We start from the raw sequence: 113470 nt of genomic DNA on the forward strand, positions 1-113470 counted from the left end.
AAAAACATTTCTTGTTGTTAAACAGAGCAGTGCTGAAGATTGTTCCATCTTAATAGCTTAACAGGAAATTTAGGCTTCTGGTCCTGGTAGCTTAAAAAGGAGAGATCTCATTCTAAGTTCCAAGTTCCCCATTCAATTTTGAATAGGTCATTCAGCTGACAGGTTCAGAAGCCTAGTTAGCTTCTAATAACATGCTTTTTCATTCCAAAATCAGCTTACTATCAATTTTTAATCATACTTTAGAGAAGATAACTCTTCATTCAAAATTTGTTAATTATACCCAAGTCTATATTTTCCCCTTTACATCTTTATATCAAGCTTTTTTGTTTGTATCAAGCTTTTTTGTTTGTTTGCGTTTTGCTCATTATTTTTTTTAATGCAGGCATCTGTGAAAAAGCCCTGCCATTCCTGCCTAGCGATCTTAGCCATGCCATTGCCACAGTGACTGCTCTCCATCGGTTGTCACCTATTCTGTAACTGTGTGTGTGTGTGTGTGTGTGTGTGCCCTAACATCTGCGCAAAATGGGGCTGAAATAATAATTATTATTATTATTATTATTATTATTATTATTATTATTATTATTATTATTATTGACCCCAGGAATGTGCACAGATGGCATCCCCGCCCCTTGATAGGATGGATTTTCACAATTGCAGAGGTATGCAATTTCAGTTGTCAAACTAGATTTATATAGCCTTGCCTTATCTATTATGATTCAGCTGTCAATGGGAACAAAGTGAACTAGGAAACATACAAGGTAATTGACAAGATGAGGCTATATATAAGCTAGTCTGACAGGCTTTGACAGCTAACATGTTGGGAACAAAAGTGGACCTGATCAACCCTTCAGCAAAGTTATCATTAGGTTTTAAAGTGTGGGGGTCCCCCCTTCCATTCCACCTCTCCCCAAGTCTCCCCTAAGTGGTTTCAAGTGTTATTTAGGGTTCAACCCATTCTTGGATCTCCCATTTGCAGTAAAAGAGGAGCTCCAAAAATGGGATGGACCCTTGATCACCCTTAAAAACCTTGGGGAAGATTTGGGGGAGTGAAATGGAAGGCGGGGACAAAGGTGAATTCCCGTGGATTAGTGTGCTAAGAGTGAAATCTGGTGCCATTTCCCCAACTTGTCAGCAGCCCATTTGCACACACTGACAGCTGTCAAATTGAGGAAAGGGCATCAGATCACTATCTGGTCAGCAGGGTTTGAAATGTTGAACTTACTTTTGGGGTTCCACCACTCCCCAAGTCTCCCTCAAGTGGTTCTGAGATATCTCTTTCTGCAGGTCTCTTGTACAAATCCTATTAATTTTGATAGGGCATGCCTTGAAGAACTTCCCAGTAGATTGTGGCCAACATCATTAAAGACAACTCAACAGCTAGCCAAGCCAATTCCACATTCCTGTGACAGTACATCACCATTAAGCTATGCATCTCTTGGGGAAAGGTCACAATGAGACTTTAGACTATTGTGGCACATTGTGGTCCTTGATGGCTTTTGAACCTCTGTAACTCCTGGCAAGTGGCATCAGAGATTATTGCTGTGCTTCATACTTTGTTCCAGGTCAGCATTAACTCTTTGAAAAAAGAGGGGTTAGGTCATAAAATGTCCATTCGCTTAAGCAACCCAGAGGATGAAAGGAGTGAAAGAGGAGAAGGTTGTTATATGCCTCACTCTGAAAGAATGAACTTGGGCTTTTCTACATGAGGCATTATCATGCACTCACCATTCCCTACTCATGGTTGTTTACAGGTTCTTTAGATGATGTCATGACACCCAGACCCACACATCCAGTTTCTCTTCTGTGTCCAAACAGCACTTTTAGTGAGGTTTTTTTCAGAGCAGGGAAAATGCAGCATTTAATTATGAAAGTGAAAGAAAGTGCAATTTCCTAACAGCTAGGTCCACTCCATTGGCTGCACTGCAACCAACTACCACATGGCTTATCCTCTCCTCAAACTATCTCCTTGGTGACTTACTATTCCACTTGATCATTCCAATAAATATGTAACATGATGTAAAACAGCCTTCCACAACCTGGTGTCCTCCAGATGTTTTGAACTTTAATTCCTATCAGGAATTCTGGGGGTTATAGTTCAAAATATCTGGAGGGCACCAGATGCCAATTCAGATCGTTATTAGAATTAGCTTATTTTCCTTTTCATGTACAGTTTCACGTGTATCATGTTCCTTTGATTATAAACTATTATTTTAAAAGGTATACTATCTACCCTGGACTTACCACTTGGACTTATCCAAGGGGTAAATAATTATAAAGCTTCCTGGCTAGGGAAGGGCTTTTATTAAGATGATGGGCCACCATGCCTGAAAATGCAGCTTGGTTGACCCAAAGCAAGTGTGACTATTTTGCTATCTCCTGTGAACAGACTTTTGTTTATTTGTTTTTACATAAGGTAATATTCAGCTATGTTCCATTTGCAGTCTGAATTGCTGCAGTGCCAAGTAGTATCCACCATGTGATTTCTGTGAAAGTATAGCAGTGAGGTCCCCAAAAATGGTTCCACAACAATCACTATATCTCTTAACCATTTGCCCCAGACTTCACAGGGTATAGGCTGAACATGTTTGCATGTGCAGTCTCACCCATGTGGCTAAGAGATGTGCTAGAGGTTTATACTGGTCCTGTGACAGCTCTTGAAGAAATAACTTCAGCAGATATCTGAGACATAAATACAAATAAACCTGCATGGAGGAGAACTGGACTGCAGTCTTATTCTTGGCCTACCCTGAGCTAAGTTGTGGGGGGACTCTAAACACTACTCACCAGAAAGTTCTTCTGCACAAGTCTCACAGATTTGAACAGAGATGCTCTTAAACAACCCCATTCATTCCAATGGGGCTTTGGCAGGAGATCTCCCCTACAATAACTGCAGTTTTCTTCTCAAACTCATGCAAAAGTAAAAATGAATATTCCCAGCTGTGTCCCAACTAGCAGCACCCAGAGCTTGCCTTCTGTTTTCATAATTCACCTCCCCCCACCCCAAATCATAATTTCCCTGAACAGCTTACTTTCTTCAGGAAAGACTGCAGAAATTTACCTTACATAACCTTGATGAGGGAAACAACTAGCTTGTTCCCTTGCCATAGCAATTGTTTTCAAGTTGCTAATCCAGGAAATGCACGTCTTCTCTATTTACTTAGAAAAGAATTAATAGCCCTCATTTTTGACTGCATCCTCCCACACCTCACCCTAGCCACGGAAAGCAGACACAACTAGGCTGCTAGAGTACTTAAGCAGTCCTCTACGACTTAAGTACTGTGTGCCATGCCCGATGGTTGCTAATGAGACCTAATAATTCTCTCATTGTTATTCTAACACCGTGCACCAGGACAAGTGAGCCTGTAAACAGAGATCCAGCTAAAATAAAACCATTATAATCACAGCCTGGGTTGTAAATCACAAGCTCAGGGTGTTCTGCTGTGGTTTGACTGCAAGCCAGGGAATAGTCAAATAATCAAACTGCAGATGGCAGAGCAGCAAATCTACTTACATTTAAACAGTGGCAACACTCCAAACGACAGGCGGAAAAATGCTTTGCATGATACAGGAATTCTCCCACCTCCCCATTTCTTGTTAACTAGGTCTATAAAATAGCCAGACATGTTAACCGATAATAGTGTTGTTCCTTATAAGCGTTATGTGCCAACGTGGGTTTGCGGAGCTCAGCCGGTCCTGTTACAAGCACCACTAAATAGCTGCCCTACTAATAATAATTAACATTTCATTTCCAGGTAACTGAAGGGTGCCTGCCACCCTCTTGAAAGATGGATTCCCAGTGTGAGGAAAAACCCAGGTGGTTCAGAGATTTTACAAGGCAGAATTCTAGCTTTGCCACAAAAGGTAAAAAGAGAACCATTATTTGGACTTCCATTATTCATAGTATGGTTGCCACGACAACAGAAGAAGTGACTGCAGGCCTGGGTGAGGCGGCTGGTAGTTGAACCGCGACTGCCGTTGTTAGGGAGCTCAGGGATGAAGTTCTCTGCCATTGTAGGGATAGTTTACAATTTAGAGACCTTCCTCATTTGAGACAATAGTAGTAGTAGTTTATTAATGCTTAGGCCATAGGCCATTCGCATACAAAATAAAAACACAGTATGTAGAATCAACAATATAAAACTACTACATGTAATCACAAACAGATCATACATAATAAAAGGATAAAATTCAGTACAATAAAAGCATTTTTTTTAAAAAAAAATATGACATTAAACAAAGAACTAACAACCTCGCAATTTATAGCCTTATTTATTATCATACATAATAAAAGGATAAAATTCAGTACAATTAAAAGCATAATTGGGATATAAAATTTGTAGTTAAATAAGAGCAAATCCAGCACAGTCAACTGCAATCTCAGTAATAAATCTTGCCCGAATTTTCATTGCTGCCAGGGCAAAAAGAGATACTTTGTGCGTTACCCTAGAGTCAGTGTCAGACAGGAGATAGAAAATCTTTTCTGAAGTGGTATTGAAGTGTAGTTGATATAGAATAGATTCCAAAAATTTGTTTCTTGGTTCAGAGTATAAAGAACAGAAGAACAAATAATGAGGCAGGCCCTCAATTTCTGGAGCCCCACAAATACACAGACGGAGGGCCAAAGGGGTGCGCTGATATCTGCCATCCGCATTTGAGACAATATTCAAGCCTTATTCGAAGCTGGCAAGGGTAATCTGTGGACATGCCCTAAGGCAGCCTTCCTCAACCTGGGGCGCTCCAGATGTATTGGACTGCATCTCCCAGAATGCCCCAGCCAGCTGGCTGGGGCATTCTGGGAGTTGTAGTCCAACACATCTGGAGCGCCCCAGGTTGAGGAAGGCTGCCCTAAGGTAACATGGGGCTTTTGGAGCAAAGTAAGGTCTGAGATTGCTGTACAAAAGCACTGACCGATACAGCAGCTTAAAGTTCTGCTTTACTGCCAGCCCTCATGCTGTGTTTTACGTTCATGAATCGCAAATCATTACAACCTTCTTCCGCTAATTGGCCTTTGGTTCAGAAATACTTTCTTTCCTCTATGTTTTCAAAATAGATGTTATATTATACCTTTTATATTATTATATATAGTTATAACTATTAAAATATATCTGTATTGATATACGCCCTCCTCTCAGTTACTCTTTTCCTGTGGAGACCATTCTGGAAAGGGAGAGGTTAGAATTTTAGAATGCGATGGCCCTCCAATTTCAGAACGATCTCCCCAATGAGGCCTGCCTGGTGCCAACATTGCTATCTTTTCGGCGCCAGATCAAGGGTTTTCTCTTCTCTCAAGCATTTAGCAGCAGGTGATGAGTTTGAATCGATCCCGGATCTGTTTTTTAGGTTTGTTTGATTGCTCAAAGTTATTTTTCGAATCATAGAACTGTGGAGTTGGAAGGGACAACAAGGATCATACTGCCTGTTGTAGGTTTTTATGGTTTTCAGTTTTGCATTTCGTTTTTAATGTTTTGATTTTTTTAAAAACAGCCAGAAAGCTTCAGCTATGGGGCAGGATAGAAACGTAATAAATAAATAAATACCGTATTTCTTCAATTGTAAGACGCCATCGATTGTAAGACGCACACTAATTTCAGTACCACCAACAGAAAAACAACAACAACTAAGACACACCCGCGATTCTAAGACGCACTCCATTTTTAGAGATGTCTATATGGAGAAAAAAGTGTGTCTTAGAATTGAAGAAATACGGTAAATAAATTTTATAGTGAGGCCTCCGAGGGTAGCGGGGAGGAAGAAATGGCTCCTGCCATTGCCTTCCCCTGCAGTACAGTGTTGGCTGAAAGGTCTGCCAATCTGGGACCCCAAAGGAAAGAGCTGTTGCTTGCTTCAACTTCTTTGTAGCCAAGGGCTGTAGCAGTAGTGCATAAACAAAGGAAGAGTGTTTGCATACACCACAAGCCCTTTCCATTGCTCCACGATGACATTAGTATGGATACTATAAACATCTTTAGCAAGAAGCTCATTTCTGTTTGTTTCTCTGCCAATCAAAGGCAAACAAAATGGATCATAGTGACTCTCTTGAGAATGCATCACCAAACTGTCGTGTAAGGTGACAGGGGAGTTGTAAAGTGCAGGAATCAAACTCATTTCTACTTAGAGTTGCCGTAAAGGAATCCCTTTAAGCATTCTATATATCTTCATTCCCCTTTCCCTAACACCAGCACCTAGCAATAGAGAGAGAGTGCCTGTCAGTCATTTTGTGGTTGTGGTTGTTTTAAAAAAGAGAAACATCCCATCACTCAACAAGCATACATCATGTGAATACTTTCCTTAAAGCAGTAAATGGTGTAAACGCCTAAGGACTGTAACAATAGTTTCTTCATTTCACTTTTTAAAAAATGAGTGAGAGGGAAACTTGCTTTTCAGATTTAGGAATAGACTTTTATTTTTACATAGACATAGGGCCTTGCTAGACCATGCCGGATAAGCCGGCAGGGAGGCGGGGCGACGCCTCAGCTCCTACACGCACAACGCGCAGGGACTCCAGAAGCCCTGTAGCGTCGGCCATTTTTGTTTTTAATTTAAAGGGGCCATGTGCGCCCCGAAGCTGCCGGACAAGGTAAGTGCCTTTTTAAAAAAAATTAAGCCCCCCCCCCGCTCCCGATCCCCCCTGCCATCCCCGATGCCTCCCTGCCCACTTTCCCCGCCTGTCCTCCCTCTCCCCGATGCCCGTGCCGCCCGTCCTCCCTCTCCCCGATGCCCGTGCCGCCCGTCCTCCCTCTCCCCGATGCCCGTGCTGCCCGTCCTCCCTCTCCCCGATGCCCGTGCCGCCCGTCCTCCCTCTCTCCGATGCCCGTGCCGCCCATCCCCCCCCCCGGCCCGATGGGCACAGCGCTCGTATGAGCACTGTGCCCAGTCCGTGGCTTTTCCCAGCTACTCGTAAGCCATGGACCTTGCTAGATGTCAGGCCGGGGCTGCGGAAAAGGCATGCCATAAGCGACTTTGCTTATGGCACGTTAGGGGAGGCTTCAGCGCGGCCTGACCCCGGATTCCCCTGTGCGTCATCTGGAAACTGGGCCTCACAGTGCGCTAAGGCCTCGTCTAGCAAGGCCCTTAGACAAGTCTTCTCCCAAACTGAGGCACAAATTAAAACTTTTGCAATATGGTCTAAACAAAAGTCTTTTTGCTAAAGGCAAGTTTTTTGTTAAAATCCTAGAGAATTGAAATTGCTTGCGTTTCTGTAATGAGATGATAAACAGCACAATTCAGAAGGAATGGGTGAGAAATAAGGACATTGCTTGAAGGACTTAGCAACTCTAGAGTAAGTGCAGGGGGTTTGATCCAGATTGGGACCCTAGCATGGGTGTAGAGGGACTTTATCCCTTCCCCCTCCTGATGTGGGGCTAATCCAGATCAGGGGCACACCTGCAGTTTCTGTTGCAAAATAGTGATCCATTTGTTCTACGGAGGATCCATGTTGGCCTGGATCAGATTCAGAAGTATGTTAAGATTTAATTTAATGTGTGTCATGGCTAAACAGACAATTGTATTAACCCTGGTAAATGCATTCTTCTAGAGTCCTTGCCAGTCTTTAGGGAAGTACTTCCAGGTCAGAGAATCCTCTTTCTAGACAGATTTGAGCTCCTAGACTTTCTTCTTCTAGAAATCAAGTACTGTGTGCACTCACCCTGAGTGCAGAAGCAGCTGTCTAGACAAGTCTGTATTCTTGTTTCCTTTAAAAGGGACATTATGTTCTTTACAAGACGGAAAACAGCCTGAGTCTAAAAGAATTCCCCTCTCAAATATAACATCAGACGGAAGCAAACTTTACACTGGGAAGCATTGCTTCTAAATTATTACATTGGCTTGTACACTTCCAGTATTTCCTCTCTGCTGGATTGAAAGTAACACATGTTCTCCAGCCTTTTTTATTATTATTTTAATGCCATTCTTTCAGACTTAGATTTACAGTAATTCAGCATTGCTCAGAGGAAACTAGCAGAGAAACCCCTGTTTCCTTTGATGCATTCCTAAGTCTCTTACTTGGAGAAGAAAATTGGTCTGGTATGTGATTCAAGCCAGCTTCCTCTGGTTGCCATCCAAAAGATAAAAACAGCACAACCTTGAATAACTGAGATGTTGCACTTTTTGTTACATGATGAAAAGCATTCTTTTTTGCACCACTTGCCTGTGCACAGACATTAGATCAAAATAATTAGACATCTCTGAATAAGCACAGAAGTGTAAAAGAGCTCCCGGTCCCCCCGCCCCCAATTCAGTGGCGATAAGCCACAAAACAAATGAGTGCCAATGGATAGAGTGTTGTACTTGGACCAGGAAGACCAGGGTTAAAAATCCATAATGTTCACTCGGTGAACATTATGAGCCAACAATGCGATATGGCTGCAAGAAAGGCAAATGCTATTTTGGGCTGCATTAATAGAAGTATAGCTTCCAAATCACGTGAGGTACTGGTTCCTCTCTATTCGGCCCTGGTTAGGCCTCATCTAGAGTATTGCGTCCAGTTCTGGGCTCCACAATTCAAGAAGGACGCAGACAAGCTGGAGCGTGTTCAGAGGAGGGCAACCAGGATGATCAGGGGTCTGGAAACAAAGCCCTATGAAGAGAGACTGAAAGAACTGGGCATGTTTAGCCTGGAGAAGAGAAGATTGAGGGAAGACATGATAGCACTCTTCAAATACTTAAAAGGTTGTCACACAGAGGAGGGCCAGGATCTCTTCTCGATCATCCCAGAGTGCAGGACACGGAATAACGGGCTCAAGTTACAGGAAGCCAGATTCTGGCTGGATATCAGGAAAAACTTCTGGACTGTTAGAGCAGTATGACAATGGAACCAGTTACCTAGGGAGGTTGTGGTCTCTCCCACACTAGAGGCATTCAAGAGGTAGCTGGACAACCATCTGTCAGGTATACTTTAGGGTGGATTCCTGCACTGAGCAGGGGGTTGGACTCGATGGCCTTATAGGCCCCTTCCAACTCTACTATTCTATGATTCTATGATCATGGGCTAGCTATTCTCTCTAAGCTTTACCTTCATTGCTCACCCATTTTGAAGACAGAATGGGAAAATTCTATGTACACTGCTTTTTGGAGGAAGATTGGGATACAAATGAGAACATGATTTTGCTTTTCACTAGAACAGAGATGGGGAACCTCCAGACCGCCACACTCCAACTCCCATCAGCCCAGGCCAGCATGGCCAGGAATGAGGGGAGTTGTAGTTTAATAATATCTGGGGGGGTCACATGTACCGATCCTTGCCCTAAACCATCTAACTTGGTTCAGTTGCTTGAATTACCTGGCACTAGTGTTATTTTTTACTACATTTATATTCTACCCTTCCTTCTAGGAGCTCAGAGCTGTGTACCTTGTTGTCTCCTCTCTCCAACTCACCTAAATGTTGCCCTCACAATCACTGTGTGAGGAAGGTTGGTCTGAAAGAATATGTGGTTGGCCAAAAGTTCATCCAGTCAGTTTCAGGGCTGAGTATAGTTTTGAACTCATATCTCCCTTGCCCTAGTCTGACACTCTAACCATCTCACCACTTTTTTTTTCTTTTTTCTTTTTTTTGCAGCTAAATCTCAAAACCAAACCAAATCTAAAAACAAAACAACAACAAAAAAAAAACCCAGTCCAGAGTGCACTGAGAACAAAAGAACATGAGAAGAGCCATGCTGGATCAGATCAAGGGTCCATTTAGTCTAGCACTCTGTTCACACAGTGGCCAACCAGCTGTCAATAGGAAATCACAAGCCAGACATGCATAGCATCCTCCCACCCATGGAGGTAGCATATAGTCCTTAGGACTAGTAGCTCTTGATAGCCTTGTCCCCCTGTTTCCCCGAATAATAATAATAATTAATAATAATAATAATAATAATAATAATTTTATTTATTTGTTACCCGCCTCTCCTTCTGGATCGAGGCAGGGTACAACATAAAGCAGAGAGTTTTGCAGTAATTTAAATGCATTTGGGACCATTCACTTTTTACATTAAACTTTGGGAAACTCTCCTGGAATTAGAACTTTTTGTTTTGATGTTGGGGCGTTGCCCTCTAGCTGCAGGAGGGTTCTGATGATGACCTTCAGTTCAAATTAAGCTGGAACAGTATGAGCTGTTCTACAATGATGGCCAAGGTACACCTGCCTTTTATCCATTTCGATCTTCACAAGTCCTGCAAACTATATTTTATATCCTTCAGATATCTCAAGAGAGTCATAATATCCTGCTCAGGTCTGTCATTTTACCAAGCAAAATACAATTTGTTCTTTTCATCATTCCCATGGAACAAACTTGCAATCTTGAAACCTAACCTCTGTCCATGCTCCATCCACCCCGTTTCATAGCAGGATGAAGTCAAATGTCTTTTGGTTTTATCCATACCTTGGGTGCTGCAAGAAGAATTTATGGGGTCACAAAGGAAATCATTTCACAATAGCTATTACTCTGGTTCTAACATTCTCTGCTCTCCAGAACACAATTTTTGTCTTCTCTCAGACAGTATCATATAGGAATCTCTTTGAACATGAGTCTGGGGGAATGTTTGCAGCTGTTACAGCGCTTTGAAGATTTACCCGTTAGATGAATGGTTTGGCCATATTTGTTTTCAATAGATTTCTTCCCTGCTCTGTTGCACTTGAATGTTTATTTTCGTTTATAATGGGGTGAGAACCAATGCAGAGAAATTGGGGAGTCATTTAGGGAACTGGGGAGGGAGGGGGGAATACAACACATCCTATGATGTTTCAGACTGCAGGTAGTATTCCTGAGGTATAAAAGCTCTTAGAATACAATGCCTTTTTGCAATGTAATCTTGATTTTTTCCCCAAGAGCAGCCTTAAAAACTAGTTGTGAATTAATGGAGCTAAATGAATTTGAAAATAATAGATGGGAAAAGAGCACTGTTTGTTTGTTCTTTCTTTCTTTCTTTCTTTCTTTCTTTCTTTCATTCATTCAAATTCCTGGTACATGTCAACTCATTTAAAAAAAAAACATTGCAGAGATGTTTGTATCAAAATATTTATTAGGGTTCTTTCTCCCACCCCCACCGCAGGGAAAAGAACAGCATTCTGATATTGTGCTTTATTATCATGTGATTCTGAGCTTCATCCCACGTACCCGTTTCCCTTGAATTATCCCCATAGTGTAAAGCTGTCGTTGTTGTTAGTTAATTAAATCACACCCTGGGCGGCAGCACTCCTAAGATCCTTTGCATACCAGGAAAAGGGTTTAAGGAGAAGAAATGTAAAAAAAAAAAATCGTTAAAAATCAATGGATAACCCAATCTTGATTCAAATTTAGTATGCTTAAAGCCCTCCTTAATATCTATTACTGTGCCAATTTTGATGTCTTTATCTTTAAAACTTATGCAGATGTAAGCATTTGTTTAATTTGTACTTTAAACATATTAAATCATCATCCTGAGCCCCCAGTGGCCGCTCGGAGAACAACAAAAGATTCACTTCTAAAGGGCTAGTAAAATATGTTGGTTCTTTTGGCCAAGAAGCACCATTAAAGTAGGATCCATGGGAGTGCTTCACAGTCAAAGCAGATTATAAGCTGGAAAACTTCAGAGTCCTTTGCACGCAATTTGCAGTGATTGCACAGTATAACGCTGGTGTGATTAAGCTAAAGTAATTGTATGATTTATAATGCTGTTGATAAAGTATATATTGTATTGTTTGCCACTCTGGAAACCTCAGTCACTGAAGGCAGAGGATGTATTTTTATTAAACAAAATATATAGACACAACCAGCATTGAAATGGGCCTGGAAACAAACTAGGAACCAATGAAGAAACAGTATCAGAGTAATATATGCTCCATATGCAATCAATTAACATTCTGGTAGCTGCATTAGTTGTAGTTTCCAGAAACATTCCAGAGTCAGCCCTCATAAAGCACATTGTATGTTAATTTAGAAGGCACTAAGACGTAAGTGACAATTGCCACATCAATCTTCTCTGGGAAAGGGTGTAGCTGATAACCAGCACCAAGTCCAGGAACAGCACCTCCAAGCTAGAAACCTGGTTCTTAGTGCAGAGTGTGCTCCCTACCAAAGTAAACTGTACACCAGCCTGCCCCAACCTGGTGTCCCCCAGTTGTGTAGGACTGCAGTTGGATGGCACCATGTCAAGGAGGGGTGGTGTACAACTAAGCCTGGATCAGCTGATTCCCCAACCAACATCACTTCTGATGTGCTCAGATTAAGCTTCTGTTTGCCCATATCCAGTCCATCACTGACTTCAGACAACAGTATCATCAGATTATTCTCTGTCTAACCTCACCCAGCAGTTTCGTGTGGATGTTAAATAGTCCAGGAGGCAAAATGGATCCCTCCAGAATCCTGCAAGTGGGATCCAAGGCAGTGGAATATAGATATAATAGCGGAAGATCCATTTTATTCTTGCCATTTCCCCCAGATCATTAAATTTTCATGGTTGACTATGTGGAGTTAATTAAAACAAATGACTTCAGGGCTGCATCTAAGCAACCAGAAATTATGCCTTAGCTAAAGGAGGAATAACAGTAACTCAAACCTACAAGAGGTTGACTGAAGGGAGTCACTGACAGCTGCTATATATAATGAGTCAGGCTTCAGTCCTAAAGTAAGTTAATTCAGATTGCAATCCTAAAGGCATTTTCCTGAGAGTAAGCCTTTTGAACATAGTTGGACTCACATCTGAATAAACATGCATAGGGTTGCACTATTAGGCTGTCATCCTAAACACACTTACTAGAGAGTAAACTACGTTGAATACAGTGGGACTCAGGCCTTTGCTAGACCAGGGGTTATCAATCGCCCCTGTGTGTCCAGATGATGCACAGGCGATCCCGGGCTCAGGGAGGGATCATCCCTCCCTGGCCCCAGGATAAAGCCCTACACTTTGGGCCCGCTTTTTCTCGCAGTCTCGGGCTGAGCCTGAGACCGCGATCGTGTGGCCCGTTTCCGTGGCTCCGCGCAATTACTCGCACGGAGCCAGGAGCACTGTGCCCATCGGGGCTAGGGTGCGGGGAGGGGGAAAGTTGGTAAAAAAAATTAAAAAACCACTTACCTTTGCGCAGGATCAATGGACCACTCCTGCCTCTTTAAGAATAAAAAAAAATGGCCTATGGAAAGGAGGACAGGGCTCTTGTATCTTTAACAGTTGTATAGAAAAGGGTGTCATTTGTAGGCATGCAGCACCTGATGAAATTCCCTCTTCATGACAACAGTTAAAGTCACGGGAGCCCTGCCCTCTTGACCAGATACAAAAGATGGCAGGGCTCCTGCAGCTTTAACTGTTGTGATGGAAGAGGGAATTTCATCAGGTGCTGCATGTCTACAAATGACATCTGCTGAAATTCCCTTTTCTATGAAACTGTTAACGTTACAGGAGCCCTGTCCTCCTGTTCATATGGTCATCCTACCAGGGTAAGGATGGCCAGCAGTGGTCTTGGAACACTGTGTTTTAGGTCAAAAGGCACACATGCATGTAAAAGTGATTTTTGCTTGAGATACAAAGGTATCATGGCCGACTCTACTCTAGTGAGCCGTCTTTGAAAATGTTGTTTTATGATTGATTACAGTTCTTCCCCATCCCTCCCATCCCCCAAGACCACAAGAAAAGAACTTTTCTCCAGAAGCAAACTCTGCCTACCTTTGAAGGCAGTATCTGCAATAACATCTAAAAAACAAAATTGGTTATTTTTTGCAATTTGCCCCACTGCATCTTCCAAAGCAAACTGGGATGACCTTTAAACAATAGTTTGCTTCTGCTCTGCCGGATCTGAACAAAAGCTTTCTATTTCATATGCATGTCTATGCAGCTGTAGATACTTCTATGGTGAAAGGTCAAGACATTTCCTGACCTTTGCAACGGATGACCTAATTGAAGAATCACTATGGCCTCTTTTGCTGCTGTTGTTGTTGCAATTTCAGAAAAGAACCAACGGGCAGCCTGATTCTCAAAATGCTCCAATTCCACAAGCATTGTGGAAATTACTGAAGCGCACTGAGCCACTCTGACCTATTTAACTAAGAAAACATGACCATTAATTCAAGCCATCATGAATGCACCCTCCGTGTAAGTCTGGGATGTGGTACTTGCAAATTGGAGTGGTACTTTGTAAAGTATCACACCAACTTTGTGTAAGTCTGGAGTGTGGTAGTTTGCAAAGGTAGGAGCAATCTCAGTCAATCAATCTTTTAAAATAGAATAATTGCAATGGAAGAAACCAAAACATTGTGCAAGCTACCCCCACCCCACCCCCAAATGATGAAAGGCTGGACTACTCTGCCTTAACACACCTTCAGGTGGTTGAATTCATGCCTCATTTGAACTGGTTAGCTGCTATGGCTTCACTCAGGTTCTTCGGAACCATATTCCTGTGATTGAGCAAGTGTGGTGTAGTGGCTAAAGTGTTGGACTGGGAATCAAGAGATCCAGATTCTGCTCCCAACTCGACCATGGAAGCTCACTGGGTGATTTTGGGCCAGTCACAGACTCTCAGCCCAACCTATCCCACAGGGTGGTTGTTGTGAGGATAAAATAGAGAGGAGGAGGATTATGTATGCCACCTTGAGTTCCTTGGAGGAATAAAGGCAGATTATTATAAGGAGGAGGAGGAGGAGGAGAAATGGTGGCCTCAGAATCTCAGTGGCGTAACAAATGGAAATTTAACTACCAGACCTCCTTGGGGAGTGGGATGGAGAAGCTATGCCATAGGTATCTGCAAGAATGTTTTCAGGGTATGTGTGTCCAGCATACTTAACTAACATCAGAGATAGTTCTACTGTTTCTGGTAGATCTGGCAATGGAGCAGAGGTGAGGCCTTAGCACCAAATCTTTAAAGCTAGGTAGACCTAACTTCTTGAAAATGTGTACACTAGGGCCTTAGCTCGACCTAAGGTTTATCCTGGGATCGTCCCTGCCTGCTCCCAGGATATCCTGTGTGTCATTTACATAAACAGGGACAATCCCGGGATAAACCTTAGGTCTAGCTAATGCCTAGGTCTACCCTTCCATTGTTTCTTAGTGGGGAGACTTGGTGTCCAGATGACATATTTCCATCTATGGAAGAATCCCTTCATTCTTTCCCTGGATCTCTTCACCACCTAATTAAATGCACCGGTGTGACAATCAACTTCACAAACAAGCACATACCATTTACTTTGAAATCATCCAAACTACTAGGAGAGTAGATAACAACATTAGACTACAAGGTCGTCCTGTGCTATTTTAACCCCCCTCCTAATGGATTTAACAATACTGAACTATACAGTATAACTATACAGGGCTAGCATAACTCACTTTCTCAGAGACAGCCCACCCTCTGCAATATGAATATGATGACAGACTATGCACTGGCATGTTTTTTTAATGCTTAGAAACTTGGCAGAGGGCAGGGAGTAATCACATTGTTTGCATATGAAATAAAATTTGAATTAGAAAGATTATGGACTCCTTCCTTTTTTACCATCTTTTGGTTTTGAGTAGACAGCATAACGTCTTGGCTTTTTGAATAGGAGGGGTTGAAGCTCAGTGATAAAAGCACACGCCTTGCATGTGGAAAGTCCCAGGTTCAATTCCTGGCTTCTCCAAGTAGGACTAGGAAAGAATCCTGCCTGAAACCTGCAGAGGCACTGCCAGTCAGTGTAGACAGTGCTGAACTAGATGGACCAATGGTTTGACTCGGTACAAGGCAGCTTCCTTTGTTCCTATGAATTGTTTTCTATGGCACAGCAACTGCCAACAGGGAAAACCAATAAAATAGTTAAAAAACAAACTTGGAAGTTCCTTCTTCAGACAATGGGTGTGTCAATCATTCCTATGATTTCATTCATTGGCTAAAAACACTGAAAGGCAGAAGGCTAGTTTCTCACGAAACAATAGGCCAGAATAGTGCCTGCACATGTCTTCATATCTTGAGTTCCACAAGGTCTAGGAAATGTTGGTATTCTGGGGATATTGGTTTACCCTCCCTGCAGACACCCACGTCAAATTATTTTAAAAGCACAGTAATATATGTGCTTTTAGAATATGTCCCCAATGGAAATGCAACTTGTTCAATTACATGTATTTGCTACCAAGATCATAATTAGATTCTGTGTTTCTGATAATTATTTGGGCAATCTACAACTTCAAGGATTGAAACCATTGGGCAGGGATTGGCACCCAAGCCTTCTCCAAACCCACAGCTGATTCTACCACCAAACCAAAATGGCAACTACAGTTTTGTGAACTGCCCAGAGAGCTCCGGCTATTGGGCGGTATAGAAATGTAATAAATAAATAAATAAATTGCCCAGGTTCAGAGCTCTTCTCAGTACTGTGTATCTGCTGTTTCTCCCTCATCCAGGCAAATGCAGTTGCCATTTTAATTTCCTCACAGCACCTCTAAATTGCGAGCCTCCAACACGGTGGGGGAATAAAAATGGCAGGCACCACTCCCTGACACACTGAAGAGCTGTTGCGTCAGAGTAGGCCAGCCTCCCCCAACCTGATGCCTTTCAGATGTTTTGGACCATAACTCCCAGCATTCCTGACTACTGGCCAGTTGTTTTGAGATCCAAAACAACTGGCAGGCACCAAGTTGGGGAAGGCTGGAGTATGCAATTCTGGGCTAGACAGACAAATAGTCTGACTTGATAGATGGCAGATTTCAAAGCACCTAACCTCTTGCAGCCAATCTAACTTCGGAAATATTTCTTGCATTATGAAGAAACATTCAATCCACCAACTCTGAGTCTTGTTTAAATAAACTTCCTTACTTTCACTTGGATGAAAGTTCTTTTACTGTATAAGATAACAAAATATGACCCGATTCTCTGTCCTTCGCCTTTTCCATCTGCGATCAGAGAAGGTTGCCACACAGCCAGTGCTAGTTGGCAGAATGAAGAGAAAAGCTGCGGTTGTAGGAGAAAAGTTATTTTCCCACAAGTCATTTAATTCTGTTAATGAATTTCCAGTTCCTTGAATTAACATGTAAAAGCTAGATTGAATTGAATGTAAATTTGATTTTAAAATGGCTTTCTGCTGGGGTCTATACAGCATTAACAAGTAATGCATGCAAGACAAAATGACCTTCCAAGCCTCACTTTTGAAGTTATGCAGACTTCTCCCCTAGTCTAGCCACACAGTTTGAGTGCCTAGCTACTTTTTTCCTCTGGGATAGTACCTATGTTTTCCCATTTTTGTCCCAAGCATAGGTCCTTTTTCAGAGTTTATGGTCCTCTTCTCAATAATTTGAGATTAAGGCCTAATCTACACCAAGCAGGCTATTGCACTATAAAAGGCAGGAGCCACACCAAGCAGGATAGAGCAGTATGAAAGCGGTATATTGTATGTGCCCAACAGTTGTCAGCGCATTTTAATACTGCTACAAAGCAGTAGTGTGGCTCCCGCCTTTTATATACCGCTTTCATAGTGCAATAGCCTGCTTGGTGTAGATTAGGCCTAAATCACTCTTACTTTGTATTGAGTTTAATGCAATTGCTATTTTCAGAAGGTTTAATTAAATTTTGTCTCCTAATAATTGCAAAAATAATGTATATATGTGGCAAGGAGATTCTATTTTTGCATGCAAGAGAGAACGAGGTCTCCAGATCCTTGTCTGCCTCTCTGTCAGCATTTAGACAAGCAGTCAAGGGAAGCCTATCCCCCTGCTGTGTTAATAAGCACTGTTCCCTCCCAGACATATCTGCTGGTTTGTAGAGACTCAGAGACCCTGCTGTGTTAATAACCAGTATCCCATTCTGCACGAAATACACAGAGTACATTTTTGAATTTACATGTCTGTTTTCTGTTGTCACCACAGCCAGACGCTCACACAAATGTCACGTGTTTGGCTTTAGTTGAAAGGGGTGCATGTAGTCAGGTAATGGGCTGCCTTTTTTCAGCTCAAACGGTGCTTCCAGACAGAGGGCTCCTAGCTAACGATCAAAAGGTATTATGCAGCTATTCCATTTTTTCTTACTTAACTTTTTTTCTGGTAAGAAAAAAGACGTAGTAGTGATTGGAAAACATGGGAGGGCTCTAAAATGAAGACATTGGACATATCTACACCTAAGGGTATAGCAAGAGGGAGGAGAATCGCGGATTTACCTGCTTCCACGGTCCTCCCTCAGCATCTAGACGGCTGTGCGACGTCCCAGAAGGCAAGAGGGACGTCGCGGCCACCATTTTAAAAAATGGCTGTGCAGAAAAAAGTTAAAAAAAAACCCACAAACCCTAACCCCACCCCACTACCATCCCAGGGATGGTGAAATTGCTGCCCCACCCCCATGGGCACAGAGTCTCCCTGCGCAGCTCCATGTCCAGACCCACTACTCACAGGGGACAACCCAGGAAGGTGGCCACATTGCCCGCACTCCTCAGATGGTCCTGGGACTGTGGAAATATCGGGAAATCCATGGTCCCAGATATCCTGGGGAAAGTCCCTAACCCTGGGATATCTGGCAGGTGTAGACATGGCCATTGAGATCCTTCATAGAAACGAAATAAGGCACACTCATGACTGGCCACTCGTGGAAGTTTATGGGTTCTTTTGACGTTAACCTACTGCACATCTTCTGCACCTTCCCCACTAATTCCATTCTTTAAAAAAATGTGGATATCCCAATTCTGCTGAAATATTGCAGGAGTTCTTACTGTGTGCATGGAAGTTGCGCTACAAAGCACCCATTCAGGGCTACAAGCACTGAGAGGAGCGGAAGTCTCCATTATAGACCACATGGTCACCCCTCTCCGGCCGTGTAATGCAGGCCATTACAATTGCACAAGAAAAGCAGGAAGCAAAGCCCCGGTAAGGCAACACTATTTTCTCTTAATCTAAAGAAGCCCCTTATCTGGATGTCCCCACCACCACCAAGGGAATGTTCTGTGAATCAGGCAGTGCAATTGCACAATAAAATCCTCATTTGGAAGCACCCAAAATGTGTTTAAACTCCCCAGCCTGATATTTCTATACCTAAATACAGTTTATCAGTTGCTCTACAGGGGTCTCATGCAACTTTAAAAGGATTGATGTCATTGCACCTTCCAGATGCTAAAGCCCACTTCACTTCAGGACCTGGCAACGTTAATTTTTTGCAAGTCATTTTTATTATATGAACGCTGCAATCTGAAGCATATTGAAATTATTGGGAAATATGTCTGGGAAAACTTGGGTAAGACTAGGCTGTAGATGAAACCAGTGTAGTATAACTGCTAGTGTTGGGTTTTAACAATGGTTTTGCTCAGCCATGCAATGTATGCAGTGGCCTTGAGCAATTCACTACGGCTCAGTCCAACTTACCTGATTGGGTTGTTCTGAGGATAAAGTAAGATATCTCCATGTATATGGCTTTCAGCTCTATGGAAGGGTGGGACACAACTAAATAAATTAATTGGTTCAGGTATCTCACCCTTATTAGCTGTTTAGCAGCCACATTTTGCCTTTAGGGAACAGGTGTGTTCAAACCTTTACAAATAGAAATCAAGGCAGCCTTGTTTGTTTATTTATTGGAACTGCCTATTTCATTATATCCTAACATGAACTTTAAAACCTTTCTCAGAAGCAGTTCAGCAAATTCCATTTGGATTCAAATTTTTATGGCAGGCAGAGACTTTTATTTTACATTCTGATGTTCAATCCTTTAAAAATAGTTACCAGCAATAACTCTCTCTCTCTCTCTTTAGTATAGGTAAGGATATAAACAAAAAGAAAGTATGTCATTGATACAATTCCTCTCTTAGGAACTTGTAAGAACAGAATAAACACAGAAAATGGCTTCCAGGAATCTAAGGTTTGATCATGCTTGGCTTATCAAACAGATGGTAATGAATTAAAATAAAATATAGGTCCATGCGTATTTTTCTCTTTTCTCAGGCAATCAAATCTGCAATCTAAAAACTATGAGCATCATCAGAGGGAAAATCGTGTTTCCCTACAGTCACTTTGGCCTCCTGCTGCTGTCCCACAATAGGGATGAGCAACTTCCCCCTTCCTTCACACGGGGAAGAAAGAGGAAGCAGCAATGGCCACGTGGCCCATTCAGTGGGCGTTTTTAATCGTGCTGCTTTTTCTGCACCCAGCAGGAAATGGCGGCAAGTTTCGTTTAAAAACAGATTTACCAGGTCTTATTTTGTGCAGGAAAAAAGACCAGAAGGAGCAGGAGTCATGTGGGAGGCAGAGGGCGTTGTCGAAACCACCCGCAAAAAAATGTGAATGGCCAGTGATAGAACACTTGTCTGCATTCCTTAAACCACTGCAAATCTGATCACAGCAGATGGAGGACAGCCTTTGTCCAATGAGGGATTACACAAGCATTAACATTTAGTATTGAAGAAGAAGAAGAAGAAGAAGAAGAAGAAGAAGAAGAAGAAGAAGAAGAAGAAGCCGCCTCTCTTCCATTTCTGAATACAATTTTGTGAACTGCCCAGAGAGCTTTGGCTATTGGGCGGTATAGAAATGCAATAAATAAATAAATACAAACGAGACAGATTTCTGCTCCTAAAAGAATGAGTTTTGTTCTCGCCAGTAGCACTCCTTTTCTCCAAAGGAGAACCAAAAGTCTTGTTACACTTTGCTTTGCTGCATTCTGTTCATACTGTCGACTCTTTCTGGTGGTGGTGGTGGTTTAAAACGTTATTTGGTTTTTAATTTTGTAAGATGCCTTTCTTCACAGTGAAAGGAGGGATATAAATTCTATGAATAAGAATGACAATCTTGGTTCTTTTCATGAACCAAATGTTTCATAGCATTCAAGTTTCAACAACCACCCTCATCCTCTCCCAATACATCCAAGGGACAAAACTCTGTAGCCCATTTTCTGATGAAGAGTTGCAATCCCGTTTAAAATGGTCATTAAATATTCCCCCAAAGCTAAACTTCTTTAAAAGGAGGGTAGGAAGGGAATCAACACCATTCACATTTTTATTGGCTTTTTATTTCATACAAAAGACAGTATCAGATTAAAAATACAAACACTTTGGGTGATTATCCAGATTTTCCCCTGCCTCATAGAGATCAAACCAAACAATGAACAAAACAAAAAGAAAAAACAATTTATTTTTAAAGGTAACATTTTGGCCAGAGCTGTAAAATAATGCTGCACCAATTAAATTACACCAAAATATATTATTATACCTTTGAAATGGCTTTCAGACCAATAAATAAAAAAAGACAAATTCAAATAAAAAAGTCAACTTTGAAATACAAAAAAAGTAAAGAAAAAAAGAACCTCCCAAATTAAATAAGAAAAAAAAACCCACAACGCTAATAATAACAATGTGCAGTCAAGTGTTCTGCTTCTTCTAGGAATGATAACATGCCAGTAAGTCCCTAAAGAACATTTTCCAGTTTGGCAGCAATCAATCATTCACATTTGTACATAGGATAGCAGGCCTGGGCAAGAGTCTAGGTAGAACTGAATCTGAGGACAATTCTTAGTTCCTCCCAGGAGCAGTTGCAAGTTCCCTTTCCTTCACTACATATATCAATTAAATATTTAATTGAGCCAGATGGACCGGCGATGTAACTCAGCACTATTCCATTGAAATAAAACTCCATTAGGACAACTGAGATGGGTTCCGTCATAGCAGCCAAGGGAGCAAGGCCTGGATCAAAATACAGTCTTTTTACTAATGGAAAATTTATCCAAACACTCTGTTGTTGTTGTTTTTTAAAAAAACAACTACAGAAAATCTTTAGACTTTTGTACACTCCCCCAGACCAAAATTCTATACTCACTTCAGAATAAACCCCATTGAACTCGGTAAGACTACTTCTGAGTAAACATGCTTTAGGATTGGGCTGCACATCTATTACATGGAATGAAAATTAGAGTTGCAATTCCAGAGAGGGTATGTGCCTTGGCATCAAATTGTGACAGACATCAAACAGTATAAAAAGAATGAGAATATTTTCTTACCAAAGGGAAGATGGGGCAAAACCTGTCTCCATACCTATAAGTGCAACATATGTGGATTTTATGGGGATTTAATGCTGTTTTGACCAGTACTTAATAATTAATTTGGTCCTACGCCCTATGGAAAGATACAGCTGTCCTGAAAAATAAGAAGAGACATTCTGGGAAACAAACCAAGTTAGTTTACCTGTCTGACTGTGAAGTAAAGTGTCCTGACACCAATTAGGCAGTTTGGACATTATGAGAAATTTAAACCAACACTTCCTTCTAGCTCAAGTATGTCTTTAACTTTGAATTTGGCACTAGTTTCCTATAACTTTTGGACCCTAGAAGTAGAGTGGGCTGAATTCTGTTCTCAGCAAAAGTCATAAATTTGGCACTGCTTAAATGCAGGAACAGAATCTTGGCCTATTATCTGTAGTTAAGTGTAAATGCTGACTTCTTTTTTTAAGCTGCAAACAATTTGGCATTGTAAGATAATTTAATAATTCAATTCTATTGAAACTAAACTGCTTGCTGCGATAACTGTGAACAAAAGTGGGCCAATTGATTCTGAATTGCCCAGGCCTGTCAAACACATAGTGCCTATTTAAAAAGAGGCTTACATTCAGGTAATCCAGTAGACCCAAGCGGTACCTTTATGGGAGTTGAAGCCTTTAACTGCAATATTTAAAATTACGTCCATGAGATAAATGTTGTCTTCTCCAATTTAACCTCATTGGCCGTGCAGTATCAGCCACAATACACACACATACTATCCTATTACCTTCTTCTTACTCATAAACCACATTCCTTCTATAACCCCACTAGATTACTTACTGACAAGGGCTCTGGAATTCTGTGCTAAACCTCCAGAACTCTGCAACCATAAAACTAAAATTCTGCAACTGATCAAACTAAAATTCACCTATATCAGTTTGCATAAGCAAATGTACGGGTTCATACATTTTCTTAATCTTCATGGTTCACATAATTTGCATAGATGAACAAGTGGGTTGTCCTTTCAGAATTTCTTCTTCCTTTTGAGCGGGGAGCGGGGGGCGGCGGAGATTGTCCGGTCTCATTTCCAGACCTGTGCAGGAATGTCTTCAATTCATGAAGATTCACCTGCATTCTGTCTTGATAGATCCTGCCTTCTAAAAAAGGGGGTGGGAAGAGGAAATGGCAAGCCGCTCAGTGTGCTTGCCTGGTCCTTCTTAGCTTTCCTGCATGTTGATTTCTTGCCCTAATCTGTTTTTAGATTATCAGTTGCTCTTTCTAGTATGAGGTTTTGGATTGGCTACTTCTGTAGGGTGACCAAATGGAAAGGAGGACAGGGCTCCTGTGTCTTTAACAGTTGTATGGAAAAATGAATTTCAGCAGGTGTCATTTGCATGCATGCAGCATCTGGTGAAATTCCCTCTTCAACACAACAGTTAAAGTTGCAGGAGCCCTGCCCTCTTGACCGGATACAGAAGAGGCCAGGGCTCCTGCAGCTTTAACTGTTGTGATGAAGAGGGAATGTCACCAAGTGCTGGTGCATAAGAATGATACCAGCTGAAATCCCCTTTTCTCTACAACTGTTAAAGATACAGGAGCCCTGTCCTCCTTTACATAGGGTCGCCCTAACTTCTGCTACATTTAACCCTTTGCCTAGGCGCACGTCTTATCTTCTTCCTCTGTATCATGATTCTGTAGAAACTAACCTTTTTTATTTGGTTCTGAGTCTTCTTACAAGACCTGTCTAGCAAGACTGGGGAAGATAAGAGAAAGGTACCAGAAAGAAGACATGGTATGCAATCTAATTCAGAGAAATTAAGGCATAACAATTGTTTAATGGCACATAGTACTCCATTAGTTTCAAGTGGAGTTAAGCACTCCTAACTTTCTCTGGATTGTGCCAGCAGACTGATGGTCATGTGGAAATCACAGGTGTGAAGTATGAACAGAAACTGGTAACACATTTTTTCTTTGCAGCTTTTTCTCAGCAACCAAGAATGGCAGAATTTTGTTGTTTTTAAAGAAGAAAGTGGAGATTCCCAAGAATCTACTGAAGGTAGCCACTTCTGTCAAATAGATTCCATGCTCTCTAGCCTCATTGTGGCCATGCAGATTTCCAGAGCCCCTGCTTGCTTCTTTTTGCTTGGAAGAAGGTTTCTTCTTCCTCACTACCAGCTCTTCATCCTTTTACTACATTGCTATCTCTTCCAAGCCTAAATTCTATAAATACAAAACACTTCCATTTAAATTACTAAATGCTTTTCACAAGGTAGCACTATCAGCTGATAACTGGCAATGCCAACCATTGATTGGGTACGTATACTTGCATCGATGTATGCAACAGAAAGCCAAATGCTGCATGTATATATCTGTGGATCAGGGCCTTGTGTGGCTGGAAATCAGAAAATGTCATTAGCTTAAACATATGGATGTTAACCAATCCACCTGCAAATGATTTCTTATACTTAACAGCTGACTTTAAAATGATTATTATTTTTTACTCTTTAGTATTATAGCTTTTCCAGTGGTTAGTTACCTTCTCTAATATAAATATATGTACCCTTTTTCCAGTTTACATTTTGTCTAGCTTCAGCTTACAGCCACTGGAACATGATCCTTTTCTGTCTGCCAGATTCCAGAGGTTTTGCTTCATACATTATTGTAACTTCTTTGGACATTAGGTAGTATTTTGATTGTGTGAGCTATTGGGTTGCATAATGAGAATGAGATGAATTTTTCCTCGACATAACTGAAGGATTTCTGCTCAGTCTGTCTGTTCAATGTCACTTCAATAATGCTACCACTGTCAGCAAATTGATATATTGGACCAACTCCATCATAAAGGTACCCAAGACCCTTTCTTTCCAGCCCTGCTATCACCCCCACCCTGCTAGTTAAGTTTGTTACAGATCTCCAGAGCTTTCTTGTAGACCTGAGTGACATCATCCATGTCTGTAAGAAGGGAAAAACTGCTATCGCCTGTCCGGTTCCGATAACGCTTCAGGTACTGTGGTCGTGAACGGTTTTGGAGTCCCTGGAAATCCTGGATCTGGAGGACGTTTTCAGCAGACACACAGCTCCTTATTCTAAGCCTGTTCTCTTGCAAGTCCACCAAGTCAAAAGAGTCACTGGACAAGATGCTGTCGTCACTTATCACACTAGAAGGGCGGCTGTAACTTCGAGATAACCCATCTCCACGCAGGCCTGCTTCCTCCATGGATTCCAGTGTTGGTGTGTCAGGGCTGATCAAAGCTGAATCTGTGCTACTGGTGGAATACTTGCTGCTATGTTTTAAAATACCCTTGCGCCTGTAGGAATGGCTGTGAGTCTCTATCCTTAATGTTTCAATGATGCCTGGGGATGTGTCACTGATTCCTGCCTCCTCATTATGGTCCAAGAGTTCTGAAGATTCACTCCGTTCTGGAGATGAGTAGTAGCCAGATTCTCTTTGCTGAGTCTTCTTGAGAATTCCTTTTTTTGGCATTAAGGAAGACTGTTTAGTGCTGTATTTACCCATTATCTCCCCCTCCACAGTGTTCTTGATGGACATGCCTGTCCTACATAACTCCTGCTCCTTTTTAAAAGTGGACGGCAATACTGGATTGACTACTCCTTCTATAAATCCTGCACTATGAGATCGATGTTCACTATTGCTCCTTTTCTTCAAGATGCCTTTTGGCCTCTTGGAGTTTAATTTGCATGCATTTTCAATTCCTCCTTCCTGGATAGACTGTGCAATGTCATTTTCCTTCTTTGATTTTTTCAGGGATCTCTGTCTCTCTAGCATGGCTTCAGATCCTTTTGGTTTGGAAAGGCACTTCATTTTGGTATCAGTTTCTGGCTGGAGGCCACTGGAACGATGATGCCAATCTATGAACCTAGACAGCAGAGGGGACTCAGAGTCTTGCAGGGCATCACAATCACAAACACTGCTCTTATAGCCCCAGTTAACCCACCAGTGGTTGGCTATGTCTTCAATGGTTGCTCTGCGCTCAGGATTCACCATCAGCATCCATCTGATCAAACCTCGAGCATCTATAGATGAAAAAATACCAATTAAAACTATTCCATTTATAGATCTTTTTACTTTACTTCTAGATCAGAAATATGTCCTAGGAACAGATACACCAAAGCACTACAAGAGAAGGAAAGAACTGTAGCTGTTTTATAACCATCTATCTTGTATTCCCTAACTGCAGATTCATGATACAAACTGCCTCTGTGTTTTAGTAAACTTTGTTTGCTTTCCATATTAAGGTTGGCTTCATGGAGTACAAGGACATTGAATCACTATAGCCTAGTTCTCACCAAGATGGTAAACCAGTGTCTGGGTTATACCACTTCAGCCTGCAGACAGAGCTCCGATGAATGAATGAGTGCTCCTCCATACAATAGATAAACAAAACTCTGCATCTAGAAGACTAGAAATCAGGGAGAATACTAAACCATAATCCTTCTTGCTATTTTCTAGTTTTCTATGTGGAGGGAATTTTTGTACGTAGGAACATTCCATCATGTGGATCTCTTCTCGATCCTCCCAGAGTGCAGGACACGGAATAACGGGCTCAAGTTAAAGGAAGCCAGATTCCAGCTGGACATCAGGAAAAACTTCCTAACTGTTAGAGCAGTACGACAATGGAATCAGTTACCTAGGAAGGTTGTGGGCTCTCCCACACTAGAGGCCTTCAAGAGGCAGCTGGACAACCGTCTGTCAGGGATGCTTTAGGGTGGATTCCTGCATTGAGCAGGGGGTTGGACTCGATGGCCTTGTAGGCCCCTTCCAACTCTGCTATTCTATGATTCTAAGATTCTGTGTGAACCTGCAGGCTGAAGTGGTATAACTCAGGATAGGGATGCTTGAGGATTTCATTTGGTCTGCATTTTTAAGCGAATCAATCAGATTTACATTTTTTCAAATTAACACACAGATCAGAATGCAATTATCATTTGTTTTTCACATTTCTTCAAATTCCTTCAAATGCTGTTGGCTTAAAAAAAGTATGAAAATACATATAAAATGTTTAACTGAAGTTAAAAATATGTACAAAACTGCTTATCTTACGGTAACATGCATGGCGCAATGAACATTTTTTGTGGGGGAAAATGGTTAACAATGACGTGGATTTTCATGCAATGTTGTTTCAAATCACATCTTATTTATTTATTTAATTGATTAGTAATACTTATATACCACTTAATATAATAAAATCACTAAGTGGTTTGATGTAAGATCGATGTGGAGACAGGATGAAACAGACTCTGAATGAACACATGTGAAAATGACACAGACTGGGAACAGCCTTCGCCCAGAATGAGATTTACCACCTCAGTGGGAGAAAGATGACAGGTCCTTGGCATGCCCATGTTCACCATCCCACATGATGGGCAAGGAGCTTTTCCCATGATAGAAATGGGTTTTTTTCTAAAAAACCTAGTATGCCTGTTTTACGCTAAGCTGGCATCATGTTAGTTCAGGACTGCAAGTATAAGAAGCTAGGCAAGGTAGGATTTATGTTCTTTGTTGAAGTTCTGCCTGACAAGCATGACCTTTTCAGGAGCTCCCATTTTTATTATGAGGATGGAAGCTGATTGTAAAAGAATGTAAGATCCTGATGATAACCAAATAGTCAGGAGAAGTGGAACAACAAAGAGAGTCTTACAATGCCGTATGTAATGGAATTTCATTTGGATTATAATTGGTAATTTTGTTATCTATGATAATTGTACTGGTGCCTAAAACTTGCAGAACTGGGTTTTTACATAGCTTCCCCGGTTGTCCAACTTATGGCATTGCCTCAGCAATGGGGTTATTATTCAGTATTTGCATTAGACTCCAAGTGTGCTGTCTCTTGCAACTAAGGCCTTAGCTAGACCTAGCAGGACGGAGGGGTGAAGATCTCGCAATATTTTTATCGCGAGATCTCCCCCTCTGTACACACACAGTGCGCAACCACCTCAGAGGGAAAGGTGTCGCGCCTGCCATTTTGGGATTTTTTCTTAAAGGAGAAGATGCGCACGAGCGGTCATGGGCAAAAGGTAAAGCTTTTTTTTTTTTAAAAAAAAGTATTATTTTCCCTGCTCACCCCACCCCACCCCCAATGGGTGCAGTGCTCCTGAGGAGCTCTGCACCCCATGCGCAGGTCCCGGCTCCTCACGACTAACTGCGAGGAACCGGGACAAACCGCGACACCCGCACACATGTTCCACAGTCCCAGGCTCAGCCTGAGACCGCGAAAAAAGTGGGCTTAAAGGGTAGGGTGAGATTCTGGGGCAAGGGAGCGATCATCCCTCCCTGATCCTGGGATCCCCTGTGCGTCATGTGGATTCACAAGGACGATCCCGGGGATCGCCCCGGGATTTCGCCCCATCTAGCCAAGGCCTGTGAAGGGCTCTGAGCCTGTATAATCTAAGAGCACCCACACATTGGTGATTTTTATTATTGTAGAGAGTTCTCCTCCAGATGTTCCACAATAGACTTTTAAAAACCATCAATGCTATAATCAAATCGCACTGGGGCAAACCTGCTGTCTATCACCTATCTTCCTGCTTCATCCACCTAGGTCCTCCATAAACTAAGGGTCAGAAAATAGGTGAAACAAGCCATTAAAACCCTTATTGTTTTAATTCACTATGCCAGGTCTTTTTGATACCTGAAGGCTGTGTTGGTTCACGATATTCTCCACTGCTGATCTGCCTGATTAGATTTTTGTGATCAAAGCCATCAAAGGGCATCGTTCCATAAACCAGAGTGTAAAGTAATACACCAAGGGCCCAGCTGTCAACCTAGACCAGAGAGACAAGAAACACAAAGGCTAAAAAAGTGAACTTTTGAAGTCTATGAAATTACCAGAGGAACAGAACATCCAGCCATTCTTAATAATGAGCATATGGGTATCCTGTGGAAAATCTGGCAATTTGTATGCAAAATGAATGAAAACAACTTTTAAAGGTTATTCCATGCCAGAAATGAACAATGTATTTTAATTATAGGTTCTGCACTGCAGGGTGAAACTACAATATCTCTGTTAAATGGCCATTCAGCCTTTGCTTAAATAGTGAAGGAGAACCCACATACTCACGAGGCAAACTCTTCCACTGTTGAGCAGCTCTCACTGTTAAGAAGTTTCTTCTAATGTTTAGCCAAAATCTGCTTCCCTACAATTTCTACCTGTTGGGTCTAGTATTTCCTTCTGGAGCAACAGGGAACAACTCTGCTCCATTTTCTGCATGGCAGCCTTTCAGATATCTGAAGATCACTATCATGTCTCTCCTTAATAGCCTCTTCTCCAGACTAAACCTACCCAACTCTTTCAGCCTGTGTGGTGCACAGGGAGCTCTCTGATGAACTGAGACTCCAAAGAGATAGGTATAAGAAACTGAAGGAGGGACTTATTACCAAAGAGGAATACAAATGTCCCCCATTTTTCCTTCTCATGGGAATAGTTTGTGACTGTGCCTTCAGTATTTCAATTTTCATGGTCTTCCATCCCTCCTGAACTCTTTTCTCCTTCAGGATTTCTAACCATGGGGTCCCACCCACCTTTTTCCTGAGCTTTTTGAAATTGCCATTCCTAAAGTCCAAAGTATGCATTTGACTAAGCTCAGCTTTCATAGGCATATCTAGCATGAATTCCAAGATGAAATGTTCACTTTCCCATAAGGTTCCTACCACTTTCAAGTCATCTTCCATTTGTTCACTGTTGGTCAGGATTAAGTCCAGAACTGCAGATTCCCTTGTTCCTTCTTCCACCATCTGAGAGATTAAGTTGTCAGCCAGACAACCCAAAAATGTGTTCAATGTTCCATTCTTTGCAGCGTTAGGATACTTGGAAGCCCCTTTCTTACCCTTTACTACTATCACTTGCTTCTGTGAAGGTTTTGTCATCTGTTCCAGAAAAGCACCATCCATGTCTTCCAGCTGGCTCGGTAGTCTATAGTAAATTGCTACAACACTATAACTCTTGTTTCTCCCTGCCTCTATCTTTACCCAGATGCTTTCAACAGCGCTTCCATTCTCAGAATCATGGATTTCCACACAGGTGTATACATTCCTTACATATAACACTACTCTCCTTCTCTTCCCTTTGGGTCTATTCCTTTTGAACAATGTATACCCTTCCCCAGCACAAGCCTGTGATCATTTAATCAAATTCCAGACATTTGCTTTCCCCAAACATTCCACTTTCAATCTTGTTTTCCCATTGTACTTACTTCTGGGCCTCGGTAAGGTCTTCCATTGACAATTTCTGGAGAAGCGTACAGTGGACTTCCACAGAAAGTCTGGAGAAATTTGTCTTTCTGATAAAGATTCGAAAGCCCAAAGTCTGCAATCTGTAAAAGACAAATGTAACAAGATTATGTAGCATAACTTGCTGAAACAGAAGATAGGGAGTGTGACCTATTGGCGAACACTGGCATTAGGAACAAACCAATAGGCCTGGCTGATGATGACTTTTAACACTGGTAAAAACTTTCCCCTATCCGGTTTCTTGATTGTTCCATAGGTTTGCTCACCCCTGTGTTTAGGTTTCACTAGTATAATTTCCCAAATTAATTTCAAAATGGTAGTATGCTGAGTTTGCCCCAGCTTTTGCATGTGCACTGGAAAAGCAATCTTGATGTGATCATATGTATGGTTGCATCAATGTTCTTTTAATTCAGTGTTTCATTGATGTGCACCTATGCACTGGTAAAACAACACACAAAAGGAATCTTGGTACAACTATACATATTTTTTGTGTCATTTTATGAAAGACTCAAATGCACATGCGCATTGGTAAGACTAGTTGCACAAAAGAGTATTGATGCAATCATACGTGCTACCACATCAAGATTGCTTTTATGCAGTATTTTATCAATAGATATGTGCACATTGGTGATGTTGCGGGAGGAGGAGGCATCGAACAGCGAGAGCTGAAATAAACTTGCACAATGCAAAGCTGAGAATAAAAACCTGGAATGATGATGGGTTCTTAATGCATTGATTCAACTCTGGAAACAAGGTTTGATAATTTGGAGCTCCAAAATCCAGGGAGAAACTCAGGTGAACAAAAACAAAATTCCAGAAGCATCCCCAATAGAAGCATATGTCACTTTGAAGTAGACAGAGCTCATATGACTTGGCTTGCAAAACTCTAGGCCTTATAAATTTAGAAAGGATGTCTCCTCCACTGCTACAGCTTCAGTCTGGATTATAGATGCGGAGGACTTGCACTAAAGGACAATTTTAATCTTAAGGAAGAGCTTTTGCTCCACACTCAGGATCTAAGAGATCTATATGTTTGGCTCAAGAAGTAGTTCTTCACTACATCAAATTAGCTAGTGATTCCAAATAATGTTGCCTTCCTCCACAGCAGGTGAACTGGTTTGCTCATTTGGTTGAGTAGCCTGATTTGTTTTTCTAAACAATTCTCTGCACTTAGCAGACATCACAATTTGCTTCTGGCATGCTATAATCAGGATAATGTAAACTAATTTGAAGAGGGTGATACAGTTGTGGTTAAATGGATGGAAGGTCCCACTTTAAGATAGACAACTGGAGTAGGCAGCCTGCGGGGACCTTTCCAGCCCTGCAATTTTTGACCCTTCATTGTCCTGGATTCCATCATATGTAAGATTGATGTGCAACACTGCCATTTTGACTTATGTCACCTTTTAGCATTATCTACTGTATGCAGTCCAGCTATCTCTACTATGTTGGCTGGTACATGTATATGTGTGTTATTGCTCATAACATGGAACTACGGTCTGTAGTGCTTCATCTCATTTCAAATTAATTTGCAATACATCTTTAAAATGAAGTTGGTATCTCAAACCTTCTAGCAATTCTTTGGAAGCAGATGCAGGAGAGAAACTCCGGGCAAATTGAGTTCTGTAAAATCTTCACTGAATCTCATTGGAAGCAGTGGGTGTACGATTGCAAATATATTCTCAGGGTTCAGATTGCAATTAATTGCCTTCAATAAATTCTGCTTTCTTAATAAGTCACCCTGACTGGCTTGCAGGAAGTAAGTCTTAAGCTAAAGAATAGTGGTCTGTCAATCCAAATTTATTTTTTTCAGTATTAGAGTTTGCAGCCTAGTCCATGGAACTAGCTTTAGTTAGAGGAGGTGCTACTGCTAATGTTAGTTCTGATATTGCATGATATCCATGCTTAGAACAATCTGTCCCCCTTATCATCATGCAGTCTACAAAACATGTGGATATCTGCACGCATTTATGAATGTATACAGTTCCGACCAAAAGCAAACTCCTAACAGGCATTCATGTTTTCATTTTGGCCATTCAGGAAAACGTATTTCTATCATGGCCAACTCCCATAATCACAGACTGATGTTTATCAGCTTTTCCCATTAAAGCTGTCATTTTCCCCTCCCCCCACTATGGAAAAAAAATAATAGTAGCCAAGATTCCTTCATGTTCTTGGCACTTAAACGGAGCCAAAGCATTAATTCAAAAAAGGTTTCCCAAACAGGGAAGGGATTGCTGAAAAGCCAGACTTTGTATTCCCTTACCTTCAAGGAAATGACTGTTTCCACTATCTACAATAAACGTGATGAAATTTACTCACTGAGTATGAAGCTTGTACTCCTTCTAAATATTTGGGCTTAGTGTAATCTGACATTGCTCCTACACTTCAGTTTGAACCAGCTGAGAAACTGGACCTGTTCCTACTGACCTTTGGACTAGAAAATGTAGCTGAATTATTGACAAGAGAATACAATGTTCGTGAAACCCAAGATTTGCATGTGGAGTACTTCTAAAGACACATAACTACACTTATAAACACACAGTCAGAGAGACTTCTTGATTTCCTTTGCAGATTGTTGTTTATCTTGTTTCCCTATGCCATTTTCCAATATCCTTTTGTTGTTACTGAATGTGCTTTTTTCTGCTGTGCGCTCTCTCTCTCTCTCTCTCTCTCTCTCTCTCTCCCTTTCCCTTTCTACACCTAAGGATTATCCCAGGAAAATGGAGGGATCGTGCCTGACTGCTCCCGGGATCCCCTGTGTCATTTGCATGCACAGGGATGATCCTGGGAATAATTCCCAGGATAAATGACTGGTATAGACATGCCGTGTGTGTGTGTGCGCGCACGTGCGTGCGTGTAACTGTCAATTGATTTAGGGGGAAAATGACAGTCCTTTGACTTTGGCTTAGGCTTGTTAGTCTTTTAGTTACCCCATGTACAGTTACAGTAAAGATCGTCATTTTTAAATGCCGTTAGGAAATTGTGGGGAAATGTTAGGAGAGCAAAAGAAATGCAGCTTGTTGTAAGGAATGAAGTCAAAGACCCACAATTCTTCCAACTAATAAGAAGAGGAGAAATGTGTAGAGGTGCCTCTGATAGCATAAGCAGCAGCAATTTTACATTGCTCTGTTGAAAGTGAATTTTCCTAAGAGACTTGTACCACAGATTTTGCAGTGTTTAGGGTCTCTCTCTTAGATTTTTGTATTCTTTGTAATGTGGGGCTTCTGCTGCATATGAATTGGCACTACTATAGAAGAACAGTGACATGACTTGATGTCATTGCCCAGTACAGGAGAAAACCAATTGGCCAAAACTCTGTAAGATCCATAGCAATAGTGTGGCCAGGTGAAAAAGTGCATAGGGCTTTGGCAATTTTAATAGTTGTGCAGGGCAGAAAGTTTTATGGAATGTACGCCTGCTGAAATTTCCTCTTCTTCACAACTATTAAAGGTACAGGAGCCTTGCCCTCTTTTGCACCTTCCTACCCTTAAGTAGCAAAGAGGAAGAAATCTTCATTTTTAGGGAATGTGATGACATCACACTCTTGCCACCACTCTCCTACGAAGGATGGAACCAAGAAAAATAATACTGAAAACTAAGTCTGGTTAGTGATTTTGCTCATAGTCTTGCAAACTGGTTACTAAACATTTTCACATGTATATCTGCTTGCATTGATGGGTTACACCCATTCTAAACATTTCTAATATGTAGCATGCTTTGAAAATCACTGGATGAAATGTATTATTTAAGACAAGTTAATGGGATTAGATAGCTTACCAATACAAAAACAGTTCCATTAATTTGCAAAACAGCACATTTCTAGTCTTCTAAAAATATACAGTTACCAATGTTTTTGAAAATGAGGTCTTCCAGATTTCCTCAACTGCACGTCAATAATTTACAAACCCAGATGTGTTTCCTTGCCAACAAATATTGTTTAGTGAAACAGTGGGGAGGGAGATTAATACAGAAACCTGAAAAACCAATTCTAAGCCTATGGTATCAAGGCTAATAGTGGAATTTTGTATGCTATCAAACACTGTAGGCATGCCTCAACAGCATGACAAGTAAGATATAAATGGGGGGGGGGGGAAGTAGGCTTGGTTTGAGAAAATCCAAATTCTGGAACTGTGATGAGAGTAATACTGACTGACTGGCTTCAGACAACATGATAACCAATGGTAGTTTAAATAGTCGAATGTTGTTTATTTAAACCACTGTGGCTTGTCGTGTTGTGTGATGAGAGTTTTTTAACCAGTGGTTGGTTATTTGGCTGAAATAACCAATGCAAATAACCAACACTGTGCAAAGTTGGCTATTAGAACCACTGTTGGTTATTGTATCATATGGAGGGCACCGTTGCTTATGTCCTCGGCCACTATTGGTTATTTCATCAGCCACAAAGTTGCAAGGCCAAAGTGGTGGCTGATAATAAAACAGCACATACTTAAGTGGGATGTTAATTATACATTTTCAAATTATGTCTTCTTGACAACTGCATGAAAAACGTCATTAACAATGAAGAAAATACCAGGTGTTTCATAAACATGGAGCAAGGCCATACACCGCACATGACAGGTACAATATAGTAGCAGAGTTCTAAATCTGATGACATTTATGTCTTGCCTTTCCTCCACAGAATTCAAGGTGACATACATGGTGTGACCAGGGGATGGCACTGATCAGATCCAGACCTGCTTTGAGTTAGCAGAGTTGCAGCATCAGATGCTTTCAGACCATATCCTGGAAAATCTGATGCCAATATAAGAAAAGCTTGCATTGCATAATTAAGCACCTTGTGGCTGCATTTCAACAACAAAATAATCAATGGTGGGTTAATAGTCAATTCCATGGTTGACTATCGAGGGTGTACTGCCCACACAAGATAATTATAATCAACTGCGGTGTGGATTAAGGCCAGAGTCGAGCAGACTATTAGTCAACGGTGTGCTTGATTGACACATCCCCTGCCCTCTCTCCCTCACTCAGTCCTCCCACTAGTATCCCATCAGCCATTGTGAGTTCTGCTGGCTGCACTAGCGTGGGAGCTGCCACTTTGTTCACTCTTGCCAGGGGACTCTGTAGTTGCTGAAAATAACCAAATGTGTGTGACAAAATAGTCAACGTTGCCTGACACATGACACGATAACCAACTATTGTTCAAATAATCAACCCTGCACAGCATTGGTTAATTTCAGCTAAATAACCAACCTTGGTGTGAAAAAATGACACAGGACACAATAACCAAACATTGACTATTTAACCCACCGTTGGTTATCGTGCCGTCCAAACTCAGTCTGTGAGTGTTAAATAGCTCAAGGTGAAATCTGGGAACATCATTAATTTCTCAGAACAGCATCACATATCTCGTCTCATAGCCATTCTTTTTTCCCCCAGAAAGAATGCAAAGGTCATTCCCATGCTTTCGCTAAAGATTTCTGACATAGTTGACATCACCAAAAGCCAATCTAAAAGCTATCATTATGCCTGGAGTTCTAAGGCCATTTCCTAATGAAGGACATGTGCTTCGCTTGAGTTTATTTTGAAACTGCATTTGCTTATTTTTCATAAACGATCAAAAGGATGTTCAGAGTGCTCCAGAGGAGGTACTTGAATCTTGTAGGCCAAGAACATTTTCATGGCCCCAGCAGCCAGCAAAATACCATCTGTAGAGTAAATTGTCTTGTGTGGAGATTCTTCTGTTTCTCCTGTGGGTTGCTATTACTCCTCTTGAAAGGGGAAAAAGACCATGTTCCTTATCTCCAAATAAGGGGGGAAATTGTTTAAATAGTCAGAAAAAATAGTGGCTACATCCTACTTATACATATGCTGAATGGCTCCTGTGACAAAAATAATAATAATCAGACAACAGAAAATACTTTTACCTTGATATTACAATTGTCATCAAGAAGAATATTTTCCAGTTTTAGGTCCCTATGGACGACACCATTCTGAAACAAGAAAGTAATGAAAAGAACATGAGGATGGACAAAAAAAAAAGGATTTGTGGGAGGACTTAATATTGGATGGATTAAAGAAGCAAGCCATCAGGGTGGTCTTTGTATTTACACTTCAGTCTTAACACTTGCAGCCTAGTAACTAGTGACAGGAGATGTATTAGTCACTTGCTGTGTGGTTAAGGGAAGAATGACTAGAATCTGTCCTCCCACAAAGGCTGTAAAACAGCAGGGGAACTCTTTTTCGGAACTTAATTCCAACCCCAATCCTCCCATCACTTTGTGAAAGTAATATATTCTTCCCAGGCACTAGAAAGCAAACTCTCTCAATGTAAGAAAGGCCTTACAAAAGGTCCAGCTCTTTCAGTGTCTCTGCCTTTTAGGCTTGATTATAAGTTATATCCTTAAGAGACTGCACATCATTTCAAACGTTAGGATTAATACCTAACAAGTTCTGCTCACATCACAGCTTCTTAAAATGTGTTAAAATTAAAGTATACAGAAATTGTAGTAGATTTTCTGTGTTGTAAAGTGGGAAAGATGAAAACGAACCTCAGTTAAAATGATCTTTAAGGAAAAAGAGCTGATTTAAATCTTTTCTTTATATGGCTCACAGTCATTGCACCTATAGAACAAAACCTGTCTTAATACTAACGCAGATTAAACCCATCTTTCAAATATATCTTTGTATTTTAAGAGCCTTTAAAAAAAACTGATTTTTGTGTGTGTAATGATTTAGAACTCTGGTTTTTCTCTACAGAGCTGTTGGAGGGGTCTTCCTTCACACATGCCCTTTCTATAGTAAAGGTTTGCAGTTTTTTGTACATGTTGTGCTCCCTACTACATAGTGCGTATCTGAAGCAATTTATGACAGCATGATCAGCCTTGAATATATAAAACAATATATGGGACTACTTCAGCATGATATATACACATTTGAAGCCACCCTCTATCTGCTCTGGCACAGTTTTGCATCTCAGTCGCCTATGCTTTGGGTATATAGGAAACAGCACACAAAGAAAACTTAATCACAAGAATACTCAAGATGTCAAATCCGGCTCAATTGCTTTGCTCACCTTATGGCAGTAATGCACAGCAGAGACAATTTGCCGGAAGAAGTGTCTTGTCTCCCGCTCATTCAGCCTTCTCCTCTCGCTAATATAATCATACAATTCCCCTTTGCTTGCATACTCCATGATGATCACAATTTTATCTTTGTTCTCAAACACTGTAGATGAAAACAAAACACAAAAAACCCTGCACTTTTGATTCATTACAAGTAAACATAAGAAGCACATATGATCAGTCTTGAAAAGAAGGGAAACTGTGCTGTTCCCCTCTTTAATTCCTACCCTGCTGCAGCCCATGTACATGGATGAACAGATTGGTCTATTTCTCATCTGTATCAATTTCACACGTGTTTAATTCACAAGTTCATTCTGTCCCATTTCTGTACTGTGATTTTAAAAGAAGTCTGCATGAAAAGTCATATTAAAATACATATTTTTGAATGTATTTTCTCACAAAATACACATCTAGAAATGCATTTCATCTCAAAGTACACATTTCTATATGTAACATATCCTAAAATATGTGTTTTATACATCTTGGTTCATTTTTGAAATGAGACTGTATCACAAAATTTGGGAAGGGGGTAATCCAAAAGCCACCTGCACATTAGTCTGGGAGATGCAGATCAGGTCAATTTGCTTTGAAATATGGACCAAATTAAAACTTTAAGCATCCCTAGGTGCCTTCCACCGCCCTTTAAAGCTGAGAACAGCAGTCAGTGTTGCTTTGTATTGGTTTTCCAGGCACAGAAACATAGAGCAACATGACAGCAGCTTGCACTTCTGCACTCTTTCTCCTCTCTCTTTTGCATACATACACAAGACAGAGAGAGATGAAAGTATCGAGTAGTGATTGTTAAGGAATTAAGTGGAATTTACACTGGATGCTGAAGGCACTATAGGAATATAATTAACTACCAATTAGGGACGTGCATTTGATTCAGCTAAAGCTTAAGCCAAACCGGACCATTAGTGGTGCTTCCCAAAGCTAAGTGGACTTCCCGCCAAAGTGACCCAAGCTGAAGCTGGATCCTGCATGTGGCTTCATTCACAATTCTGCTTCGGGGGAAAAGACAGCATGTCTCCTAAAATAGAATCTTTTGCTTTCATTTTTCTAAATAATGATGGTGGAGGGAGTTGAAAGACAGACAGGTCCACCTTCTAATAATAGGACAAATTTTACCAGGGGCTCTCCCATCGCTGTGCTTTGAGGGAGTGTACAGATGGGGCCATGAGATGTACATCCTTCTAAGGCTACCAGGCCTATGAAAAAAAGCCTTAAACTGGCTTCTAGTCATAATCCTTAGTTCCTGCACCTGTCCCTCTGAAACTCTGCAGGTCTCATGCTTGGAGACAACTCTATGATGTGTGCCATTTTCATACAAATTTCACCCAAAATCACATGGCAAGGAAAGGAAAAGCAAATCACTAACCAGCCATCCAAATTTGAGAACTCCCCTTCCACATAAACTGCTGCACCTATTCTTTAGAAACTTTGCAGTATTCTTACTTAGGGCTACCTCTAGGCTGCCATTTTCAGAAGTGGCATGTAATCCATATATGCAAGGCCTGGATTACCTGCTGATGTATTCAAAATAGGCAAAATTCAAAATAACAGGCTTTGTGGGTCACCTTGCACAAAAATTGAGAACAATTAAAGCAATTTTTCATAATGAAATAGGAATATAAATGTCTATAAGCCTTTTAGTTTGAACTTTTATGCATGGTTTTAATCTAGGTTTTATTGTTTTCTGCTGCTACTGTTTTATTTTTATGTTATCAATCATGGTTTCATTTTTGTGTACTATTTTAAATTTGTTAGCGACTCTAAAAAATATTTGTCTGAAGAGCAGGGGATAGATTCCTTAAATAAACAAACAAACAAACCATTTCAAACAAGCAGTCAGCTCTGATCACTTTTCTTAGTTGCTATAATCAGTCAACTCTGATCACTAGCATTAGCTGCTATAGAATATTTTTATTTCTCCATCTACAATCTACCGGATACATAGGAAACAGGCTGAGGTTTTCTAGGAAGGAATTAACCTTTTTAAAATATCCTTTGTGACCACATCAGCAAGGAAGGCTCCTATAACCGTTTTTCATTTTTGCATGAATTTCAGTATACAGCGATATCTCCTTGAGAAAAGACTGTGTTTGGCAGTTCTTCCATGCTAATTAGATTTTCCTTCACTGATATAAGTAGCCTTAGCACAACCAGTATGCTGCTGTAAGGCAACTTTAGGAGAGCTCCATCAGTGGGAATTTGAAGAAGGTTAAATACAAAGATGTAGCTCTCAACTCTAAGGTTGCAGTTTCATTCTTACGATTTGTCATGTATCACTTGATCACTAATTTGTATATGACAAAGTAGTTCTTTCTATCTCATTAAAATGTTCAGCAAAACAGCGTGTGTGTGTGTGTGTGTGTGTGTGTGTGTGTGTGAGAGAGAGAGAGAGAGAGAGAGAGAGAGAGAGAGAGAGAGAGAGAGAGCACACTAGAAAGCAGCCAGATAAACACTGGCTGCTGACTAGTCGATTACCTAACTGCTTATGAAGCACTGGTTCGTTCCAGTGATTTCATCCTCATTAACAATGAACTTTGGAAACCATATGAGCTGTCTCTGGATGGATTACATTGTGGCATCCTCTCCAAATTCGACAGGCTGAAGTTTTCTAGAGAGGAACTAACGTTATTAAAATGGCCTTACTGACAACATTAACAGGAAAGGCTTCTATAACTGTAAAGATACATTTTCTAACAAATCAATGATATGCTATATAGGCCCACAAAAAGTACCTTACTGGAAAAGTATATTGGCCATCATTCACTCTAGAGTAGTTCAACTGAATAAATGGATTGTAGTCACTGGGCATGTCTATACCATGCTTTTTTCCTGTGGTCGTCCCTAGATCGTCCAGCAGATCATGGAGGCAGGCAGGGACGACTGCTTCCCCAGTTACCCCGATTTTTCCTGCTGTCCTAGGACCATCCCAAGGATCACAACTGGTCTACTGCATGCTCCCAGGGCCTGAAACAGGCACAGAACCGTGTGGGGTGGCTCTGTGCCCATGGGGGCAGCAATTTCACCATCCCCAAACCATTTTTTGGGGGCAAGTGAGCGCAGGGCTTCCTTTCTGGGGGGAAAAATGGCAGCTGTGACATTCCTCCTTACTTCCTGGACGTTGTGCTGCCATTTGGATGCTGGGGGAGGATCACAGAAGCAGGTAAGTCCACGATTCTCCCCCTTTCCCTCCTTCTACACCCTTAGGTGTAGACAAGTCCACTGATTGAAATTTTTGTGCCACTGAAGCTTACAAGCACACTCTTTTTTTTTTTTTACTTAATTAATTACTTAAAGATACCATATAAGAACATACTGGGAGCTGCTCTATACAAGAATATACCAGGAGCTACCCTACATCAGACCATTTATCTAAGTACTATCTTTTGAGTGGCAACAGCTCTTCAAAATTTATAGCAGATATCTTTTCTGGCCCAGCTGCCCTAAATCCTTCAGTTGGTGATGCCCACAATGGAACCTTGGACTTTATACATGCAAAGCAAATGCTCTACCACAGAGGTATGGTCTCTCTACAATTAGGTCCATGCAAGTCTTCTGGAGAGGCATTTCCACCGGGTAACCATTTGTACCACATCATCTCTGCGAAATTGATATATCACAACAATGCTCATGTCATGCCATATTTTGTAACACTGAACTGAAAGAGGTTTTGATATTCCTTAAATCTCTACATGAAGTTATTTAGGTATAGTATTATTTACTACAAATAATAATAATGAGGTAAATAAATACCCTTCCCTGCTAAGACATAAACTTTAAGCTGATGATAAACAATTTGTTTCAGTATAACTATTTGAAATGCTTGGCTCACTTTGTATTTTTATTCTGTTTGATTTATGACCTGTCACTCTAATGCAGGTTATTCTAAAGCTGGCCAGCTTCTAAAGTCTGTATAGTTGCTGCCACCACCTACTGCACAGAAACAAATTTAATGAGGAACGGCTGCTTGGCTTTTTTGGCTTGCTAAAATGGAAATGCTAGACAACATTACCCCATTACACAACTGGGAGTCAGCGACTATGATGCATAGCAGATGACTTAAAATAGGTGTTATTAACCTGTCCACCTGAGCTTACTGTGGACCAAAAATCTCTGTTTTAGTGCGATTTCATTACTTCAGGAGCCTTATAGGTAACTTCTCCTCCAGGATAGGATGTAGAGAGTGTGTAAGAGAGTACCTAATAAGGCAGGTCTGTAATTTCCACTCCCTAGAAATTTAGCCTTTCCACTGGGGTAAAAACCATAGTCCTTCAGCTGTGGATGCAATTGCCCTGTGTGCAATTGGAGCATCTCACTGGGCACTGAAGTATTTTCAGTCTCTGGACTGGTCCCAGCCAGCCATTCTGGCCATTGGGCCATTCTAGACAGGAAGACCTATAAAGGGCTTCCTCTTTGGGCTGGGATTTTGCTTGAGTAACAACACTCTTCATGGCTCTGCTGTGTTTTTTGGCTCTGACTCTTGGCTTGGTCCCTCAGTTCTGATTCCCTGGCACAACTCCATGCTCCTGGTTTCCGGTCTCTGGCTATCTTCTGACAGCTGCCTACAGCTCAGCCATGAAAACCCTGAGCATGCTGTTCCTACTTCAGTTTCCAATATGTTTTCTATCGCCACCATCCCATTCTGCCACCCAAATCCTTAGCAAAAACATAATGTTCTTTGAAAAAGAATCCTATCTTGGAGGAAGAATAAATTTTGCAATGTGAATAAATATATACAACTTTGCTTATTTTACTCTGACCACAGAATTTGGTTTTCCTTGGTTTAGCCCCTGGTTGAACTTGCAGAACAAATAAATATTGTTTGTAAATACCAGGGTTCAGATGTTATTTAACTGCTATGTTTGCAGGCAAGACTACATTTAATTCCACACAAAGAGAAGTCAGAAGGGGAAAAGGCTGCAATAAAGGCCCAAAATGTGATAGAATTCTCCTGCAGAATGTGATATATAGTATGCCCTATCCAGTCTCATGGACCTTTCCAAAAGGCAAATAGGTCTTTATGCAACAAGAAGAAAGTGTTGAATTTCAAACATTTAATCTATTTAAAATCTATTTATATTTGTTTTGGTGTGTGCTTGTTGTTTTGTATTCCTCATTTCTGGACAGCTAATTGAAACTGTATCTTTTGGCTTGGAATTTTATTAAAAGATAAATAATGTAAAACTGGGAAAGAACTTAAATTCTCTCTACCAAACGATGTGTCTGCACCAAATAACGTTTTGTAACATCTTCTTTCTCAACCCATTATTTTCCAGCCTGTTCTACTATCATAATAACGCATGGATTTAATATATATATTTAACTATATTTAGAAGGCTTGAAATGATGAGCTCAGCTTCTATTCAGAGCTCTAAACCTTGCAGAGAACCTTGCTAGCACAGAGATTTCTCTCTGGATCTGCCTGTTCAGCGCTCTGGAATTCCACTGCATCCAATGAGGCATAATATTCCTCTTCAAAACACACTTGTTCATAAAAAAAGAGAGAAAGTCTTGTGAAGCATGCTGAAAACGTATAATCAAACCATTTTTAATGTGAAAAGCTGAAAACTGTATATGTACATTGAACGCAGCCTAAGAGAAACAAATTTAAAAAGCTCCTTACTCTTTTGCCAAGGTCTTTTTACATGTTGGCTAGATCTTTTACAATTGTTTGTTTGTGTATGTGTAGGATGGAACTAAAAGTTAACATGTGTCCCATTTTATTTCTGTTTCTGAGATCCTAAAGTGAGATTGAAAGCTACAGTTGTACAGTATTTTTAAATAATAATAATAATAATAATAATAATAATAATAATAATAATAATAATAATAATAATAATAATGGACATCCACCTTGAGGGCTGATTGCTTTCCGTTTACATGTAACCTCAGGATAAGAATTTTAGTTTGTTGTTTTAAGACTGGCAGCCAATCTCTTCACATTGGAACCATCTGAATTCTCCTCATGCCTTTGCTCTATATCAGAGCAATCTCCTAAATTAGTTCCAGTGTGTTGACATTCCTTCCATCTGGTGTCTTTCCATACAGTGGTATTTTTATTACCCTCCTTACAGCAGCAGACAGAAGTACCTTTGCAATGATACAAAGTGCTCTTTTATTAAAGGTCAGCCAAATCAGAGCAGCAAGTGAGTTTGTCTTTAATTTTAGGGACACGGGATAGAATAACCTTTTCATTCACTAAAATCATCTGAAAACAATTCAGGGTTCTTTCAGATGAGGTTTTTATCCTGCAGTTGCCCTGCCTCAAGCATGGAGGGGAGAGGAGGGAGAGAGAGATGACTTCACCTTCCATTTGTAACCCTCCCGTGTTTTGTCTTTTTTTCTTGCCTATTCCTCCTTTTCCTATTAAGGAGGAAAAGATGCAATAGATGCACAATTGATCAGTAGTGCTAGGAGCTGGAAAACAATTTTTTAAGAACTCAAATCCACTGCATCCCATCTTCTGAGATCTCTGTACGACAACTAGGTGAGAAAGCCCTATGTAATTGGCCCAGAAATATTCAAAGTGACAAAGAATCTCAGCACAGGGAAGTGACTCTCATAGCATTAATACTTTTTATTACAATATTTGAATGCTGCTTTTCAACCATAATGGTTCTCAAAGCAGTCCACAATAATATACTTAGATTTATAGGCAGTTGATATAAACATCATAATGACAGATCTCATAAAATGTATCCAGGCAATAGAGAAGATACTTCCTGAATTTTATTTTACTTCTGGTTCGAGAGAATTCCTGAGACAGGAAAAATGAGTGTATAAATGGGGCCTAGCTTTGGGAGACCCATGCTAGGCCTCCCTGTCTCACAGTGTATGACATCAATTGAAATATTTTTAGAAAACAAGGCAAATTGCCAGATTTTCCCCACCTCCATAGCCTGGATTTCTTACAACAAGCAGTATTATTTAGGTGTTAAATTATACTGAATGCAAGGAAGTCAAGGACTGTGGAGCGTGAGACTCTGGAGGTTAGTTTAGTTTATACTATTTTCATTCCTAATCACTAGCCTCTAGGAAAATCTATATTATAATCTTGGGCGTTATCAAATATAAACAATGGAAATAATATATTGAAAAGTCAAAGGTTGAAATAAAAAGAAAGTTAATTAGACAATTGTTGTCAGATAGTATTGTTAGTTGAAGTAGCAAAATCAAACCACTAGCTTTCTGCACAAAGTACATTAAGTCTAATCTCCAAAGATTGCCATATCCAAGATTTTTGCTTGTTTTGATAGGAATATTGTAGATATGCAGATGCCAATGAAAAGCAACTTCTAATTCAGGCTATGGACATTCTGGATGGAACTCTGTATACTTTTGCATTTCTTTTAAATTCAGGATGATAATACTGGGAATTGTTCAATATATCTTTCTCATAGAGTTGAATCCAGTTTTAGTCATACTTAGGCCATAGCTAGACGGGGCTTTATCCCAGGGCGAACCCCAGAATCCCGGAATCAGGGAGGGATCATCCCTTCCTTGCCCCAGGATTTAGCCCTCGCCTTTGGCCTCGGTTTTTCCATGGTCCCGGGCTGAGCCTGAGACCGCAGGACGTGTGGCCAAGTGCCACGGGTTGACCTGGCTCCATGCGATTCCTCACGAGGAGCCAGGAGTTGCGCCTATCTGGGGTAGGGTGGGGGGAGCGAGGAAAATAATTTAAATTTAAAAAAAACACTTACCTTTAGCACTGCTACCTCTTTTTTTAAAAAATGGCGGATGCGACGCCTCTCCTGCTGAGGTTGTCGCATGTCACGTGTAGACAGAGGAGGGATCTCGCGAGAAACACATTGCGGGATCTTCCCTCCTCCGTTGCAGGCTAAACGGTAGGTCTAGCTAAGGCCTTAGAGTAGACTTCAGTTAGTCATGACTAAGGGCCAAATTAAATGTTACTTCTATTACACAGTGTACAGCAGCCCTTTCTCCTTGTTTCTTACTGCCTTGGTTTGAATTAGGATCACCACAGGCCAGGAGGGGAGGTTTAAACTTTTCTCTGCAGCCACTTCTTTCCTCATGCATACATGCCCCAGCACAGGGGTTTTAACAAACCTAAAACCCTTTTTTTTAAAGCACCCATGCAGGAGGTACTGGCTGGGAAATGCTGGAAGTTGTAGGGGAAAGCTGGAAGTTGTAGGACATGCATGGGATTGCGCCTTAAATGATTTATATCTCAGTCCCACTTTGAAGTTCAGCCCCACTGACTTCAGTGTTATTTCCTTATTTCCCATCTTTCTTCCATGATGGATCCCAAGGCATTGTACATAGGGGTCCTAGGCAGCCTCTCTTTCAGGCATTGATCAGACCCAGACAAGCTTAATGTCGGGATCATGATTAAAATTAGGTTGAGCATCATGTGCCCTCAGACCATGCCCTGGGACTTATAAATTCATTTTTTGCTGTATTATACAATTCATAGTACCTTTTGAAAAGTGCCTTTGCATTTTTCACACAGATTCTATCTTATTTATTTCTTAACTGCCTCTTCCTCTGGATTAAGGCAGGGAACAACATAAAATACAAAAATATTATAAAATATATAAAACTGATTAAAACATATAAAACTATTACATTGTTAAAAACAGCCAGAATTCTTAAAATTTGACCGGGTAGGCCTGCCAGAAGAGATCAGTCTTTATAGCTTTTTTATATCCAAAAATACTGTTGAGTTGGCGAACCTCTCCCGGCAGGCCATTCCGCAATCTGGGAGCGGCAGGAGAGAAGGTTCTCTGGGTAACCTTTGTCAATCTAGGTTTAGCTGACTAGAGTAAATTCTTCCCAGAGGACCAGAGCATGCGGGGCGGATTGTACGGGACAAGGTGATCTCACAGATAACCTGGACCCAAATCATGTAGGGCTTTAAAGGTAATAACCAACACTTTATACAAATATATCTTCATACAATGGAAGTAAGGAGGACATTTACAGGGTTGAAACTAGTCTTCAGATACTATGCTCCTTACAAATATTTATGGTACTTCTAAATGAGGAATTTATTATGCAATCAGCCTGCCTCATTCATGGAATGTTATGGTTAGTAGAAATTCAGATATCATCGTCTTCTGTTTGTAACTACCTTGTGTTTTCACACTGCTGCTTCTTCTTTTTTTATCTTACCACAAAATTCGTTAAGAAGGAACAGATAGGATAACTGCACAGTGTCAATTAGTAGTGCTAGGAACCGTCCTTATGTTAGCACCCTTAGTTCACATAATGTTGCTAGTAGGCCTGTACATGAATAAGACTCTGCAGATTATAATCTTTTCAAGTTTTAAACTTGTATAAAGTACTGCCAGACGGGACATTTTTCTGAGGTTAGTATGTCCATAGAATAATGTTTCCGTTCAAATGAATATAGGGCTTGGAGGGGGAGGGGTTGTAAATATATATTTTAAGGGCTTTGCTTTTTAAGTTAAAATTTATGCCCTGAAAATCAGAACAATTCTGGAAAAGTCAGCTTAATCCACCCAGTTCTTAAAAATTACTTGAAAGCATTTCCCTTCCAGCTGCAGTCGAAAGACTGCCAATTACTGTCCTGTGGAGAGGATGGAATTTCTTCTGACTCCGAATTAGAGGTCTGCTCTTTGCAGATAATGCGGGAGATAAATTCATTTTGATCAAGTTACAAAAAGAATTCTGAAACTAGAAAGCCTGTTTACATACATGTGGATTTGGCTACCATTGAAAACGGGTGGTTTGTGTTGACACTGAGTTGACAAATGCAGAGGTTAATCACCTTTAGCCAAACAAGGTCAAAAGGATAACAAAACATGGGTCCTGTTTAAAGGAAACACGTGTTTGGAATCCTGATATAACCACCTTCCAGCAAAAGAATAGTGCCCAGAAGACTCAATGCGAACATTAAATAAGTAGTTTTCAATCTTTTCAGATGCAAGACTCTTCCCAACTCCATTCTTCAATATGGGACCCATGATTACTGTTCCCCCTGATCTTTTTGACCATTTGTGGGGGTTATGAGTAAAAAGGAATTACTTAGAAAACCAGGAAAGGCAGGAGAAATTACTGAAAAATTTTTGATCAGTGGTCCTGCCTCAGATCAAGAAGAGGAACTACTGAAGTTCCTGAAATTCTCTATGTGAGGCCCAAACTAAGCGTTCTGCTAATCAGCAGAGCTATACGTGATTGGCTTAGTTACCTCTATGTAAGTGTGCACTGCCCTGATTCAGATCAGGACCATGACAATTCCGAAGGGGAGATTTAAGCTTTCCCCCCTCTGTTTTTGTGCCAGAATTCCCCCCCCCACACACACACACAGAATGGAGGGTGGTAAAAAAAAACTTCTGATGGAGAAGTTTTTACCTTTTTTAACCAAGGGGACATATTTTTCAAACGTAGCTGCCATGTGTGAAGGATATGTTTTGGATTGGGGCTGCAGAATATCGGGAGAGATGGGTATATCTTCCCCATTTGCTATGGTCCCAATCCAAACTGGGGCATCATAATTTCGGTACTGTTTAACATACACCACCTTAGAGAGTTTCAGGAACATTGCTAGTTCTTCATCTTGATCTGAGGCAGGAAGCTGCAGTGCAGAGTCTCCTCGGCTGTGAGGAACAGACAGCTAGGCTTTTTCAAAAGATAGTTAAAAAAAGAAAATAAATCCTCAGCTACCTCATCCTAGGTCTCCATCACACCAGCATTTTATCGCACTCTGGTCATGCCTGGTTTGCTGGTACTCACATGACATAGTGCCTGTCCTGCAGTCACCCCACCTTTCCCCCTCCATTTTCTGTGTTTTCCTAGAGCAGGGAAAGTCCAGTTTATTTCCTCCATGCGAGATTAAGGCACCCTTCCACCCCCATGCATTTCTGACCCCGTACATTTCCGTCCTCGTGCTATGCCCTTTGTTGGGGGCGTGTGCTTTGAAGGGAGGTTTTGCTGACAAAAGAGAGTGAAGCAGTTCTCCTCCTCCAGCACACCATGTTGAAAGAATGGGCTTGTATGGACTCAGTTGAATGAACTTTTGCTGCTCCAACCCCACTCGCATTGCCTGCAGAAACGGTACCCAGCCGATGAAACATTAAAATGATAGACAACAAATTCAGAACGAGGTGGGGAAGGTGCTTGTCCATCACAATGTCCATCAACGGGAAGAACCAATGAACTGGAGGGAGAAGGGGTGGGGTGGGGCGGGGTGAGAGAGCAAACAAGCGAAAGGAGATTTCACTGTTGCAGTGGCAATACCACAAACACATGTGAAAGGGACCACTAATGAAATGGAGGTGGAAATTGCAGAGGCAAACCAGGAAAAAAAGTAGGTGTGATGGAGCCCTTAAAGTAATCCCACCCCCTCCCACCGTATTCTGCTCCAGTTGGAAATTACTCCTTCCTCTCAAAACCCACCGAAAAACACACCCTTTTTTGCAAGTAGGTGAATGGACCCAGCACTAATCTCTACCAAATATCAGAGTTTTTACATACATTTACCCTTTTTATTTTCCCTCCCTTTTTGTTTCTTCTCTCCAACATATCTTCCTCATTTAAAAGTTAAAAGAAAATAATGATGATGCCACTATTGCAACTCTATGTAGCTTTGAGAAGAGAAAGGAGGGCAAAGCAGTTTAGGAATGTCATTCCCTGCAACGCAAGAGTTAATTTTAGGATTAAGATGGAAAGGAGGAAAATGTCCTCTAAAAGCTAACTTCAGAACTGTGTCCACCCCCACAACACAGCTTCTTGGTTATGGGAGGAAGTATGTCCAGCTACACTGTTCTACAAATTTAGGATTAGGGTAGGACTGGGTCTACAAACACATGTCTATCTCCACTTTTTGCTCCACTCTATGGCTTTAGTGAGAAGCAGGAAAGCAGAGAGGTGGGAGAAGAGAGGTGTTTCCCTTAAAGTTGTCATCTTCTCTCTGGCAGGGTTCATATACCTTAACTTCAAAAAATCAGTTTTCCAGACACAATGATTGGAAAGCTTCAGTGTTGAATTAGTGTCTGGCAGAGTGTCTTAAAGACACAGTAGTCCTGCCAGAAAAGTATAACAGTTCAAGCTTCTCTACTCTCTGTCCTTGTTGCTTTTGCTAGTACACTGAAACTACAATGCTAGTCTGAATTCGGATTGTTTGCTTTTCAGGGTATGTGAACAAACCAGACTGCTGTATTTTGTTTCTTCAGATAATCCCTTTGTTTCAAGAAGAAAAACTATATCTACAGGAAAATATTTAATTAAAGATACACCTGAACTGAAATAACAACAGCAAAGTTGATACACTCAAACATCTAAAGGTTACAGATTAGATAGTTAACTCCAGGTTTAGAGAAGATATACACAACTACTAGCAGATTTATCAACAAAGAAAATTCCTAGCATAGATTCAAATGGGATGGCTGGATAGCAGCCATTCTACAAGCAGATATTACATTTCTACATTCAATACACTGATCGCCAGTTCTACATCATTAGGCTTTCACCCTGTTATAACTTTTGGTATGCTTATAGAAGCATGTTAATTACTCATTTTAAAAAAGAGTATATCCTGGTAGAGAATTCATATGGAAGGGTTCAGGGACTTTATTTTCAAAATATGACTAATGCAAAATACTACAAGACTCATTCACTGTGTCAGAGGGGAACTATTCTGTACTAAAGGCAGCCACACAAACAAAGGAAAAAGTTTCTTATAAGTGTGTTGCTTTATTTTTGCTTATCTTTCAACATTCAGCCTGATACTGTGCAGAGTTACGCACATCACTGAAATCAATAGGGTTAGGAACGGGCTTGCGAAGTAGTTTAGCTGCTTTAAAGAACAAGAACAGCAACAGGGAAGTCACAAGTTTGCAGCAGACAGATTTTTGGAAGCTCCAGCCCACATTCAGAACATTTGTTCCATTTGCAACCCACATGCTGACACAGCACCACCTCCCTTTCTCTGTTTCCAGATCCTGTGAAGATTTTATTTAATAAGAGTCAGATATTCATCTCCTTTCAACTAACAGAACATGCTTTTGAACAGGTCAATATGTGATACTGTAATATGATACCAAGCCATTCCTTGTTTTAATCATCTGTATCAGCTCTCAAAATGGAGTTTCCATTAAGGCTACGAGTTTTAACTGATTTAATTGATATGTTTAGCAGTTAAATCTTTAGATGCAAATTAAAACATGCCTCCCACCCCGCAATTTATCGAGGGGGGAGGCTGTGACAGAAATGTCACCTCCATGGAGGCCTCAAGACATGCCAACTACCTCCTCTGTGTGTCACATTTGATTAAAGAGAAACATAAAGATAATTTTTCCTCTCAATTTGTATCTGGAGCTAGCAGATTTTTCACATGTTGGGGAAAAAGAAAAGATCAAAGATGGCTTTTCCCGTCAGCAATGAAAGGCAGCTTTTGTTTATTAAATATGAACTGACGTACGGTGCCAGAGGGGTAGTGGTCATAAACCAAGGCCTCCAGCAGCCAGGACCCAGAGCCACCAGCATTGACTTATTTGGCTAGCCTGGCAGTCTAAGCTTTGGGGGTCAAGGACACCACTCAGCCTGTATATTATCACCTGAAACCCCAACTAGGGATGGGAGAACTCGATGGGCCCATTTTGTCGGATACTCACCATGCTGCCAGTGCCATGCAAGCTTCTTATGCGGCTCGTGAGTGTCCGACGAGCACCTGTTAGCCGGCCACCCTCATGCAGAGCCTCCATTGCGCGGAACAATGTAGGTCCCAGAAATTGCACATTTTCCTCGTTGAAGAAATGCCTACTGTAAAGGCCCCATTTACACAAGAGTAAAGGCGTGAATGCTCCGTTCGTGTCTTTACACTTGCATAAGTGGGGCTTTTATGGCTGCCATTTATGCAGCCGGGGAAATTATGTAATTTTGGGAGTGTCCATTGTCACAGACAAGGGCAGATGGCTGCAGGGCGCTAGTCAGGCTGCGTGGGCACTCAACTCACAGGTCCGTCGCAAGTGCCCGACTTGTTCTGCGGATGTGGATGTGGGGCAGTCTGACAGACTGACAGACCCAGTTGGGTGCCCGTGACCTCCCTAACCCCAAACCAATCTGGATCCACCAGCCCAACAAAACCTGGATCTCAGAAACAACTGGTCAGTCTGCACAAGCCATTAATGAGAGTAGCAGTGCCTGGACAGGTTTCTGGACTTGCCCTGACTCTCACCATGTCCCTGCCTCTAAGCCCTTTGAATCTTGATCTGCTTTCCCTGCTATCTGTCTTTCAGTCTAGCCCTAACCTTACCTTTGTTTCTGTGGTAGTATCATGACCATTATGAGCTTTGTTTCCATCAGGACTTTGATCCACTGGCCAAAGTGCAGGTGGATCATTTCAACTATGGATGGAGAAGGACACAGAGTTCACTTGAGGTTTCACCTTGGTTGCTGACCTGGTCATGACCTGCTGTGTCAGTCAGTCAGTCAATTTATTGCGTTACAAGCAGTTAGCCATTATACACAAGTTATAAAAGAGAACAGTTTACAATAAAAATAATTGAGCATCATAAAAGGGGTCACTACCCAAACCCTTCATGCATGGTGTAGAACATATCTGCATAGACTTAGCTAAAAATTTCAACACTACCAGCTGTGTCCAAACAAGCTCCAGTAGCTACAGAGAAGGACTTGTTTTTCAAAATTGTCTACCTGCCAAAATAGTGGACCACCTAGAGGGAGATCACCCCATGTGCCTATGAGACAGTTGCTGCCACATTCTTTTTGAATGCAACAGTGTGCATGGTGGCAGCAAGTTCTGGCTGCACTGTTTCTTGGCTGAGTCTTGGTGGGAATGTTGACAGAGTACGCAACTGTATTCTAACAAAGACCCTCCACGTCTTACACTTGTTCCAGACTAACCTGGCAAAGCAGAAGTGCAGCAGTAAATTAATGTTACAACTACTGGTGATGGTGTTGACAAGAAAGCTGACCCTTAAATGACACCCCCCTTTTATTGTTCTTTATCGTTTGAGGTAGCTCTTTCAAGACCTGGTAGTAAAGCAATTCAAGCAATTTATTTTGTTTCTGCATATTCCCATAACTGATAACTGACTGGTATACCTTAACTATATCAACTCGGTGGAATAGAAAATGATTGTTAAAGAATTTGACTTACTACACAATCCACTCAGAGAATACTGTTTACTAGGCAGATTAAAAATAAAATAAAATAATAGAATTACTAGTGTACAAAAGGCTTTAGTGATATTTCCAAAGAAGAAGAAAACACATTTTAGAGGCTCTGGTATAAAAAGATGTGAGAAATTTAGACCTGAATGAATAAATGGTAGAGATGATGAAAATAATACCAGTCACTAACCTTCATATATAGTGATGATATGAGGATGGCTGAGAGATGACATGATCTCAATCTCCCGTCTGATGTGAACCATATCTTGTTCATCCTTAATTTTGTCCTTACGGATGGATTTTATTGCAACCTATAAATTCAGGAAATTGAGCATTACTCTTAGAATAAAGCAGATGAAATTAATCCATTAGGAGAGTTCAAAAAATAAATACAGATGTTAGATGCTAACAAAACAAAACTGAAATGAGCAAAACAAAACTTTGAAATACATACTCACAACCCTTTCCTTTTTATTGCATTATGACAAATGCAGTCCATGTTGCTGGAGTAAGTTGTAACGTGCTTGAGATCTTAATTGTACAGCTACTGATTTCTACATAGACTACATTCTTTTTAAAACACATATGTCTACTCATGCTCCAAATTAAAGTGTTGCCAGATAAAGGCAACAAATATAGGCCAAAGTAATTCCTGACCTAAACCTATCATCCTGAGGGTGCTTTCGTGAGACATCTTACTAACACATTATCTGCAATGCATTACCCTTCGATATTGATCAATACAGTATAAAATGTGGAAGAGAGCCATGTTGAAAGTAATTCTGCATTCTAATCAATGTAGACAATGTAGGCATTCTACAATGCAGAGGATAATTGCCAAAAATAGTGTCATTTGTGAAAATGACCTATGTTGCCAGAAAGGACATTTATTTTAATAGAATTAAAACCATTAGAGCATATGGATGAAATGGTTATATGTTATTCAATAAATCTTTCTTTTGTATAATTATTCTTGTTTTGATCCTGAGTTGCTCAAATCCATTGCTATCCTCAAAGCTGTGCTATTAGTGTAGATAATACAGATAAGTGATAAGTGATGGGTTGGAAAATCAAGAAGATATATTAAGAAAGATGTGCATAAACAACTTTTTTTACTATTTTTAGAAATTGTGACTGGTGCAAACAAAATATTGCAGCCACAGTGTAGACTGAAGCACATTACTCAGAGCAGATCACTACATTAGTATTTGATCTGCTTTGGCTTCTGCTTTGTTTTGGACTCAATTAGCCCTAAAGAGTTTGGATCTGTGTATTTAAAGGACCTCTTCCTCCCTCGTGAACCTGTCATGACCACATGATAATTCAATTTGCCCAAGAAAGGGACATATAAGACAGGGGAGTAACTAGAGGGTTCCTCCATTGTTATTTATGTTCAGACTGATCATCACCTCCAGAAATAGATCCAACTTTTCTCCACAGACTTTAAATCAACCACAATGAGCAAGGGGCAAGGCAGCTTGCAAAGATTCTAACTAACCCAATCAGCCTTTCAACCAAATTGAAAATGAAAACTGGCAAGAGGCAATGCACCAACAGCAAAAAAAAAATCATTGCAAAAATAAAATTGCTAAACAATTAAAATGAGGGAAGTAAAAAGAATAACACAATACGAATTCTCCAACATTCCTAATTTTCTAACTCCATATATCTCCAAACCCTAATTAAAATTAAGAATAATTCCAAAATTCTCTTTCTCTGAATTTCTTCATGGATTTTTAATTCCAAATTACTCAGTCTTGTTATTGAAGTGGAACTGGTACATCAGGAATACTCCATAATTCTCTCTCTCTGTATATAAAAAATTGTACAGAGCCCTGTGGATAAGCAGTTTGTCACAACTTTCAGTTCCTTCAATTTAATTGTGTGTGTCCCAACCCTGTCATATTACCAATGTGCATGTCCACACTGATAAAATACTGCAACAAAGCAATATTGAGGTGACGTGCATCAAGATTCTTTTCGTGTAAAGTTTCACCAATAAACTGTGGGCTCTGATTACACACTGCAGTGTACGTACAATTGTATCAAGATTCTTTTTGTATCAATCTACAGGAATATATCCTGCTTTAAACAAGGGATTGAAGTAGATGGCCCATAAGCCCCATCTCCAAATCTATGATTCCCATTCCCAGGTCATTAAAAACACTGCAGTAAAAGAATATTAAGCTACTTATCCAGAGCTAATATAGCAAACATCACTATACTCTCTGCAGTTATGACTCCAGCAGAAGCTGAAAAACACCTATTTGCATCATTGCTCATTGAACGCTGCACTTTCATGTCCTCTGCAGCACTTATGTAATCATTCAGTAACCATATCCTTCCTGTATCCTTCCTTAATCATGTGAGTAGATATCCTTCCCAAAGGAACAGTGGGAACAGAGGAAACAATAGCCAAGCTTGCATCGCAAATTCACAGTCTAAAAGCCACATGGGAGTGTGTATTACCAGTGAACGACAAGCATATACTGTAAATGGCCACCAAGATCAAATCAGGCAACATGATGAAACGTGAACCATCCATATAGCGAATGAATGAAAGCAAACACCCACCCCATATCCAGCCCTTGCCTGTGTGGTTTGCTTCAAATTGTAGGATGTCAAAGCACAAAGACTTAGAACACTATCCAACATGAGTAACACTCAATATTTATTTATTTATTTATTTTATTTTATTACATTTATATACCGCCCCACAGCCAAAGTTCTCTGGGCGGTTCAGAGAGCTCCGATCTCTGAGCTCTCCTTCTATCCTATGTCCTGCTCGGCAGGGCAGGAGGAATGACAGGGGCTCTCCTCTCCCCACCCACCGGCACTACCCATTTCTACCCTCCCTGGGAGAAAGTATGATCCACGATTGGAACTTCTCCTCTGTGATTGTAGCTCTCTTTACAGCTGTGAGGGGAACTGTGTATCTACCAGGGACAGGCCCTTTACTGTGGGGCCCCCATATCTCTGGAATACTATCTCCAGAGAAATAAGTTTAGCCACCACCTTTGTTGATACTTAGGTGGGCTCCAAAGACAGCTTTTGAATGTTTTGTGTGTGTGTGTGTGTTGTAACTGTTTTATGTGCTGCCACTACTTTGTTTTTATTTGCTGTTATTATTGTTTGTTTTTATGATCTATTTGTTTATAGTCATTATGATTTTTCTATGTAATCTTATTATGTATTAATAATTTAATGTTTTTTATTGTACAATTGTATTATGTTGTTCTGTTGACTACTGTAAACCAGTTTGGATGGATAATCTAACCTGAAAGGTGGTTTGAAAATCCATTAACTAACCACCACCACCTTCCTCTAGCTGCAATGCCTATTATCTGGTGCCCCTAGATACATTTCTGTTCTTTGAAGACTATATTTTCCTCCTCTTACACACTGAAGTCCATCATCATATTTTTTAAAAGTGAGAAAGAGTACTTTCATTCCCAGCAGAGGAAGCCTATCCCTCTCTTTAGAAGGGTTATCCTCCCTTCTCTTACATGAGAAACTGATATCACAACCCTAGCACTGCATTAGTACTAGTATAAAATAGTGATAAGATTATTATTTTTTGTCATCTGGAAAAGCCCAAAGTTGACATTCCTATATTCTTCTTATAGCAACTCTTTGGCTTAAAGGATCAGCTCCACAGCCTTGCTATGAGCATGGCTGGATGTAATTTTAATAATGGTAAGGAAGAGGAACAAATGGTTAAGCAGTTTCTGAAGCAGTGGAAGGCAGCTTCAACTGGTAAGACAAGGCTTGGCTTTTCTTCTGCTCTCATTTTGTTCCTTGGGAGAGGCTGCAAGTGCATATATGCTCTGCATGAAAGAAGGATGTGGGTGGCTTTTGGACTCGCACATGCATTCCTGGGAAAATAAATAAATATAGACATTGATAAAAATATGCTTAGTATAAAACAGCCCTGCATTTGGCTCTTAGAGAGAATGTTAAAAGGACGTTATTGTCAAACACATAAGGAAGCAAATTCTTCACCATCTAAGGTCAGTGAGGGGATCATACCATCCAGGGAAGCAATGCAATGTGTCTGGATCCTGACCCTACTTAACAAATAGTAGAAAGTAGTATAAACTGGATCTTATGCAAAAACAGAAACAACATGAAAATACATGATTTAAATTATAGATGCACAGAAATGTTAATAAACTCTCCTTCTGATGTCCTTTTTAATGCAGATGTGTTGGCTTTGGTCCTGATTCTCATTAAGAGTCTCTTTATACTACTCCCAACAGAACTAAGGAAATACAGTGCATCGCTACATATATTTCTGTTCATTGATTTAAAATATTTATCTGCTGCCCTTACAAAACTCTCAGGGAGGCTCACACAAATCATAAAACAAATATCAAATACAATAAAATCAGAAGAACAAAAGAAGTACAACAAAGTCAAAAAAACCAACAGAGTCAGAGCTTCAATTACAGTATATGCTGAGAAGGCTCTGGAAAATAAAAGTGGTCTTTGCTGGGTGTTGGAAAAACTCAGATTTGGCACCAGGAGATTAGCTGTGGGAAAAGTATTCCACATATCAGGTGCCACAATTGAGAAGGACTTTTTTCCAGTCACTCCCTGCCTGGCACTTGGAGGGCTATCATAAAATTCAATCATGCTCATGTGGGAGAAAACCATCTTTTGGATAGCTGGGTACCAAGCCATTTAGATCTTTAAAAGCTAAGCATTACCACTTTGAATTGGGCTCAGAAATGAATCAGTAGCCAGTATAGTTAAGAAATGATGGGTTGCATCCCCTCCAACCAGTCCCAGTTACTAGGCTAGCAGCTGTGCTTCAAACTAATGGAAGTCTCCATGAAGTCTCCAAAGATAGCACCATGTACAATACATGGTACAATGCACCATGTACAATGCATAGTACAATGCAATCTGAACTTTACCAGAGGATGTATCACTGTGGCCAGGTTATCTCTGTCCAGTAGGGGCTGCAGTTCATTCACCAACCTCAACTTGTGAAAGGCGTTATGTGCCATAGACATTACATGGACCTCCAGTGAAAATACAAGTGAAACCCTTTCAGGATAAGTTGAACACTACTTCCCAGGTCAGTTGAACCATCTCCCAACAGTACCTTCATTTTCTCTGGAACGAACTTCATTTTATTGGCCCTCATCCAGTACATCACTGATCCAAGACTTCAGCACTTCTTCAGGAAAAGGAGAAATCGAACTGGGTGTCATCAGCATACTGATGGCACCTCACTCCAGATCTCTAAATGAGCTCACTTAGCAGTTTTGTGCAGATATTACAGATCACGGAACTTTCAATACTCCACAACATAAATGTCATGAGGCCAAGCAGCAATCTCCTAGCACAATCTTCAGCCATCTTAGTAAGAGAGTAACTGCTGAAACACAGTGGCCCAACCAAAACAGCCTATCCAGAAGGATACCATGGCTGATGGTATGGAAAGGCACTAAAATTAGCAGGTTCACACACTCCCATCATTCTCCTGGTATAGATGTCGGTCAGAATAGTAAACTTTTACCAGCAAAGTGTGTGGGGGATGTTAACAGTGCAACAATCCACATACTTGAGCACACTACCACTGAGTTCAAGCTTACTTCCTGGATAAGTGGCAGCAAGATAGCAGGTTGTCTACGGATCTTTCATTACTGAAAATCCCAAATGGGTCTAACAACAGGAAGTAGCATAGCACTGGGACTAAGAAACAGAGTTGTGAGCAAGAACGTCCACATTCAAATTTTGCCATGAACTCCCCAAGTGGCCTTAGGCAAGCTACTATTTCTCAGCGTCAGGTACACTCTCTGTCTGCAATCTGGGGATAATAACACTGACCTACCTCAGGTTGTAAGGATTATTGAATATAAATGAAGCACTCTGAACATTTAAACACTAGGTAAATTTTAAATATTATTATTATGCAAAAGTTTACAGTGGCACCCATATTGAAAAGGAAGAACACAGTGTCACTTCAATGCCAATCATGAGCTCTTACTCTATATGCATGTAGCAAAATCCCAAAAGCTATGAAATTCATTCACAGTAAGACCGAAGATTTGATCCAATTATTTAAAATACTTTTGTACTGAGATATTTAGGTGATGCTATTTAACAGAGTCAAAGAATACAGGATCCAAATGTGTCCCGTTGCTGTATCAAAACACTAAGGGGTTTTCTTGTAAGCACTATAAATACCACTAACTGAGTTCTGTTTATGAATGACTTTTAAACACAAGCAAGTTCAGTGAAATATAAAGAATCCTTTCAAAAGTATGTTTGCACTTTTAATACCAAAGGTTCTGTAGCCTTCATTTGTTGGTATCTCAGTTATGGGACTGATGCCAGAAACTATGCATAATGGACACATGCAGTGTGAACGTAAGTAGCTATTGCCTTATTTGAGGAAGACTTCTTATAAAAGTGTTCGTTCATCAAGCAGATTTCTTTCTTGGATAATAATTAATTTATGATGTTCACCACCATTTATTAAAAAGTTGAAATTACTTGAATTGGCAAAAAAAACCCGCCCTGTATACCAAGATCTGTGAATAATGTGCAGTCCACCCTGTAGAAGGCTCATATTGTTCATTTTCTTATGGTAGCAATAAAGAAGAACCTCTGTCCTCTGGAAGCTTAAATATTCATCAGAACTGAATTAGCAAATCCAAATGTTTTATTGCTCAGCAATGGGGGAAGCTCTATACTCCTATGCATTGAGTAGCACAGATGGCCAAACCTAAAGTGGGTACTAGTAAAGTTATCCTTTTTCAGACTTCGATTTGATTTAATTTAAGTTTTGTATCATTACTTACTGAACAATGTAGATATTACGGAATATCTATCTGCGATGTTTTCCCTAAACAGGTCTTGCATATCGTAGGACAAGATGTCTGCAAGAGACTGATCTCTAATGCTCTTATCCAAGGATGTCTTTTAAGTAGTTTGGGGTATGAATGCTCAGCAACTTCAGAAATATTTGATTACAGTTTGAGGAGCATTTGTCTAATCAAACAATAGTATTGCAATTGAACCTCATCTGGACATGGAATTTGACTATTGTTATTTCCTCAAGGGGAAAAAAGGTTTGAGTTTATGAGAAACTCAAAAAGCAAATATATACTGTTAAGCAATGTGATTTACATTCTAATAAAATGCCACAATGCCACTCCCCCTTCCTTGTATGTGCATTTTCCTGTGGATTAAGGCCTGAAACAGGTCACAGCCTAATCTATCTCATATTATTATGTGAGCATAAAGAAGGATAACCACTTGTATATCGCCTTTGGAAGAAAAGTGGAATGCAAACTAGAACAACTAGTGAATTTCATTCAGACAAATTAGGTAATTTTAATTTTTGAACTGACTTATTACAATAACTCATCTGTGATGGTTATATTGATTTCCTTGGTTTATAACAGAAGTTGGAACATCTCAATACATTTCACACTGCTACATTTTTGTTTACAGCTACAAATACTTTGCAAAGTTATAAATGTTTCATTGGTAGCTCAAGGCAGTTAAAAAGTTTATGTACATTTGGTATTATTGCAGTAAGATGCATTCCTCTCTTTTTAAGACTTTCCATCTTACAGGCCAGGAGTAAACAGAATTTAACCTTGAAGACTCTGCCGTGAAAAAGAAAATTATTTAAATTATCCTTCATTTCTCTAACACGTCTGCACTATTGTGGCTGGGAATGTTAAGCCAATTTGAATTGTGATTAAAAAAACAGAGTTTGTGATCCAAAGAGAATTCCAATCTACATTTGAAATAGAACGTTAGCCTGGAACGCAGTGGGTGTGTAGGGGGGGTGGATAATGTTAGCTGAAGAACACAATTCCCTGATGGAGGAAAGCATGTTACTGGGAAATATGTGAAAAATGTATCAAAGAGTTTAAAAAACAAATTTGTCTGATAACAGTTCCTTCACCATATACGGATATTAATACTTATATGTGTGTGTTTTATTTATAGTCCTTGGTTCTCTCACTAGTCCACATTGCAGAAATATGGTTATCCTGGCAGTGTAGTGCCAAGCTATGTAAAACCAAAGAAAGTTCAGGAACCTCTCCTTTGGTAGGGAGAGGCCAGGTTTCAGAGTTAAAGCCAGGACTGTTCAATTGTTTGAAAATATTTACTGTTCAGAACCTCTAAGCCAGCTCATCTCCATGGTGATACAGCCTCAAAGAGAATCATGCAGCTAAAGTCGAACTAATTATTTATAAGTGACCCAATCTCATTATTTAAAGGAATAATCAAGGAAATTGCTTCAGAGTTTCACACCAAGCGATCAGTGGGGCAATTTGTACCCAACATGATCCTGCCGTTTTAAACCACAGGTTCCTGTCTTTCTGACCGGCTGTCCTTTTCTTTTTTTAAGCTACATACTGAATATTACAGTATGTCATTACATTTGATGCCATTTGGTGATAAGGCCTCCAAGACTTAAGGCAAAATGCAGATGAAACTGTAGCAGAAAGCATAGAATTAAGCTGTTTTAGAATGTTTAATTGTCCTATTTACTATGTAAACAGTATATACGTTTTCTAAATAAGCAAACAACTGTAATGTTTCCAAAGATGTGTTATCAAAAAGCAAATAAAAATTAATATACATTTGCCAGAGCAAAGTGAATTATAATAGATGTATTGCCTATCTGGTTATGTCTACACCATGCCTATATCCCGGGGTAGTCCTTGGATTGTCCATGTGTGTCCACATCACACACAGGGGATCCCAGGGGCAACTCAGGGTGAGCAAGGACTTACCCCAGGATATCAGGAACTGCAGAAAACCCAACTCTTCCACGGTTCCGGGACTGTCCCATAGAGCGCGCTCCCAGTCATCCCGTCCTTCCCACGAATAACAGGGCACTTGAAATGGGCAAGGAGCTACACAGAGGCAGTCTGTGCCCATTGGGGGTGGGGAACTGGGTCTGGTGTTTTTTCCCCCTCACCTTTTGCAGTGGAGTGCGACTGTGCTCCTCTCGTTGTTTTAAAAAATGGAGGGCGTGATGTCCTTCCGGGATGTTGTGAGGCCATCAAGACACCCAGGGAGGATCACGGAAGCCAGTAAGTCCGCAATCCTCCCCCTACACCCTTGTGGTGTAGACATGCCGTGTGTGTGTGTGTGTGTGTGTGTGTGTGAGTGAGTGAGAGAGAGAGAGAGAGAGAGAGAGAGAGAGAGAGAGAGAGAATAATAGGTATAATGCACACACAACCCAATGAGATCATTAGAGTCCATAACAACAATCTGCTTCAATGTCTGCCTTCCCAATATGTCATACAAAAAAGATTGTTTCCTAAAACAAATGTGGATTCATAGCTACTGCATCACTGCTTGGTTAAATTTTAAAAAGCATACATAAATCTCCCGTCTCAGACACCAAATGACCTGTATGTATATGACAATTGTCAAATCAAAATTTTATTTGCAAAGTCTGATATACTCTGTTCTTCTGCTGAGAACTAGGATGCTTTTAATGTATGTACAGTATGTATGTATGTCACTTTTGCACTGCCAGTTTGTCTGTCTATTCTCTGTAAGTAACATTATCCTATGAACAGTGGTGACTCAGCAACAGAAGAGGAATTAGTGAATAAGTAAGAGGAAGATTTCCATCCTCCCTATTATACAGAGATTCAAAAGCCAGCCTATGTAACTTAACTGAGCAATCAAAATAAAGGATTTATGGTGCACTTACATAGGCCAAAGGATGGGAGGTACTTTTGCAACACCCTTCCTACCCTCTGCCCTCATCCTTATGTGGTAACAGGATTTGAGTGCGTATTTCCTGAGCACTGCACTGCTGCCAGTATTACATCCCCTTATTGTTTCGTTCCTGCCATACATTGCTGTTCAAATGCAGCCTGGCCTTTTTTTTTTTTCCACAGCACATCTTCTGGCCAAAGGTTCCTGGACAGACCAATTATATTTTAACATTTAAAGAGAACTCCATCTCATCCTTACATTAATTCCAACTAATCTCTAAGTTTAGAGATTTTATTATATGAAGCAGTATATATTACTAATAAATAAATAAATAATGATAAATAAAATCCCAAATAATCCTGTCAAGCTCTGTCTAATGGGTTTCTACCAAGAAACAAATATAATTGCTTTTATTTATATTTGTAAGTTCCTAGCCTGTCAGTCTTGTGTACTGAATCTTAATGCTGTTTTGCACATTGCATTTTCCTTGCGGGATTATTGCAGTATATAAAATTATAGCATATCAACCAACCCTCAGATCCATATGATCACAATGCTAAAAGACTCTCTTGAAGCAAATTTAAATAAATATGATTTTTCTTCTAAGCAAATGTCACAGTGTATCTCTCATAGACAATAAGCACCTAATCTAGTACCCTAAATTGTCATTACTGGTTGAAATTCAACAGCAGTCAGTGACTTTTTGATTGCTCTATCCTGGTTTATGGCACGAGGTGGACATCTGAGGCAGGTTCCCAGTGAAGAAAGATATACTACATTCACCACCACAAATGTGGACTGTAACAAAGGCCAACAGCTGAGAAACAAAGTCTCCCTCACAAAACTTAAGCATTTATTTTATTTTATTTTATTTTCTGGAGTTAAGCAAAGACAGATAAGTAGCATAACATCATTACACATTTGCAGTACAGCTATGCACAAAGGCTACAATATCCTGGGGAATGCTTTGGTCTTGTGCATTTTGTTCACACTTTGAATCAGACAAATTGTCATATAGTTCTCCCACAAGTACCATTGGTTCATCCATTTTCATCTTCACTCTATAGCAGCGTTATTCCCTTACTTGTGTAGTATGGAATGAATGTGTTGCAAGCATTGCCATTTTGCAATGCAACCATTTTCTGTCTTTTATACACTATAAACTGATATGTAAGTCAATTGATACTGCCTTGTTTGAAGGGGTTGGACACTATGCCTTTGGGTCCCTGCAAACTCTGCATCTATATAAACCAGAGAAGGCCATAGTTGTTCAGTAGATCAGTTCAGTTGTGCTTATTCTCTCCCCTAGCAGCATTGGCAACCGTGGTATATGGGGGAGACTGTTGAAATTTCTAGAATGCATCTAACCAGCATGTACTTTTTATACTGTATAAAAAAGCATGTGCTTTTTATACTGTATTGTGTATTTGTGCGTTTAACCTGTTGGTTGTCTTACTATGGTTTTAATTTTTGTGAACCACCCAGAGAGCTTCGGCTATTGGGCGGTATAGAAACGTAATAAATAAATAAATAAATAAATAAATAAATACTTTGGTGTTACAATGCTGTTACAAGGCATCTCTGATAGTTAGAAGAACATCCAAAAATCTAACTGCTCCATGCAAATCTGAGGGGAAGGGGAGAAGCAGCCTGGAGCAGAAAAATCAGAACTTTGGAAAAACTTTTAGTAGATAAAAAAGAGGGAGAACCATTATCAGAAAATGGAAAATGGGATTCACTCCCCCCCTCAGTCTTATGAACAAAAATAATTCATTTCCAAGAAGTTACATCTTTCAAAGTAAATCCACATCTAGATTAAGATATTTCATTCTAAAAGATAGTGGAGTAGTTCTCAGAAAGTTCACAACTGGAATGGAAATGAGAACGGATTCACAACTTTAAATGTGAAGCTGTAATTCTGACTTTAGATGTTAACCAATACTGAGTGCCAGATCTGCTGAAAGGACAAAAGCTGCAACTATAATTAACTTTTAGCAAAATTGCCAAGCAGCTATTTATTTTTGGCCTCTACTTTCACTAGGGCCAAATGCAACATCAAACTGGAATTCCACAAACTGTAGTTTTTTTTCCAATCCAAGCCACAGTTTTGGAGCACATAAAAGAACCCATTTATAAGAAATGGATGCTATTGTTTTTTGATAAAGTTAGATTACCAGTTTGTGGCTATTCCTAATGATTTAAATAAATTTGTAGTTACTCAATAGTTGTTCAAAATGGTCCTGAGATCATTTGGAGGGGGTGGGGGAAATGACCAACATACATAATATCCCAAGCGCAAAAATGAAAATATTAAAGAAAAGTGAAAGAATTCAAAGATTTCAGGATCACACTTTTCTGTTTCAAGTAGTTACAGCATACTTTCCTCCAATGTTGAAATATAATTTTCTAAATAATTTTCTAAACAATTAGAATTTCATCCACCATATAATATTTATTTATTTATTTATTTATTTATTTATTTATTTATTTATTTATTTATGAGTTTAATGTCCCAGTTTGCATGGAACAATAAACCAGGCTTTTTTAAAAACTGAGGGTTGTTGCAAACATGACAGCATGCTGGTACCTGCTGCAGAAGGAGCAGTTAAACAAGCCAAGGATACTTTGATCCTGGATTGTTTAGCATGATATGCAAACCAGGAACTCTGGCTTGTCGGAAGAGAGATAATGCAGAGTTGGATCCCAGGGTTAAACCAAGAAAAGCTTGGCATTACATCTGAACCTGGAGCCTGATTTGTGGCTCTTTTATCAAGCCTGGATCCAGAAGCAAACTTCAAACCCTGGCTTCAAACTTTGGCTTGTTAAAAGATTGACAAGCCTGGAGTCCTGGCTCAGATATAACACTAAGCTTTTCTGTGCTGGTAAGTTCCTGGTTAGTTTAGCCCTGGGGTGCTGAATCTCTTTCAACCTGAGGACCAAATTTAATTTCAGAGAAACTCTCGGGAGGATGCATTCCAGTGGTGTGGACACAGCAAAGGCCAAAAAGGGCAGGGCTAAAATATCAAAGAAATAGCAGCATATTTCAGCTTAAAGCTCTTACTTCCAGTAATTAAGCTTTAGCAGATGCATTTCAATCTTCTAGAATGAGGAAAAATGCACACAAGCCAGGAAACCACAAAATGATTGTTGCTTGGGGGAAAGGGGCACGGTCATCTGGGGAAACCCTAGAAGGGTGCCTGGGCCTAAGGTTCTGTAACCCTGGTTTGTCCAGGAGGAGTCAAGTGGGATCGATCAGGCAGTGTGCAATAGCACAATTGCTTGCCAATGAAAAAAGTTTGTAGGATCAGGCTTACATATGCGGGAATGAGATGATAAGGCTTTTTTGGTGGTGGCATCCCAATTATGGAATGTTCTCACCAAGAAGGTATGCCTGGCACCAGTGTCTTTTAGGCACTGGACAAAAGCATTTTTATCCAAAGGCATTTTAAAGCATTTTAAATAATGGGGAGAGCAATCCTATGCCCCCTAAATAGCATTTGTGTGTGTGTGTGTGTGTGCGCGCGCGTGCGCGCATAGGATAGTTTGGATTCCTAGATCTTGAAGTCAGAGACAGCACTCCGTCTTCGGACCCAGGGCACCACAATCCCCTCCCCCTCCCAGCTGACATGGGGAGAACTGTGCCAGCTGGCTCTCCAAGGTTACAAAAGCAACCTCTCAGGGAAGGTAAAAGAGGTGTTCCTATGGGTGAGGAGAGGAGGGGTCTGAGGAGGCTGGCTTAAGAGGAATCTTCTGTTCTCCCCAGCATCCTTCCTTCCTTCAGCTAGATGGGCAAAAAAGCCCATCTAGCTAAAATGTAGAGCAAAAGGAGCACAGAATCTAAGATCCTCCCCTTCACTCCTCCCGCAAGCCTCTGGATTTAAAGCTAACGGTCATCACCATATGATTGCGCCTTTAAATATTTTAACCTCTCTATTAACTGTGCTTTTTATCTTCTGTTTGTTTTCTTTGCATTGCAGTAATTCTTATTTTAGACCTTGTTTTTATTTCTTGTAAATTGCCTTAAAATCATTGATAAAAGGCAGCACTTATATGTTCTAAATGCACAAATAAAATGGCATCCCCATCTAAAGTGGTACAGTCCACTCTGCCATGTCAGCATTCTACCTTCTCATTCCACAGCATGTGTAGACCAGGCCTGCAGAAGTGATCTGCAGGCTGCAGACTTTTGTTGTTGTTAGTTTTGAGAGATTATACTAATCCTTGTGGATATTTTTAGAAGCACTATTGAGAAAGAAAGTTCCATCTAGTTAACAATTCCTCATCCCGCCTACACCCACTTTCTAGAAAACATCTATGTTCCTAAAGGAAGAAGAACTTCTAATGTTCCTTTTTAATCAACAGAACAGTACAAGGACCACCATAAAAAATACACCGACAAGTACAAAACAGGAGGATTTGGGGATAACCCACACATACTTTTTTCAGCATATTCCAAGGCCAAGAACAACTGAACAAGGGGAGTCAATATTCTGATGCTTAAGATCTTTTTGCCAATTTTTTTTTAAAGTTAGGCAGAACAACAGCAGCAACTCAGGCTTCCCACTTCACCCTGCCAATTACCTTAACACAGACTTGGATGTACCACCTTCCCCAGAGTGCAGAACAATTCCCTGCTCTGGCTACTCCAGCCAGAATTTCATTTCAGCAAATACCACAAATCATGTCATACTGTGGAGAACTATTTAAAAGCGGGGTTGCGCAATGTGAACGGTTCACTGCATGGGAATGAGCCAGCGTATGCCTAAGCTAGTCTCTTTAGCATCTTTCTTTTAAATTATTCTGAAAGAGGGGGCTATGCTGTTTCTTTGGAATTTGGAACCATTCCCCCTCTAATTGGAGATTCAGCCTAAATGGCAAAATTAATTTAATGCTAAAATCAGCATCCTAACAAGAGAATGGTTTGGACATTTCTCCACATGAATTATCAGTTCTGTTTCCTAAAAATAGTAAGCCTCTAGATCAGGTAAAATGATACCAAATCCATTATGTTTAATGGAGTTACAACACGCTATATTATTTCCTTAGAGCAATAAAACATATTTTCATGCATTATCTTTTACATTCCTCTTACAAGCGTACAGGAGTAGGGCAATAAATAATACTGATAGCTTCCAATATAATAAATTAACTTGTAAAAACTCTCTATAAATCATTTGACTGTGTCTGATAACCCAATCTTAGCACCCCTTTTTTGTTTTTCTTAACTACTGACTTCTTTCTACAGTGTGAGTTTTAATGTGCATACCAGTTTAAATCCATGCTAGTGTTCGAATTAGCTTATATAACTGGATATAAAATGTCATAGCAGGTTTGGTTGGAATGATAATGAGAAGAATTTGTGTGCACAATGAAACAAAGATGCTGACTCCAGTGCCAAACATTCATTTGATGGCAATACTTCAAATAAATGATTCCTTATAACAACTGGACTGTCATATCTTACAACCACAACCTAAGCAACCACCCAGCTGGGCTCAATAAAGCTATTTTCCAATGTGCTGTATACACACACAAACACCCATACTTCCCAGATGTTCTCTGTGTAAAACATTTGGTTTCAAATGCATAGAAAGTCTTTCCAAAAAGCCATTACAATTGTTTAATAGACTCATACAGTTCAGCTAAAATATCCTGGAGCAGACATCTGACTGCATTTCTACTCTATGAGCCCCATCTGCAAAAAGCACAAAGAGCAAATGAGAATGCTTTACATGATTTATGCTGCCTTTATGATCAGCCAGTTCATAAAGCACAAGCTTTGCTCAACAGACAATAACACAGACTGCTTTCAAGTATGTCATTAAGCTGTTCTCTGTTTTAAGAAATACTTTCCATTGAAGCAACGGTCCCAATTCTGAAGCAATGGGATCAGAGCAACTAGAAGCAGAATTTGAGTCAAAAGACACCACCAGGAAAGTAATTTCCTGTTTTCCTCTCCTGAGAATGTCTAAGACAGATAAATTCATAATGTCTACGGTGGCACAGTCTTCTTTCCATTGGAGGAAAGCTGGAGGAAGGAAAGTTAAACTACATAATGAGTTATTACTGTTAATCCCATTCATCCTCACAATAACTCTGTGAGGTAAATTACTGGTCTTATTTTACAGCTGGAAAACTTAAATTTAGAGACAGTTAATTCTTCCAATGAACTTATATATGAGAGTTACATTTGAATTTCTGTCTCTGATATATGCCTGCCACACATACACATATATTTCAATGTAAACAGAAATCCTTTAAAAAGCCACATTGTGAATGATAATATCTCCCTTTGAAAAATGTGAAATATACACAGTTTGCTGAAATGCAGAGATAAATAAATAAAAATTCAGATTATATGAATGCCATGAAAAAGGTCAACATTCTATGATTTGTGTGATATTACATAGAAGAGAGACTGGATTATAAAAATGAAGATGACATTAAAAGTAAAAGAAATTTAAATAGGAGGCAGCTCATTTTACTAGTTACAGGGAAAATGTTACCCTGGCCTCAGCTAGACACAGCACACGATGACCTTGGAGGGAGAAGATGTCGCGACCCACCATTTTGTTTTTTGTTTTTTTGTTAAAGAAGAGTGCACAAACGCTTGTGCTCAAAAGGTAAGGGTTTTTATTTTAAATAATTTTTCCCGCTCTCCACAACCGTGCGCAGATACTGGCTCCTCGCGAGTAACCAGGTTTGGGGCCAGGTTATTTGAAGGAACGCCTCCTCCCATATGTACCTGCCCGGACCTTAAGATCATCTACAGGGGCCCTTCTCCGTGAGCCCCTGCCAAAGGAAGTGAGGCAGGTGGCTACTAGGAGGGCTTTCTCTGCTGTAGCACCCCGGTTGTGGAATGAGCTCCGCAGAGAGGTCCGCCTGGCGCCTACACTGTACTCCTTTCGTCGCCAGCTGAAGACCTTTCTATTCTCTCAGTATTTTAAAACTTAATTTTAACTTAAATTTAAATTTTACTGTTCTAACTCTGTATTTTAATCTTATATCAATTTTTCTGTGTGGTTTTATCCTGGTTATGCTTTTTATACTATATTTTGTAATTGTGCTTTTAACCTGATGGTTGTTTTATTATGGTTTTAATTTTTGTGAACCGCCCAGAGAGCTTCGGCTATTGGGCGGTATAAAAATGTAATAAATAAATAAATAAACCACGAGGAGCCAGGACAAACCGCGACGCCGTTGCGCGGTCTCAGGATCAGCCCGAGAGCTCAGAAAAAGTGGGCTCAAAGGCTAAGGCAAGATCCCAGGGCAAGGGAGGGATCTTCCCTCTCTGCTCCTGGGATCATGTATATGCACAGGAACGATCCCGGGGATCACCGTGGGATATCACCCTGTCTAGCTATTGCCCGTTTTTAAAATGTGTAGGCTCACTCATCTAAAATGCTCACATTTCAGGACAATAACCTTCAAACTGGTTAGTTTGTACATACTTCATTTCTAGGCACCATAAATAAACCAAGCAAAATTAAACTTTTAAAACTTTCTAAACAACTCCTGATCATGAAATTTAGGTGTGTTCAGATATAGAGATGGAGCTCCCACATTTGTGTTCTGCACCATCCTTTGAAGTGAATGGGGAACTATTATAGGCACACATAAGAGGTCACAGTCACGAAGGAGTCCAGAGGGAAAAGAAAGAGAACCATCAATAACAAACAAGAGTTAGTCAACAGAGAAATACTCCAGTCAGGTTAATTAACGCTTAAAAAAAGAGGTCAGAAATAACCAGTTGCAACACTGTCCAAAGGACCCCAGAACAGGAACTAGAAAGCAAAAAACAGTGAAGAGCTAAAGAAAGGCTGAGAAGGAGGACCTGTAGTCACAATTAGGGTGGCCATTTGTGAATCATCAAAAAAACAGGACATGCATCACCAAAAACAGAGGACAAAAAGTTATAAACTGATTACTATAAAATGCATATATGCTAATTTATATGTATAGATACAAATTTAGGAGTGGTATTTATAAAGGACTGTGGAGGACTATGATCAGGTGACCTGTATGCCTTGCTCAGACTGATGTCCAGGTGCTGTCAATGGGAAACTTCAAGGCCCAGCTCTTCCTTCTGATGGTTCTCTATCATTACACCAGACTTGGACTGGACAGCCCTTCAAAAAAGAAAAAAGGATGCCTTCAAAATAGAAGACAGTCCTGCAGCAGCCCTTCAAGTAGAGGACTATCCTCTGTTAAAAACAAAAGGGGGGTACATAGCCACACTAGTCCAATAATGGGCACAAACCCACATGGATCTAGGCCTGACATAGAAGCTTTTACCTCCCAGAGGGTGTATAATCAAGAGAGTCATCGGCAGGATTGATCCAATAGGTTTATATGGGAGAACAAAAGTCTTCACTCACAAAGACATGCAACATCCTGTGGTTCTGTCCCTTGATCAGAAGACACTTGTTTAAGACATACAAACATGCATGGATGACTCAGCTATAGGAAATTGTTGAATCAGGATATTATATACATATGTGTGTGTAATACTATATAATATATTATAGTATGTTATTTATTATTATTATTATTATTATTATTATTATTATTATTATTATTATTATTATTATTATACACACACATTTCATGAAGAGATGGTAAGCAATTCACAATTGGCCTTTGGGTACAAGTGAATTTAGAATGCAGGAAACTCCAAAATGAAAGCAAAATGCAAAGAGCAGCCTTGGATCAGAATATGTATCATGGAAGATCTTGTTTTTCCTTCCAAAATTACTCTGTGTCATTTAATTCCTCACTATTTCATTTCCCCATCAGTAAAAGTATCTGCTGGACATACTGGTATTGAACTTATGCCTTTAAGCTATATTTATACATCTGGTTCAGTTATTGTTGTTAGGGCACCATCATTTTACGAAGTTTCATCAGCAACAAATTAGGTATTTGCCCCACAATAGCTTACAATCTAAACTGTTGGGAAGAAAAAAGAGGAAAGCAAATAGAAGAAAAGAAACCAGTAAGAAGAAATGAATGTGAGCAACTGCAGTTACACTGTAGTCCTTGGATCAACAGGACCCATGGTGGGTGGGTGAATTTCGCCCTCCCATCCAATTTTTGAGATGGGACACCTTTAGATCCCAGTTCAATCCAATGCAATTTAAAGATGCCTATTGGACTGCATTGGAATCTAAAGGTGCCCCATCATGAAAATGGGGGGGGGGGAGGAGAGAGAATCATGTTGGGGCAACAGAACTCGTGTTGGGGGGGTTGGATTCCCTCCCATCCCATTTTTGGGACAGGGCACGCTTGAGTTTAATTTTCCCAGCCTCCTAAGTGCTCAAAACAAGGGCTCCAATAAAAAGGGGCTCCTACTGTGATCAAGATCACGATCAGAGTGGATCAATAGGGGTGAAGGGGGTGGGAGACGGCCCCTCCAAGGTGTTGTTTGGGCACCACTGGAGAGGCTGTCACTTGCAAGAGGAAAAGGGGAAGGGCAGTGGCTTGGTTGTGATTGTGAATGGTGATTGTGGCCCTGTTCAACAACAGCTACAGGGGTTTCTGCCACTCTTGCTTAGCAGCTTACTGCTGATGCTCTTTATCCATGATGAGTTGTCATGTCTAGGTTCACAAGACATGCCACCCCATTGTGGGTAAAACAACCCCTACTGCAGACTTTGGATTCTCAGGGTGGGTTGTTTGAGAAAAACCCACCCTGGTAAGAACAGTCCAGGCTCAGACAACACGCTAACCAACCATGGTTTGTTTTCCAGAACAGAACATTGTTGGTTGTCATGTCATGCAAACCTAATCGAAGCATTCTTTCTTAAGAAAGATCTGTTGTTTCAAAACAAGGCCATTTAAGAAAAATGAGTGCTAGAACATCACAGTACTCAGATATAAGCACAGTTCTAAAATGTTTTTCTTCTCAAATGCCTTGATGAGAGTGAATCAAGCAACTTGCTTAGTTCTAATAGCCATGTTGATCATGTATCATGAGCCCAAGCAGAGCTGATTAGCATGTTTTAATGATGTATAATTATTATCATTTCCATATTTCCTGAACACTATAAATATCAAATTAATGCAAGGAATGCATGGCATTCATTCTATAATAATCCTTCATGGAAATTTCTATCCTCAATCTGTAAAGTTTGAGTTGAAGACTATATATGAACATTAAAACCATGGAGAAACAGTTCATGTATAACCTCTTTCCGTCTTTCGAATGCTTTCACATTTCTGAACTTCTTTCTACAACCACGGGGACAAAACAATATCATTTTAATGAATGTTAGCACTCTTGCAAGAGCCTGTGAAATGCATATAAATAGCTCAGGGGAGGACACTTGTGCAGTCTGCAGAGTCTGCTGACCATTTCTGCTCAAATGACTTTTGCCAAGCCTCACAAAAAAAAGTAAAACAATTTTTTTTTGCTTCCAATCCTTTTGCTATTATAAAACCAAAAATATACAAGTCTTATTTATTTTTTTGTCAGGTAGCAATACTACCCATCAATCCTGCCATCTCTCAACATAAGCCATAATAGAAACATAAGCCAAAGACAGCTCTTAGTGCCCAAGTCAAATGACACTCAATCTCACTCCAACCAATTTAATTAGAGTTCCTGGAAAGCGTCTGTACAGATTCCATACACAAAGAAGTTTGCATCAATTCCGTACATTCCACTCAATACGATGTTAAAATAAGTCTAGTGTATTACTGATATACACAATAAAAATCTAAATAGCCCTACGCTAGAGGAAATTTAAATTTGATCTATGCACCATTGCTAAGAAGTAGATATTAATATTCTAAATGCAGAAACAAAGTGCTGGACTGAACCCTCTGTTTCTAGTCTTAGTAGCAGATTTGGGAACTATTCATACTTCCAGATATAAGTCCCTATTTCCTAACTAGGGATCATATTTCAGGAAGTGTATGAACAGCTACAGGAGAGATCCTTGCCTTTGCAACAAATAAAAATGTTTGAAAACCTGATACATCTTGCTATTAAAATTTTAAGGAAATTTTTTGATCATACATATGATAATGTGGTCATATATCTGCATATATTTTGCACACTGATCCTATCTTCAGATGGCGTTCTAACCTGACCCCATCACATTCCGGTCAAGACCTTTTCCCACAGTTGCCATTTTATTTCAGATAAAAAGATAACCAATCATAAACATATTTCATTCTGGAAATGTGTAAGAAGATGACCTGAATTTGCACTAGGTTTAGGGCTAGTGCTCAATCCTGGATCAGTAAAAAAAAATTAGGCCTAGAATTGTGCCAGACATTAAAGCTAGTAGCAAATGTTTGTCCTCTGGACAGTTGAGATATCACAAATACTAAATAACATGAAAAATTTAATGGAGAATTGATTTATTTGTCCACAGGTTCATTCTTTTCTATACTTTACTGCAATTTGAACATCAAATAGCTTTATGTTTAACAAACGTCATGAATGCATCCCCCCCATTTTAAACTGTAACTAAAGGTTACAGGAGGGTTTCTGTATGTATTAAACATCTGGAATTTCTGGTTTGAATCCAAGATATTTGATCAGCATGGGCAACCACTATACTCACATGGAATATCTCAACCAGCCCTCTAGTGTTCAGTGTCTGGGATCTCCTAATTTATACAATGTACAGTGTTGTCTGCATAGACATGGTGATAAGTATGTGCTGTTTAAAAGCAGATACTTCACAAACTATAACTTACAGATGCTCGGGGCTTTCATGTGGGCAAGACAAATGAGAATCCTACGTTTGACTGCACAGGCTGAGTTCAGAAAACAATAGCAGGAGAACGCAAATGAAAACCTGGATACACTTGTGGCTTTAATGAACTGGTCATCAAATGTTGCACAGATGCACTTATCTCACTTTGTAGTTCTTTCTACAAAAATATCTAGCAACAGGACAGGGTTGTTTTAATCATCGTGCCAAACGGACACACAAAATATCAACATCTGTTAAAAAGAATGGTTAGGAGCAGTATTTGCTATATCTAATGCATCATTACAAGGAATCTGTGACTAGAATGGTATGAAGAATAAACAATCTCTAGCAGGAACTGCTTGTTCCAAACAGCTTTATCCAACATGCATGATACCAAAACATAATTTTATATATGCTTTCAGATATAATTTCCTCCATATGTCATACATAATACCCTAATCTTGAATTTAATGATATAAAAACCACACACATGGCTCAACACAAAGTACATTCATGAGACATATCCTTTCTATTATGATTTTTCTCAAATGATGTTTTGAAGCTGTTAGTAATAACACATTACAATGCAATAATGGTTTTTGTTGAGAGCAGCTTGGCAAAAAATGAACTAGATTCCACAGTGAATTTCACTTCGGGCAGCCAAAATCTGGCCAAAGGTCCTAACCCTAAAAGCCACAAACCAACTTCCAAAAGTCATATACCAGACCTCATCCAGCACCTGCGACTTATAAACCCATTAGGCTCACCCCTTATATACACAAATCCACCAAAAAATCAAACCAAAAATCAGACCCGTTGCCCTCCATGCATAGCCAGGTCCACCCCTCTGGCCTGTAACTAAGCCTTCCAGATTGGTTTCAGCTCCCATTGAGACCTGCTACTGTTCACCCCCATTCTCCACCTTATGCAAAATAGATCACCAGCCTTACATAGCTTGTAATTAACTGCTCTACTCTTCCCCAACCTAAACTCCCAAAGCTTGCAGTCAGTCACCATCTAGTCACTCCTTCTTCCCCCTAATCCAGCCTCACTCTCCTCTATTCATTCATTCATTTGCTCTCTCACACAAAAACAACTTACTAAACTACAGCAGAAGACCCTTTCCTCCAATGTGTATGTTCTGTGTTTTAGAATTTTAAATTTCGTATACTCGTTTTTATCTTAATTTTAGAATTTCTGTAAACCGCCCAGAGAGCCCTGGCTATGGGGGCGGTATATAAGTGTAATGAATAAATAAATAAAATGGGATACTAATGTTGTAATATCCTCATGCTTTTTTTGATGTCCCAGGCCTTAGCTACACCTAAGGTTTATCCTGGGATTGTCCTGGGGTTGTCCCTGCCTGCTCCCAGGATATCCTGTGTGTCATTTACATGAACAGGGATGATGCCTGGACGATCCCGGGATAATCCTTAGGTCTAGCTAAGGCCCCAGTCACTTGATTTCCTGCTGAAGCAAAAACTGCACTTCAACCACTTGATTCCTGCAGAGGAACATTTTAGTATGTTAGCTAATGTAAAAGGAGCCTGGTAACAATGCAGTAAGTATTCCTCTAAATCAGGTTCCTCTAAACCAGAGGTACCCAATGAGGCACCCATGGGCATCTCCAGTGGCACCCAAAAAGCTCTTCACTCCCTTTCCCCTTCAAAAAGAAATTTTAATGAAAAATTGAAGGGGATTAGGGTGCCAGGTTCTCCTTCCTGTTCCTTAATCTGCTTCTGATCAGCTGTTCTGTGGGCAGGAAGAGAAAGCATGGCAAAGGGGTACAGAGAAGAGAAAGAGCAAGGCTTGGAAGGGAGAGAAAAAAGGCAGCTAGGGACAGAGAAAAGAGAAAAATAGTGAGGAACGCTTTTGGGGGACAGAAATAGTGAGGCAAGAGAGAGCAAAGAGGTCTGTGTGGCCGAAAGAAGACTGAATGGTCCAGGAAGCAATTCTTTCTACTTCCCCCTCCCTCCCAGCCTCTAGCCTCGCTATTTCTCTCCTCTCCACCACCTCTTGACTAGCCAGGCCCCACAGCAGCCATTATGTGAGTAGCCACATCCTCCATGGGAGCCATTTTGTGGTGGTGCCCGCAACAGTTTCCCAAATGTGCCCACGGGTCCAGGTTGGGGACCCCTGCTCTAAATCCTAGTAAGTAGTCTAGATTTCCAGTGCAATGGATTTCAGGCATGCAAATAACAATTCAGTTCTATGCATGTCTACTCAGAAGTAAGCTCCAGTGCAACAGCTTTGAGACATACAAAGCACACCTCAATTTACTCAGAAGTCAGCATTGGGGTCATGGGGGAAGGAGGCTTCCTTCAGCGCTAAGCTGAGAACCCCCCTTTTTATCTCCAATAAACAGCAGAGTATTTAAACTTCAAATGTCTTTAAATTGCTCATATCTCCAATCACTGATTAAAATTGGAGGGGGCTTTCCCTGCTTAACATTGAAGAACACCTCCTCCCCCTACCTATGTTCCCATTGCTGCTTGTCTTTTACTCCAGGGAAAAGTGGATTGGGCTGCACATCCCACAGCCAAGGCCACAGGACACCCGTGGGCCATGGGTTGAACACCTCTGCTCTAAAATCCCAGGTCCTGTATGCTCATTTATTCTCCCTCTCCCAAAGACACTACACTGCTACTCTCCACAGGATTCACCAATGTTTCAAAGATAAAGGAAATCATACCAGAATATTGAAATCCCTTTTCTGACATGTCATGTGAAGTTACCAATAATGGTGATAATGCCATAAATATTCAACACTATTAATAGGGACCTTATTGGGACAAACCTACATGAAACATTTGTGTCTGAAGTTATAAGCAGAGCAGAGCAGCCAGTTTGGTTCGCAGTGAAAAGGATCATTTAAAGATTCTTCCAAATACAAGCAAATGCTTAGGGCCAAAATTAGTGAGCTCCAAAAAGAGAGAACTCTTTTATCTTGATTTATCATTGTACTGAGAAGTCAAAGAGGCAACTTGAAGAGGCACTTGGGAAGTATGAGTTCTCAGCACTCCCAAGAACCTTTTTCACTCTAGATGGGAACGTGTTCTTAGTCCACTTACAAATGAGTAACCACAAGGACCTGTGACCTGGGCATGGAGCTCTTCAGGAGCTCCGTGCCCATCGGGGGGGGGGGGGGGATGCGCAGATTTTTTTAAAAAAAAATTACCTTTGCAAAGGAGCGCTCCTGTGCTCGTCTTGAATTTAAAAAGAAATGGTGGCCGCAACATCCTACGTCCTCCCAGGTCACGTGCCGGGTGTAAACCGAGGGGGAGGATCTCACGAACATCCTATCGTGAGATCATCCCCCTCCACCCCCCTGGTCTAGCTATGGCCACAGTCTTTCCCTCCCTCTCAAAGAAATCCACTCCAGTTTTTTCTTCTTTCTTTGCAGCAACTCCCCTTCAAAGCGCAATCTTCCCCCACCCTGTGCCCTTATCTTTATCAGCCTTTTAAAGGATTATAGCTCAGTGGCAGAACATGTGTTTTACACACAGAGAGTCCCAGGTTCAATCCCCTTCATCTTCGGATAGAGCTGGGAAAGCCCCATGTCTGAAACCCCAGAGAGTAGCTGTCATTAAGTGAAGACAAAACTGAGTTAGATGAACAAATGATCTAGATGAAGCTGTATAACCGCTGCTTCTGCTCGTGGACGGTTTGCAGAATTAATATCAGATCTCTACACAATTTTTTTCTACTATATAACCTTTAGACAGTGTTGTGGTAGCAGAATAATGCAACTACACGGGTGAGGAATTGACCTTTGTTTTCCAATGTCAAAAAATACCAGATTTTTCCTTGCCCCAACACCCCCTGCAAAAGTGCTTTGAAAACAAAGGAGCATAACTGAAAAATGATTATGTAACCTAAAGCACCCATAAACAACCATGAATGAGGAATGGAGAGAATACAATAAAAGCCTCGTCTAGAAATGCTATCTGTATAAGGTAGCTTCCAGTATTTTTTCTGATATAGAAATGGGAAGTGAGATAGAGAAGCCAGTTGCAAGTGGGCCTGAGTAATGGAAAAAGTAGAGACACTATGGGAAATAGAGATACTATGGCAGTATCATACTGCCCTTATACAAATCTATGGTGCAACCACACTTAGAATACTGTGTACAGTTCTGGTCACCACACCTAGAAAGGATATTATAGAGCTGGAAAAAGTGCAGAAAAGGGCAACTAAAATGATTAAGGGGGGCTGGAGCATCTCCCCTATGAGGGAAAGTTACATCAGCTGGGATTGTTTAGCCTGGAAAAAAGGAGGCTAAGGGGAGACATTTTTCTCCCTCTCTCAAAATACTAGAACCCAGGGTCATCCCATGAAGCTGATTAGTGGGAGATCCAGGACAAATAAAAAGAAAGTACTTCTTCACACAGCGCATAGTTAAATTATGGAACTCGCTACCACAAGATGTAGTGATGGTCACCAATCTGGATGGCTTTAAAAGGGGATTGGATAAATTCCTGGAGGCCAAGGCTATCAATGGCTACTAGCCCTGATTGTTGTGTGCTATCTCCAGTATTTGAGGCAATAAGCCTGTGTGCACCAGTTGCTGGGAAACATGGGTGGGAGGGTGCTGTTGCACCATGTCCTACTTGTTCATCCCTGGCCAATGGCTGGTTGGCCTCTGTGCGAACAGAGTGCTGGACTAGATGGACCCTTGGTCTCATCCAGCATGGCATTTCTTATGTTCTTAAATGTTCACTGACACTAATGCTATGCATGGTTTACTCATAAATAAGTCTCACATTCACTAGGACTAATCTCTCTGCAGCAGGGGTGAGGGCACTACCAGCCCAGAAACCACCGATTGCATCATCACCATGCCCAAGCACTACAAGGAAAAGGAGGAGCAACCCAGACAATCCAGCCCTGATTCTAGTAGCCCATATGAAAAATTGATTCTCACCTGCATGTAATTCCTTGGAGCCTAAGGCTGTCTGGCGAGCATTTAAATACAAGGTTAGCATGCAGGCTACTTTGCAGACTTCTTTTCTTATCTTTTTATCCTTGCTGTTAGAGATACTTGCTCTTCGGAAGTCCAAGCAAATGTTTAGAAAGATGTCTGTCCTAATACAGGATGGTTGGATTTCATGCAATGCACAGCATAGCCTTAGCTGCTGTATTATTAAGTAAACAAGTTTAAATAATAATTTGTTGCCAACAACAAACTAAATTTAACATCGCTATAATCCATCTCGCAGTTTCACAGCCACTACATAAACTAAGGCTGGAAACATATTTCCGATTCCTAGAAGCAAGCATCAAATAGTTAGGCATTAGTCTTTGCAGAGCTGGGAAAAAATATTTTAAATTCCTAGATACAAATGTCTAATTTTTAGGAGCTTATGCACTGAGGCACCTGGGATTTTCTCAGGCCGGATGTGAGCACATGTTGAAGAGAAAAAATAGAATGTTATGAATGCACATAGATTATAATTCTAGTCTCGAAATTGTCTTTTCTTGTAAGACAATACTAATTTCGCAGCTGGCTTCAATTAAAGCAGGCTCATGCAATTAAAGCATAATGAAACATATTATTCTCCTATTTGTGTAGGGTTTCTATTAGTATGGTTCCATTGCACTGACGGAAATACTTCAAATTTACACCAATTTGAGATCAAAATTAATCTATCAACCCTGCAGAAGTCACAGTATTTGCCCCACAACCAAATATGTCAGCTCCTCACATTAAATGATAACATCTGACTAACCAGACAAGAATGCTGCATACCTAAATTGAAATTAGTTAATATAAACGTTTTATAAATATATTTTAGGGCAGATAACTCTAAGAGGGAGGACTACTAGAGATGTTTCCAGGTTTGCATGCTGTTGCCATATGGCTCCAAATATTTACATGCTGCTGTGTAGGAAAAGGTTAGCTAACCCAGTAATATGACAGCAAGCAAATGACATAGGTGGGAGTGTGACCTTGGGTTTTCTAATTCTTAGCTTCTCTTTATTTGACAATTTGCTGTGAAGTCATGATAGGAATGATGCGGGTCACATTGCTCTGAGAACCCCCTCTGCTGGCCACAGTACGGAATTACTCTACAATTTATTCAAACCTTTTTAATGATGCCATAAATGCTGATGACTAAGGAGAACAGAAACAGAACAAAGAAAGGAAAGGAAAAGCCAACTGAACTCCCTGTGCCTCTGCTGGCTCAGAGTTTTTTCACAACATTCTTCTCTTATGCATGAAGTGCCCTATGTGGAGAATAAAAAAGTTCTACATTTTAAGGGCTAAAAGAAAAGGGAAAACTGTTCAAGAAGTCAATGTATTTCTAGCATGGATACACAGCAACCCATTCTAATCCATTGCAGCAGACAATATAGAGATGTTTATGCGGTTTTAGAGATGAGGTAAGGAAAGCACATTGCCATACTTAATATAAGTAAACATTATTCTGCGCCAATGTGAAATTGTCAAACATTTTCACCCTAGAAACAAGTAGACAGCTTATAAAGACCATTGCTACTGCATTTAGTTATCATCCACTCTACTTTGCTTCTTTAGCTACAATTATGAAATTTCATCTCTATTTCAAAACAAATCTAATGAAGACTGAAGTGTGGTTTTTCTTTTAAAAATACATATAGATATACAGAGGTATTGAAAGGGAACGCAACAATACAATCTGGAAATGATACACTTAAGATGCTAAAAATTTAATCTATAACGTAACCTAGAAGTTTTGCTAGTTTGAAATTCATGTAATGTGACACCATGCAGGCAGTGCTCTTTAAAAAAATCATGTAAAACTGAACATGTGCATTCATCTCTGTTTTCTATGTAGCTATCCTCTTAATGATTTAATAAAATGAAAGAATATATAATATAATGTTAAAACTCATCTGTGCACAAAGGGCCTTCAAATATATTTTTCATAATGCACTGGGACATTTTTTTTTCATATTGACAAGTAACTCTGTTGGAAAGCTGCAGCTCTTAAATGTCCATAGGTTGAGGTTGCCAAGTATATAAACACATCACATGCAGAAAGGACACCTTTGTATTATTTGTTTGCTTGCTTACTTCATTCCCTTGCTCAAAATATTTGCTGAGTGAGCTGGTGGGGTGGGGGTGAATTTAACCCAACAAATGGAAATCAATTAGAACCATGCCTTCTTCTCAGATCAACTGATCTGCGATAGATTTGGTACATTTCAAACAGCCATGTATGCTGGGAGCATTTAAAAAATACAAGTGTATATGCATAACTGACTCAAATGCAGAACCCACTGATTTTGGCCCACAGTCCTGCTAATGGATATTCATGGCAATAAAGAAAACAATACCTCTAGCTTATTACACAAACATTTCATTTGTTCACCTGAGTTCTCATAGGCTACTCAGGAGTCTTCTGATAAAAGAACTACAAGGTTGGACTGGAGTTACAATGCAGGGCAACTCAGGAATGCTGTGTTAGCCAGAAGATATAGATGAGCCAAGTGAAGTGAAGAAGAAGCATCCATGGGTTTGTTTATAGGGGGCAGTAAAGTTCATGTCATAAAAACAAGCAACAATTCGTTATGCTTTAAAAAAAACACCTCTAAGCTGAAGGACATTTTCTGTTTAGCTTACTAGAAAATTAGGTATCTTCCAGTGAACTTTGCATGTCCACACTTTGAACAAATAATAAAAGACCTGATAGCTGCTGGGCAGAGGGAGGATGGGAGATGTCAATTTCTATTTTCCTAACTCAGGTTATTTACCCCCGAATTCTATAAACACACTTAATTAAAACAAGGGGAAAGTTCAAAAATAAAATTTTGAGTTCAAATACTTTGGGGAAACTCAGACTTCACAAATACACCCCAAATGAATCCTGAAACTCAGAAATGGGGACAGGGAGGGAATAGAAAGCATCCAAGACCTAACCGGCAAAGAGAAGGCTACAACCAGAGATACAGAAAGCAAAAGCAAAAGTTCAGAGATGTTTAGCCTTGGGGAGGGGAAAATTCAGGTTCAAACTCTGAGGCTTGGGCATGCTATAAAGTAGCCTCCCTAACGTGATGTTGGATTACATCTCCCACCATCCCCAGCCACAAGCCAGGTGGTTCTGCTGGCTGGGGCTAATGGGAGTTGTAGTCCGACACATCTGGAGGGCATCCGCTTGGGGAAGGCCCAAGGGTCGTGACGGTGCGAAGCCTCACTAATGGCAATTCTCCACCTGGAACATCTGTGGCAATACAGGCCCACCCGTAGTTAAGTTCCTTACCACTCTTCCTGAAAACCTCTCGATGGCCCTCTTGACTTTGCCGTAGGTCCCCTTGCCCAGCGTTTCTTGTAGCTCGTAGCGATGCTTCAGGTTGTGCTTGTGGTGGTGCCTCTTGACACCTTGCTGCTGCTTCTTCAGTTCCTGCTGGGCTGCGCTGGGGGTGGCGACACCCTTGGGGATCGAGGCCGCCGTGCCCTCTGAGGCAGAAGCCTCCCCCGTGGGCTCTTCCATGGCTGCGGCGGCTTCCTCGCCCGCTGCTTCGCTCGTGGCACCGGCAGCCGCCAGGCAGCCTTGCTGAGGGGCTTCTGCGCTGCGGCTGCCATCCAGCTCGGTCCCATCCATCTCCTGCTCGCACGGCGTGTGCGCCGGGGAGGCACTTCTCGCAGGGCGGGAGGAGCCTCGGGGACCCTCCCTTCAGGCGTGCACCGCCAGGGCCAGCCCCAGCCCCATTTTTCGGGGCGGGAAAGTAGGGTGGGGAGGGGTGGCGGAGAGGCAGGGAAGGGCGAGGCGACCGCGCTGCCCCTCAGCTTTCCCCTCCCCTCACCCCCTGCCGTGGCTGCAAAAATGCATTTGGCAATAACGGGGGCGGGAATTTGGAGGGGCGATGAGGGGAGGGCCGAAGAGTTCCAAAGGCACCTCGAGATGTGTGTGCTTGGAAGGGATGGGTGCCCTTTCGAGACGGGAGGGAGGGAGGAAGACGCCTCCTTTTCTCTCTTTCTCTGGCTTGCTCGCGCTTTCCTTGCCCGGCGGGTGCGTCAGAACGAGCCCGAGCCTTCCTCGGCTTGACGCAGCTGCCTCAAGAAACATAAAAGTGCCCCACTGCGGGGGCGGCAGGTCTTTAAAGCCAGGTTTCCCCGCCGCCGGCTCCGCGTCCTCCTTTTCACGGGTATATTTGGCGGGGGGGGGGGGGTGTCAGAGCCCGGCGGCAGCGTAAAACGGCGCAGAGCCCCCTGTCTTCATGTCCCTGCTGTCAGCGAGGCCGCGGCTGACTTGGCCACGAGAGTTGCTCTGGCTCGCTCGCCCCGCCTCGGCGAGTCCCATGCCCTGCTCAGCGCCGGCCCTCACTGGAGGAAGGAGGGGGCGAGCCCAGGTTGTCGCCTCTGCGTGCCTGGGCTGAGAAGAGGCCGGGCTTGGCTCGGAGGGGGAGTCCTTCCCTGAGACTAGCGGATCTGCGTTAGCCGGGAGCCGCCCCATCCTTTCGCTCGCCAGCCAGCCCGCCCGCCCCCTTCTAGCCTTGCCTCGGAATTGGGCGGGCTCTCTCGGGGCAACGGCCGCTGCTGGGAGGCGGAGGCTCAGGGTTAGAGGTGCCAGATGGCCTTTATTCCATAGGATTTCGCTTTCTTCCGCACTGCGCTGCGGCAGCGGTGATGGGCCTCCTTTCCTTCAGAGCCGGCTGGCCTCCCTTCACAATGAAAACAATCGAAGGAGTTGTGTGCAAACCCCACCCCCGTACGTGTTTGTGTGTGTGTGAGAGAGAGAGAGAGAGAGAGAGGCCACACAACTTGAAATTTCACGGTGGACACGGATGTAAGCTGTAATTTCATGGCAGAATTAGGAGGGCTCTGTGTAAAACCCATGAGGATTGTGTCAATCACATTTTTACAAGATTTGCGGGGGGGGGGTCTCAGAAGAAGAGTATTATTTTGGAACAGGACCTGCCCAAGATATTTTGCTGCCTGCGGTGAAGGACAAGATTGCACCCTCAGCCATGGAGGAGACGGCTAGTAATGGCTACTAGTCCTGATGGCAATGTGCTACCTCCAATATCAGAGGCAGTAAGCCTATATGCACCAATTGGTGGGGAACATGGGTGGGAGGGTGCTGTTACACTTGTGTCCTGCTTGTGGGTTCCTGGTCGACAGCTGATAGGCCACCTGTGTGAACAGAGTGCTGGACTAGTTGCACTCTTGGCCTGATCCAGCTCTTCTTATGTTCTTATGTTTTGATTCCATGTACAAAAGCCTGGGAGTTGAATCTTACTTCAATACTGGGGATAGGACAGTGTCCTCAACTGCACCTGAAGGCAACTTAGGGGGTGATACATGGAGGGAGGTGTCATTAATGTTTTAGAACATGCCAAAGACTCACAATAAACAAGGTGTAATTAACCACTCAGCTTTATTCCCCCTTTTAAGTACATTCTGATATATACATGGATCATCTTGCTAGGATTTTTTTAATGGGAATGTCTGAGTATTTTGTTGAAGCACAGTCAGCTGCACAGTCAGCTGCTATCTATCTCATGTATGTAAATTCCTGTGTATTATCCTTGTCATTAAATAGTTTTCTACAAGTACTTTACAAAAATTATAAAATTCAAGAGGAGTTAAGATGACGGCTTGTAAGGCTCTTAGTTATAGAAAACTATGTATGATATATTTATGAACATAGAGAGGTTTTGCTCTTTTCACATGTATCTAAGTTGGACTAATCAGTATACTGCATCTCACTGAGGAGGAGATACAATAGAGTCTATCGAGAAGGTTAAGTTGGACTTAAAGGATTTAACCGGAGCCTATCAAACTTCAACTTCAGTTCACATTCCCAATAAGGACCATCATCACAATTATGTGATACATGTTGGACCAGAGTATCTCATAACCAACATTTACAATTCATTTTTGATCATATTAAGAATAGATAAGAGGTTGGGCTTACATTCCTTTAGGATTGGCAGCCCACTTGTATGTCAACCAGACTGCCCAGGATGCCAATGGAAGGCAGATCAGTGTGGGGAAGACAGTCATAGAATCATAGAATAGCAGAGTTGGAAGGGGCCTACAGGACCATCGAGTCCAACCCCCTGCTCAGTGCAGGAATCCACCCTAAAGCATCCCTAAAGATGGTTGTCCAGCTGCCTCTTGAAGGCCTCTAGTGTGGGAGAGGCCACAACCTCACCAGGCAATTGATTCCATTGTCGTACTGCTCAAGTCCCTTGAGCCCTGTTGTCTTTCTTTGGATGCCTACCTCTCCAGATCTTGAACATGCTTGAAAAGGGCTGCATGAACTTTGCCTATATACTCTCCCATTAACTGAGAAACTGCACACTTCTTGCATTCAATTAAAGTTGCTTTTAGGCAGGAAGGTGAGTCCTGTCTCACTAATCTACTAGAATTCTTTGAGAGTGTCAACAAACATGTAGACGTGGGTGATCCAGTGGACATTGTTTACTTGGACTTCCAAAAGGCTTTTGATAAAGTCCCCCACCAAAGACTCCTGAACAAACTTAGCAGTCATGGCTAAGAGGAGAGGTCCTCTTATGGATCAGTAACTGGTTAGAGAACAGAAAGCAGAGAGTAAGAATAAATGGTCAATTCTCCCAATGGAGGGAAGTAAATAGTGGGGTTCCACAGGGATTGATATTGGGACTGGGACCAATTCTTTTCAACTTATTCATAAATGATCTGGAATTAGGAGTGAGCAGTGAAGTGGCCAAGGTTGCCAACAACACCAAATTATTTAATGTTAAAACACAAAGGGATTGTGAAGAGCTCCAAAGGGATCTCTCCAAGCTGGGAGAGTGGGCATCCAAATGGCAGACGTGGTTCAATGTAAGCAAGTGTCAGGTGATGCACATTGGGGCAAAAAAACCCAACTTCAAGTATAATCTAATGGGTTCTGAGCTGGCGGTGACAAACAAGAAAGAGATCTTGGGATTGTGATGGACAGCTCAATGAAAATGTCCACCCAGTGTGCAGCCGCTGTAAAGAAGGCAAACTCCATGTTATAAGAAAAGGAATTGAGAATAAAATGGCCCGTATCATACTGCCTTTATACAAATCTATGGTGCAACCACATTTAGAATACTGTGTACAGTTCTGGTCACCACACCTAAAAAGGGATATTATGGAACTGGAAAAAGTGCTATCACCCCGTTGTTAATATTGTTTAATATATTGTACATCATTGTAGTTGTGTGCCCTCGGCACTCTTTGGTTGCGATTATCTTATCAACTACCACCACCTTTAACTTTGTGAATGTGGATAGGGAGACATTTTTCTCCCTCTCTCAAAATACTAGAACACGGGGTCATCCCATGAAGCTGATTGGTGGGAGATCCAGGACAAATAAAAGGAAGTATTCCTTCACACAGCGCATAGTTAAATTATGGAACTCACTACCACAAAATGTAGTGATGGCCACCAATTTGGATGGCTTTAAAGGGGGTGTGTGTGGATAAATTCCTGGAGGCGAAAGCTATCAATGGCTACTAGCCCTGATAGTTGTATGCTATCTCCAGTAACATGGGTGGGAGGGTGCTATTGCACCATGTCCTGCTTGTTGGTCCCTGGCTGATGGCTGGTTGGCCAGTGTGTGAACAGAGTGCTGGACTAGATGGACCCTTGGTCTGATCCAGCATCAGGGCACTTCTTATGTTCTTTAGAATTTCTTGGGTCACAATCCTATGCATGTTTAGATGGAAAAAATCCTACAACTCCCAGCATTCCCCAGTCAGAAATGCTGGGAGTTCTAGGACTTATTTCTTTCTAAACATGCATAGGATTGTGACCTAAGAAAACCTACTTACCTCCTTTCTGTTGGTAGTTTATTTCCATGTATAGATGATGACGAATTATTTATGGCATTCAAATACTGAATGCAAGAAAAAGGACCACATAGTATGGAGTAGATCATTACATCTAATAATGTTAGTGTTGTATATCAGCAAGCTGTAATGATGAGAAAATGCATTACATTTTCCTTCCTGATTTTCTTTAATATTATATATTTTTTCTCACCAACACATCATTAGCAATGATCTGGAGTTACCAGACTTCCCATCTTACCAATACAAATTCTAAAAAGTAGGGAAATATGCAATATATTTATTCAGCACTCCATTTGCACTCCATTCATCACTTCTTTGCCATTCTAATTGCCTCCCTGTAACAGTGAGCAAATCTGCCCATGTCCTCAAAATATCTATCCTGCAGCGTGCAGCACAGTATTTCATTTTCTTAACCAATCTTAATTTCTTTTACAAAACATGTTCCTTGCCCTGTAAGGCATCACTACCAAGATAGGCTTTGTTTGGTCCAGATCTCTGTGTTTGGCTCTTAACAACTGTGAGGTGAAGGTTCTTGGGTTCAGAGGGTCCCAAATGGCCTCCTAAACTATCGCTGGCAGCTTCTTCCATCTCTCTCTCTCTTTCTTTCTGTCCCCTTCTAGTCCAGCCCTGATTCCTCCCCCATTTCACCACTCTTCATTGCCCAGCCTGCCCAGCCCTTTCACCAGTGCCCTCATTGGCCATGTCCCCACAAAGGCAGCATCTGATTGGTTCAGATTGCTGCTACTCAAAACATAAGTGTAAAAAATGGTTTTATTTTAAAATGGTGCACCAGGCTAGGAATAAAATGGTTTTGTTTAGTGACCTTGCCCAGAATAATCGCTAAAATACAGAATAACATTCCCCAATCTGTTGCTCTCCAGATATATTGGACTACAACTCCCAGCATCCCCCAGTCAGTGATGATGACTATGGATGATGAGGGTTATAGCTGAACATGTCTGGAAGGCACCAGGTTGGAGAAGGCTGATACAGGTTAATACAACTGCAGAAAACCTTTGCAGGACATAATTGAGGAACGTGTCTGTCAACCATCCTCATTGTACAGGCTGTTTGCCAGGGATGGCCCAAGACATTGTGCTGTCTGAGGCAAAGGACAAGATGGCGCTCTCTCCAAAAGCCAACCATGCTGGAAGTTCAATTTTATTTCAACACCAGCAACGGAACAGCATCCTCCCCTGTATCTGAGAGCAGCAGGCTGGTCTAGAGGAAGCAAGGCAGGTTCTGTGACATGCACAACTCTGACCTCCAATACCCCACTGCCTTTCCCTCCATCTGCCACATGAGGCAGCCAGTCACTCTACCTAATGGTAGGGCTGGGCTGGCCCTGTTATTAGCTATATCCTACAAAGGGTGTCTGTCCAGCAATATAAAAAATCGTATTGAAAACGTCTATAATGTTGTCTGTACTGATTGTCTATAATAGTCTGTCTTGATTATTACAGTAATGTGAAAATACAATGTAATGAGAAAATTCATGATGATGCTTAGCAATGTCGTGTAGGTGGGTCATATAGTTGTGGATCTAGCCATAGCATGCTTCCATTATTTATTGTAGGGCAGGAAAGTTGTCTGACAGTTACTCATTCTGATTCCCTGCCAATGTTCTTTAGCCAGTTTCTGCCTTACAGATACAGCTGCATGCAGCTTGTAAACTGAATGCTCATGTCATGAAACATGATGTTAACAGCAATGGAAACATTCTATGATGAGTGATTCATACAGATAAGATAAAGGAGCAAAAAAAATGTGACAGGGAAAGTGCATGCATTTCTTGGAAGCGGAGGCTGAAAATAGTTACATCATAAATTACATCTTCTGCATTTTATTTTTGTGCAAGGATGAAATGTAAACTTCTGTTCAAATCTTTCTAAACTCTCATTTCACATCTTGTTTATGTGGCACAGCTACTATTTTAGTCAATGACTAAAGTACTTGAGCTAAGGCATTGCTCATTGTGCTGCCCAAAGAAAGACAGAATGGATCTGAAGGATCCAGAGAAACTATACATTATTTTGGCAAATATGTGCATCCCAAACTACTGTTTGGCTAGATAAAACAAATGTAGGGTTTGCAGGGCATCGGTGGGTTGGAGGTGAGCATGCTTAACCCCTTCCATCACCAGGTGCCTGCTGATTCTCTCCTGCAAATACTACCCTGAGCCCATCCACCCCCTGGAAAGGCTTTAATTGGGAGCTGGGATACAGCTACAGGGGGGATTAAATGCCCCTATTACAGCCTTCCCCAATGAGGTGTCCAACAGATTTTTGGACAACAACTCCCAGAATTCCTGACTATTAGCCATACTGACTGGGGCTGATGGGAACTCCATGGAGGCTGGTGGCTCCAAGATCAGCGGGGCGGTAGATCTGTTCTGGGTTTCAGCCAGAACCTGTCAGAATTCCAGAGTTCTGACGGGTTCTGACTGCCAGCTCCACTGTGGGAATTGAAGTCCAAAACATCTGGTTGACGCCAGGTTGGGGAAGGCTGCCATAATGTGTAGTTCCCCTTCCAGACAACAACAGTAATGTCTTCTCAAGCCCTCCTCCCCTCTACTGTGCCAGAAAATAAGTACTTAAGTGGAAACATACTGACCAGAATCCAGAAGAACTGGCCAACTAGTCTTGCATTGCCGAGGAGGCTCTGAGCTTATGTTTCTTGAACAGCAAAAACACCTCATGCCACATGGAGAATTGCTTTTCAAACTGAAATTCGGGTAGGGTGGGATTTAAAAAATGGCTCACAAGGTGGCAGTTAGAATCTACTGTCAACATTTTTTAAAAAATCCAAAATTGTATTGAATGTACTTTAACCTAAGCAGTCATGCAGTTAGGGCTGGATCATGGGGCCAAAATCCAGGGCCCTGCAACTTAGGGGTGGGGGCAAACAACCACCCAGAGAGCAGCAGGGGATGGGGCCAGCCCCCAACAGGCCTGGGCATCCACACCTGGGCTGGCATGGGCGTGGTGGGGGGCCATTGCTTGCCACAGAGGAAAACCAGTCAGACGTGGACATGGTTTCAGATCCTCATCATATTGTATTTACTTTTAATGGTGCTTATTTTCAAGTCAATGAAGGTGTAATCTTACTGATTGTACCCTTGCTTCTCAGAAGCCTCCAAACTTGGGGGCTTCTGATAGGGTGACCATATGAAAAGGAGGACAGGGCTCCTGTATTTTTAACAGTTGTATTGAAAAAGGAATTCTAGCAGGTGTCATTTGTATATATGAAGAACCTGGTGAAATTCCCTTTTCTATGCAACTGTTAAAGATACAGGAGCCCTGTCCTCCTTTTCATATGGTCACCCTACTTCTGATATTCCTACGTCCTGCTGGCTGAAGTTGGAAGGACGGAGGAGCAGCGGAGGTGATCTTTGCCTCCCCATCTTCAGTATTTGGCCATTTTCACTAGACTAGCTTTTCAAACTGTCTAGTGAGGGTGCTTTGGAGAGGGAGGAAAGAAGGCTGGAAAAGGTTCAGGATATCTTGCATCCTGGCCTCTCTGGTCCCCTCCCCTCTCTTCCCACTGGAATGTCCCCTGTCCTCCTCGTTCTCCAAGATCCAACCTCAGAGAGGCAGCCGATGTGCTTCTTCCCAAGCCAGCTGGGGGGGGGGCGGATCTCAAAACCTTGGATGGGTTTTTCCAAGCAACCCTATGGTCCCTGAGGCACTCCCCCATGTGGTTAGTGTGACCATACGAAAAAGAGGACAGGGCTCCTGTATCTTTAACAGTTGTAGAGCAAAGGAAATTTCAGCAGGGGTCATTTGTATGCATGCAGCACCTAGTGAAATGCCCTCTTCATTACAACAGTTAAAGCTGCAGGAGCCCTGCCCTCTTTTGTATCTAGTCAGGAGGGCAAGCATCCTGCAGCTTTAACTGTTGTGATGCAGAGGAAATTTCACCAGATGCTGCATGCATATAAATGACACCTGCTGAAATTCCCTTTTCAATGCAACTGTTACAGATACAGGAGCCCTGTCCTCCTTTTCATATGGTCACCCTAAGGTGCTATGATGTGAGTTTTTAAATATGAAAGTACATGTGCTCAGAGTATTTTTCTATCAGGGGTTACCAAACAGGCTGTTTGTTTTGCTCTAAAACATCAGGAATGTAGACAACAAATAATAATAATAATAATAACAACAACAACAACAACAACAACAACAACAACAACAACAACGTAAAACATGGAATGGGGTGGGGAGAAGAGAAATATTAGTTGTGTGCTTCACAACTAACAGGTGTATGTGTAAAGCTATTAAGCCCAGGGTCTCAGATTATCAAGCTGCACCACTTAGACCCAGTACCTAAAGTAGCTCTTTGAATCTCTGGTGGTTGTATTGGGCTATAAAGCTATAAAGTTATGGTCTATCCGGGCAGATATATAAATGAAGGAAATGTTTGTTATCTTGATGCTACAGAAAGCGCTCAGATGAAGAAAGTGTAATTTCATAATATTTGGATTTATTATTTACTTATTGCTCATTTAGCAGTAAGCAAGAAATCAACAAAAATGCTTCTTTCTATAGCTCCACCAAGTGGTGGGAAACATTACTTTGTGCCAAACAAAATCATAACACTCATACCAACATTCTGAAATTTTGGGGGACTTGTACCTTTTCTCTCCTCCACTTAGGGAGTCCAGACACCAAGGACTATAGGGCAGCTGCTGCACCTTTAATCATTGAGAGAGCTCCGGCTATTGGGCGGTATAGAAATGTAATAAATAAATAAATAAATTGCATAGAAGAGGGAATTTCAGCCGGTGTAGCTCATCATGCAAGCCAGCCCTGCTGAAATCCTCTCTTCTACACCATTATTGAAGATGCAGGTGGCCTGTCCTCAAGCTGCATCTGCTAAATTCCCTCAGCCACGCAGCCATTAAAGACAGAGGAACCCTTTCCTTTTTTGCATCCGATCACCCTCTTGGCTTTGGAGAAACATCTTTTCATCTTCAGTTTTAAAACTGACATGGACTTAACAGCAAAATAGGGTTGCCAACTTTTCAACCAGCCTCTGTTGCTTTGCCTTTTTCAGCAGATTGCTGAGTGGACAGGAGCAGGTGAGAAGGTTTATCTTCCTGTTGTAAAGAGATTCCTCCCACTGTTTTCTGAAAACCGAGTTGTTACTGAAAGTGCATAAGCAGGGTTTAGGGTGCCCAGGTGACCTACTTTACAGAAATCAGTCCTCTGTTTGAAGGTGTCCTCTATTTGATAGACTGACCAGTCCAACTCTGGTTTAAAGTCAAAGAAGCAAAAGAAGGGGCGAGCAGTGAGCACCTGAAGAGCAAGATTGAGCAGCACAGAAGTCACCTAGCCCCCGTCTTGACAGAGGCATCTGCACGGGAAGGAACGCAAGTGTGAACTTTCCCCGCTCTATACAAATAATAATAATAATAATAATAATAATAATAATAATAATAATAATAATAATTGGGGGTAGGAGGAGAGGAATGGGGGCATTCCAACCCCTTTTAATTTTATTATCTGTATCTGCGCAGCAGTGCAGATACAGATGATTTTTAAAAAATGATGGGAAGGAACAAGGCAGCCAGAGGAGGATGAGAGGAGAGGGACACCGGGTGAACCACCTCTCCTCCCTCTGACCTCCCTCTGGCTGCCCGTTCCTCCCCCCTTTTTTATTTTCTGTGTCTGCGCAGCTGCTACAGATAATAAAATTAAAAAGGAGAGGAATGACCCCATTCCTCTCCTCCCCCATTTTTTTTTTTACTTTTACAGAGGCATGGGGCTGCCCCCTTCCCTGTCTAGCCCATGGCAACCAATCAGGGGGCACCATGGGCTGTGACAAGCCTCCGCTGCCAAAAAAAGTCAGGGCAAGTGCCCGACTTTTTTTCAGTGGAGTTTCCAGGGTTTGCCCCCAGATGGCTTCACAATGGCGGCTGCGACATGTAGATGATGTGCCGCTACTGTGAAGCCACCCCGGGGCAAACCCTTCATGTAGACATGCCCCTAGTCACTCTTCTCCACTGTGGTGAGTTGTCTTGTAGTTCTATTTAAATAACAGCAATTATTTCTAAATGTGCATCTATACGCATAAATTAGCATGTGCAAATGCTATGCGAATTGATATTCTCTTTTGCTCCCTTATTTGTGATGCACTTCCTTTTTTGGCGAGATTTAAGTGAGCACCCTAAAGCCATTGGTAATTCTGCAGGAAAGCCTAGAATGATATATAAATAAATACCTTCAAAAGCCTAGGTCAGGGCTATGCTATTTAATATTTATTATCAATATTTATCTACAGCCATATTTGCTAAAAAGTCATCAAGACAGTGCACAAGAATTTAAAACAATAAGAAACAAGAGCATTAAAAACAGTAAAAAACATTTAAACAACTACACAGTTTAAATGGCTAAATAAAAAAGGTGTGTCTTCAAATCCTTTCTAGAAGCCAATTTATTTATTTATGTATTGCATTTTTATACCACCCAATAGCCGAAGCTCTCTGGGCGGTTCACAAAAATTAAAACCATAATAAAACAACCAACAGGTTAAAAGCACAAATACAAAATACAGTATCAAATCCTTTCTAGAAGCCAAGAGAGGTGAAGGGGGTTAATCATAGTTCTTAAGGAGACAGATATCATAGAGCATCATGGGGGGGGATCGTGGTTCCCTTATATAGGATAAACCTGTGTACAAATCTCTAGAGCATATCAACATGTCCTCTTTACATGACTTTATGGCCCATTCAGAAGACACCTTAAACCACGGCTTTAACCATGGTGGTTAAGCCAGAAAGCCTTATTCACCTTAGTTAAAGCCATGGTTTAAGGTGTCTTCTGAACACGGCCTGGCTTTTTGGCTTAACCACCATGGTTAAAGCTGTAGTTTAAGGTGTCTTCTGAATGGGGCCTATGTCTATTATTATGCCACTAACACAGACAGTATCCCGACAGCAGCTCTGTTAACAGGGTTGTGGTAGGCAGAAACAGATGTGGTCGCTTTCAATCCCTACACCATTATGTCAAGAAAGGCTGTGCCAGTTGAATTTCAACCTGGCTTTCTGCTGGGAATGGCACACTGCCTTTGTCAGTGGGGAGGGGATGGAGACAAAAAATCCTGGCAAACTTACTAATAATACATATACATTCTTTTAAACCTCATAGTGTATACATGATTCCTTTAACAAAATAATGAAGGGATGTTGAGCCGGGATGGAATGTTTACAGCAATATGGCATAGAAAGTTCACTCCGAATTCACAAATGAATTCCAAGGAAATTGTTAATCGCAGTGTGCTTATTATGTTTTCTGTCCTGTCTCATAACTTTTAGGGTTTCATTCCACCACAGACCAAAGCGGTGTGGATAAGAAAGAGCTCTCCGCTGGAATTTTGTATATTTATGTCTAGCTCAGGAGGAAAAAATCCTTCTAATGCTGACCTAGTTAGAATAACCCACCCTTTGTCATTATGGTGGAATGGTAGAGTGGGTGGAAATGACTAACACTTCAATCAGAATAGTTTTTCCAACAGTTAAGTCTGCTAAAATTGAAATCTTTCTTCTTTCATCTCCTCTGCTGTAGAGCCACCATAGTCATTGCCCTCCTCAGTGTTGCATACTTGAACATTATCAAACAAGGTATCAGGCTTGACCATTGCTAAATGTAACTTGCTTGTGCTTTGGGCACATGGACAGGTAGCTTAATAGGAAAAGGACAAGTGGGTCGCTGCAACAAAATGTTGCAGCATGCAATGCTTCTTTTCAGGGTTCCAGCCAGTCCACTCCATACCTCCATCAATCAGTCAGCCAGCTTTCCATGCCCAGCAGGCATGCTCAGTCCCCACTGGACTGTTTGGAGGCGATGATGGGGTTTGGGCAGGATGTGTGATTTCCCAATTTGATTTCCCAATTATGGACAGTGTTGATTTGGGAAATGTGAGTTAGGGAGGTCCACACAGTGTTGCAACTTGCCTACTTTAGACTCTGGACTTAATGGTCTTATGAGAGGGTCCTTTAGACAGCCTTCTGTATTGCTTCAGTTGTGAAGGACACAAGTCACATTTCTCTAAGCCTCCATCTGCCATCCCATGCTTTGCAGCTGCTTCTACATTCTTGCTATCTTAAAACAACGGCAATAAAACCATTGGCCAACCCACTTTTTTAAGAAAAAAGAAAAAATATCCTGAGCAAGTGCATTTTAGAGAGCAATCCTATGGCCTCTAGACAGAGTCTTGGGTGGGGGCATAGGACAGTCCAGATTCCTGGATCCAAGGTCAAAGTCAGCAGTCCAACCGCGGATCCAGGAGTCTGAGCCCCCCTCCCCCTCCCCCTCCCAGCCAGCGTGGAGAGAACTGCACCAGTCTGCTTCTCTGAGGTTGGAAAAATGACCTCAGAGGGAAGGTAATGGGGGGGGGGTTCTTCCTGTGGGCAAGGAGGGGAGGGAAGCTGATGGGGCGGCTGCCACAGGAGGAATCCTCTGTCCTCCCCAGCCTCCTTCCCTCCCTGATGGGGGAAAAGGCATTATCTAGCAGAAATACAAAGCAGAAGAAATGCGGAGGCAAACATTGCCTCCTCTGCACCTTCCACTATGTACTGGGTAGCCATAAGCCTCCAAGTTTTGAGGTTTACATCCATCCCCATAGGATTGCACCCTTAGGCCCTCTTAAAGCATAGCACCATCATGATTACAGGAATAAAATGGAGGAAATGCATCACCAAAAAAGGGGACGAAACAGGATACCAATTTGCATATGCTAATTTATATGTATAAATCCAAATTTAGAAATAACTGTTGCCATTTAAATAGAAATACAAGACATCTCATCAGAGTGGAGAAGACTGACTAGGAGCCTTTCTACATAAGGCATTTATTCTGCACTCATGATTCCTCATTCAAGGTAGTTTGTGGGTGCTTTACCTGAGGTTGTCATCCTTCAGGGTCTCTGCTGTGCTTTGCAACCATTGTAGCATTTTGTTTTGTTTTCTAACAAGGAAAGTCTGGCATTTCTATGAATGATGGCATAAAACCCTGGAATATTTGGGCAATTCTGCTATACCTCAGTGCCATCTAATGGTTATGCAATGAAACATATTGAAAAACAGACAAATAAAAACATCAGGGGGGAAACCACATGTAAAGGAGCTGACCTTAATTCTACAAATTATCTGGAAGCAGAAGCCTCAGTAAAGTGGTGGGTTAAAAGCCTCATGTAGAAAAGCCCTAGATGTCCTGTCTGCTCAATCTGCTGTCCAGGTGCTAACTGTTGATGGGCAATTTCAAGGTCCCTGGGCTCTCCCTCCTTATACTTCTTTGACTTTTAACCAGACTTGGACTGGACAGCCCATCAAATACCCACTCCTTCAAATAGAAGACTGACCTCTGCCAGCGCTCCAAAATAGAGGACAGTCCTCTGTTAAGTACGACACCTGTCCACCTTAAGCAGTGAGGTGTCACAGGATAGAGCTGTGTGGGCTCTATCCTTATCTATCCTGCACCCGTTAAGCAACCCTGCTGCCCTCAACTGTGGTGGTGAGTGCTGTCCCATTGCTAGGGTTGGAGTAAGTTTCAGCTGCCAACCTGGTTGGCTTCTGCAGGTGGAATGGGGCTGGCCACCATCTTGGCCTTGGCCTCAGGCAGCAAAATGTCCTGGGCCAGGCCTGCTGTATTGCAAGTCCAAAGACACATTGGTAGGGGAAATTTTACCTGCGGAATTCCTGTCCGTCATGCAGCTGTTTGAGACACATCTAGCTAAAATGCAGAGTGAGGTGAACATGAAGGTAAACATGACCTCTGTAATCCCCCCACTTTGCATAGGATTCCCATTAGCCTCCAAGTTCGGAGTTTTCTGTGTTCAGAGTGCATTTTCAGAAGGCGTTTGAAGAATGCCACATTTTCTGCCTCCCGAACTGCATGTGTGTGTGTGTGTTGGAGCGTTTTCCAAAGGGCGGGTGCTGCTACCAAGAAGGCCCATCGTCGAGGTGTCACATGGTGACATTCCATTAATTTCAGAATGACCAGCAAGGCCTCCTCTCACAATCTTAAAGGCCAGCTCCATACATAAAAGGGAAGGCGGTCTGCTAGATATCGTGATCCCAAGACAGGGTAAGAGAACCAACCATTAGTAGGCCTGATAAAAGATTGGTCCTGTGGGCCTAGTTTGAGCCCAAGTGATTTTTGAGAAGTGCTTATTTGGACAGCAGAGTTGTTTTTTGACTTTGTAAAAGAGGAAATTATGGGCAACACTTGTGCTTAATGTACCTCGTTTTAAATATGTGTTGGCAACCACAAGATAACAGAACCGGGATGCTTAAGGAGACTTAATGACTTTTTCAGAAGGGGAACACTTGCATTTAGAGTAAGGGGCTTAAATGAAGCTAGACTGCCTTATAATAACCATTCAGAAAGCTTGTAGCAGGATGGATGCCAAGTACGGTATGGGAGACTTAGGACTTGTGGGTATCAAAGAAAATTTGCAGGCAGATTTGTTGTAAGTCTCTTTTTTATATATGGAACTCAGCACTTTATTGTGTCAAGACAACCATATCTCCTAACCCAAGTTGAATTCTAGAAGGCTGGAAGTAAAATCCTGTCCAAAATTTTGGTTTCTTTCCATAGTAATGACATATGACATCTGGTGGACAGAACTAGAAGTCAGCGAAGATACTGGGCCTCCCTAAACTTGGATTTACAGGGGGTGGGGTTCCTCTCTGGCCCTGCTCCTATGTCCTCAATAGCCACAGGACACTCAGATATTTAACAGGTAACATTTTTCCTGGCATGGAGGTAAATGGTAAGAAAAGTTTCATGTGCTTAATCTGTGTCAGTTTACTAGGTAAGGCAGAGGAGCAGAAGCAGAAAAAAAGTTGGCAACCTTATCGAACACCTGTTTGCATCTCAGTAGAGAAGCCATAAACTCTATAGCTTGCTGGGAGTTGTAGTCTGGAGAGCATCAGATTGGGGAAAGCTACACAAAGGTTTAATCATGGTCCTTACTTCATTGCAGGGTTATGAAGACTCACTGAGTCTTCCACACACACACAGAGCATTAACAATCTTAGAAGAGGAACAACACAGTAAGTTAGCTGTACTTTATGATAGTTGCCATCTTTCACTATATTAAACTTATTGGAGGTTGGTAGCTCCAATGTCAGTGGGGTGGCTAATTTTTCCCCACACCTTGGATAGCTCTTTTCGAGTTTTGACTGAAACCCAAAGGGGATTACCACCCCACTGACATCGGAGACACCAGCCTCCACTAATTATATGAGTGGAATGGCATCAGGGGTTGGTGAAAAGGTCATATTTAGATGACTTTTTTTTTAAAAAAAAATCTCTTTTAGAAATTCGCAAGGGCTAAGAAAGCTTTGTAGCTACCTAGATGCAAATCCTTGCTATAGCGATAATATAAACTACATACAATGGTTTCATTGGTATGAATTTCATTGGCGTAGTCACTGTATAGTGCTTTGCAAAAAGAAACGCAATTTTAAAAAGTTGTTACAATATATTACCACTAGATGGCAGGTCTCAACTGTTCAATGATCGAATTATTTCTGCAGAGCAGACTAAACTACACACTGGCAGGTTGGCAATAACAACAACCCAGAGTACAGGTTGAGAATGGGTTGTTGTTGAATCATGGGTTGTTGTTACATGAGAACCCTGCACTATGATTTAACTATGAGTTGTTAACCATGAACCCAGGAAGAGAAGCCATGGTTGTTGGGTTGTGAACTCTGCCTAAAAATTAAGCTTAAGAAAAAAAATATTCCATTAGCACCCACAGAAAGGTATTTCTAAGCTTAATTGCCATGCGGGCGGGAGTTGAGGGGGGGGGGCTTACAGCTTGTGGAATGGGGGGGCAACCCCTTCCCTCCCCAGCTGCAATGCCCCATGAAGTTTGTCCTCTTCATGGCAGTTAAGCTGAGAAGAAAACCTTCAATTAGCATCAGAAATCTTTAAAACAGATTTGGCCTGCATGAAATAGTTTTTGGGGTGGGTCCCATGGGTCAGGCCTAACTACACTCCTATGTGCAACAAATCAAGTTATAGGCAGAAATCAGTATGAGGGGGGAACTGCAGGTGTTCACTTTCCATATAGAAAGACAATTATTGGAGTTCAAACTGATTTTTAAATCCCGACTTCCACTTTGAGACGTGTTTTTGCACACATTTGCCGGATAGCCTTGAATGGCAGCCCAAAGGATGTCTGGGAACTCAAGATGTTGGATTTAGGCAAAATTCCATTTCAGCTCTGGAATTTTCTCATGAAGTAAACTATGAACATTTTGTCTTCACCCTCAGGGCTAAATAGTGATAGAACAGAACTGGATTTTCCTGGTCAATAAAAACAGTAAGATGGACCGGCGGGAAAGAACCGAAAACAAAACACATTAGACGGCAGCAGAGTGGACCATCCAACAAGACCCTAATGCCTGGTCAGGTCTCAATTTTCTGGCAGGACATTGTAAGAAGCAGCAAACTCAATGCAAGACGGCAACTCCAGCTGAAGAATCTGATCTTTGCAAATTGCAGTAGAACCAATCTGATCTGCACCTCCGAGATTAACATACAAATCAGACATTAGCTAGTTACCAGCTTTTGCATTTCCTGGAAGTTCAAATGCAGATTTCGGCTATAATAATAATAAGCAGATAATGGTTAAGCATTTTGAGCTAAAGATTAAAAGTGTCATCAGAGCAGGGGGGGAGGGTTATCACATTTCCTTACTGTCACATCCCCCCCTCCTGCCGCTTCTGTCCCACAAAACTTCCTCTTTCTTTACATGGGGAAGAAAGAGGAAGTAAACAATGATCCGCCGCTTCTCCTGCAGACAGCAGGAAATGACGGCACGTTTTGCTACAGTCGGATTTTCCAGGTCTTTTTTGCGACGGGAAAACAAGCAGAAGGGGCGGGATATGGAGCTGCGAAAAACTGTGAGTGGCTAGTAAGGAGTATGCAATAAAACACTCATCTGATGATGCGCTATGGCTCAGTGTGTCGTGTGAACCATTCCTGACCATGGCAGCTACATAACCATGGTTTAAATACCCACTATCCATTTGCTGCAAAAGGGTAAAGAGCCTAACCGTGACTTAGTGTGACCATTATCATCATCAACATCATATCAAATATGTTTTAAAATGCCTATTTTGAGAGAAAATATGTTTAGAGATGCATTATTTAAATGCAAATGTTCATGCAATTAAAAAAAATATTCAGAGTAAAGCAGAAATGGGCCACAATGGCTTACAGGTGAACACACACAGAAGTGACATGAGCCAATTTACCAGTATGGCTACAGGAAGTGAACCCCTGGCGATGACCCTGCCAGGTCTTGCCAAAGGCAGCTTTCATCCTGGAGCTTAACATCATGTGCTTATCATCACATCCAAGTTGACCCTTATAGCACATTTTTGTCCCCATCTTCTCCCAAGCTACAGAACTTTTTATAATTAGTTGCAAAAATATATATAAGAAGAGTTCCAAGGTTTTATTAGGCATTACAGGTACTGGGGGGAAATGTTAATTTCACAGTCAACTATACAGTTGCAAAGGAAAGTCCATGAAAAGCAGCTTAAGAAAGTAATAACCAATCTCAATGCAGAGCATCCGTCTTGGGTTTTAAGGGTTAAGGTCTCTTGGCAACAGTCTCTGGATATACACAGTGCTGGTAACGTAAGAGGCGGTTCGTTGTCTTTTCTGCCTTCTACCTAAGGACCGTTTTACCTTTGCTGCTTTTTTAAAAAAAAAAAAATCAAAAGTGTAACAATTAGTATGCATAGTTCTCTAGAGCATTCCTCAAAAGCCTGCTTCTATTATTAGATAACTTTTAAAACATATTAAATAAAAAAGGTAAAAGACCAAAACAAAAATATTTTCTAAAGGAGGTAAACAAGAATCCAGCCAGTTACATAATTCAGTGGTTCTTTAAAAAATGAATTTTATTAAAACTTCAATAATCTGCAACATCCGAAGTTCAGGTTTTTTTTTTAAGTCCCTGCCTGAGGTCCAGTTCTGTTTCATCAAAGTCAACAATAAAAGATCAGGCACTTAGCATAGAGGTTATAGTTACATATGTTAAACCTGGCCACATCACGTGAGAGATGTTCAAAGAATTTTGTTTGGAAACAATTCTGTATCTTTTAGCCCTCTTTCTCCTTTTGGTATTTTTTTTATCAAAGCAGCATAATTTTATTTAGGAGGTTTCATCTGGTTCCTACAAATCTCTGCAATAAGGAATTAGGACACCAAAGCCGAAAACAAATTTAGCCTACAACATAGTAACAGTCCCATTAAGAGCAGATTGATGGCAAGTTTCTAGCCCTTATGGCCGATTTTTATTCTCCATGGCCAGTTCAAAAGCACCAGAGTGAGAAGAGCGCTCTTTGGTTTTGCTCTGAAATAGCAATGTTGATTATGAGACCTGCGGAGCAGCCTCATCACAGACACAAAATCCTGAATTTCATTACACTATACTACTCCATACAGGAACTTGCTTGTAAACACTGTCTATATTACACCTGCACACACAAATCTCTATGCACAGGCTGATATCTACCTAGCACTCTTATATGCATCAGCTGCTCTATTTCAATGGAGGAAGTAGATGTACATGTGCAGAGCAATGGACATGTGAGTCTAGCTTCATTTGTTCAAATCAATGGGGTATCTTGTTGCATAATGAAGCCCCCACCCCCGTATCTGTCAAATGGATCGAGGCAACAATCATCATAGTTTGTCCCCACCCCACCCCACATACACACATCACACCCATGCACTATGGATTAAGCAGCAGAAACAAAAACGATTTGTCCAAGCAGTTGAAAAAATAAAAATGGCAAACTAATTGGAATGTGTTATGATTTTTCTAGTGGCATCAATAGGTCTTCATTTCAAGACCTATATTCCACTTCTCACCATCATCAACAAAAAACCTTTGGCCTATGAAAGCTTTTTTTTTCCCCTTTTCTATTTTTGGCAGTTCAATAGTTAAGCATGCATTACAGCAGATGCTTAAACCTCTTCATGGATCTTTTCTACTTTCACAAACAACCTGTCCAGGTCATTCTTTATGTCATCTAAGGAGCTTTTCACCAACTCTACATTGTTCTCGTTGGCTTCTATTTTCACAGAGTAAGCCACTAAATTATCCACTGCAGCTCTTAGCATTTTTAAGTCAGATTTGACCTGGCCAAAAGAAGATCGCAATTCATCAACGGAACCTTTCACAGACGAGAGTTCTTCTAGATGATCTTTAGATGACCCTGCATCCATTGGAGGCTTTTCTTGATCCAGCAAAGCACGCACTTGCTTCTGGATATTATCAAGTGCATCAGCGTTGTTTGGCAAGTCGCTCACACTTCTCCGTAGTTCATCGACGTCACTGTACATTGAGAGTTGAGCTTCGCTAAGACTCCTTACGGTATTGGTCACCGAACGCACATCATCTTCTAATGTACCACGGAGAGAGCCCAGATCTTGCTCTAATGCAGCTAGCTTGCTGTCATACAGGGGCAAAAAAGATTCCAGAGTCCGAAGGTTCTCTTCTATGGATCCAAGCCTGGATTTGAGTCCTTCATTGCTCTTTTGCAGACTTTCTACCATATCTTTGGAGAGCCCACTGACGTCTTGTACATTACTAGAAGTCTTGATGAGTGACAACTCTTCATTAAATCTCTTAAGCTCATCAGGAAGATGTGCAACAGACTCTTCTGCTTTAAGAACTTTCTCTTCTAAAGCTTGTAATGAAAGGTGCTCTGTGTCAGCAGCCTCTTTGAACTTTTCATGCTCCTGCTTGAGGTTGATGAGTTCTTTGACTTCAGACAACACATCGGACTCCATTGAATCTATGGTACTTTGCAATGACTCGATAGTCTTCTCTTTAGCTCTCATGGACATTCTCATCTCATCTACAACGCCTTTCAACATCTGAAGTTCATGTTTGTACGCCTCTGTTTCACCAAGCGAAGCCACCTTTGTTTTTACTTCGTTGAGTTCATCTTGGCTCCTTTTCTGAACGTCGGTGAATTCGGCAATATTGTCATTGATAGACCTGGTTAGCTCTGTGAGCCTTTCTTCCACAGTGTTTTCTAGCGATGTGAAATCTCGTTCTCTGGCATCTTTTACGACATGAATACCATCAGACAGGTCTTTCAGGATTTCGTTTTGTAGTTTCTGAAGAACCTCACTAATGCGACTGATCTCACTTTCCCCTTGCCTAACAGCCTTGTCGGTGACTTCTTGCTTTTGCTGCGCACTTTTCAGTGTCAATTCGAAACCACCAAATGCAGACTGAAGGGACTGCACCTGAAAGTGAAACAGGAAGAACTTAAGAAAACTTAGGATCAGACCAAGAATCCATCTGTTCCCATAGTGGTCAACCAGCTGTCAATGGGAAACCCACAAGAAGGACATGAGCGCAACAGCACGTTCCCGCCCATGTTCTCCTGGAGGTAGCCTAGAAGCTTACTGCACATATAGATAAATCTTGACATGCCCATTGATGTGGATCCCAAGAAGCCGAGTGGGGAAATGAGTGGCAGAATGGCACTGGCATATCAAAATAAATATGACAGAGGGAGGGGTGAGCATCCCAGGGACCATAGAATTGTTTGGGGTCCCCCTTTTGAGGCCAGAGACAGCACTCCAACCTCAGAGGGGGGAGTCAGAGATCCGACCCTCCTCTCTTGCCCCCTCACAGCCAAAACCGGCTGCCCTCCAAGGCTGGCAATCTCAGAGGAGGACGAAAGGGGGCGTTGTAGTGGGCAGGGAGGGGAGGAGACCGAAGAGACCAGGATACAAGTTATCCTGAGCCTCTTCCAGTCTCCTTTCCTGAAAAGCCCGTCTAGCAAAATTTGCAGGCCGGGAGGTTGGGGAGGCAAAGATTGCATCCACTGTTCCCCCTGCCCTGCATTGGATGATCAGACACCTCCAAGTTTAGGGGCTTCTGATCACCAAGGGCTCAATCGACAGGACTGCACCCTTAAATGCACTTATCTGTGCAGTCACATCTATGTTGATGCAGCAAGAGACATGGTCCAGTGGGTTGGACTGCATCACCTTGCTAGGTTTCCACTTGTGGAGGTTATGGGTGCTTATCCTTTCTTTTCCTGTGCTTAAGGGGGAACCAAGTTCTGTCTTCAAAAATCTGAGGGGTGGCCATAGATCAATGGTAGAGCATATGCTTTGCATACATAAGGCTTAATATCCAGCATCTCCAGTTGAAGGACATCAGGTAATAAGGCTGGGGAAGACCTGTCTGCCAGATTCTTTGGAGAGTGACAGAAAAATGGTCTGACTTGGTATAAGACAGCTTCATATCTCCTTCATAGGTTTCTCTTAATTGAGCATTTTAGCAGTACATTTTCAGACTTTTTGTCTCACGCCACGAGGATTAGAGGCTTGCAATTTATTTATTTATTTATTTATTTATTTATTTAAAATGAAAGAAGGCTAAGATTTTCATGGCCAAGTTTGTGCCGATGTCTATGTTCTGTACTGCCAAACATATAGAATATACAATCCAACTAATGACAGTAACTATAGAACTACAGCCATACATTTAATCACACCAGTTGCAATAACAAAGAAGCTGTTCCATGCATGTGCCTCGAATGCACTTATGTTCTATTCCTGAGCATGAAGAATAAATAGGCTGCAATCCAGACTGAACATTTGAGCACTTTGGATTAGTTTGCTGGATCGTGTGTTTTCTCTGCAATCATGTATAGTGAGTGAGGGAGGAAGCAGCAGCCAGGCACCTCTCCACTGTGCCTGGGTCCAGCTCCAGCTGAGAGCCCCCTCCCTCCTGCTACCAACTGTCTCTGCAGAGGCCACCAGTGAGGGAGGAAGCAGCAGCCGGGCACCTCTCCACCGTGCCTGGGTCCAGCTCCAGCTGAGAGCCCCCTCCCTCCTGCTACCAACTGTCTCTACAGAGGCCACCAGTGAGGGAGGAAGCAGCAGCCAGGCACCTCTCCACCGTGCCTGGGTCCAGCTCCAGCTGAGAGCCCCCTCCCTCCTGCTACCAACTGTCTCTGCAGAGGCCACCAGTGATGGAGGAAGCAGCAGCCAGGCACCTCTCCACCGTGCCTGGGTCCATCTCCAGCTGAGAGCCCCCTCCCTGCTGCTACTAACTGTCTCTGCAGAGGCCACCAGTGAGGGAGGAAGCAGCAGCCAGGCACCTCTCCACCGTGCCTGGGTCCAGCTCCAGCTCCAGCTGAGAGCCCCCTCCCTCCTGCTACTAACTGTCTCTGCAGAGGCCACCAGTGAGGGAGGAAGCAGCAGCCAGGCACCTCTCCACCGTGCCTGGGTCCAGCTCCAGCTGACAGCCCCCTTCCTCCTGCTACCAACTGTCAACTGTAACTGCTGAACTTTGCAACTAAGATTGTAGTGCCTGAATTTGCTTTCCTTTCCCCCCCCCCCCAATCCCCTTTCCTTTTGTGTCATGTCTTTTAGATTGTAAGCCTGTGGGCAGGGACTGTCAAGGAATACTTTTGTAAGCCACCATGAGAGCCTTTTTTGGCTGAATGGCGGCATAAAAATGCTTAAATAAATAAATAAATAAAAATGTATACTACTTTTCAAGAATCTTTGTGCACAAGAATGGATTGTGGCCAAAGCCTTTTCTTTAACAAGCAACAATAAGATATAATAATACCATAAATTAGTGTTACTGGAACAGAATGCATATTTCCCTATCCTAATTTTTAAAATGTTAAATTGGCACAAAACAGGGCATTAACTTAGGAACATGGTTGTTATCAGGTTAGAAACTCCTACAAGCACATTACTTTGCAGGAGGTAGATATGGCAGGCTTCTTCTCGTCTTTTCTTTTTTTAAACTATCCACTTTCACAGCCAATATTTGTTTAATGAACCAGTAGAGGAAACTCTGTGCCAAGGGCAGGATTCTAAACTTAATGTTGGTAATACTTAACCAAATTGTAGAGTTAAACAGTTTCTATTAAACCTGTCTAGCTTGGCAACTAAACGCCATTAGAGCCTGCAGCAATTCAGAGTTTTACACCTCGGTAAGTCTTCTCACCACCAAAAACACTTAATTAAACCTCACATTTTCTTTAACTAGCTTAAGTTAAGGCAAGTCTTAAGCAGGGGGCTCAGAGATGTTCTGACGACCCCAAGATCTTGTGCAAGGGATCATTAAGAGGCATCATCAAGAGGAACAATACTATTTATTTATTTATTTATTACATTTGTATACAGCCCCATAGCCGAAGCTCTCTGGGCGGTTTACAAAAGTTAAAAACAGTGAACATTTAAAAGTATACAAAATTTAAAACTATCAAAAGCATAAAAACAACAGTATCCATTTAAAAACAACAGTTCCGGTGTCGGTTAAAAACATACAAACTCAGCATATATTTTTAAATGCTGTTAAATGCCTGGGAGAAGAGAAAAGTCTTGACCTGGCGCCAAAAAGATAATACTACCACCTGCCACGTGGAGTTTAGTCCTTTGCAGAACAGTTATGCCAGAAAGGGGACGGCTCTCTGAAGAGCAAGTTGGTCATGTTCTTCTGCTGACGCAGCTCTCCAGAGGACAGGTGGTAGTAGTAAGCAGAGGGTCTTAGAGATCAGTAAGGATGGGCCCTTCTGAGGCAACTGCCTAGCCCTGCCCATCCCTGATGCCAACTACCAGGTGGGTAGCCCACTTAAACCACGTGGTGAAGGGCAATACTGAATCAACACTCGACTTCCTAATCAGTACGTCTGCAATTTGCATACCAAACGGGGTGGGAGCTGGGAGAAGCAGGTTCATCCCACCAGGGGAAAATAGTAAATACCCTGTTTGTGTGTGTGTGTGTTAGTACATACTTGATAAATATATATTGGGGCATAAGCTTCCATGGCCAAAAATGCTTTGTCGGATATAGTCTATGGCCCATGAAAACATCTGCCATTATGTATTTGTCTTTAATCTTTTGGGATACCCAAGGCCTCTTTGGCTGCAATCCTGAGCATGCTTTCCTAGGAGTAACACGCTTACTTGAATAGATCAAACATCCTCTCCCACAAATGTTAGCTAAAACATTCGCTGCTCCTGACCAGGTCTTTATATTGCCTTAATGCTTTCTTGGAGTTAGGATGGTGGAGTTCTCCATTAAACTGCAAGCTTAATGATACGGGGAAGAAAAATCATGGCACAGGCTGGAGTGCTCTGTGCTAGAATTCTCCTCAAAACGAACTATTTTAGAAACTTTAGGGTAAAATCCTATGTATGTTCACAGATGGGGAGGGAAATTCCTACAACTCTCAGCTTCCTGGCTTGGGGTTCCAAAACTTTTCATGGCTGGGGCATGCTGGGAGTTGTAGGACTTTTTTTCTGCCTACACATGCATGGGATTGCGCCCTAAAACCTTCCCCAACCTGCCCCCTCCAGGTGCTGGACTGCAATTCCAAGCACCATGACTGGGGATGCTGGGAGTTGTAGTCAAACCCGTCTGGGGGGCACCCATGTTAGGGAGGCTACTTTAAGTCAGAAACGCCTGCCTGGCACTACTTAGTCCAAGCTGCTTGTGCGATTCCGTAGGACGAATCATTTCAGCGCGTCAAGGCGTAGCAATACCATGCCTGCGCGCGTGGCGCACTCGAGCAATCAAATCATCCTTCCAAAGTTTGCAGACTTTCGTTCTACTTTCTTCTCCTCCTCTGCCTCTTCGCTTACACCTACGTGCCGTCGGATTTACCAGAGGCCTTGGCAAGATGCCTTTGCAACGCCTCACTCCTCCATCCTCCAGAATGGTTTTAAAAATGCACATGAAGAGGGGAGAGAGACCGAGAAACTCTTAGGGCGCAATCCCATGCATATTTAGACGGGGGGGGGGGAATTCCTACAACTCCCAGCATTTCTCAGCCAGCAGTGCTGGCTGGGGAATGCTGGGAGTTGTAGGACTTTTTTTTCTGTCTAACCATGCATGGGATAGTATCCAACGTTCGTCCAACGTAGAATAGTCCCATTGAAATGAATGGGTCTTCTCAATGGGTCTACTCTGTGTAGGACTGACATTGGGTCGTCCCCTATGATTCCGCCTTTCTTGATTCTTTCGCCCTCCCCCTCTCACCTTTTGCACAGCCCCTTCCAAGGAGCGGGCCGACTCGTCTCGCTGCTTGGCCAGACCTTCTTGCCTGAGGCCGATCTGCTTCACTTCTTCCAAGAGGTGATGGACGTAGTAGCCCGAGAACGCGGCCCAGGCCACGAGAACGAGGAAGAAGAGCAAGTTCAAGAGCTTGCCGAGGCTGCAGAAGGACGAAGAGGAGGGGGGTCTGACGCCCCCTCCGGCAGCCGGGGAGCCCCCTTTGCTTGCCTTCGCGTGGGCCGGATTGGGCTGCTGCTTCTTTGCCACGTCATCGGGGTGGCTAGAATAGGCTCCCTTTTCGGATGGGGCGGCGGAGCTACCGCCGCCGCCACTGCTACTACCGCCCTTGTTGCTCCTTTGTTTGGCCGAAGACGACATGCTGGGTTTGGCGTGGGGCTGGGGGGTGGGTTGGGGGGTGTTTCGTCGTGCTTTGCTCCAGAAGCCGCCGCTGGCGTGGATGGCGGGACTTTCACGGGGCTTTGCGCGACGTGAGTTGCTGGAGCTCCCGAAGCGCGAAAGGCAGCAACGGCGAAACAACGCAAGCTTGCAAGCTCGGCTTCTTCATTCAATTTTCCGGCGTAAGAGAGACGGGAGGGAGGGAGAGAAGGCAGAGGATTCGGGCGGGCTTCTGCATCCCCGCCCTGCCCGACACCCAGCACCGCCTCCCGAGTTCCTTCACACGGGGGCGGGGAGGGAGACAGAGAGAGGCTGCCACGCACACCGAGAGAGAAGGAAGCGGGCCCCGGGGGGCATTGGACGAGCGCTGAGGGAGGAGAGTTTGTCTCTCCTGGAGAACGGCCGTCTGGCAAATCTCTCCAGCGTAAGGGGACACAGTAGTGCTGCGTTCTTCCTCTGCCCTTCCCGCCAGTATGAAATAAATGGTTCCCTCCCGTCTTTAAGCTACTCTGAAATGTGTCTGGCCAAGGACAGAACCCCACGCAGGGCCTCAACTGGAAGGGAAAGCACTGCACAAGCTTGAGTTTCATGGGGCTTAATCCCAGGTGAGCGTGTATAGGGTGGGCAGCCTGACACTGCTACCCGATGCACATCTACGGGGAAGACCCATCGAGTTCACTGCCAGGTAAGCATGTATAGGATAGGCAGGCTGACACTGCTATCTGATTCACATCTGGGAAGTCCCATGGATTTCAGTGGACCTAACTCTTAGATAAGCATGCATAAGATTTGCAGCCTGACACTGCTGTCCGATCTACATCTATGGGAAGGCCCATGGAACTTACTCCCAGCTAAGTGTGTATAGGATTTGGAGCCTGACACACTTTCCTTGTGTAGAGTCTCAAAGGAGGGGCTTTTATGTACTGCCCCAATGCATGCTTGACTGGAAAGCAAGCCCTGTTGAGTTGGACAGGACTGACTTACTTCCAGGCGGTCTAATGAATGTCTAACCCTGAAGTAAATCCCACTTGTTTGGATTTACTGCTCAAAGAAGCATGCAGGAATATTTCAGCCATGCAGCCCTCATAATAGATTTCCACCTCTAACGTAGCTGTTAGAAATAAAGGAGTAAAAATGGCAATCCAGTTGAACCATTCAGACTGTTGTTCCAGGTAACCATTGTGGTTCAGTGGACCAAGCTGCCTGTGAACCAGAAAATGGGGGTGTAAATCCTTGTTCTATAATTAGGCAGGCAAATCACTTCCTCCTATCCTACCTGTCATGATCGTTGTGAGGCTAAAATGGGAGATGTGCCTATTTACATTCAGCTGCTCAGACAAAGGTGGAATACAAATTTACAAAACAGAATAGTTCATCTGAATAGTTAAATTAGAATAAAGAAGAAGAACTCCGTAGTAATTAATTAGCAGTGACCTGGAATGACCAGTAATTTCAGTTTCCAACCTTTCTAATGATAATGTAGCTAATTTCTGTGAAGCATATTACATACACAAATACTAACAATTGCACAATTAATAATGTGTAAAAAAAAATCCAATACTGTCAACTAAAAGCTTTATTCCAAGTGGACTCTAAATGAATTTCAAGCCCATGTAGAACTGCCAAGATCCCCTCATCTGATGACCTTACTGACCAGGCAGGCTGATACCGGAGAAGGCACACTCTCAAATATCATGGTCCTCAAGTTGTTTAGGGCTTTAGATAACCAGTAACAAACCCCTAAACCTGTCCTGGTAGCAAATAAGCAGCCAGTGCAGTTCCTTCAGCAAAGGAATTACAGGCTGAAAAGGGGCATCTCCTAACAACAGGTGAGCTGCTGCATTCTACACTAGCTGTAGTTTTCATACCAACCTTAAGGGCAGCCCCATATAAACTATGTTGCAGTAATCCAATCTTGTGGTTACGAGCATCTGCACCACTTTGGTGAAGATATCCCTGTCGAGGAGAGGCTGTAGCTGGCACACCTGCCAAAGCTTTATAACCTTATTTCTTCTTTTGTGGCATTTAAGATGCCGTACATCAGTCTCCCACATGGTGCCTCCTCCAGGCACTGTGTCTACTTCCTGATTTTTATCTGTTATGTTAGCAAGTCAGAGAAGTCGTAACACCTAAAGTGGTGGCTGCACAGCACTGGCTGACTCAAACTAGAATTTGGGATTCTTTCAGCCAACTACTATTATATATAATTTATTACAAATATTTATTGCTCGTCTATCAGAAGACCTCCCAAGGCGTACCCTAATAAAACACATAATAAAAACTGATGCAGTATTAAAAACAAACAGTAAGAACACAATAAAAACTGCAACAACAGCAAAGTAACGCTCATTATTCAAAAGAGAACAGTTGGACCTATTCCAAAGAAGCGTGCATAGAATTGCAGCCTTTAGACCAGCCTTCCCCAACCTGGGAATCTCCAGATATGTTGGACTACAACTCCCACCCACCCCAGCCAGAAAGGGGGTTGTAGTCCAACACATCTAGAGGGTGATGGATTGGGGAAAACTACCTTAGCCAGTAACAATCTTCAGTTTTGTTTCTCACTCATGAGTAGTCTAAAATCAATTCATGAGTTACCCTAGGGTGACCATATGGAAAGGAGGACAGGGCTCCTGTATCTTTTAACATTTGTGTAGAAAAGGGAATTTCAGCACGTGTCATTTGTATGGATGCAGCACCTGGTGAAATTCCCTCTTCATCCCAACAGTTAAAAAGCTGCCGGAACCCTGCCCTGTTTTATATTTGGTCACTAGCTATAGTAGAGTATAGTTCTTGCAGCTTTAATTGTGATGAAGAGGGAATTTCACCAGGTTCTGCATCCATACAAATGACACTTGCTGAAATTCCCTTTTCTTTACAACTATTAAAGATACAGGAAATTTGTCCTCCTTTTCATATGGTCACCCTGCCCTAGCTATTTTAGTACTCCTTTACATTGGTGCAAAAATCTTGATTGTTTTAGTACATGTTCCTTTAAAAAAGTGACTAGATATATAAAGTCACATTTTAAAAGACCCTCTTTTTTCCCTTTGCCACAATTTATTACTCAGGTCTAGGACATCCCACCCCACTCCCACCATCAAAGCTTCTGGCTGCAATACTCCACACACTTACCTAGAAGTAAGTCTCACTGAGCTGAAAGGCAGCACATTCTGGCCTTACCCATCAGCCAGGAGAGCAAGGGCTATGGGAGGATGTACCTTCCAGGAAGAATATCATTGCAAGTGGAAGACCAGCTTGGGCCCAGCCATCGGCCAGAGAAGAGACTGCTACTCAAACGTTTGCTTTCCTCTTCCCTCCCAAAACCCTTTTCCTTTTGTAACTTGTCTTTTGGTTTATGAGCCTGTGGGCAGGGACTGCTTCCATTTGGCTGAACTGGAGACATTCATGAGCCGGCCCACTGTGATAAATTTGCCTCAGGTTAAAGTTGCTTGCCTAACTACTACAGTTGGATGACTGTAATGCATTCAGAAGCTTCAATGAATGCAAAATACAGCTGGGCAGAATCTTGAATGGGACAGCCCATGCGGACATTTCACTAATCCTAAACAAACTTCTTTGACTGCCTAGTCATTTTCAAGCTCAGTTCAAAGCTCTGAACTGTTTAGGACCCAGCTACCTGATAGGGTGTTCTTCCCATACCATTCTGCTTTCATTCTAAGGTCATCTGCTGCTGAGGCCTTCCTCTAAGTCCCATCAGAGGTGAGACATCCATTGGCTTTAAGGTAAATTCCTGCAATGAGCAGGGGGTGGACTAGATGGCCTTGTAGGTCTCTTCCAACTCTACTATTCCATGATTCTATGATATGAGGGCCTTCTCAGCAGTGGAACAGCCTTCCTTTGAAGGTCTGCCTGATGACAAAGTTCTTGGCCTTTACATGCTCAGCTAAACCCTTTTTGTTCTCCCAGGAATTTTTAAGCTACATCTTAACATCTGGTTTTAAGTATTGCTGTGTTATCTCTTACATGTTTCAGGGCTTTTCTTCTAAATTGTTGTTTGTTTTTGTACACTCCCCTGGGTTCTATCCTGAAGAAAGGCAACATGAACTGTTTTTTTTTTTTAAATCAATAAAAAATTTAAAATGTTCAGTTTTATCTGTTAGGGACACATTCCCCCAACTGATGTTCAGCCATGTACCTTCATCTCGTAGAACAGGGAATTTCCTTTCCATAAATTCTGGTTCTTCAAATTGGCAAGAAGGCATTTTAGTCATGCTTCTGGTTGACTCTTCCCATCGGCCTGGGAGGCAAAGCCTGCAATTAATTATAGTGATTATAGTGTGTCCCAGACAGCCTTCTCTCTTCCCCCACTAAGCAATCCTGCTTCCCTCAGACGATGCTGTCCCATCATCAGTGTCAGTGTAAAATTCAACTGCCAGTCTGGTTGGCTTTTGTAGGTGGAGTAGGGAGGCACCACCATGACCTCAGGCAGAATTATTTTTCTTCAGCCAGCCCCTGCTCCAAAGGCCAGCAGTGACCTAAAAAAATGTACAGCAAATCTACTGGGAAGGGCAGGAGAGACAGTTGAAGTCCAGTTCAGTAACAGTAGCTGGAGGAAGAAAGCGCCCCTCGAAGACATTGGCTGTGTTCAGACGACATGCTAATCAAAGGTTGTTTTCCATTTTTTTCCTATTACCCACCCACCCCTGGTTGATTAGCGTGTCGTCCGAACTCAGCCATCAACTTGCTCAACTTAAGAGTTGACACGATTTTCGGGTCTGACAGGTGATAGAAGTTATCAAAAACAAAACGGAACAAACCACTGGAAAAAGTGACAACCCACTCAGCTGAATAAACTACACATTTTGCAGAATTGCTGATTAAGCAGAGCACTGATAGAATAATCAGTGTTCTGCTCAATCATTATAGGCTAATGGTAAAGTACAATTTTCTTACATTCAAAACAGCCATTTTTGTCCCTCTGTCTATTTAGTATGCAATTATGGGACTGATACTGAAATCTGAGATAGGAAAAATCTCCATTGAGTGAAAAATCACCTCCCTCTGTGTTTTCTACAAAACCTGGGAGATTTTAATACATTTGATACTCTCCCCCACACATACCCGACCCACAACTCATTTAAAACAATTTTATAAGGATTCTAGTCCCTTTTGGCCTTAACACAGTTCCTTGAAGTTTCCGGACAATGAGAAATTTGAAATATCAGTGTCCCTTCTCCATCCATGAGTGCTGCTCTGAGAGGAAGAGATAAACAAGGATACTGGGCCTCTATAGCTAAGGTTGCCAACTGGCGGGGATCCTGCACCTTTAACATAACAGATTGAAATTCAGCAGCTGAGCCTTTTCCTGGAATCAACATATAGAGATCACCTCTGTGAAGTTCTCCCTGTTATGCAGGTGTTAAAAGTGCCAGGAGGGAAACATTTGGCAACCCTCTCTATAGCAGACCCGTTATGTCATGTATTGCAGTCATGTTCACACTTTTC

At 41.6% G+C, this 113470-nt stretch overlaps 2 protein-coding genes across 2 annotated transcripts; both read right to left on the reverse strand.

The window, feature by feature from the left end:
* Positions 1–23322: 23322 nt before the first annotated feature.
* Positions 23323–82316, reverse strand: NUAK1 (NUAK family kinase 1). The gene is made up of 7 exons (XM_063133415.1): positions 81975–82316; positions 52500–52620; positions 37135–37286; positions 35987–36052; positions 30062–30181; positions 28501–28633; positions 23323–25885 (listed from the first exon to the last, which is right to left on the reverse strand). The coding sequence occupies exons 1-7, from the start codon at positions 82314–82316 to the stop codon at positions 24741–24743; spliced, it is 2079 nt and encodes a 692-aa protein (XP_062989485.1). The 3' UTR covers positions 23323–24740.
* A 17676-nt stretch (positions 82317–99992) lies between these two features.
* Positions 99993–108156, reverse strand: CKAP4 (cytoskeleton associated protein 4). The gene is made up of 2 exons (XM_063133416.1): positions 107591–108156; positions 99993–102816 (listed from the first exon to the last, which is right to left on the reverse strand). The coding sequence occupies exons 1-2, from the start codon at positions 107981–107983 to the stop codon at positions 101524–101526; spliced, it is 1686 nt and encodes a 561-aa protein (XP_062989486.1). The 5' UTR covers positions 107984–108156; the 3' UTR covers positions 99993–101523.
* Between the last annotated feature and the right edge of the window lie 5314 nt (positions 108157–113470).

Source organism: Elgaria multicarinata, chromosome 9 (genome assembly GCF_023053635.1).
Source record: "Elgaria multicarinata webbii isolate HBS135686 ecotype San Diego chromosome 9, rElgMul1.1.pri, whole genome shotgun sequence".
In the NCBI taxonomy this organism is placed as follows: domain Eukaryota; kingdom Metazoa; phylum Chordata; class Lepidosauria; order Squamata; family Anguidae; genus Elgaria; species Elgaria multicarinata.

Bases quoted from the DNA above. Each gene is read 5' to 3' on its own strand.
- NUAK1 (XM_063133415.1), bottom strand. From the start codon at position 82,316: ATGGATGGGACCGAGCTGGATGGCAGCCGCAGCGCAGAAGCCCCTCAG. The intron at 37,287-52,499 runs GTTAGTGACTGG...TTTCATCTACAG, and splicing joins TATCATCACTATATATGAAG to TGTTTGAGAACAAAGATAAA. The intron at 36,053-37,134 runs GTGAGCAAAGCA...TTCTTGTTTCAG, and splicing joins CTGTGCATTACTGCCATAAG to AATGGTGTCGTCCATAGGGA.
- CKAP4 (XM_063133416.1), bottom strand. From the start codon at position 107,983: ATGTCGTCTTCGGCCAAACAAAGGAGCAACAAGGGCGGTAGTAGCAGT. The intron at 102,817-107,590 runs GTGAGAGGGGGA...TTTCACTTTCAG, and splicing joins TGGAAGGGGCTGTGCAAAAG to GTGCAGTCCCTTCAGTCTGC.